Source organism: Cololabis saira, chromosome 24, assembly GCF_033807715.1.
Source record: "Cololabis saira isolate AMF1-May2022 chromosome 24, fColSai1.1, whole genome shotgun sequence".
Classification (NCBI taxonomy): Eukaryota; Metazoa; Chordata; class Actinopteri; order Beloniformes; family Belonidae; genus Cololabis; species Cololabis saira.
Window position 1 is genome coordinate 22,462,308 of NC_084610.1, and position 121,896 is coordinate 22,584,203.

The following is a 121,896-nucleotide window of genomic DNA, read 5'->3' on the forward strand; positions in this document are numbered from 1 at the left end:
TTTTTTTCAGTTTCATCTTTTTTTTCAGTTTCATATTTTTTTTTCCAGTTTCAAATCTTTTTTTTCCAGTTTCAAATCTTTTTTTTCAGTTTCAGACTTGCCACGATGCCATGCCCCCTACGCCAGATCGGGGCCAAAAGTCTGAAACTGAAAAAAAAAAGATTTTGAAACTGAAAAAAAAAGATTTTGAAACTGAAAAAAAAAGATTTTGAAACTGAAAAAAAAAAGGTTCTGAAACTGAAAAAAAAAAGGTTCTGAAACTGAAAAAAAAAAAGGTTCTGAAACTGAAAAAAAAGGTTCTGAAACTGAAAAAAAAGATCTGATATCGAAAAAAAATAAATTTAAACTTAAAAAGAATTTTCAGGTTAAAATTTTATTTTCAAAATTACCAAACTTTTGGCCTTGATTTGGCTCCATACGGAAACACCACGTACCTCCACAGTCCTCAAACATCATCTGGTCCTTCTGCATGTCGTCGCTGTACTTGGCCAGGATCTCCCTCAGGGACTTGACGTAGGGCAGGAAGGTTTCCACCTCCCTGGTGCTGAAGGAAACCTCAGACTTCTCCGACCGGGGGGTGTGGGAGAGGCCTGGGGGGGGACACCGTCACCGTTAACCAGGACTAATCACCGTTAACCAGGACTAACCACCGTTAACCAGGACTAACCACGCTGAGCTGGAACCACCTTCCTCTACTCTGCAGCTTTAACCTGAACTCACTTTAAAGCTTCGGCTGAAGGTTTATGTTTGTTTTTTTATCTGGGAAAAGCCTTGATTTCACAGATGCAGATTTCCATAGCATCAAAATCCCTTCAAGTTAGTGCTGATGCCCAATTTACCTCCTGGCTCTTCCCAGAATTTTCTTTGTAAAATATTTACATGGAACATTGAAAGTTGCTCATCTTAACCCTTGTGCTGTCTTCAGGTCAAGGAAGGGGGAAGAAAAGGAGGGAGGAAGGAAGGAAGGAAGGAAGGAAGGAAGGAGAGAGCAGGAGGAAAGAAGGAAGGAAGGGAGAAAACAAGGAAGGACGTAAGGAAGGAAGGAAGGAAGCAGAAGGAAAGAAGGGAGGAAGGGAGAAAACAAACAAGGAAGGAAGGAAGAAAAGAGGAAGGGAGAAGGAAGGAGAGAGCAGGAGGAAAGAAGGAAGGAAGGAAGGAAGAATGAGAAGAAGGAAAGAAAGAAGGGAAATATAAGGATGGAAGGAAGGAAGGAAGGAAGGAAAGAAAGAAGGAAAGGGGAGAGCAGGAGGAAATAAGGAAGAAGGAAGGAAGGAAGGGAGAAAACAAGTAAGGAAGGAAGGAAGGAAGGAAGGAAGGAAGGAGAGAGCATGAGGAAGGAAGAAACAGGAGAATTAGGTCATTTTGACCCGAAGACAGTACAAGGGTTAAATATTAAAAGGAATCAGTTTATGGAACAATCCGAACAAAGAAAACAAAGAATCTAAATCAAACATTACATTAAAAAGAACAATTAAAGCCTGTATGTTAAGGAAATATAATTAAATATGTTAGTTACGTTTGATTGACAAACCCATCGTCATTAAAGGTATAAACATTGTTATTGTTGAATGGTATTATTGAATTGTAACTTGGGAACTAAAAAGGAATGTGACTGTGTCGGCTGGCGGATATTTTATTTACTTTGTTGTTTTTTATTAATTATTAATTTACGTTCTTTGTAAATTGATTTCTTGGGAAAAAGGGGCAGATTAAATAAGATTCTTCTTCTTTCTGCTCCCTTTCAGTCACATTTTAGTTTGTGTTTATATTAAATTGTTTGCTTGTTGTTGTCGTGCTGTAGATTATATCAATATATAATATAACATTTTGATCCCACTCCTTATTTTTGTCAAGTTAGCAAAAGTCAGACCTAATAGGTTTTATGTTCTCAGTCCACTTAGACACATCTGGTAACATTTATCCTTCTCCATTTTTAGAGAGAATGACAACTTTTCCCATTACATATATTATTCCTATCCATTCATAGGTTTAAGTTGTTTTTTCCCCCCCCCCCAATAGTAAACATTTCAGAATACAAAAAAATTAAAAATCTGGTTGATTTTTCTACTGTGATATCCAAGTAACTAGATCCCAGAACCGGATCCACTCGGCACCGCTCGGCACCTGCAGTAAATGTGGAGCTGCATCACTAATCCTACTCTGTCGCATGTCTCACGCCAGAGCGGCGTCGCTGGAGTCTGGACCTCATCATCAGCTGCTTATCTGGGACGTTACCGCCGGGTATCGGCAGTACTGGAGTTATGGGGGGATGGCACCCCCCCCTGAAATAAAAATGGTCCAAATCATCCCCCCTGTAAAACTGCCATCCCTCCTTTCCATCCCTTATGTCATTTCATCAATGAATGTGGTTTTACTGCTATTTCAACATTTAGAGTCATCACCAGAAAAATAACACCAGAAAAATAACTTATTTGACAATTTTCACCTGTTTCAAGTCAATTTTCACTTGAAATAAGTAGAAAAATCTGCCAGTGGGACAAGATTTATCTTCTCATTACAAGCAAAAAATCTTTTTTTTTCTCTATTTTTCTACTTATTTCAAGTTAAAATCTACTTGAAACAGGGGAAAATATTTCTTCCAGTGATGAGTCTTGTTTTAAGTGTAATAAGATTTTTTTTTTTACTAAAATGAGACATTTTAACTAGAAATAAGACAAATATTCTTGTTAAGAGTTTGAGTTTTTGCAGTGATCCATGTTACTTATCCTGTGAAGGACAGAGTCATATTGATAAGTTCAGAAAAGTGTTTTTTATTGTTGTGTTTTGATGTATTTGATGTAAGCCCAGTGGATATTTAAAGCTTACAGAAGGCTGCATTTAACTGCTGCTATGTCATTCCTGCAGTATTTCTGCAGCTGTTTTGGTCACTGCTATTATTTGTAATATATTATATTATTTATAATCAGCACAAATTATCTGTCCCCATATGATAAAATCCACCATCCCCGCTGATTTTCATTTTACAACTCGAGTACTGGGTCTCGGCAGGTGCGCTGCAGGTGTGGCTGCAGGTTCTGCAGGTGCTGCAGGTGCTGCAGGTGCTGCATGTTCTGCTGCATGTTCTGCAGGTGTGGCTGAAGGTGCTGCTGCAGGTGGTGCTGCAGGTGGTGCTGCAGGTGGTGCTGCAGGTGTGTAGGTGCTGCAGGTGCTACTGCAGGTGCTGCTGCAGGTGTGCTGCGTACGTACCGGGAGGGGCGACCCGGTCCTGCCAGGTGGGCTTGTAGTCGCTGAGCGTCAGCAGCATGGCCTGGATGGTTCCAACGAAGATCCCGGCCAGGCAGCCATAGAAGATGACGTAGAACACCGTGATCTTCACTGGGGGGGGAGAGATGTGAGGGGGGGGGAGATGGAGACGAGTCAGACGGTTTGGTGCAGGGAGAACCACAAAAAAACACAAGTGTAACACACAGAGCAGCCCGGCTGCTCCGTGCTCCGCTGCGAGGTCCATAGAACCATCGGCACAGAAATCAGAATCATCTTCATCATCACTACCGAGCCGATCCACAGATCTGGGCCGGTTTCCCCGCTGGAACCGGAACCTCTTAGAACTTATTATCACTCTGAACTGTCGTAGTGCAACATTTAAGTCAATCATTCATTCATGTGTGGCTCGTCTGAGGCTACTGAGCTCACAAACGCACACGATTATTTTTTATAGAAGTGTTCGTTTCCCTTTATTGCCTTCAATTACTCTCCCATGATGCACCTGGGGCTGTGCAGGTGTGTATCTGTGCAGGTGTGTATCTGTGCAGGTGTGTAGCAGAGTTATTATCGTTCACGAAAACGAACAAAATAACGAAAACTAAAATTGAAAAAACAATTTAGTTAACTGAACTAAATAAAAACGAAAATTAGAAGACAAAAACGATAAAACTGAAACTATATTGCGTGTTTAGAAAACTAACTAAAACAAACTGAAATTATAGATATAATTTCCTCTGTTTTCGTCCCTGTCAATATAAGTCTCTTGGTTTGATCAATTTATTCCGCTCTGGCCATTTATCTCCAACTGGCAGCTACGGCACCTGAACGCCTCACGGTCCGTGACGTCAAAACTAAAACTAATAAAAACTAAAAAAAACTAAAACTAATAAACTAAAAAAAAAACTAAACTAAAACTAATAAAAACTAAAAAAAAAACTAAACTAAAACTTTTAGCATTTTTGAAAATTTAAAAAATAAAAACTAGCAAACCCACACTAAAAACGAATTAAAACTAACTGAATTGAAGGAGAAAAAGTCAAAATGAAATGAGAGAAAAGATAAGCAGCGGATTCAAGTACACACACACACACACACACACACACACACACGGGGAAGGGGGTAAAAAAGTAAAAGATATATAATTAAAAAATATGGACAGTATATACACAATACAAGATACACAATGCAGTGTGTCTGTTGTGGGGCTTGGATTTTTAGATTTTTAGAATTAAAGTCGTCTTTTTTTTTTTTTACTATGTGCATATGTCTACATATTGCTGCATGATTAATTGCCCCATTGGGGACAAATAAAAGTTATTGATTGATAAAAAAAAATAGTGCAAAGGAGGAAAAACAGTGCAAAAAAAGCAGGTAAAAAGAGTGTGAGGTAGACATATATTGCATGGATATTGCACATATGGTTAACTAAAACTAAACTAAAATGAAAAATTCTAAACTATTATAACCCTGGTGTGTAGTTGTGCAGCTGTGCAGGTGTGTATCTGTGCAGGTGTGTAGCTGTGCAGGTGTGTAGCAGAGTTATTATCGTTCACGAAAACGAACGAAATAACGAAAACTAAAATTGAAAAAACTAACTGAAACTATATTTCGTGTTTAGAAAACTAACTAAAACAAACTGAAATTATAGATATAATTTCCTCCGTTTTCCTCCCTGTCAATATAAGCCTCTTGGTATGATCAATTTATTCCGCTCTGGCCATTTATCTCCAACTGGCAGCTTAACCATGGTCCACGACGTCAAAACTACAACTAATAAAAACTAAACTAAAACTAATAAAAACTAAACAAAAACTAAGCAATTTTGAAAATATAAAAACTAATAAAAACTAGCAAACCCACACTAAAAACGAATTAAAACTAACTGAATTGAAGGAGAAAAAGTCAAAATGAAATAAAGAGAGAGATAAGATAATCCTTTATTATTCCCTCAATGGGGAAACTCCTGTGTTAGCAGCAGTGCAATTAACATGTACACACACGCACACACACACACAAGCATGCAGGGAAGGGGGTAAAAATTTAAAAAAGTAAAAGATATATATATATATATATATATATATATAATTAAAAAATATGGACAGTATATACACAATGCAGTGGAGATAAAAAGATAAAAAAATAGTGCAAAGGAAGAAAAACAGTGCAAAAAAAGCAGGTAAAAAGAGTGTGAGGTAGACAGATATTGCATGGATATTGCACATATGGTTAACTAAAATGAAAAATGCAAAACTATTATAACCCTGGTGTGTAGTTGTATAGGTGTGCAGGTGTGTATCTGTGCAGCTATGCAGGTGTGTGTGCAGCAGGGGCCTCGGTGCCTTGCTCAAGGACACGGCGGTCGAACCACCAGCTCAAACCTGACGCCTCCCTGCTGCAGCGGGAGGACTAGACGTCAGTCAGACCCATTTACATGTTAATTATGGGATGTAACACCATGAGAGCAGGTTCTGTCCCGTCATCACCTGCACAACTCTGCACACTCAGCATCAGCACTTTCAGGTGACCTGAGGACCAGAACCAGGACCAGGTCCAGGTCCAGAACCAGGATCTGGGACCAGGTCCTGGTTCCTGGTTCAGTTTCCTTGCAGGTGCAGGTGTCTGCGTCTAGACAGAGGGGAACCCACTGTGACATTGAGAGACACGCACATGCGCACTGCGGGCGCCGGAGAGAAACGGGAGGAGATAAAGGTCGAACGGGAGAATCAGGTATCGATCCGGACGGCTTTACCGGGACACCTGATCGGGGCTGTCCGCGGGGGCGCGCCTGCCCCCCCTGCACGTGGACGCGCAGGGCCCGTCACCTTGACTCACCTTGGACTATGATGCAGTTTTAACCCTTTCCCTGCTCATGTGAGGACCGGGACGCTGCAGAGCCCTGGAACTCAACTTAACTTCATCATGGGCTTTAATCACATCCAACACGACAAATAAGAGTTTATTGGGACAAAAAGTGATTGCGTCCATGCAGAATGTGATTTGTGGCCGCGGGAGCGCGCACAGCAGCCCGGTGATCGATAGCAATAAAACGTCAGATTTTCAGATTATGAAGCTCAAGAATGAAATCAAGTCATATTTAGGCAGAAATAACCTTTCATTAACTGTATTTGGTCTTCAATCCATTTTTGGCAGGTGAAAATGCCTATTTTGTGTTGTAATGGTCCTTTAAAAGAGTTAAAAGCAATTAATCCTGTGAGTTCTAGTATTTAAATTATGAAGCTCAAATCATATTAAGGTAGAAACGACCTTTCATTAACTGTATTTGTCCTTCAATCAATTTTTGGCAGGTAAAAAAAGACACATTTTCAGGGGAAAAATCAGATTCTGGCAGGCCATCACTTTTTTTTTCCTTTTTCCTGCAGTGTCAAATCAAACAGGTGTCTGGAAACACGATGCGCCCCCGTTCATTCCCACCTGCGCGCCCCCGACTCTTCTTCATTCCCACCTGCGCGCCCCCGACCCTTCTTCATTCCCACCTGCGCGCCCCCGACTCTCCTTCATTCCCACCTGCGCGCCCCCGACCCTTCTTCATTCCCACCTGCGCGCCCCCGACCCTTCTTCATTCCCACCTGCGCGCCCCCGACTCTTCTTCATTCCCACCTGCGCGCCCCCGACCCTTCTTCATTCCCACCTGCGCGCCCCCGACGGCGCAGCAGCAGCAGCAGCAGCAGCATGTATTCATTTATACATTTATCCATTTATCCATTTATTCTTATATTTTACTCACGCCAGCTGCCCCCGGTTCGGCCCAGCAGCTCCCCCTTGTCCGAGTCCCACACGAACTTCTTCCATCCGCCGTCGTCCTTGTTGGCAGGCATGTCTGCGTGTATGTGATAATATTATCTCCTCTCAGGTGTTGTCAGGTCTCTGGCTGCTGCTGCGGCTCATCAGCTGCTGCCGCTGCCAGCCGCCCCTATTTATAAGCGCTGGCCACGCCCCCTGCCCACAGGCCACGCCCCCTCCCCAAAACACAGGACAAGTCACCTACCGGGGGGGCGGGGCTTCAGCAGGGCCAATTAACGACATGCGTCCTTGTGACGTCACGAGGACGACCCTACAGCATATAGAGGGAATGTAGAAGAAGAAGAAGAGGAAAAAGGAGACATTAGGAGGTTTTTAGTGTGCTCTGTTTGAGGTCACACTGCACCGGAAACAGAATTACAGTCGTCATCAGAAATCAAACCTCTGGACAACACGGGGAAAGTGTTGAAATATAAGCCGGCTCTGAAACTTTAGGAGATGGAAGTGTAAAGTTAAAGCTTTCTAAAGGAAGCTCTGCCTGGATGAATAAAGCCTTGTTACACACACACACACGCACCCTTTATTGCCTTTATTGCCTTCAATTACACACCCATGATGCACCTGGGGCTGTGCAGGATGTAGTTGTGCAGGTGTGTAGCTATGTACAGTAGGTGTGTAGCTTTGCAGGTGTGTAGTTGTGCAGGTGTGTATGCAAGAGAAAAGGAGACATTAGGTTTTTAGTGTGCTCTGTTTGAGGTCAGACTGCACCGGAAACAGAATTACAGTCGTCAGAAGTCAAACCCCAAATCCGTGAATTATGTAATAATGTAAATTATTCACAAGACAACATGGGAAATGTGTGGAAATATAAGCCAGCTCTGAAAGTTTATGGATGTGTAAAGTTCAGCTTTCTACTACTACTACTGTCATTTAGCAGACGCTTTTATCCAAAGCGACTTAAGCCTGAATTATGGTTCTGCGTCAAACCAGACGCAGAGGACTTCTCTGTCACTCCATTTCTCCGCGGTGCAGTACCCCCCACGACCGCTAATTCGCGATCTTTTCCTTTTTTTTTTTTTTTTTTTCACCTTGTCTGCACACATATTAATGATTGATACCATGACGGTAGAAACCAAAAGTATATATGTGCATTATTACTATAATTAATATATATACATATATATACGCATACATATGCGTACACATACATAAATATACACATACAAACCCAGTGATTTTTTTTTTTTTGGGGGGGGTGGGCGGGGGGGGGGGGTGACGGCATCCACTGCCAATCCAGGAAGCAGGAACACACGGAAACACACGTCAAGCACTGGAAATCTGCAACAAAAAACCACAAACAGAACACGAAACCGGCACGGAGCCAACCAAAACAATAACAGCAATCGACCTAAATCTTGAGATCTGATCGCAGTCTGAGCTAAGCTATCGCTACCGCTACCTAAACCCAAAAACTAGAGAGCCAGCATGCAGGTGAACAAGCCAGTGTGTATGTCTATGTGTGTGTATGCGTGTATGTATATGATCATGGGTGTGTGTGTGTGTGTGTGTGTGTGTGTGTGTGTGTGTGTGTGTGTGTGTGTGTGTGTGTGTGTGTGTGTATGTGGGTTCGTACGTGTGTGTGTACATGTCTTTGTGGCTGTGTGTGTGTGTGTGTATATGTATATGTTTGTGTGGCTGTGTATGTTTGTGTATATGTATGTGACTAAGTGGCTATATGTGTGTGTGTGTGTGTGTGTGTGTGTGTGTGTGTGTGTGTGTGTGTGTGTGTGTGTGTGTGTGTGTGTGTGGGTGTAATAATCCTATCAAAGCTCCACCTGAAGTGTATCTATAGTGGGGGAGGGGGGGGAGCAACCCCGCCACCCGCGAGACCAGAGGCCGACACTGAAGAGCCCGGAACCCAGGCCACCGGCAACCGCACAGAGGGGAGAAGTAGGAGGGAGGCAACCCACCGCCTGCGAACCCCCACGAAGAAAAGAGCGCTGAAAGTTCACGACTGCTTCAAACCGGAAACCGGAAATGCCTTGCTACCAAGCGAACCAATCACAGCCCTCTCCGTCTGCGTGTGGTCTGCGTCGCCTCGGCGCGTAGTTACAATTTTTGGGAGGTGCACGTCAGTGACGGCATTAGTGATGGCATTAGTGACGGCGTGTGGTACGCGTCGACGCGTACCCTACGCCGTAGGCACGGCGTCGTGCCTACGGTCTTCTTAAGCCATAACTCAAGTTTAAGAAGACACCATCTTGACGTAAGTGCATGCATCTTTCTAGATGCCGAAGTGCTCCTTAAAGAGCTGAGTCTTCAGCTTGTTCTTAAAAGTGGGTACAGACCCTGCAGATCGGAAAGGAAACAGTGTTTGGATGAATAAAGCCCCCGTACCTACGACGACCCGGCGGAAACCGGGCGGCAGCTTCTGAACTTCAGTCCAGACGTGCTCCTCATCTCCCAGAAGGATGAGAGTGACATCACCGCCGGCGTTGCTATAATTGATGAAAGGACTTTGAAGAGTAACAACAAAGCAGATATTTAGAGCCTCCTCCGTTATGCAACACCACCTGACTTCGCCCACATCCAGGCTGCAGCGTTGCCACGGTTCCTGAGAGAGGGGTCTCCATCCGGACCACGGAGACCGGCCTCACCTGCAGAGGAGACACCTGCCAATCAAAGCTGCACTGTAAGAAAAGCCCGTAGAAATTACCGTAAAAAACTGTGAAATAGCAATGGTGAAGGACCGTAAATGTTACAGATGAAAATCTTTGTTGACATTGTGTCAGAGTTTGTCTGTCTAACTCAGGGGTCGGCAACCAAACATGTTGAAAGAGCCGTATTGGACCAAAAACACAAAAAACAAATATGTCTTGAGCCGCAAAAAATGAAAAGTCTAGTATCAGCTTTAGAATGAAGAAACACATGCTGCATGTTTCTATATTAGTTATAACTGGGGGAATATCATTATGCACTTCGAGAAAAAAGTCGAAATGTTGAGAAAAAGTTGAAATTTCGACAAAAAAGTCGAAATTTTGAGAAAAGTCGAAATTTTGAGAAAAAAGGAAATAGTCAAAATTTCGAGAAAAAAGTCGAAATGTTGAGATTAAAAAGGAAAGGAAAAAGGATGAAAAAAAGAGAAAAAAAGGAAAAAAATACGAAATAAAGGAAAAAAGAAAAAAAAGAGAAGAAAAAAGAAAAAAGAAAAAAAAGAAGAAAAAAGAGAAAAAAAAGAGAAAAAAAGGGAAAAAAAAAAAAAAAAGGTCAAACATTTTTGAAAAAGCTCCAGGAGCCACTAGGGCGGCGCTAGAGAGCCGCATGCAGCTCTAGAGCCGCGGGTTACCGACCTCTGGTCTAACTGGTAATAACTCATTTAATGAAGACATTACTCAAAGAATTCTATGATAGTTTGTAGATGTTTATTTCACAACAAAACACCGCTATTAATACTACAAAATATATTACACAACACACAATCTTTTAATAAAATAAGCTGAAAAATTCAGTCAAATTACTGTCTTATAATGAGGCTTTTACCAATTAATAATGCCTCTATTTTGATGTTTTCCAGTGAAATTTAATGGGATTAGATGTAAAATAAGCAATGGCTGCACGTAAATTGTACAGGCAAAAATAGCTTTAATGAAGGTAGAGTCATGCTAATTTGGCTGAAAATTGATGTTGAATTGACCAGTTTTGCACGTAAATTGTATGATGTTATTTTGTAAAGGATTACAGTTTGAAATTGTAAAATGTTCAGGTTGTTCTGTAATGTGTTTTACAATCCGCTGTATCTTTTACAGTTTTATTCTGGCAACCAGAGCTGCCAGTTTCCGTAAAAGCAACGTTTTTTTTCTTACAATGTGTAAAACGCTTATGTCACACCTCGGCCTGCTACTGATTTGTAATGCAGCGTGAGTGTTGAGGTGAAATTACAACCTGCCGGCTGTGACGAGGCAGCGCCAGATTACAGAGCTCAAACCTACAATCCCCAGTGATGCCGGCGCGACTAAAACAGTCATTACTGCACCAACAACACAATCATCGCACCGCCGTCACAAACCAGGTTCACGCAGCTCCTGATTGAGCCGCTCACTTTCCCAGCTTAACTCGGTGGGTGTCCCGCGGGGCTGCGCGTCTTCCTGTGCTCCTAACTCCGAGTTGTGGGGGGTTACGGGCGTTAGGCCGCGCCGGCAAGCACGCACATGTCTTCAGCATCTATATAAGAGGACGCTTGTCTCCTAACTGCTCCAGTATGTGTCTGAATGGAGTGACGGTGCTTGAGTGCATCTGTTTGATTGTAAACAGGTGAACAAGAGTGAATGGTCTGCACATGTTGTGTGTTTTACCTTTAAATATCACCTGAAGGACGAGATGAGTCATTTCATGGATGCGCTGAAGAGTTCCTACGAGCCAGACTCTATTCTGACTTGCTTTGACCAGGCCAGCACGCAGCTCCTGAAGCTCCGGCCTGCAAACGTGCACAAAAGTGTAAAAAGGGGGCCAGCACAAGAAACTACAGGAGCGGTTAGGTGTTAGGGGTTAGGTGTTAGGGGTTAGGGGCAGGCCAGCACGCAGCTCCTGAAGCTCCGGCCGGCAAACATGCACAAAAGAGAAAAAAGGGGGCCAGCACAAGAAACTACAGGAACGGTTGGGGGTTAGGGGTTGGGTTAGTGTTAGGGGTTTTTATTTTTTAGGTGTTAAGAGTTGGGATAGGTGTTAGCTATTAGGGGTTAGGTGTTAGGTATTAGGGGTTAGGGGTTAGGGTTAGGTGTTAGGGTTGTAATGACTTTCACTCTCTGATGGTCGTACTGGTAACGTCTGCCGTCGTGGACGTGCTGTTCCCAGCTCTGACAACCGCTGGGAACCTGCTATTGTGCATCGTCTCGATCTGATATTGGTCCTTATTTGTGCAACTAAAACCGTAATTTCCTGTGCTTGTGTGAGAGTAAACATCACCCCCAATCAAAGAAGCAGGCGTAGTGAGACGACCACGGTGCCGGCAAGCCCAGTGTCTGACAGAGACCACGCCCAGTTACTTCTGCTGCCTTTTGTGAGTTTGTGTACACAATAAACACGTGGAGAGTGTAATGATGTACGAGGAGTGGCAGGCTCAAGGTGACATCCTAACAGGCCCCATTTCCAGAAGAAATACACTGATGAAGCTGTCTATGCCGCTGTAAACGTCCCACCTCACGCACCAGCCTGTCTCGTGCCAGAACACAACCAAAGTTACCATTTTAAGGTCCAATCTTTAATCCCGTCCCTGCACATTCACCCTCTCAGCGCTAGGAGTGGGTGATATTTTACCGTTCACGATAAACCGTCAAAGAAATTCCCCACGGTAAGAATTTGTCATTTCGTGGTAAAAACAATAAATTCCTGTTGATGACGTTTTTGTGTAAAACTGATTTATGGTTCTGTGTTAAATCCACGCACAACGTACGTGAAGGAAGGAAGGAAGGAAGGAAGGAAGGAAGGAAGGAAGGAAGGAAGGAAGGAAGGAAGGAAGGAAGGAAGGAAGGAAGGAAAGAAGGAAGGAAGGGAGACAAGAAGGAAGGAAGGGAGGAAGGAAAGAAGGAAGGAAGGAAGGAAGGAAGGAAGGAAGGAAGGAAGGAAGGAAGGAAGGAAGGAAGGAAGGAAGGAAGGAAGGAAGGAAAGAAGGAAGGAAGGGAGACAAGAAGGAAGGAAGGGAGGAAGGAAAGAAGGAAGGAAGGAAGGAAGGAAGGAAGGAAGGAAGGAAGGAAGGGAGACAAGAAGGAAGGAAGGAAGGAAGGGAGAATGAAAAGAAGGAAAGAAAAAAGGAAGGAAGGAAGGAAGGAAGGAAGGAAGGAAGGAAGGAAGGAAGGAAGGAAGGAAGGAAGGAAGGAAGGAAGGAAGGAAGGGAGAAAGGAAGGAAGGAAGGAAGGAAGGAAGGGAGAATGAAAAGAAGGAAAGAAAAAAGGGAAAAAAGAAGGAGGGAAGGAAGGAAATGAGCCAGAAAGAAAGAAAGAAAGAAAGATTCCTATTGGTGTAGTTTAGTATTTAGTATCTTTTAGAGCAGTGTTTTGGCTCCAAAGACTGAATGTGGAGATAGATTTATAATTACAAAGGTGGAGTTGAATTGGTAATTTTTTTATCGTCATTTTTATCGTTATCGGGATAAATAATAGAAATTATTGTGATACATTTTTTAGTCTATACCGCCCATCCCTACCAGCACTTTTGATCTGGTCGTCTTCAGACGGTTCAACACAGTTGTAATCAGACTTGTTGTTGGTGGTTTATTGTTTTGAAACGTCACTGCCTTCGTAGCAAGATAAAAGATTTGCCGTCAGCACATCTTCTTCCTCTTCACGGTAGCCCGAACCTCTGGCGATATCCCGGAACGAGTGCCAGTTAATCTCTGTGGAGTACTGCACATCAACCCTGGTCTTCCCAACACGCTCGGCCACATTGTTCTTTACTTCTTCTTATTGTGAAACACTCAGATTTGATCTAAGTTTATCGTTAGATATACCTGTTCATCTTGTTCCATGTAAAGACACGTTTTCTCCCGGGTCCCCTGCTGCCCTCGTCGCTGCAACACCAGACTGTCTGTCTGGCAGCTCTTTAACACCTCTGTCCTCCCGCTCTGACCTACTAACCCAGGGGTGTCAAATGTGCGGCCCGAGAGAAGTTTCCAACGCAAAAAAACTAAATGTTAATTTACTAAAAAGGAAGGCATAAATAATTGCCATGAATCGCAGCATATCAGATAATATATTTCTTCTATAAATCCATCGTTATTCCACAAATAGAGCAGTTTTCTACATTTTTTTTGTTTTCTAGAATGCATTTGCCGATTTTATTTCTTTGTAGACAGTCGTTTATTTTTATTAACTGACTACTATTATATATTTTCGCAGGAAAAATATCACTGCTAAAAAAGATGATAGAAGATATTTATTTGGAGAATTTCAGTTTTGAATACAAGGATAGTGACAAAGTAAAACAGTTAAAAGAGAAGTGCTGACTTTTTCGGCACACTGGCGTAAATATCCGCGCCAATTTTTACAAATAAATACATTTAATTGTACTGGAAAAATCTGTAAATCACAAAGAAACACTCTCAGATGTAATAAGAAAGATTTTGCTTTTAATTAAATTTCCTATAAAAAAGTGAAATATAAAAAAAACACACTTGTTTCTGTTTATCTTTGTAAAATGATATTAAAAGTATCTTACACAATTTGAAAAAAACGAGAAATTTCAAGAAAAGATCCTGAAGAAATATATTTTACATAATTAGAGTGTAAACAAAGTGCATATTTCCTTTAAAATTAACTAAACTGATATTGGATTAGATAACAAAAGTTAAAAAAAAAAGAATTCGAAATTTTTTTTTTCGCACCGTCTTTTTTATTTTGAGCGTGCAAGAAAAAAATTGGTCAAATCCGGCCCGCCAAGCAAAATGAGTTTGACACCCCTGTACTAACTCATCTAAGTACGCCATACGGAAAAACTAGCAGGGGGGATGGAGAGAAAAGAAAAAGACGGCCAAGCAAAGTGAGAAATGAGAAAGAAAAGAGGATCCAAGTAAAACCCTTAGAAAGAGGATGTTTTGGTCATTGTCCTTCTCATTCTCCAACCTGCACTCTTGCACTTGCACCCCCTCGGAAAAAGGTTACCATGAACAATTTTTGGGGTGAAGTGATGTGTTTGTTTTGCAGGGTTACGTTGCAGGCGGTGGACGTAGCTCTGCATCGTAGCTCCTGTCATCATAGTTCTCCAACGGTAATCTCCCGCGCGTGTGGTTACGTCAGCGATTGGTGGATGTTTGTGTATTCGAGGTCCAGTGCATATTTGCCTTCCCATTCATTGATTGAGTAAGACCTCGACTCCTGCCTGCCCTTCCACTTTACTGGACCTTCCTGTTGAAGCCGTGACTCACAACTAGTTCTTCTTTCACTGAAGGACTGAAACGACTGCAAATGCTCCCAATCAGAAATCTTGGCAAACAAATAGTAACAATAGAATCAGAATCATGTTTATTTGGCTGAGTCAGGTCAGACAAGACAGGGAATTTGACTCGATTATTTTAATATTTTCAATACTCATCATAGTCAGTCATAGTCAAGTGTACGGAAACAGTGGGGCAGGATCAAAGGTGTCAAGTAACAAAGTACAAATACTTTGTTACCTTACTTAAGTAGAAATTTTGGTTATTTTCACGCAATTATCTGTACTTTTTACTCCTTACATTTTAAAAACAGTCTCATTACTCTATTTCATTTCGGCCTTTAAAAAAAAACTATCCAGTTAAATTGCTCCATCCGGATAGAGTGAATTTGGTTGTGGTTGTTTCAGATGTTCTTGTCCAGTTTTGTTCTTACATCCGTTCCCTCAGATTCCTGCAACTAAACTTGGATGTACATTCCAATAAAGGTTAGGATAAATGATAACATGCCTCTGAAGTTTGACTTTTTGCACCATTACAATACTTATAGGCAACTAGTCATCATATCTCCTGCTCTCTGAAACACATGTTAATGCTCAATAGTACACATATATGCTTCTTTAATATATTTACATTATACTAAGATACATTCATTTTCAATGGCTTTTTTCCCCCTTACATTACTTTTACTTTTACACTTTAAGTAGTTTTGAAACCAGTACTTTTATACTTTTACTTGAGTAAAAAACTTGAGTTGATACTTCAACTTCTACAGGAGTATTTTTAAACTTTAGTATCTATACTTCTACCTGAGTAATGAATGTGAATACTGAAGACACCTCTGGATAACCGGCTTTTGGACATTTACTACCACACAGACTCACCTGACCTTGACCGTGCCCCTGATAACCAGCATGTGTTGTACGGATGTTTACAGGTGAAACACTGCAGGGATGTTATAGTACATTCTGTTGCAGGACATCCGTATCTGGCATTTCAGCAGGAGCTCAGAGCTGAGGGATCAAACCTGCTGTGGCTTTTTACATTTTTTAATTTAACCAATGTAGGCTTGATTTGAAGATTTTATTTCAAAACATGCATGATAAAAAAAAGTGAAAAAACAATACAAATATATATATACAGTCAGTCAGTTTTTTCTCAGAATTCTACACAAAACACCCCATAATGACAACATGAAAGAAGTCTTGATGCGACTTTTGTAAATTTATTAAAAATAAAAATAACAAGAAATCATATGAGCATAAGTATTCATAATGTTTGCTTAATACTTTGTAGAAGCTCCTCTGGCAGCAATTACAGCCTCAAGTCTTTTTGAATAGGTTGCTACAAGTTTGGCACTCCTATTCTTGGGCAGTTTTTTTTCTCATGGTCTGAGAGTCCTCCAGGTGCCTTTTGGCAAACTCCAGTCGGGCTGCCATGTGCTCTTTAGTAAGGAGGGGCTTGCGCCTGGCCACTCTACCATACAAGCCTGATTGGTGGATTGCTGCAGAGATGGTTGTCCTTCTTGAAGTTTCTCCTCTCTCCACAGAGGAACGCTGGAGTTCTGACAGAGTGACCGTCGGGTCCTTGGTCACCTCTCTGACTAAGGCCCTTCTCCCCGATTGCTCAGCTTAGGCGGGCGGCCAGCTCTAGGGAGATTCCTGGTGGTTCCAAACTTCTTCCATTTTAGGATGATGCAGGCCACAGTGCTCACTGGGACCTTTAAAGCAGCAGACATTTTTCTGTACCCTTCCCCAGATTTGTGCCTCGAAACAATCCTGTTTCGGAGGTCTGAAGACAATTCTTTTGACTTCATGTTTGGTTTGTGTTGCAACATGCACTGCCAACTGTGAGAGCTTATATAGACAGGTGTGTGTCTTTCCAAATCAAGTCCAATCAACTGAATTCACCACAGGTGGACTCCCATTAAGCTGTAGAAACAACTTGAGAGAGATCAGTGGAAACAGAATGAACCAGAGCTCAATTTTGAGCTTCATGGCAAACGTTCTGAATATTAAAGAAGATTAAAGTCATATTGTTGCGTAACATTAGGCTATGACGTTATTCTTGTAATTTTACGACTTTATTCTCGTAATTTTACGACTTTATTCTCGTAATTTCCAATTTTTTTGTCTTAGTTTGGCCCTAATACTCGTAATAATGCACATATATATATGCCTTTGGTTTCTACCGTCATGGTATTAATCATTAATATGTGTGCAGACAAGGTAAAAAAATAAAAAATAAATAATAATAATAATCTTCAGGTTTACCAGTGCAGGTTTTCTGCAGCCAATGGCAGTTACTAAAGACTGGCCTTCAACAGACAATCTGTTTAATTGGCTGAGCAATTAACTGGTCTACCCCTCTACAATAACTGAACGATTGCCAGTTGGAACCCCCACTCATCTGTTGTTGTGTCCTTGGGCCAGACGCCTCCTTGCCTCCAGGGAATCACTGGTGTGTGAATGTTACACGAATGTCCCGGTGTTGGTCGGAGAGGCCGCTAGCTGCTGATTGGCTGCCACGTTTCCTCCAGCCGGCCCCGGGGCAGCTGTGGGAACTCAAGCAGTTCACCATCACCACGAATAATAGAATAATGGACTCATTGTGAGGGCTTTGAGAGTCCATAAAAGCGCAATATAAATGGGTTAGGGTTATATAAACATAATCCATTATTAGGGCCCGAGAACTGACAGTGTGAAGGCCCTATTGTATCCGTAGGAATTTTTCTAGTTTTTGTCGTTTTTCTTTTTCCGACGAAAGGAGGGTCTTTTTCCCCCTAAACGTGCCCCAAAAGTCCCCAAATTTTGCACCAAGCCAGGCCTGGCGAAGAATTAGATATTTAATGGTTTGCATTAATGGGCGTGGCCTAACGGCTCAACAGCGCCCCCTAGAAAACTTTGTTCCTCAAGCAGAGCGGTCTGGGAGATTTGCGAGGCCCTGTGCAAAATGGACGGGGGGGGCCCCTCGCGTGTGAGCGTAGCGAGCGCGCGCGAAATTTTTGGGTTTTTCGGGTCGGATCGGGTGTCTATATGCGCAATTTTAACTTTCCAATTAGCAAAATACTGGATACCTTCCCCTGCCTCATCATCATTTGACTTGCCTCGACGCGGGGCCCCGCAGCTGCTTGAGACCCTGTCGGATAGGTGATTTTTCTAACAAATTTATCAAACGAGCCTCGTTCTCTCGACATTGTGTGACAGTTTGTTCCAACTCCACCCGTCTGGATCAGAGCACCTTGTGTCTGCGCTTGGTCTGACACAGTTGTATTGAACAACAGACATACGCATCATTGCACATATATTTATTGATATGCACAGACTAGTACACATTTAGGTCTGTAATAGAACGTGACTGTTGATATTTATAAGAGAAAAAAGGAATGGAATGGGCCGTTTTTGAGGCCCCGTGCGGTCGCACGGTTCGCACACCCCTTGCGGCGGCCCTGTCCTCAAGCCCCACAATACTGTTTGACGTACATGAACGAAAATCGGTACACCCCTGTATCATGTCCCAACTTAAAGAAAAGTCTCTTGGCGCCATGCCCGAAACCCAACAGGAAGTCGGCCATTTTGACAATTTTTAATTGTGTAATTTTTCCGCAATTTATGCCATTTCTGCCATTACCGTAACATGCACCCAGGTGTGTTATACATCAAAATGTGCGTCTCGATCCTGCGACGACGGGCATTACTTTTCTCAGTCAAAAGCGTTACCGTGGTGACGATAGATGCCAAAAAGCGCACCCCCCTTCATCTGATTGGTCCATATTTGATAGTTCCTACTTTCTGCCATAACTTTTGAATGGTTTGACATAGATAGTCATGGGTGGTGTCATCGAACTTCGTTTTGAGTCCTTGACCTTTATTGGTGAAAATTGCATGCGCGAGGGCCCGTTCATCGCTGCTTGCAGCTTTTTTTTTTTTTTTCCACAATCTGTTTATTGGAATTTTCAAATAAAAACAACAACATTACAGTAACATTGGTCAATGGAGTAATGATGAAACAATGCAAGAAGCAGGCAAGATAAAAACAGAATAAGACCAAAAATAAACCAAGACAGGACAAATACTAAAAACTAAAAAGGACAAAACTCAAGACAAAGACTAAAGACAAAAGATAGCTTAATAACGTAAAAAATATATAAATACAGTATATGAATAATAACACAAAATACTAAAAAATAAAGTAATAGTTGTTGGTCAGTTCGGCAATCTGTCATGTCTCAACTATACCACTGAAATATATAATGGGTCACTCGGGAATCGCTGGGAAGTTCAGCTCTCGAACAAACACAAAAAACGGGTCCCACGTCTTATAAAATTTTCCAAGGGAGCCCCTCAAAACGCATCTAATCCTTTCTAGTCTAACAAAATTAAGGACTTCTCTTATCCATACTGTGTGCGAAGGAGGAGTTGGAGATTTCCACTTGAGTAAGATCAAGCGTCTCGCTAGTAGAGTAACAAAGGCTATAAAAGTAGCTTCCGAGGAGGTGAGTGGTATTGTGGGTGGAGATGTGCCAAACAACGCAATCATTGCATTAGGCTCTATTACTTTATGAGTAACCCTTGATAATGATCCAAAGATTTCTTTCCAATAAGAGTGTAAAGCAGGACAGGACCAGAACATATGCACGTGACTTGCTGGGGCCTGGTGACACCTGTCACAAGTTGGGTCCACCTCCTTGTAGATCTTAGAGAGCCTGACCTTTGTGAAGTGCGCACGGTGAACAATTTTACACTGAATAAGTCCATGTTTTGCGCAGATGGAAGACTTATGGACTCTGTTAAGAGCCTCCTCCCAGAGATCCTCTGAGATCTCCTCTCCCAGGTCTGTTTCCCAAAGTGCTTTAATTGAATTTAAAGAGACAAGACGAAGAGAATGAATATGAGTGTAAAAGTGTGACATCATTCCCTTCAGGGCAGGTGCCGGCTTAAGGAATGACTCCAATGGAGAATCTGTGGGTGCATTAGGAAATTGAGGGAATCTATTTTTAACAAAACTGCGAATCTGAAAAAACCTGAAGAGGTGTTGTCTGGGTAGGCTAAATTTCTCAGATAACTGTTGGAAAGATGCAAAAGTGTCATCTATGTATAGATCTTTAAATGATTTGATGCCAAGACTAGACCAGATAGCAAATGCACGGTCCACCAAAGATGGAGGAAAAATGTGATTTGCAGTTATTGGAGCCAGTATAGAATATGTCTGGAGACCAAAGCAACGTCTGAACTGATTCCAGACTCGCAGGGACGATTTAACAATGACATTTTTCGTGTAATCAGAAGAAAAACTCTGAATGGGAGAATGGGCTAAAGCCGAAAGTGACACTGGGCCACATGAAGCTGCTTCCATTTTAAGCCAGATGGGAGGGGAGGGGTATGAGTCAAATTGTAGCCAAAACTGAATTATTCTGACATTGGCTGCCCAGTAATAAAACCTGAAATTCGGTAGAGCCATTCCTCCCAACGCCTTTGGCCTCTGCAAAAATTGCTTGCGGATCCTTGGAATTTTCTTGTTCCAAATAAATTCTGAAATAACGGTATCAATTTTGCAAAAAAACTTTTGTGGGAGGAAAATGGGTACACACTGAAATAAATACAAGAACTTCGGCAGGGTGTTCATCTTGACTGAATTAATTCGGGCAGCTAAGGATAAGTTCAGCACTGACCACCGGTCAAAATCCTCTTGCATACGGGACAGAAGGGGAACAAAATTAGCCTTATAAAGATCTTTAAACTTGTCGGTAACCTGAACCCCTAAGTAGGTGAAAGAGTGCTTTGCAGTTTTAAATGGTAAGCTATGGAGTGGGTACTCATGTGCTGCCTTATTCAAAGGAAACAACTCACTTTTATTTAAATTTAATTTGTAGCCTGATATTGCACCAAATGAGTTAAATATATTGAGAGCCGCAGGGATAGAAATGGGAAAATTTGAAACGTAAAGGAGGAGATCATCCGCGTAAAGAGAAACTCTCTGTTCCATCCCATTCCTGAAAATACCTGTAATGTGGGGGTCACAACGAAGCGCAATGGAGAGGGGCTCAATGGCTAAGGCGAACAAGAGGGGGCTCAGGGGACAACCCTGGCGGGTGGAGCGATGAAGAGGAAAGTATTCTGACTGGTTGTTATTTGTCCTAACCGAGGCTACGGGGGATGAATAAAGTAGCTTCACCCATGTGACAAAGTTCTCACCAAAGCCAAACTTCTCTAAGGTGAAAAATAGATACTTCCACTCCACGCGATCAAAGGCCTTTTCAGCATCTAAAGATATCACAGCTTCTGGCACAGATGTCATGGGGTGATGATAGATTGTATCAAAAAGTCGTCTTAAGTTAAAAAAAGAGTGCCTATCTTTAATAAATCCAGTTTGGTGGGGAGAGATAATGGTTGGTAGCACAGTTTCCAAACGTAGGGCCAGCATTTTAGACAGCAATTTAAAATCTACATTTAACAAACTGATCGGCCTGTAGGAGGAGCAAGCGAGGGGATCTTTATTCTTTTTGAGGATAAGAGAGATAGACGCTTGACTAAGTGTTGGGGGTAGACTAAGAGATGTAAATGACTCATTAAACATATCTATCAAAACGGGAGCTAATTTATATCGGAATGTTCTGTAAAACTCAATTGGGTAGCCGTCCGGCCCTGGGCATTTGCCACCTTGCATAGATGTGATAGCAACAGAAAGTTCACTAATGGTTATTGGCATCTCCAATTTTTTAACCATGTCAGGGTGAACCGGAGGAATTTCAAGAGTAGCAAAGAAACTGTCAAAGTCCTGCGTATTCGAATCAGCTTCAGACGTGTATAATGAAGCATAATAGTCTTTGAATTCATCGTTAATTCTTTTGGGGTCTATTGTAATATCTACCGATGTTTGAATTTGGGGGATTTGGTGAGAAGAGGCAGATTGTCGTAATTGATGGGCCAATAACCTGCCAGCTTTGTCACCCTGTTCATAATAATTACTTCTGGACTTAAGGAGTAGTTCAACAGCATGGTCTGTGGTCAGCGTGTTGAATTCTGACTGGAGAGAGAGTCGTTCTTTATACAGGTCTGGGGTTGGCGATGTAGCATATAAACTGTCCAGCTGAGCAATACGTTTTTCTATTTCGTCCAATTTTTTCCTCTTTTGTTTTCTCTCATTACTTACATAAGAGATCACTTGCCGTCTAATGTAAGCTTTTAAGGTTTCCCACAATATGGAAGGAGAAATACCAGGGGTCCTATTTATACTCAAAAATAAATCAATTTCGTTGGACATTAATTCCACAAAATTTTCATCCGAGAGTAAGCGTATATTAAAACGCCACGGGGCCTGTGCACGAACTATCCCCCTAAATTGGACACTCATTGTGACAGGGGAGTGATCAGAAATGACTGTAGCCTCATAAGAGCAGGAGCTCACGGAAGGGAGAATTCTATTATCCATCAGAAAATAGTCTATTCGTGTGAACGTGCGGTGTACATGGGAGAAAAAGGAAAACGCTTTACCGGAGGGATTAAAAAAACGCCAGGGATCTGAAATTGCAAACTCGTCCATGAAGGTCTTAATTGTTCTGGCAGATCTCGAAGGGGTAGTGATTTTTGACGAAGAGCGGTCCAGCTCTGGACTCAGCCAACAATTGAAGTCACCCCCTAAGATAAGGAAGTGCGAAGACATATCGGGTAAATTAGAGAAGAGCTGCCTAAAGAAATCTGGGTTATCCCAATTGGGGGCATACACATTCACTAGTAAAACTGGGGTATCATACACCCTACCAGTAACAATCAGGTACCTGCCACCTGGATCAGAGACCACATTAGAGCATACAAAGGGAACTGATTTATGCAACAAAATTGCAACCCCTCTAGATTTGCTATGAAATGATGAATAATAGGCATGACCAACCCACCCACTCTTAATCCTAGAAAAAACAGATGGTTTGAAGTGCGTTTCCTGAAGATATATTACTTGAGCTCCCAAATGTTGAAGGTGATGTAGGATCCTACTGCGCTTAACAGGGGAGTTTAATCCTTTACAGTTCCAACTGACAAACTTTAGCGCTCTCCCATCAGGATGTTGTATCAACCCGGGCTGGACCATTCAAAAATAGGGGAGAATAAAGATATCAGTGACAATGACAGGCGAACCGACCTTACAGTGAGTTTGAAGATCAAACTGACCAGAAACACAACCAACAGAAAAACCAAAAAAAACAAATACACCGAACAGAAACAAAAACACAGAAAACCCACCCCCTATCCCACCCACGCACAGGCATCTCCCCAACTGAGATGCGTGCAATCACCTCCATAAACCCAAATACTTCAAAACACTCCATGGTAGCTCTAACAGGAACTCAGCAGAGCTACCTGAGATGAAATGCGACCTAAAGAGTAATCAAATGCACATTGTACTATCCACTGAACACCCCCACCTGAAAAAACAGTAACTAGCAGAAAAGGGCATCACTAAGGGAAATGAATAAGGGAATCAAAAACAAAATAGGAAAGGTAATTAAATAAACAAATAAATGAAAAGAGGAAGAAAGAAGAAAAAATAATGATTTAAAAAAAAAAAAAAAACATTATTCGAATAAAAATCAGACTAACAAAGGAGGGGAAAAAAAGAGGAAAAAAAAAAAAAAAAAAAAAAAAAAAAAAAAAAAAAAAAGGGGAGAGTGGGAAACACACACACACACACACACACACACACACACACACACACACACACACACACACACACACACACACACACACACACACACACAAAATAACGAAAATAGCAGGGATGATATTATTAAACCATTTTTAGGACAGTATATACAGTCCCGTACAAGAAACCAATAAGGAAGGGAAAAAAAGACACTCACATACAAACTAAAAAATACTATCAGGTCGATAGAGTGAGATCTTGGGGAAAGCAGTTCACATTAATGTAAACAGTCCAGCTGACGCATAAAAAAGAACAGCGCGATCATTTTCAGACTCCGCGCATTATAACTGGACGGAGCCGTCTACTTACAGTTTTTAGTAACAAAGTCAGCGGCCGCAACAGGGTCCTCAAACCTGCGTGATGTCCCGTCTGGCATGGTGACTCTGAGGACCGCCGGGAAGAGAAGACCGAACTTCACCTCTGGAAAGGAGCGGAGGCTGCGCTTCACCGCGCTGAACGCGGCTCGTTTCTTGGCGACGGAGGATGTATAGTCAGGAAACACAGAAATCCTCTTGCCTTTGAGAAGAAGTGGAGCTTCCCCAGCCCGCTGTAGAATCTGGTTCCGGACATGGAAGAAGTGGACCCTCACGATGAAAGGCCGAGGTGGGTTCCCCTCTCCGGGTTTCTCTCGCTGGGTCCGATGGGCACGGTCCAGCAGGGGCTTCTCGTCCAGTCCGAGCAGGTCCCGCAGTAACTGGGCGACGAAATCCGTGGCCCGGGGTCCCTCCACTCCCTCCGGTACGCCGATCACGCGTATGTTATTTCTTCTGGATCTGCCCTCCAGATCCTCGCACTTGTCCTCCAGACGAGCAGCTTGTTTGGTCAGCCTGCCAACGGTAGCTTCCAGCTCGTTAATCCGAGCGCTGTGGTCGGTGGCGGCGCGCTCGAGATCACGCACCGTCACTTCATGAGCATCCACTGCGCGCTGAAGTGGTTCAACAGAGTTCTTTAACTCCTGCCTAACCGACGAAATTTCAGACCGCAGACTTGTGGAAAGGTCGTCAATCTTCCCGAATATGTCGCTCCTCAGAGAGTCCATCATGGACTGGAGCAGCGTAGCATCGAGGGTGTTCGCAGCGCTAGAGCCCGCTGACGGCGGGGAAGCAGGCTCTGCAAGGTGCGCGGTTTTGCGGCCTCCTCTCACGGCGTCTTTTGTGCGGAGATTTGACATCGTGGTTGGTCAGGAATCAGAATATTTCAGCCAGAAAGTATTCTAAGTTCGTTATAAGTATCCAGAACTACAAAATATGCAAAATTGTACAATTAAAAGTGTATTTAGGTCACATTCTCTCGGAGCTGTAAGGGGACACGTCTACTCTCCTCGGTGCTCCATAGCGCCCCCGCTGCTTGCAGCTTTAATTATTATTATTATTATTATTATTATTATTATTATTATTATGTATATTGACTATTTTATCTTTGTGTTTTTTTAACTAACTGAACAAAAGAGGTCAAATATTCCCCATTGGACCCTAATTCAGTCCTAATTCAGTGGTTAAGGAATCCGAAGAGGAAGATGGTTTGGGAGGACGGGAAACAGAGACTGTGGATATCTCTGAGACTTAAATGAAACTAGTATGAAAATGCATTGATAAGGACTTACAAGAAGAGTAAGTATTACACTTCAAGCTTGTTTAGTGTTTGATTCAAACAATAAATCCTGGTGGAAATGAAGCCCCACGTTCACCAGAGTAATGCTAGAAAGTATGTCACAGGGTGAACTAAAATAAAACCTTTTAAGCCTCCAGACGGGGACTGCATGTTTTCTGTGTGTGGTACTCCTACTGAACCGACTCCTATCGAGTCACGGCTGCTACTCAAAGACCTTTATTTATTTAAAGAATTTCTTCACCTGGAGCAGGAAAGATCCTGGAGCAACGACAGCGAAGCTGCAGAGGGAGAGCTGCCACGAGGAGCGGTATCAAATGTGCCAACAGTCCCGCCCCGTCTGCAGGTTGACCTTTGCTCTGGCTCTGTCGCTGCAGCGTCTCCAGGATTGTTTGACCTTGAGCGTTTAAAGAAATCCCTGCTCTGACTTTATAACAGATTCTAACTGTTTTTACTTGACTGTGGAAGTTTTATCTACCTGTCGTTAGACCAGACCTGTTCAGGTTGTTCCCATCCCCCCTGATCGTGTTCACCTGTGTCTCGTTCCCTGTTTCCTCCTCCATGTGTCTGCTCGGGTTTTGTCATGTTTAAGCTCGTGTGTTGGTTTTTTTTGTTTTGTTTTTGCAGTGCTGCTCAGCAGCGCTCTGTTTTTTAGTTTAAAGGGGACCTATTATGAAAAACAAATTTTTTCATAAAAGGATCAGTGCCCACAGTACGGACCCGGCAACTGCACACGAGTCAGCGGTTTGCATGGGCTAAGTATTTAGCTTAGCTCCGGAGCAGCTCACGTTGGCCCCGGTGGCTCCAGTGTTACCTAACGGAGCCACTCACTCGTTAGGGAACCCCGGAGCTCTATTAGTAATACATTTTTCTTCTGTTTATGTTTTCAGATCTTCCAAGCACCTGAAGCTGTTCAACCAGGGGCGAAAATCCCGGGGGGGAGAGGGGGGACAAGTCCCCCCCATTAGTAAAGCTGTCCCCCCCTAGAATAATTTGAGACAGAATTAATAATTTTGGAACAATGCAGTAGTATTTAGTAGTGATGCACCAAAATTAAAATTTGTGGCCGAAACCGAAATCGAAAATAATAATAAACAGTAAAATCTCATTACACTTAAAACAAGAGTCATCACCAGAAAAATAACTTATTTGACAATTTTCAAGTAAATTTTCACTTGAAATAAGTAGAAAAATCTGCCAGTGGAACAAGATTTATCTTATAAGCAAAACAATCTTGTTCTACTGGCGGATTTTTCTACTTATTTTAAGTGAAAATCTACTTGAAACAGGTGAAAATTGTTGTTTTTTCCCAGTGATGAGTCTTGTTTTAAGTGTAATGAGATTTTTTTTAACTAAAAATGAGACATTTTAACTAGAAATAAGACAGATATTCTTGTTAAGATTGTGGGTTTTTGCAGTGTTTTATGTCAGATGTGCTGTATTATTGCACCTTCCACCTAATACCATTGTTTTGTATTACTCTAAGAAAGGTCTTCTGCCTGTTTGCGAGATAGAGATGAAAATGTCAAAATGCTGTATTAAAGGAAGGCTAAAACTTTTATTCCTTGTCCCCTCCTGGATTTATTCTCTAAAATTTTACTGTTTATTGTCCCCCCCAACTATGAAACGGGATTTTCGCCCCTGTGTTCAACGGCACCTTCAGAAGACGCACGGTCCTTCCTTGAGCCAGCAATAGTGCATAAATGTTATTTATATACAACTTATGTTCTTTTATTTAAAAAAAAATAAAGTTGCCATTTGTGAAAATTCAGTGTTGTGATTTATTTACAGTTAACATGATTCATTTGTCTTGTCAATGATGAGAAATCTTCCTGTGTGAAGACGAGGTGACTAAAGGCTGATTTATGGTTCCGCGTTACACCAACGCAGAGCCTACGGCGTAGGCTACGCGGCGATTTAACGCAGAACCGTAAATCAGGCTTTAAGATCCGTTTACAGCGTGTAACTGAATGAGAGCGTCCGACTATCACGTCGGTATGACATCGGACGCTCTCTGTCCACACTGAAACTGTTAAACTCACGGCCAGTTAGGACAGTCCAATACAAAAAAAATTAAAAATAAAGCAATGGAATTGATTTTGTCGCAGAAGCTTCTCGCATGGGACACGCTTTGTGTACGACGCAGCCGCTGCTCTTCAGCCCGGAGAGGTTTATTCTCCTCCCCTGCTACACGTCATTCAAGCAGCCAATCAGCGCAGAGCCTCATTATCATAACCCCGCCCTGAAAATGAAGCACAGAAAAAGGCTTTAGAAGCGGTAAAACTAGAGACATGGCCCACAGGCTGGATTTATGATTTATGTAGAAAAAACAAGCTTTAGATTGTTTTTAAGACATTCAAGGCCTGTTTAAAATATACATTAAATGCCATAATAGGTCTCCTTTAATAAATCACTCTTCTGGAGCTGCAGGCGCCTCGTTCTCCTGCATCTGGGTCCAGCTCAGCCATAACTTGACCAGTTTACTCCCCGACGCTGGTCTATGAAGCAGCAGGTTACGGGTCTAGAGTCGTGGAAAACTGCGACCCGACTGACTTGTGGTTGTGAAACACAAGACGGTTATTTAAACCCTTGGGCCGGGTCAAGAAGGTTGTGCTAAAGTGTTTTATGAAGTGCACTAGCAACAAATCCATCCCTCAATCTGGGACCAACTTCATCACTTCATCAAACTCCAAAGGGAACTCTTATTGTTATAGATCAGGGGTCGGCAACCCAAAATGTTTTAGATCCATATTGGACCAAAAACACAAAAAACTAACATGTCTGGAGCCGCAAAAAATGAAAAGTCTTGTATGTAAGACTTAGAATAATGCAAAACATGCTGTATCTATATTAGTTATAACTGGGGGAAGATTTATTTGTTCATTATGCACTTCGAGAAAAAATTCGAAATGTCAAGATTAATGTTGAAGTACAATCTTGAGAAAAAATTTGAAATGTTGAGGAAAAAGTCAAAATGTCGAGGAAATAGTCAACATTTTGTGAAAAAAGTCGAAATTTTGGCTACATTAGGCTACGTTGAGCTGTTACTTTCTCAGCTCAACGTCAATCTCATGACATCACTGGGTGATTCTTTGGGAAAAATGTTTGTTTTTGCATGTTTTGTCACATTTACACAGACTCAAACACACACAGAGTTTCTATGAGTTCATGTTTGTTCTAGTTCTGATGGTTAAAAAAGAAAAGTACAAAGGCTTGATATTTTGTGCTACTTGTGCTTAATTTATGTTTTTATTCTGTTATTATTTATTAAAGTACTTGAATTTACTTTAAGATTATTTTAATTTAAGCTATTTTTTAAATGTATTTTATTATTTTATTGATTTGATTTGCCTGAAGATGATTATTTTGTACTTTTGTCTGTTTGAATGGTTGTGTTAAAACATAAATCAGACGTTACTCAACAGTTACTCAGTACTTGAGTAGTTTTTTCACCAAGTACTTTTTTACTTTTACTCAACTAATTATTTAGATGACTACTTTTTACTTCTACTTGAGTCATATTATTCTGAAGTAACAGTACTTTTACTTGAGTACAATTTTTGGCTCCTCTACCCACCTCTGACAGGGACTACAGGTGGAAAATAGCAAGCTGCTACAACCTGGACCAATGCATATTCTCTTGTACAAGATTAATGTTTTATTGTGCACTGTCCCTGTTTTGAAATAAATAAATTACAATTGTTGGACGTTTCCTGCAGGCGTTTAAATGAGCACATTTTCATTGCTGTTTGCATGTTCTCCCTGGGTTCTCTCCAAATATCATAAAACACTTTGGCAAACATATATTTCTCTCCCGTGCCAGTATCAATAACTACCATGACACAGATACAGTTTCCACGTAGAACCACTGTTTTGAACCAGCGGTCAATGATTGACGGAGCATCACGCTGGAAAGTTTAAATGTCCTCTCTCAAAAGGTACGAGTTAATATGTCCCGAAAAGAAACTGTATGCAGAATCCAGAATCCTGGGTCTGCGAGGGAATAAAGCTGCTGCTCTTCAACACGTTGCTGCTGGAACGCTGACTCCAGTTCACACTCGTGGGTTTTAAAGCAGCTTTCAGCTGCAAAACGGCCTCATAAATATTGATTTGGAGCTGGACTGCATCCCTGAAAAGTGCACGTGCATAGTTAAGTGTGTGGCGGTTGTAATGTTGTAAAACCTCAGGGGTCAGTTTAATGTTAAAGTTCTCAACAGACGCACAAACACTGAAGAGTTTCTGTACGTCGAGCAAGGAGCTAAAACAAAGTCAAAACATGTCACAATTTAAAAAAAGATACAAAGAAACATTTTATTAAAATACAGATGCAAATAAACATGTAGATATGAACATTTATTAATATATGTAGATATATAGATGTATATTATGGATATAGATATGTTATATGTAGGTATGTATATGGATATATTGAGTTATATTAGAGTATTTATATATCTATATCTCTATTAATATATAATGATTTATAGTTATATGTAGATATGTCGATATATACATTTATAGTAATTTTTATGTATATAACTGGAGGTAAATATATGAACCAGTATATATAGCATATCTACTCTTATATAGTTATTCAAGTATATTGTTATATCATTGCTGTCTATTGTTCTCTATGATATTGTAGTATTATAGTAAAATAATGATAATGTAATACTATACATTATAATTACTTTTGTTTTGTTTTCTTTTGTTTGCCTTGATTTGCTTTGATTTCGACTATATTTATATATACATATAATTGAGTATTATATCACTGTATAGAACAGTTATTGAAACTCATCTTGTTATATATATATATATATATATATATATATATATATATATATATATATATATATAATATTGTGATTTTCTGTAATTTAATTAAAAAAACAAAAATGTCATACATTCTGGATTCATTACAAATCAACTGAAATATTGCAAGCCTATTATTATTTTAATATTGCTGATCATGGCTTACAGTTTAAGAAAACTCAAATATCTTAAATATCTTAAACTGTAAACCATGATCAGCAATATTAAAATAATAAAAGGCTTGCAATATTTCAGTGTATTTGTAATGAATCCAGAATGTATGTGAATATGTATGTATGTAAATAAAGAACTTTATCACAATATTCTAATTTTCTGAGACAGTCTTATATGTAAAAATGTATGTAAGATTCAGGGGTAGGACTGGATAAGTGGTTACTTCATTCCTACTCCGTTTCGAGCATGTTGGTGGATCCGTGAACTATTATTATATATATTTGTATTCTGTTTTTTCACTTTTTTGTACGCTTTTTTATCATGCATTTTTGAAATAAAATCAAACATTGGGGATGTGTTTCCTCTGCCAGTGGGTGAAAGGGAGTGGGGGGTCAGATGGTGCACGGGGGTTGTTTACATTCGGCCTCAGCTGACGCGAGGTGGGGGCGGGGGGGGGGTGATGATGTCATCACATGATGTCATCACATGATGTCATCACATGATGTCATCACATGTCACATGTGAGCAGGCTCTCATCCCGGTCCCGTCAGCGCCGGACTGAACTCTCCTCAGTGAGCGACTGCTGCCCCACCAGAGACCATAAAACCCTGGATGTCCTGTATGAAATGTCAAGGATGCCTGCAGGGTCACAGCCCCCCCCCCGGTGGATCAGATCACAACTTAGGATCACTGTGTCCAGAGTACGATAGACGTCTACACGTGTAACCATGAGCTCATTGGTGCTTGGATGGTGTTGGTAGTTCTGTGGGAGTCACTTCTTTTATTTCTCAACTGCTTCTAACTTCATTCAGCTGAGGAACACACTGGGGGAGGTGGGTGTCCGTGGTCTGTGGTCTCCTGGATGCCGACTAGATGACATGTAGGCCGCCGTTTGTCCATCTGGTTCTAGTTCTGGGCCAGTGCTGAGTTTGGAACTAGGGTCTCTGTTTCCACTGACAAACAACTGGCTCCGGGCCAGAAGAACCGGTTCCAAGGTAGCACCAATAGTCCAGCTGTTTAGTTATAAAATGTATAGGAATCGTTAAGTTTGTGATACAAGCATGAAATTTGGTACAAATAGCTAAAGGTTTCCCCAAAAGATATGGACGTGGTGGAGCCATCGTGAATTTTCAACATGGACACGACTGTTTTCTAATGAGTCTACACTCCTCTTTTTTTCCTCTTTTTTTCCATCATCTCTTTTTTTCATCTTTTTCTCTTTTTTTCTCTTTTTTTCCTCTTTTTGCCATATTTTTTTCCTCTTTTTTCATCTTTTTTTCATCTTCTCTTTTATAATCTTTTTTTCCTCTTTTTTTTTCTCTATCCCCAAAAGATATGGACGTGGAGGCAAGGAAAAAGAGGAAAAAAAGAGGGAAAAACAGATGAAAGATGAAAAGATGAAAAAGAAGAGGAAAAAATATGGAAAAAAGAGGAAAAAAAGAGAAAAAAAGAGCCAGGACAAACTGGCAACTCATTTCAACTAATCACTCATTAGAAAACACTTGTTTCTGGCGGCCATTTTGAAAAATGGCTGCCATGGGCGCCATGTTGAAAATTCACGATGGCTCCACTTCCAATTATTTTTGGAATGCCTTTGGGTAATGTGTGTACCAAATGTCATGCTGGTATCACAAACTGAACGATTGTTTTCGTTATCTCCTGCACTACAACTCTTTGCTGGTCTAGAGGAAAGAACCGCTTACGTAAGCGGAGGGGGCGGGGTTATTAAGACCAACAGCAACAGCAAGACTGGGAGACATTTTCTATTAAGAATGAATCTGGATGCAGCAAAGCAGCACTGGTCTGAGGAGGAGACAACCTGTCTTTAATGCCGCTTTTATACTAGTACCTACTCAGCGCGACTCCACTCGCCTTGCCCTCGTTAGTTTTCAATACCCAGATCAGAAGTAGGAGGTTGTTGTGAAGCTGCTGTGACGTATTTGATTGTGTATCTAAACGAAGGAGACAACAACACTAAAGATGTAGAACCTGGAGGAGATGATAAATGTGCTGCTGGGTCTGTGGCTTGTGTTCAATATCAAGTTAAAAAAACAGAGAGTGAGAGAAGCTTCAAGCGGCGACGCTTTTTAAAATTTTTAGTTCGTCTCGGTGCTGCTGAAAAGTCTGTTGGAGCCGTGAGCAGCTATGAAGAGACAGAGCTCCTGGTAGATCTGGTCGTTCCTTATCGCCCGTCTAGATCCCTTTTTAATTCTCTCCTCAGACACCAGGTTTATGAACATCTGCACCTCAGAGCAGAGCCGTCTGGGAGATTTGCGAGGCCCTGTGCGAAATGGCCGGGGGGGGCCCTTGCGCGTGAGCATAGCGCGCGGGCAAAATTTTTGGATCAGAGCAAAAATTTTCTGGATCAGAGCAGCTTGTGTCTGCGCTTGGTCTGATCAGTTGTATTGAACAACAGACACGCGCATCATTGCACATATATTCATTGATATGCACAGACTAGTACATATTTAGGTCTGTAATGGAACGTGACTGTTGATATTTATAAGGGAAAAAAGGAAAAAAAAATACTTTTGCGCTGCCGTTGCTGGTCGAATCAAATGAAGAAGCCGCCAGTCGCTCTTTTGCTGATTTCCGCCTCCTGATTCAAACGTCTGACTCCAACCGCCCGACCAATCGGTGGCCTGTAGTGTGATGATGTCAGATACAGCTGACTCAGCCGCTTAGAACCTCGGCAGAGTAGTTACAGAAAAAGTATCTACTCGGCACTGCTCCACCCGCCTCCACCCGTAGTGGAGAAGCACAAAACCGGGGCATGGCGAGTCGAGTCACGCTGAGTAGGTACTAGTGGAAAAGCACCATTAGAGATGTGGACCAAGTCCTATTAGAACAAATACTTACATTTTCGCACCAATTCAGCGACGTAATTGACATTTGCAGCAACGTAATGACGTAGCTCCCCTTAGCACCCGAGCTGTGGAAAAACAAACCGGTTCTCAGCTGGTTCCAAGTTGAACGAGTTGTGAACTAGAACCAGCCCTGGAACCGGTTTAGTGGAAAAGGGGCATCAGTTTGAGTCTAATAGTGTCAGTGTGTGTGTGTCTGTATGTGGTGGTGGTTTGTTTGAGGACCATAACATTGGAACCATATAGGACCTGTGCCATTTGCCCATTCCCAGCCCACAAGAACCTGCTGGCTGTCACTTTTCGGTTTCCTGGCCTGATACTTTCCAGTGTTTTCCTTTGTTGGACTGTGATATTTAATCTTGGAGGTGGAGATGTCATAAAACAGTAAAGGATATGGATTCCTACCGGTCCTTACCAGTTTCTGGAGCTCCTTAAGTCCATTACTGCAGTAACTAATCAGAAAATGGGACAGGAGAGTTTAGTGTTTTAAACGTGGACTTTCGTCTGACGGTGACCGCTGTGAAACAAACACCGTCCTCATTAAACTTTCATGCTTCTTCCCGCAGGACTCCGGACTGAGATCACACAGCTCGACTCCTGACGGCGGGGAACGCTCTTGCAAAACGTCGCTGGTTACAAATTAATCCACGTCTCACTCATATTTAGCCGGAGCCAACCCCAGTACAAAGTTTAGCGCTCGCTCCTTCCAATAATTCATGCGCGGGTTAATATTTGAACCAGATAGATAACTTACTCTCCAGAATTAGACCCAGGCTCTTTGAACTGGGAGCAATTTATTACTACTTGGTCACACTCACAAGTTATGAAATTTACAGCCGCGGCTCGGTTTACGACAGGAAACTGGATCCCAGTCAGTTCTCTGGCATTCATGAAAATGGATTTGTAATCACGAGAAGTCGGAAAGCAGGAGCCGTTTTAATCCAAATCTAACGGGGTTAGCGGTTAGCAGCGGTTAGCAGCTGCAAGTTTCTGCCACATTTTTGCAGTTTTTGCTGATATGTTTCAATGCAAAAAAGCTTTGGTTGTATATTATTATGATCAATAAAGAGCTGGATTCTGGTGACTCGTGACCCTGTTTTTCTCTATTCAGTGGACCCACTACAGAGCCATGGGGGACTCCCTTTATCATGCTTTAATAGATTTCTGCACAGTCCAAGCCTGAGATCCTCCGTAGCCGAGCACAGGTCTGGGACCAGGTCTCCTGGATCTGACACCAGCACGTCTCGGCTTCCAGAAGGAAAAGAACCGGTCCTAGGGGCCTCATTTATAAAGGAGTGTGTAGAATTCATACTAAAAGTGCACGTAAAGCCAAAAGCTGAAAATGGCGGGCGCAAAAAAAAATCTGGCTTCATAAAACCGCGTGCACGCACACCTGCACGCAATTTTCGCTTTACAAATCACAGTCCAGCTGGAAGGTTGTGCAGGTGAATTCGCCTCATATCCCGCCCTCTACACGCCCACTTCATACCAAAAATGGGCAATGCAAAGTAGTATTTGCATATGAATGAGCCTGCTGAGCATGCGCAGCGGCTTCCTGCAGCCTGTTTGGCTTCAGGATGAATGAGACGTGTCGAGCAACCGTGCCACTGAATTTCACTGAGATCTGAGATCGAGATGTTGAGGATGAGCTGGAGGACAGGTAAACGACATTATTTGGTGGTCACAGTAAAAGTAGAAAAAGTATATAGATAGTATAAAATAAAGCGAGTGAGTGGCAGCACGTCGTTGCTGCGCTAAACGCTGTGAGTGCCCCGGCGCAACAGGGGGGGACATGTCCCCCCGTCTTTTCAAAATCATGTTTCCCCCCCCCCACCTTTTACAGTTTAAAGACTAGCGGTAGGCTCAGCCTGTAATTGCAAATCATCAAGACACCCCGTGCGAAGACGATGCGAAGACGGCCCGGCACCCCCGCTCCCCCTCCCGTCTCCCGTCTCCCCTCAGAGCTGCTCAAGGTTGATTTATGGTTCCGCGTCACCAACGCAGAGCTACGGCGTAGGTGCGCGTCACCGCGTACCCTATGCAGTAGGCTCTGCGTCGTTTTAACACGGAACCCTAATTTAGGTTTACACCCGCATGTAAAGGTTTCACGCGCGCGTAAAACTCATTATATATATAAATAAAAATCAGTGTCCCTTTAGGGGCTCCGTAGAGCCGCTAAACGCTCTACGGAGCCCCTAAAGGGACTCATTTGTTCTGTCCTCAGTCACTCTCCAGTTGTCGTGGTGGGTGAAGAGGAGGTTCCCGGCGTGTCCTGCACCGCGGCTGCAGCACCAGAGTCCTGACTGACGCTGAGCTTCAAACACAGAGAGACACGATCAGCGCTATTTTATCATAAGTCTGATATGTGATGACATTAAGAGTATGACATGAATCTGGCTTCATTTCACCACCTCACCGCCTGCGTCGCCAGTCCCCATGTCTTAAGTAAGTTCCTACGGGAGGGTCAGGGTTGCCGTAGGGATACGCAGATTTTTCGGTTCGTTTTTTCTTTTTAAATCCCAACCTTTGCGTAGAAGGTGGCTTGCGCATCTTTCAGCCCTGTTTTGTGCACAAGCAAGCTTTATAAATGAGGCCCCTGGCCCTGAACCAGCAACCCGGCCGGCCCGGTGCAGGTCGTGCAGAACGATCAGGGAACTTCTCGTATGAATCTTTGCTGAAAGGTGAGACGGCCCTGGGCCGGCCCAGACAAAGGAAACACTGTGAGCTTTAGCCAACGTGTCCTTGAAGGGCAAGGTGACTCAGCAAAGGCAGCGACGCCTCGTCACAGTTCAACCCTCTCCCTTAAACATGCAACCATTAACTAAGCTCAGAACCAGGGCAGACGGTCCAGATTAAACCTGAGATTTCTCTCTGAAACAGCAGTTTAAAGAAGAAGTTGGTGCGAGTGTGAGTGTGAGGTGAGTGGGAGCTCCACTGTTTAACCAACAGACGAGTAACCCGGGACTGGGAGAGGGGGGACGTCAGCGGCCGCTGTTGTGACGGCAGAGGACTCGCACGGATCACCAATCAGCTGCCAGTGTCAACACAAGTTTGTTTTCAGATGTGGACGGGCTGCGTGCGGCTCAACCTTCAGCCGGAGACTCCCACCGGAGACACGTAGGGGGTTGGGAGTTCGGCAGGTCATCCACAGCAGAGGATTTGATTTGATTTGATTTGGATCCCCATTAGCTGATGTAGTTTACATCAACTACTTTTCCTAGGGTCCGATCAATAAAACAATAAAATAATATGATTAAAAAATAAGAATACATGCATACTTTCACTTTGGAAAGATGATTCCCCTCCAACTTTCAAGTTTTTTTTGGATCAAATTTCAGTTTTTTTACCATTGGAAAAATTAACTTTAGAAAAATACAACCGTGGTCATATTTTTCAAGAATTTTGGGTCCCATTATTCTCAAAACTGGATAATTTTTCCAAAGGGGACCAATGAGTATCTTTATTTTCGAACTTGTGCCTTATATGTATGTATGTTTGTATGTATATATGGGTATATATATATAGTTTGATATCGCTGTTGCTGCCATTATATATTTTTTTATTTATTTATTTATTTTTTAATATTTATTTAATTTTGTTCTCCCTTAATGTATGTTTTTTTTTTTTTTTTTTTTTTTTCCCTAGGGTAATTATGGGGAGGGTAGGAATGTGGGTAAAATAGAAATCATGCATGTGAAAATGTGAATTGTGAAAATTATTGTGAAATAAAAAGATATTAAAAAAAAAAAAAAAATAAGAATACAGTTCATAAATACACTAAGAAAATCACAAAAAAAATTACATAGACAACATACAAGTCAAAGTCACTGCCTTTAATAGGCACAATGTGGGGGAGTTCTTCGATAACCTCACTTCAGTGATGGACAGGTAACTTTATGATTGATAGACAAGGCCTACCACATAAACTGACTAAATCTGCAACCTCAAACTGTTTTATTCTTCTTGTATTAACAGCACTAATTTTGAATGTTATTTCAGGTACAGTTTCCCTCCACACATGATCTATAACATGGAAGAAACTGGTGTTACTGTCACGTGTGGGGGTAGAGGTGTGGACCCAAACGCAGGAGAGAGAGGGAGGCCGGAGGCAGGAGTTCTCAAAAACAAAAGGATTTATTCCACAACTGGTAAAAACAAAAGCACTGCTTTGGCAGGATCTAAACTCAACAAAAACAGGAATCCAAAAAACCAGGGGAAACATGGAGGGAAGAACAGTACGGACCGACAGGGAACAAGGGAATGACAAGACCAGATATAACAGGGGATAACGAGACACGACGAGACACAGGTGCAGACAATCAGGGCAGATGGGACACAGGAGGGACAGAACTGAAACTCAAACTGGGGGAAGTGTCAAACCCTGACAGTTACAACAGTGCAGACACGGAAGAAAATTTAACAGAAATGGGGAAGAAGCAAGTGGGTTCTGTAACATCGGCTGAAAGAGGGGAGCTCGTCACTGTGGCCTGTGCAGTAAATGCCACCGGAAATGCAGCCCCACCCATGTTCATCTTTCCCCGTGTCCGTTTCCAGGACCACTTCATCAGGGGATCACCAGCAGGATCCATAGGTCAGGCAACACAATCTGGATGGATGAATGAAGAAGCAAAGTAGCTTTATTGTCCATTCTTGACATGTCAAGACATGCAAGAAATCGAGAGGACGTTTCCCACTTCCCTCGGTGAAACATATAAACATATAAAGGGCCTGATTTACTAAGATCCTAAATAAAGAGTACTAAATTGCGTGTGCACTGAAAAAGTTTGCACGTGCTGTTGTTGTGTGTTTTGCGGGTGATCAACTAAGATTGCGTGCGCAATTGATAACAGGTGCAAACCGCAGTATTTAAATGAGGTGTTGCGTGTCTTACGGTTTGCGCCATGGAGAGTCTGGAATGGGAAGCAGGATATAGTCGCAAGCGCAAAATGAAATTTGACGAGTTGGAGTTAGAGATATTAGTGGAAGAGGCAAATAAACACATTCATGAACTACAGCAAAGAAATTTAAACATTACCAAAAGAAACGCAATATCGGAGAAAATCTGCGATAGAATAAATGCAGTTGGTAAGACAAAAAGAACGGCAGATGAGGTTAAAAGAAGGTGGCAAGATATAAGGCGAAGAACTAAAGAAAAAGTGGCCTTTAATAAAACTTGTGCAACCATTTTTAAAATAGCATGCAGCAGAATAAAGACTCTCTCTCTGCGTATTCTTTGATTTTGGATGTCGCCTCCTTGCCACAATAACAGCAGCAGCAGATTAGCACCTTCCTTTCGAACGTATTAAATACAGACGCAATCACAATACGCGCAATTACTTTCAGGCTTGGTAAATCTCATTGCGTGTGGTAAATTAACCTATTTGCATCTTCCCCTCCCAGTATTTAGCGCTTTCTGGCGGGTACGCCCCATATTGATTATTCATCAGGGCAAAAGTACTAAATGAACAGCGTGTGCCATTTTGCTCATTTCAGAGACGCAGTCGTCTTTGCACGCTGTTAGTAGATCAGCTGGCACTTTGGTTTGCGGGTGATGTCAAGTTTGCACACGTTTTTACGCACGCAAACCTTTAGTAAATCAGGCCCAAAGTGCGCAGGCACGACAGATAGACAGACATTCTTAAAAAGTTTCACATAAAATAAATACAACACAACATTTACTAGTACTAGAGATGAGTGCAAAAGGCAATTTTTGTAAAAAAAAAAGAAGAAAAAGAACCATATTTGGGTATTGTGTGCAGTATTTAAACATAAACATTTGCATAAACAGTAAACGGTAAGTAAAGTGACACATTGGTGATATTAAAAGAGATACAGTCTATAAAAGTACCAGCCATTAGCAAATCAGCAAATTTAGCAATTCATTTAGCAAGTAAATAGCAGCAAAGCATGGTCTTAACATCCAATCAGATACAGTGACATGTGATTTTGTGGGGGATCATCACATCTACAGTGTCAAAACACACTCAGATACAGCAAGACACACCGTAAATAAATAATTTATGGTTACACTACCTTTTGTGAGCTATGTGTTTCTTCACCTGTTTTTTGAAACTGACCTTGCTCTGGGTTTTAGAAATGTAACCCGGAAGAGAATTCCATTCAGCAATAGCTCTGTAGGGCAGTGTCTCCCAACCTGGGGTCCTCCCCCCCCTGGGGTCCGGGCAGAGATCTCTGGGGGGACAAAACTGTGTCTGCTTTGAAATTATGCAGTTGTAAAAATTATATTTGTGAATGAATCATTCATAAGCAGTGTTGGGTAACGAGATTACATTCGCCAGTAACGCAGTAATGTACCGCGTTACAGTTGTAATTTGGGTAATCCCGTTATAGTTACTCTAAGACAAAAAAAAAAATACGTTACTTTAGTTATTTTAAGCTTTTCAGCTACATGTAGAACGGGAGAACAGAAAAGAAAATCAAACTTGCCTTTCATGCGTCTTCACGCGTTGCGCAACACTTCCGCGTTAAATCGGCGCAGAATTTACGGCGTAGGGTATGCGGCGACACACACCGTACGGCGCGCGTCGCCGCGTACCCTACGCCGTAGGCTCTGCGTTGGTGTAACGCAGAACCATAAATCAGCCTTTAACGGGATCTTACGGGATTTTACGGGATTTTACGGGACTTCTGGTGCTGATCTGGGCACTGCAGTAATAAAGTTCCAACTACAGGACTGTCTCAGAAAATTAGAATATTGTGATAAAGTTCTTTTTTTTCTGTGATGCAATTAAAAAAAAACAAAAAAGTCATACATTCTGGATTCATTACAAATCAACTGAAATATTGCAAGCCTTTTATTATTTTAATATTGCTGATCATGGTTTACAGCTTAAGAAAACTCAAATATCCTATCTCAAAAAATTAGAATATTCTGGGAATCTTAATCTTAAACTGTAAACCATAATCAGCAATATTGAAATAATAAAAGGCTTGCAATATTTCAGTTGATTTGTAATGAATCCAGAATGTATGACATTTTAGTTTTTTTAATTGCATTACAGAAAATAAAGAACTTTATCACAATATTCAAATTTTCTGAGACAGTCCTGTATATGTTGTTCATTGGCAATTGAGTTATGGCGCAGCTCAGGTGATATTGCGGAGTAATCCAAAAGTAATGTAACTAGTAATGTAACTAGTTACTTTCAGCAACCAGTAACTAAGTAGTGTAAGGGATTACATTTCTTAAAAGTAACTAGTAATATGTAATGGATTACTTTTTTTGAGTAACTACCCTAACACTGTTCATAAGACATTGTTAGGAATAATTTATGAATGTCTTGAATATTTTTTGTGTTGTTTATACACTGGTGACAAACACAGGAAATGATTTCATTCCTTATTATTATATCATTACTCAACATTTAATCTACTCCAAAAGGTTGTTTAAGTAAAAATGTTAAAAAATGTTGGTCTCATATTAAAAGAGACATTTTTCAGAAATATTTTTATGTCCTTTTATGCGTATTTTATACATTGGTGACATTGGAGAAAGACAAAGTCATATGTATAGAGTAAACCAAAGAGAAATGTATCAAAAAAACATAATGAATGTTAATTTTTTCAATTAAAGACTATTTTGCTGCTAGTACGTACGGGTCGGGGGCCTGGCTGGTTTTAGACACAAGTAGGGGGGACAAGGAAAAAAGGTTGAGAACCAGTGCTGTAGAGACTGTTTGTTGTTTGAAATTAGTTTTTCCTTTTGGAACACAGTATTTACCACTAACTGCATGTCTGGTGGGATATGAGTGTGTGTGATGATGGGGGGTTTCCTGCCTCATCAGGGGGGGATTCTGCAGTGAGACCTCTCATCTTCATGACCCCCGGGTGCTGAAGCCAGAAAGAAAAGGTCAAAAGAATAAAGATGTGTGAGGTTTCCTGAGGGAAGCATAAATACTGTAACTGTTAACAGGATTGCAGGGAAGATTCCTCCTCATCAAGCCTTTATTGTGACTCCTGGATTAAAGTATGTGCAGGTTTAATGACGTGAGCGTGTCCTCTGGGCGTCGGGCTGCAGGAGTCACCTTGTCCCTGCAGAACGTTGCAGCTCTTCCTGGTTTCCTCCTTCTCCGCCGGCCCCCTTCCCTCCACTACTTTCCCTTCACATCTGTGTTTCTGTGTTGCATCCTCGTGGCCCGAGCCTGAATCAGCTGTTTTCCAGGGGGGGGGGGGGGTGGTGCAGCTGAAGCTGCACTGACCTCTGGGCGTGTGGTAGTTTTTATTCCCTCTGTTACCGGAGCCTCCACAAGCCCCGCCCCCCCGACGATCACCTGAGCAGCAAACCCGGAAACGACAGGACTGCGACAGGAAGCGTGTCCTTCAAGGGCTCACCTTCAACTTTAGACCGCTCTGCCGAGCCGAGCGGCTCTGCAACGCCGCTCTGCAAACGCCGCTCTGCAACGCTGATCTCTTATCTGTGTCTGTGAGGGTTGACAGGTTTATAACTCAGACTCTAGAGCAGGACGGAGAGACGAGGAGAGGACGGAGAGGAGAGGTGCAGCAGGAAAACAGGGGCTTGTGGGTAAATGTAGCAGAGAGGAGATGCTGCAGCCTCGGACGCATCAAGGTCCCATCGCCAGCACGAGTGCTGTTTCTACTAATAACACACACAGGGACGGACACACACACACACACACCCGGCTGCATTGCTGTTACACTGCAAAAACTCAAAATCTTAAGAATATTTGTCTTATTTCTAGTTAAAATGTCTCATTTTTAGTCAAAAAATCTCATTACACTTAAAACAAGACTCATCACTGGAAAAAACAACAATTTTCACCTGTTTCAAGTAGATTTTCACTTGAAATAGGTAGAAAAATCTGCCAGTGGGACCAGATTTATCTTCTCATTACAAGCATAAAAAATCTTGTAAACCAGAGTTGTTTTGTTGATTTAACCCCAAACTATTAGTATTAATGTTCTCTCTGCAGCCAAACTCTGCAAAAACTCCAAATCTTAACAAGAATATTTGTCTTATTTCTTGTTAAAATGTCTCATTTTTAGTCAAACAAAAATCTTATTACACTTAAAACAAGACTCATCACTGGAAAAAACAAACATTTTCACCTGTTTCAAGTAGATTTTCACTTGAAATAAGTAGAAAAATCTGCCAGTGGAACAAGATTTTTTTTGCTTGTAATAAGAAGATAAATCTTGTTCCACTGGCAGATTTTTCTACTTATTTCAAGTGAAAATTTACTTGAAACAGTTGAAAATTGTCAAATAACAAGTTATTTTTCTGGTAATGACTCTTGTTTTAAGTGTAATGAGATTTTTTTTAACTAAAAATGAGACATTTTAACCAGAAATAAGACAAATATTCCTGCTAAATAATTTGCTATTTGACAATTTTCACCTGTTTCAGGTAAATTTCCACTTGAAATAAGTAGAACAATCTGCCTGTGGGATTTATCTTTTTATTACAAGCAAAAAAATCTTGTTCCACTGGCAGATTTTTCTACTTATTTTAAGTGAAAATCTACTTGAAACAGGTGAAAATTGTTGTTTTTTCCAGTGATGACTCTTGTTTTAAGTGTAATGAGATTTTTTTAACTAAAAATGAGACATTTTAACTAGAAATAAGACAAATATTCTTGTTAAGATTGTGAGTTTTTGCAGTGTACCTGAAAGCGTCTCCCTCCTATCGCCAGCACGAGTGCTGTTTCTAGTAATAACACACACACACACACACACACACACACACACACACACACACACACACACACACACACACACACACACACACACACACACACACACACACACACACACACACACACACACACACACACACACACACACACACACAGGGCACGTCCTCTGCATGTCACTCAGGAAAAGTACCAACCCCCTCCTCCTCCTCCTCTCCTGGAAATGCAACTCACGCTTTCTCACATGGGTTTCACTTCTTCTTCTTCTTCTCTGGTGTCTGTTCTGGGAGAAATAAAGTGCTGACCGGGCCGTTCTCTCGGCAGAGAACGAGTTCAGAGCGCTATGTTTAGACGCTTCATCAGACCCTCATTACGCCGGTTCCTGCAGTTCAGACACACAAAACACCTCGTGTAGGAAAGTGCAGCCACGTCACCCTGCAGACAGAACTGGAGTTGTAGAAATAAATCAGAGGGGATGGTGGATTTTATCATATGGGGACAGATAATTTGTGCTGATTACAAATAATATAATATATTACAAATAATAGCAGTGACCAAAACAGCTGCAGAAATACTGCAGGAATGACATAGCAGCAGTTAAATGCAGCCTTCTGTAAGCTTTAAATATCCACTGGGCTTACACCAAATACATCAAAACACAACAATAAAAAACACTTTTCTGAACTTATCAATATGACTCTGTCCTTCACAGGATAAGTAACATGGATCACTGCAAAAACTCACAATCTTAACAAGAATATTTGTCTTATTTCTAGTTAAAATGTCTCATTTTAGTAAAAAAATCTCATTACACTTAAAACAAGACTCATCACTGGAAAAAACAACAATTTTCACCTGTTTCAAGTAGATTTTCACTTGAAATAAGTAGAAAAATCGTCCAATTCAATTCAATTTTATTTATATAGTGTCTAATACAGCAGATGTTGTCTCTAGACGCTTTCCGAGCAATTATTATATAAACAATGGCAGGTGAAAACTCCCCTAGTGGGAGAAAAACCTTAAGCCAAACAGCGGCAAGAAAAACTCCCCTTTAGGAGGAAAGAAACCTGGACCAGGACCTGGATCATAAGACTGGGGGAGTCGGGGACGTCAGCAGCACAGCAGGCAGGTGGAAGCAGCAACGGGATGACCAGGGATGGGGGGGGGGCGGGACCGCAGGCCAGCACACAGCTCCTGAAGCTCCGGCCTGCAAACATGCACAAAAAAGAGAAAAAGGGGGGCCGGCACAAGAAACTACAGGAACGATGGACAAAAACGATAGCTATGAGATATTTATGAAAATGGAAATGGAGAAGAGAGGAAGGGAAAAGGAGAGGAGAAGAAGGGTGAGAGACACCGTCCAGTGGATCATGTCGGTGCCCCCTGCAGCATAAGCCTATAGCAGCATATCTACCACCAAGCTATATTTGAGACTAACTATTATAGTCTTGTTCTATAGCTGTAACTATGACTACTGACTCTAACACACTAGAGTTTACACTACCTAGAGATTTACCAACACCAGCTAGAGGTTTACTAAACACTAACTATAGGCTTTACTAAACAGAAAGGTTTTAAGTTTAGTTTTAAAGGTGGAGGTGGTGTCAGCCTCCTTAACCCAGATTGGAAGTTGGTTCCATAGTAGTGGTGCCTGATAGCAGAACGCCCGCCCTCCAAATCTGCATTTAGATACTCTAGGAACTACGAGTAAACCTGCACTCTGAGAGCGGAGAGCTCTGCCAGGAACATAAGGCACTATCAGGTCTTGTAAATACTGCGGAGCTAAGCCGTTTTGGGCAGATTTTTCTACTTATTTCAAGTGAAAATTTACTTAAAACAGGTGAAAATTGTCAAATAAGTTATTTTTCTGGTGTTATTCTTCTGGTGATTACTAAATGTTGAAATAGCAGTAAAAACACATTCATTGATGAAATGACATAAGGGATGGAAAGGGGGGATGGCAGTTTTACAGGGGGGATGATTTGGACCGTTTTTATTTCAGGGGGGGATGATTTTGACCGTTTTTATTTCAGGGGGGAATCCATCCCCCTCATCCCCCCCTCAACTCCAGTACTGCCTGCAGCCACGTCTGAAGGGAAACTTCTTTAATATTTAGTGTTTCTAAAAAGAAGAAGAAGAAGAGGTGGTGATGCAACGGTGGCGAGGCTGTACGTCATCCTTCAGTCCCAAAATAACCTGATCTGAGAAACTGCTGAGTGTGCGTTTCCCTCAGGTGCAGCAGCTCCAGCAGCAGCTACACATGAGCTTTACTGCAAACCTGACCTCTTCTTTTACGTGAGGGTTTTGGAGCAGAACGGGGGGAGGGTTGAGCTTCCTCCAGCTCTGCTCAGCCTGAAAGTTTCCACTAAACTCTGAGACGTGCATTAAATATGTAATTAACCTCTGCTGCCCCGGCTCTACTTAATTATCGGGTTTGAAGCTGCAGGATTTTACATTCAGGACGACCTGTGCTGCCGTAGTCAGAGCTTTCTCTCTCTCTCTCACACACACACACACACACACACACACACACACACACACACACACACACACACACACACACACACACACACACACACACACACACACACACACACACACACACACACACCTCAGGTCTGCAGTGAGAACGCCACCTAGTGATCATCCGGCTGTGTTGCTGTTACACTGCAAAAACTCAAACTCTTACCAGGAATATTTGTATTATTTCTAGTTAAAATGTCTCATTTTTAGTCAAAAAATCTCATTACACTTAAAACAAGACTCATTACTAGAAAAATAACTTGTTATTTGACAATTTTCACCTGTTTCAAGTAAATTTTCACTTGAAATAAGTAGAAAAATCTGCCAGTGGGACAAGATTTATCTTCTTATTACAAGCAAAAAAATCTTGTTCCACTGGCAGATTTTTCTACTTATTTTAAGTGGAAATCTACTTGAAACAGGTGAAAATTGTTGTTTTTTCCAGTGATGAGTCTTGTTTTAAGTGTAATGAGATTTTTTTTTACTAAAAATGAGACATTTTAACTAGAAATTAAAGCTGCAAGCAGCGATGAACGGGCCCTCGCACTCACGGCCACCGTCCCCCATAAGCATATCAGAAATGACACCACCCACGACTTCCTATGTCAAACCATTCAAAAGTTATAGCAGAAAATCGGGACAACCAATCAGAAGAACAGGCGGGGCTAATTCAGGCCAATGAAGGTCAAGTACTCATGAGTCCGACGACACCACCCACATGTCTTTATCACAACCCGTTCAAAAGTTATGGCAGAGAAAAGTATTCTAGGGGGCGCTGTTGAGCCGTTAGGCCACGCCCATTAATGCAAACCATGAAATATCAAATTTATCGCCAGGCCTGGCTTGGTGCAAAATTTTGTGATTTTTGGGGAACTATCAAATATGGACCAACCAGATGAAGGGTGGGCGCGATTTTTGGCGTCTAGCGTCGCCACGGTAACACTTTTGAAAGAGAAAAGTAATGCGCGTAGTCGCAGGATGGAGACGCACATTTTGATGTATAACACACCTGGGTGCACGTTACGGTTCGGGCCGTATTAACTGTCGAAGGAATGGCATAAATTGCGCCAAAATTACACGATTAATTCAAAATGGCCGACTTCCTGTTCGGTTTCGGCCATGGCGCCAAGAGACTTTTCTTTAAGTTGCGACATGATACAAGTGTGTATCGATTTTCGTTCATGTACGTCAAACCGTATCGTGGGGCTTGAGCCACAAAGTTTTCTAGGGGGCGCTGTTGAGCCATTAGGCCACGCCCATTAATGCAAACCATTAAATATCAAATTTAAATATCAAATAGCAAAATGTGGTGACTTTTGGGGCACGTTTAGGGGAAAAAAGGCCCTCCTTTTGTCAAAAGAATAAAGAATGAAGAAAGAGAAAAATTCCTACAGATACAATAGGGCCTTCGCACTGTAAGTGCTCGGGCCCTAATAAGACAAATATTCATGTTATGATTTTGAGTTTTTGCAGTGTACCTGAGAGCGCCTTCCTCCCTCCGTCACACAGAGGTGTCAGGGGCTGCCGTCGGCAGCCGGAGGGCCTGGAGCCCCCCAGAGGGCACGGCCGGGTTCAAATCCTTCAATTAGCGACTTTGGTCTGAACAGAGAGAAGATTCTTGTGGCCGGAATTTCCTCTGCGTGTCGGACCGCTGGCTCGGCGCCGCAGGGGAATAACGCCGGCCCTTTAAGACGGCAGCCGGCGGGCCTGGAGCCCCCCGGAGGGCACGGCCCCCCCGGGGGAGCCCCTGGCAGAAATGCCAGCCGTGTTTGGATGTTTTGTCTGAGAAAACTGTCCACTTTTAACATTTCCAGGAACATGCTGATCTTGTTTTATCGTGCTTTTATAGAATCAGTTTTATCTTTCTGTCTTGCTTCATGGTTTGGAAATGTGTCCTTTAAAAACAAAAACTGTTTAAACCAAATCGTGAAATGGTCGAGTAAGATCATTGGTGAGTCTCAGCTTCAGCCAGAATCCCTGTTTTCTAAACAAACGCTACAAAAACATCTTTGTACCAGCAGCCATCAGTATTAACAAGTGAGAGAAACTGCAACATAACCTTGTATTTATGTTTTGTATTGTTTCCTTTATCTTGTTTTTATATAAGGGGAAATTTTTTATCCTTTGGCTTGAATATTTTAGTGTTTTTTTTTTATCTACTGATGTTTTAACTTATCTTAATTCTTATCTTGGGACCGTCCTTTTTGTTCTTTTAGCCAAAGCTGTCGTCACTTTATCTGGTCCTGTGTTGTTGAGTGTCTGGTTTTGGATTGTATGTATAATACGAGATGAATCACTCACTGTAAACCACATTTACTCAAGGGTACAATAAATAAATCTAATCTAATCTAAAAATCGAATCTAGAAGAGTGAGGGAGGTGAAGATTGTGAGGCTCTTGCCAGAACTTCTCCATCACACACAGCTGAAGCCGGAGGAGCTTCATCGTAGTCAGGACCCCCCTCCCTCCACCCTCCGCCCCTCCGCCAAATGTCCTTGATGTTATCAGGCGGCTCGTACAGTTTTGAAACAGGGATCCACAGGTGTTCGTGGGAGAGGGGGAGGGGTTAGTGGGGGCAGAGTCACCTTGTTTACATTCCACCAGGAAGATTGTGACCAGGAGCGATCTGCCTGAGACCGCTCTGAAAAAAACAGGCAGCCCAGTAATTTTCCGTCTGCGTTCAGTCCCTGGTTCATCAACTCCAATCAGACGAATTTGTGATCACTTCCCGCCAAGCTGAGCTTCCAACTTCTCCAGGGTGTTATCAATCTTGCCAATGAGCTCAAAGACCGCCGCTAACCTGCGATTCTGTTCAAGAATCGCATCTAGCTTACGGCTCTGCTCCCCCAATGTAAGAGTCTGAGCGTTGGTCGCCTTGCTTGACCCCTAAGCCATGTCCGGCAGCTCTGAAAGAGCCAAAACAGCTGTCGATGACTTACGCGTTTGTCGATACACCAGGAACCCCCCCCCCCCCCCCTCCGATCAAGAGGATGATCAGGAGAAATCCTGCTATCATAATTCCAATTATGAAGCATCTTCAACATCCTCGACAGACAGAATTTTGAGACGCAAAGGCTTCCAGCAGAGTTATTATCGTTCACGAAAACGAACGAAATAACGAAAACTAAAATTGAAAAAACAATTTCGTTACACTTAACTAAATAAAAATGAAAATTAAAAGACAAAAACAAGAACTATATTGCGTGTTTAGAAAACTAACTAAAACGAACTGAAATTATAGATAGAATTTCCTCCGTTTTCGCCTCTTGGTATGATCAATTTATTCTGCTCTGGCCGTTTATCTCCAACTGGCAGCTACGGCACCTGAACGCCTCACGGTCCGTGACGTCAAAACTAAAACTAAAACTAAAACTAATAAAAACTAAACTAAAATTAAGCATTTTTGAAAATATAAAACTAGCAACCCCACACTAAAAACGAATTAAAACTAACTGAATTGAAGGAGAAAAAGTCAAAACGAAATAAAACTAAACTAAAATGAAAAATTCTAAACTATTATAACCCTGGCTTCCAGTATTTGTAGGAATCCATTGTATATCCAGAAAAAAATGTCCCATCGGGGCAAGATTGGGCAATTGTGCCGAGAGACCAGTTAATCAATTCCATGATTGTAGAGTTTCGGAGGAGTGAAATATAATAATATGAAAAATATAATCCTGTAAAAACAACAAGAACACTGTTTTCCTTTAGCGTGTTTATTGTTCGTTACACTGATTACAGTAATTCACCATCGTACATACAAGACTAAGATCCAAGGTTCTGAATAATAAAAGTAAAAGTATAAGATCACTCAGCATCAATGAATCAGCATCAGGACCTCCCGTCACCATGACAACGGTTACAGTACAGAGATCACCGGGGCTGGAACTGATCCCAGAACCCGGACCAGAACTAGATACGGACGAATCGCACTTCACTCGGATCAGAGATCGACTTTATTGGCAGAAAAAGAAGAAAAAAGAAGTTTATCCAGATTGTAAGTTAAAATAAAAATACACTTTTCTACGGAACGTGAAGTAAAAACATCGTAAACTGAAGCAAATGAAAGTGAACGAGGGGGAAACGCCCGCGGCCTCGTAGTTGGAGCAGAACTTAGTGTTGAATCTGACAGAGATCGAGGTCCTGGGCCGGTCCGGGACTCGAACCCCCAACCCGACCAAGGCTCGCTAGTATTTAAAGCTAATCTACGGACACACTGGCACTTGGACATGATCACTCGGGGCTACAGATAAGGCACAGCATGCACACACACACACACACACACTCTCACACACACATATTGCTGTTGTCTTCGATACAGAAACAAACTGTTTTATTCTTTTACTTGATTTTTTTAAGTCTGATAAAACTGTCCAACTCTTCACATCAGAGTCGGATCAAATAATATTCATTAAAAACAACAACAACCACCACGTGGAACAACGTTTACACCCCATAATAATCACCCACCAATTAGAAAATAACTTCATGTCTATAGTTAACGCCGCAGACACACACGTGTGTGTGCCGGGCGGATGATTGGCATTTACACACATTTACACACATTTACACACACCTACACACCAGGTACACAACGACAGCATGTCCATCACCATGGAAACGGGACGGGGGGGTCACGACGAGGTCACGCCGACTACGGGAGAAGAGAAGAAGAAGAGATGACAGGAAAGTCTCTGGGGAACTTTAATCCTCAAAAAATAAAAACTTTCAGGGGCTTTAGCTGCTCTGACGTCGTCAGGTCGGGGTTCAAATCCTTCAATTAGCGACTTTGGTCAGAACAGAGAGAAGATTCTTGTGGCCGGACTTCCTGTGCGTGTCGACCCCCGGGGTCGGCGCCGCGGGGGAATAACGCCGGCCCTTTAGGATCTGAACCATGACAGGAACTCCTTTATGCCAGCGGGCACAAGCGGGTCACATGACTGCAGGTTCTCCGGAGGCCTCCATCTCCCACTCTGATAAGTGCGTTGCTTGTTGGGACTCGACCCTGCAGACGCCCGGTGACCGAACACCAGCTCCAGCGGCAGCTGAAGAGGAGTGTCATTACCCGATTTGAGTCACACATGTGCAGTCGCGTCCAACATCGTCGGCCATCTTGGAAAGCAACACCACTTGGACAAACTACAGTTACGTCGCCAGACAAGATCTAAACACACACTTGTTTTGATATACACCACTCACAATAAGTTAGGGATATTATTATTTACATGATTGCTTTTCCTATTTGGTCTGAATTTTAATTAAATAAGTAAAAGTTTTCATTAGTTTAATATTACCCCAAAAATGTATACAATAAAAATAGTCTCTCACAACATCCCTAACTTATTGTGAGTAGTGTGTGTGTGCGTGCGTGTATATATATATATATATATATATATATATATATATATATATATATATTTTCCTATATATATATATATATATATATATATATATATTTCTCCTATATATATATATATATATATATATTTCTCCTATATATATATATATATATATATATATATATATATATATATATATAGATTTCTCCTATATATATATATATATATATATATATATATATATTTCTCCTATATATATATATATATATATATATATATATATATATATATATATATATATATATATATAGATTTCTCCTATATATATATATATATATTTCTCCTATATATATATATATATATATATATATATATATATACACACACACACACACACACACGCACACACACACACTACTCACAATAAGTTAGGGATATTGTGAGAGACTATTTTTATTGTATACATTTTTGGGGTAATATTAAACTAATGAAAAGGTGTTTCTTCTCATTCATCATTAGTAATATCAAAGGGAACTTTTACTTATTTAATTAAAATTCAGACCAAATAGGAAAAGCATCATGTAAATAATAATAATATCCCTAACTTATTGTGAGTAGTGTGTATCAAAACAAGTGTGTGTTTAGATCTTGTCTATCAAGTCTGGTGACGTAACTGTAGTTTGTCCAAGTGGTGTTGCTGTATGTTGCTTTCCAAGATGGCCGACGATGTTGGACGCGACTGCACATGTGTGACTCAAATCGGGTAATGACAAGGAGCAACGTGACCCGTGCTGCTCCCTGAACCCCCAGAATGCTCGGCGTGTACCCCATGGAGGGGGGGGGGGGGGGGGACTAACACATCCTAAGTACCCAAAAAGCGAAGATGAGAACCTTTACTGACATCATCCGGGAAGACGGGGAGGAGGAGGGGGGGAGCTTCAAAATTCAGCAACATCTGGAGTAAGTGCTACACATGTGACGCGGCTGCCGACTGGACCTTCCTCAGGAAACGAGCCGTCACCATGGCAACAGGATGGGAGGTGTGGCGAGCCCCCAGCAGCGAGGTGATCCCTCCAGAACTAAAGGTTAAGACTTGTTTACGTGACGGTCCCGGGGTCAGAGGTCAGGGGTCAGGGGGGGGAATAATCTCAGAGAAACGTCACGCCGGCATCAGTCCGGGTCCGGCTCTCCCTTCACCCTCCTCCAGTTACAGCACGTCAGCGATTGTCCACACGGTTTAGTACCGAGGTCCCGTACAAATCTGTACAGGAGAGAGGCTGGGGTAACCACGGCAACAGCTGTCCATGTCCCAAAGCTCAGCATCAGAGAGAGAGAGGATGTTTAGAATCTTCCTCCCAGCAACGTTTTGATTCGGGGACAAGTTGAGGAAAATGAGAAGTTCACTGCAAAAACTCAAAATCTTACCAGGAATATTTGACTTATTTCTAGTTAAAATGTCACATTTTTAGTCAAAAAAATCTCATTATACTTAAAACAAAAAAAAAAAAACTTGTTATTTGACAATTTTCACCTGTTTCAAGTAGATTTTCACTTAAAATAAGTAGAAAAATCTGCCAGTGGAACAAGATTATTTTGCTTGTAATGAGAAGATAAATCTTGTCCCACTGGCAGATTTTCTACTTATTTCAAGTGAAAATTTACTTGAAACAGGTGAAAATTGTCAAATAACAAATAATACGTTATTTTTCTGGTAATTACTCTTGTTTTAAGTGTAATGAGATTTTTGGACTAAAAATTAGACATTTTAACTAGAAATAAGACAAGACAATAAAACAAGAGTAATTACCAGAAAAATAACGTATTATTTGTCATTTGACAATTTTCACCTGTTTCAAGTAAATTTTCACTTGAAATAAGTAGAAAAATCGTATTTTTTTCTTATTTTAAGTGAAAATCTACTTGAATCAGGTGAAAATTGTTGTTTTTTCCAGTGATAAGTCTTGTTTTAAGTGTAATGAGATTTTCTTTTACTAAAAATGAGATATTTTAACTAGAAATCAGACAAATATTCTTGTTAAGATTTGGAGTTTTTGCAGAGTTTGGCTGCAGAGAGAACATTAATACTAATAGTTTGGGGTTAAATCAGCAAAACACCTCTGGGGTACCGACCCAGTGGTTCTGCTGAAGGGTCTAAGGAATGTTTCCACATGCTGGGGGTCACATGACCATGGGGGAGGAAGGGCCGCCCCCCCACTGAAGGGACAGGATGTGACTGGTCCAGGTTCGTCCTGATTGGTCAGCAGCTGCTGGGGTTTGAGCGGTGATGGGGGGGTAGGGAGAGACGGTCGGGGCTCAGACGAAGACCAGGTGCTGCTGGTCCAGCAGGGTTCTGGTGAAGTTGTTGATGGGTCCGATGGCGCTGAGCGACATGGCGTTGTCCCGCCCCCACAGCAGGTTGGGCCCGAACACCACGGCCAGGTTGCTGTTGGTCATCTTGTTCACCTCGCTGTTGGCCGACACCTGGAACCACCGAGGAATCAGGTTACAGGGGGAGTTTCATTCAGAATTAAGTCAGAACTAAAAATTAAATCTGATTTAAAATGAGTAAAAATTACCATGTAAAACACCTAATTCTTAATGAAAATGGCCATTCCGAATTAAACTTAATTCCGAAGTAAGTGGCTGGTTTATTAAGATTTACCGTAAATCCAAATAGAATAATTCCGCGATCATGTATTCACTAAGGCCCTGTTTCCACGGAGCAAAAACTGTGGTGTTTTCATGCGTTTTGTTCGTTCGTTTACACGAAAACGAAGCTCAAAGTCTCCAAAAATGATCATTTCTGAAAACTCCGGCCAAAGTGGAGATTTGCTACAACTCCGTCTTCACGTTTGCTTGTAAACGGAGGGAAACGGAGATTTAGGCTTCAGAACGTCACATTATGCTACAGAAACGTCACCAGCGTCATGTGTGCGACCTGTGTTTACAATTAGTTTGTAACCGTCAATATTTTCTTGTATTTTACCTGTTTTATATTCTAAAGTCACAATTAAAAGTAACTCCACTTCTCTGTCACTCCAAACCAAAGACTCTCATTCCGTCTTGGAAGTAACTGGCAGTCCAGGCTGATTTATGGTTCCGCGTTACACCAACGCAGAGCTACGGCGTAGGCTACGCGGCGACGCACACCGTACGTACGTAGGCTACGCCGTCGATTTAACGCTGAACCATATTATTCAGGCTTCACACGTGTCATTTGTTGATGTTTTTTTCCAGGATTCTGATTGGCTAGCATGACTTTATCTTCTCGTTACACTGCCCCCTGCAGGTTTGGATGCTCATAGCACCTTAACAGCGTATTTATGCAGGTTCGTCTAAATGAGGGAATTTTTCAAAACGTAGAGGGGGAAATATCCGTTTTTGTAAATACCCGGCTATGTGGAAACGTGGCCTCATTCTGCTTTAAATTAATTCCGGTCTTTCTTTCTGCTCGTTCCGTCGCCCGTCTGTCTCCATGACGCTTATATTCCGCGCTGGGCTGGTTTTCCAAACAAATGGTGCGTCCGAAATCCCGTACTAAAAAGTATATACTAAAAAGTATACTTAAGTTTGACACACTTTTGAGTAAATATCAGTAGTGTGCACTGTGCATTAATTGGGATGTACTATTAAGAGCGCACACGTCACTTCCTGCCGTAGGGAGGAAGTGACGTGTCACAGCAGCAGTAGCAGCTGTTACCATGGTAACAGCAGCAGCAGCAGAAACCGCTCCGCTGTTTCCCGTTTATTCTGGCCCAAACAAGATGACATTATATAATATTATTATATACTAATATTATATTAATATTATATAATAATATTATTATACTTATGACATATATGTATCACTTAGCAACCAAACACTGCTGCATTGCATTGTGGGAAGTTTCTGCTCAGCTAGTGTCCATCAATCCACACTAATACATTTCTCCAGAATGAGTATGGATAGAGCTACTATTGAGTACATTCTAATGTTTCAGACGCACTAAAAAATCTTGCATACTCATTTTGCTACTCATTAGGGTGGAAGTATGGAATTTCGGACGCAGCCAAAGTTTCAAGATGGCAGCACGCAGTAAGAGCAGAGACCACCCTCACCTGTGCCAGGAAGGTGACCAGGTACCGCAGAGACTGGTAGTTTTCCTCCGGCAGCGACTCCACCAGAACCTTCAGCGCCTCCACCTGGCTGTCACTGGACACGGCTGGGGAGGAAACAAGCACCGGTCAGAGGTCACAGGTCACAGAGGTCAGGCAGAGCCACACACACACTCACACACACACACACACACTCACAGGCGAAGTTGACCACGTCGTTGTACAGCTGGTAGGTGAGCAGCGGCTCCGGCAGCTCCCGCAGGAAGGTCTTCAGGATGACGGCGGCCAGGTGGACGTCCTCCATGTCGCTGAAGTTCACCAGCCCGCCTGAGACGCACAAGGAAACTTTATCTGTATAGAACGGGGGTCGGCAACCCGCAGCTCTTTAGCGCCGCCCTAGTGGCTCCTGGAGTTTTAAAAAAAATGTTTGACCTTTTTTTCATAGCTTCATAGGAACTAACAGATCAAACATGTATTCTGGTCCAAGACCATTCAGGTCTTTGTAGACCAGCAGGAAGATTTTAAACTCTATCCTTTGACTGAGTGGGAGCATCAGCTCCCTCCTCTTCCCCCACCTGGCTCGTACCTGAGTTGTAGCGCTGCTGCACCTCCTTCACCAGGGTCACGTTGGCCGACCGCCTGAAGATCCCCTCCATCTCCAGACCTGCCGACACACACAATATACTTTGTACTTGTAGAAATATTTTGTGCGTGTGCAAAACATTTTTGTAGCTGTGGAATTAATTTGTCTGTGTGCAACATTGGATATACAAAGCTAAAAACATTTTTTACAAAAGCTACAAACTTTTTTTACAACTACGAATTATATTATAATTCGTAGTTGTAAAAAAAGTTTGTCTACAAGTACAAATATTTTTTACAAGTACAAATATTTTTTGCACATGCACAAAATATTTTGTACAAGTACAAATATTTTTTGCAAGTATAAATATTTTTTGCATGTACAAATATTTTTTGCATGTACAAATATTTTTTGCAAGTACAAATATTTTTTGCACACGCACAAAATATTTCTACAAGTACAAATATTTCTACAAGTACAAATATTTTTTGCAAGTACAAATATTTTTTGCACACGCACAAAATATTTCTACAAGTACAAATATTTCTACAAGTACAAATATTTTTTGCAAGTACAAATATTTTTTGCACACGCACAAAATATTTCTACAAGTACAAATATTTCTACAAGTACAAATATTTTTTGCAAGTACAAATATTTTTTGCACACGCACAAAATATTTCTACAAGTACAAAGTTTATTTACAGATACAAAATATTTATGGCTTTAATTTGAGCCCATAGTGTGATGTCACACAAGTAGGACTGAAACGATTCCTCGAATAATTCGAGTATTTCGATTACAAAAAATTGTCGAGGCCTTTTTTTCTGCGTTGATGAATCGTTTAATTTTGCAGCTCAAAGCATCGTATTTCACCCGGACTACGTTTAATGCGTCACAACGCGCTGACGCCACGCACGTAGAGGAAGAAGAAAGAGACGGTGGATATGTTTGGTTTTAACTAAAAGAAAGGGCAGAAAATGTCAAAAGTGTGGGTCATTTCCAGCTGGAACCAAGGCGACACTGTTGCATGTTTCACTGTAAGACAGAGCTGATACACAACAGTCCGTCCTCAACGCTGCAGCTTCTCCACCAACACCCTGTTTACTCCCAGAGCGGAGGACCGTCACCCAGACACGGGAAAATTAAGTTAATGTAGCGCTAATTAATGAGATTAACCTTACGGTACCTTGATAACAGAACGTTAGCCCTGTGGAAGGCTAGGTTTCTGTTAATTATTACGACTGTCGATGCGGCTAACGCATTTAAGTTGTAAAAACACAGAGCTGTAGAGAGATGAGGGTGAAAAATAAAAAAACGTAATAAAGCTAACTGGGTAGTTTTCAGTTTTAGCTCTGTAGTCATTGATGGATAAAACAAGCAGCACTGGAGCCTAATGAGCTCCAATACAGCAGGGCTCAGAATTGTATTTGGACACTGTCAAAACTCAAAATCTCATCAAGACTTTAACTTAAAACTTAACTAGAACTTAAACTTTGCTTGACACAAATGAAAGTTCAATTGAAACACGTGGGAAAAACACCTAACCTTTTAAGTGATGTGTGTTATCAGGTGTAATGGCATTTTTAGGTTAGAAATAAGAACATTTCTTGGTAAGATCCTTAGTTTTTTGAGTGAAGGCAGTGAATTTGGTCGACTGGTGTAAGTTCAGGGTTTTTAAATGCACAGCCATGAACATACTGGATTATATAATTTAGTCTTAGTGATGTCCAAACATCTAACATCTTATGTACATTGTACTATTGTATCTGTAGGAAAAACATTTTTTCCTTGTTTTTTTTTTTATTTTTCCGACGAAAGGAGGGCCTTTTTTCCCCCTAAACGTGCCCCAAAAGTCACCAAATTTTGCACCAAGCCAGGCCTGGTGAAAAATGTGATATTTAATGGTTTACATTATTGGGCGTGGCCTAATGGCTCAACAGCGCCCCCTAGAAAACTTTGTGCCTCAAGCCCCACAATACGGTTTGACGTACATGCACGAAAATCAGTACACACCTTCCTTCCTTCCTACCTTCCTTCCTTCCTTCCTTCCTCTTTTCTCCCTCCCTTCCTTCTTTTCTCCCTCCCTCCCTCCCTTCCTTCCTCCTTTCCTTGTTTTCTCCCTTCCTTCCTTCCTCCCTCCTTTCCTTGTTTTCTCCCTTCCTTCTCCCCTTTCCTTCCTTCCTTTTTCCCTTCCTTCCTTCCTCCCTTCCTCTTTTCTCCCTTCCTTCCTTCCTTCCTTCCTTCCTTCCTTCCTTCCTTCCTTCCTTCCTTCCTTCCTTCCTTCCTTCCTTCCTTCCTTCTCTCTCCCTCCCTCCCTTCCTTCCTTCTTTCCTTCCTTCCTTCCTTCCTTCCTCCTTTCCTTGTTTTCTCCCTTCCTTCTCCCCTTTCCTTCCTTCTTTCCTCCTGCTCTCTCCTTCCTTCTTCCCTTCCTTTTTTTCTCCCTCCCTTCCTTCCTTCTCTTCTCCCTTCCTTCCTTCCTTCCTTTTTCCCTTCCTTCCTTCTTTTTTCCCTTCCTTCCTTCCTCTTTTCTCCCTTCCTTCTCCCCTTTCCTTCTTCCCTTCCTTCTTTTCTCCCTTCCTTCCTTCCTTACAATTTCTTACCGTGGGGAATTTTTTTGACGGTTTATCGTGAATGGTAAAATATCTCCCATTCCTACCGATTACTCAATGGAATTTTCAGTACAATACTCGATTACTACAATATTTAGACGGGCTCCGGAGCGTTACCTTGCTCCGACAGGAAGCCGATCGTGTCCCTCATCACCACGGGAACTGGATCCCCGTCTGGGCTCCTCTCTCTCAGTCTGGAACAGACAAACACAGGTGAGCGTTGGCGTTTTGGTCCTAGTCAAACCTCTGGTGACGGCGTGACGGTCACTCTTCACTCACAGCGGCAGCGGCAGCCCGAACACCTGGCTGGGGAGGGGGGGGCTCCGGGGCGGGGACATGGGCGGCTGGGCCGCCGGTTTCAGGGACGCCCTCAGCTTGTTGTCGTACCTGAGGGAGGACATGGAACCGTCAGCTCCGGGAGAACCAGTGCATTCATGCGTCACAGAAAGGTGAGCGGCTCTTACTCTCGGACGCGGGCGGGAATCACCAGCTGGTCACACTTCACCACGTCCTCCAGCTCGCTCAGGTAGCTCACGTAGTTGATCTTCCTGCCAAACTTGAAGCTGGAGAACAGACACAAGTCAGTGACTGTGTTTCCATGCATCAATAACCCTTTTAAAACCCGAATATTGGCAATAACCCGAATTTGCACGGCCATGTAAACACCAATAACCCCTTTGAATAACCGGAATTTGTTCATGTTCGGGTTTTTAAAACCTGAATATGATCCCTGGGTTACTCCTTTTCTAACTGAATATTGGGTCATGTAAACGCCAAACGGAATATCCCCATCAAACGGAACAGGAATTTGTTTTCTGCACATGTTCTGTTCACAAGGAATCCTGGTCTTTTGAGTCCAGGAAGTTCTTATAAACACGGAGAAACAAGACCAGGAGGAGACTAATCACTTCATAAATGTAATGAAGGATATGAACATTTCTGCATTTGTAGACGGTAGAAAGTACCGGGATAGAAGATTTACTAAAAGTTGCTGAAGCAGCATTTGTTTTGAATTTGGATACAGGAAGAAGAAGCTGAAATGACGGGAATTGCGTCATGATGTTCTCCGTGCGTCGCTGGTTTGATCCAGATATCCCAAATGATTAATCACCATGTAAACGGAATATTCCCAATGTTTCAGTAACCAGAATATTAGCAATAACCCAAATTTTGACTGCATGTAAACGTAGTAAGTTTCAGTCATTCACCACGCATCGTTTACTCGTGTTTCTTCTTCATGTTAAACATCATCTACATCGCAACTGTAACATGTTCCAGAAACTTCATGACGAAATGAGACGTGAGAGAAGGTGGCAGGTGAATGGAGGTGGGAGCAGCGCGTCCTCCAGTAAAGTTGCTTTCGTCAATGAAAATTATGACTAAATATTGGCGTCAAGAACCCTCATCACCTGAGGAAAACGAAACGAGACGCAATGAAAATAATGGTCAGGTGATGATAACGATAATTAAATATATAATGTAATATCGTAGACGAATAAAAATGAGACTAAAATGTAGATTACAAAATAAAAACTTTGCTAAAATGTGTAGAGAAACTGTCGAGAAAACGAGACGAAATGTTCCAACAAAGATCCTTAATGTCCATTTTTTAAGTAGTTTCTTCATTTACTAAGTAGTAGTAAGTAGTTTTAGGTAGCATTTATTTTTTTAAAGTTTCCTCTGGTTTAGTTCTGGGTGACGTTAGTCCTCAATCCCAGTTGCTGCAGCAGGAATCAGATCCAGAAGATGCAGCTGCAGAGTTAGAGGCTGATGCCGTTAACGCAGAGCTCTAGTTAACGTTAATTAAAAACAAAGTTACATAGAGAAACGCAGGGATCTGCTCTGGGGGGGGAGAAGAAGAAGAAGAACCATCTTTGGATACACTTTCCTACATAGACATGGAAAAGAAAACCAATTGTGTCGTGGAAAAAGAAAAAGACGGGGAGAAATGTGGAAAAATAAATATGTTGTAAACTCAAATGAGAGTCTTCTGTATCTGGAATGAATGTATTCTTGAGTCTATACGGTAACAGTAATATAATAATAAGATAACCTTGTTTGAATTGTAAAATGGGTTTGGCGAAATACAATCTTTGACTAAAACTAGACTAAAATGGACAATTCTGACTAAAATAAGAATAAAATGCTCAGACTTTTAGTCGACTGAAACTCGACTAAGACTAAAACTAAAACTGAAACAGTCTGACAGAAACACCCCCACCCTCCAGCAGGGGGCTCTGCAGCCCCTGCTGCTGGATTATTGATTATTGCCACGTCTTATCTGGTATTTCTTATCAGTGAAGCTGATAACGCCGCCCGTGAGGACGGAGCAGTTATTGTTCCAGGACGGGACGTTCCCACGCTGCACTGATGTGAATGTTTGCGACTACCGTTGAACCGAAACCTACGAACGCCTGATATCCTTCAGAACAGTAATAAATTAAGATATTTTATCGCCTGTCAATATTCCCCCATTTTTCTTGCAACAGACTCCGGGAAAGTTGGGAAATGGAACATTTAGGTTTCCTAACGAGGTGAAAAAGAAACAAAGATGCTATTTCAAACGTAATGATGATAAAAGTAATGTTGAGCTGAGGATCTGTACCCAAACGTGTTAAATACTCCTGATCAGCTGGTCTCTTCAACGCCCGGATTTTACTCTAAATAGTACTCTAAATACAGCAGACAAGGTATAAAATTAAACACCTTGGGCCGTGTGTTCTGCACGGTCATGAAAGTCACAGCATACTGCATTATATATATAGTATATTTATATAAAAGCACCTGATAATGGGTTTGAAGAGAATCAGCAGCGTCTTGATGAACATGGTTGGGTGGACGATGTACAGCGCCTTGATGTTCTTCTTGTACCTGCAAACACACACGGTGAGTTAAAACAAGGAGGAAGACTTCCTGTTGTGCTACATTTAATTATAAATTACTGGCCATAGTAAAGGACAGTAACTACTAGCTAATAACTACTACTTAAATATCAACCTACTGTATTTCCTCAAATTAAAACTGGGCCTCTATTAATAACAGGTGTTGTGCCGAAAAGAGACTGACTGCAACTGAGTTTTCCCCTACTACTATTATTATTATTGTTGGTTTTCTTGCTGCTGCTATTAAAACATGATTTATAATGTGAATTTGCAACACTTTAAACTACAAATAATTAAATAAAAATAATTATTAGAGTTTGCGCATGCTCTCTGCTAAAGGATGAGGCCAGTGGAGTTGCAGCTGATTCTACTGAGCGATTCCTTCACGAGGAGCAACCAGGATTTCAAACACGTCGGATTTTCTTGCCAGCACACGATTCGTGATCGTGAGCTCGTCGTGAGGTGTTAATCTCTCGTCGTTACCCCACGTTTACTGCACAAGGCCAACGATTGGGTCGAAATCTGACCCGATCCAAAAAAATAGTCGCACGACTGGAAAATCGGTTCAAAACGAGCCGACAATGAGTGCGTTTACACGGGAAGTTTAATTCCTCTTTAATTCAGAATTAAAATTAAATCCGATTTAAATGAGTAATAATTACCATGTAAACACCTAATTCCGAATGAAAAATGGCCATTCCGAATTAAACTTAATTTTGAAGTAAGTGACTGGTTTATTCTGATTTTAAATCTGAATAGAATAATTCCAGATCATGTAAACACTCATTCCACTTTAAATGAATCCCGGTCTTTCTTTCTGCTCGTTCCCTCGCCCGTCTGTCTCCATGATCTTATATTCCTGCTGGGCTGGTTTTCCAAACAAAGTTTCAAGATGCAGCAGCAGTAAACGCTGGTCAAGAGCAGAGACCATTTATTTAATAAATAGCTTGGAGGACCTGGAAATAATTAAAAGAACAGATGGAAACAGGAAACATCAAAATTGTGAGCTTTTCAAAGTTGTAGCGGCTAAGTTTGTTTTTCTTCCAGTAGTTTAACTTCCGGTCCGTCCCCTATCCAATCAGAACCTTCCCAACCCCCAGACCTGGAGAGGAATTGGAGAAAGACCATCAAACGTGTTTTCCATGTAAACCTCAATTCGGAATTACTATTTCCATGTAAACTCGAAGGAAAATAGTTTAATTCTGAATTATTAATTCAGAATAATTAATTCCGAATAGAAAAAACATCATGTAACCGTGGCCAGTGTATGTTCGGCTTAAATGGACCAGGCCCAAGCTGAAACCCCCTCTTATCAGTCTGAGCTGGGAGCTGTCATACACAACACCGCCACACGGTGGCAGCAGAGATCCATGAAGCTGTTCGGGGGGAGAAGTCTCTGCAGGACTGAGTCTCCTCTCCGGCCTGGACTGGTGCCACCAGTGTCGGGTTTTACAACATATATATCAGTATTTGGGTCGGCATCGTCTCATCCTCCGTCTGATATTGATTTGATGAAGCAGCGTCTCAGAGGGGAACCTGGGGCCGGATTCACAAAACATTCTTAAGAAAAAAAATCTTCTTAAGTGTTATTTTTTTCTTAGGTTCAGTCTTAAGAAGAAAAAAGAGAAGTCGGCATATTCTCAAAAAAGTTCTAAGTGTTTTCTCAACTTTCTTCTTAAGTTTCTTCTTAAGAAAAAACTTAAGAATAAATGGTATTCTTGAAATAAAAGTTCTCAAATTTGTTCAACTTTTTTCTAAACTTTAAAACAACCATGACCTGTCTTAAAATGTCTTCTGTGAAAAGGTAATAATAATAATAATAATAATAATAATAATAATAAGCCTCTAATATCACCTTTTTCAACACATTTTAGACAAGTTTAGACTAGTAGGTCATAGTTTGATGATATACTTTGTAATTAATTACACAAAGAGCCTGTTAACTGTTTGTTAGCATGTTAGTTAGCGTGGTAGTTATTTTTTTTTTCACACATTAATCTCATCCACCATAACCTTGAAAAGTTCCTGCATCTCTTTCTCTCCTTCTCCATGTTTAGTGAGTGACTGACGGTTCAGACCAAACTACCTATAAATGTTGTTTGTTGGCGCGTGCATGACATATTTTAAGAAGTTCTTAAGTAGGAAAAATAAGAATACAAATAAGAAATTTGTAGTAAATGACAGTTCTTAAGAAAATATTGAGGAATTGCACTTAAGAACTTCTTAATTTTAGATCTTAAGACATTTCTTAAGATTGTTCTTAAGAACATATTGGTGAATCCGGCCCCTGGTCCGGGGTGTTGGGGCGGGCTGAGTCAACACTCCAGGGGCTTTAAGGGCGGGTGATGGATCTGAGGGACTGGGTCCACTAGTGGGTCATTATCGTCTGGTACCACCAACAACCCTGGACTCACTTCCTGTCGAACTCCCTGTAGGCGTCCCGCAGCCAGCTGAGGGAGGGTTTGTTCTCGCTGGTCAGCCCGTGATGGAAGTAGATGAGAGTGTAGTCGCTCTCCACGTACTGGTCCAGAGTCCCTTTCAGATACCTGGGGGGGAGACAAACCCGTCAGAGCAGCAGCAGAACTCAAGCAGAACAACATAGAAATGCAGAAGTACTCGGAACCACACCGTGACTCAGCAGTCAGGAAAACCACACTTTGCAGTAATAAGGTTTAGTAACATTCTCAGTAAAAGTCATCAGTTTCTGGTTTTGTTGGAGGAACTTCAGGAGGGGGGGGGTGATTAACTTCTGCTTGTTTCTTTACAGTCGTAGTTCAGTTCTGGACTCATGCACAGCCCTCTTACCACCGTGTTCTGGTCCGGTTGGGATCTGGACCCAGACAGATCTGGAGCGTTCAGCTATTAGTCAGATGGCTTCACACTTGACTTTATAATGTTCTGATATTCTGAGGATTTTATGGTTCCCAGGTAGGGATGGGCGGTATGGACTAAAAAATGTATCACGATAATTTCTGGCATTTATCCCGATAACGATAAAAATGACGATAAAAAAAATACCAATTCATCTCCACCTTTGTAACTATAAATCTATCACCACATTCAGTCTTTGGAGCCAAAACACTGCTCTAAAAGATACTAAATGCTACTAAACTACACCAATTACATTGAATTAATAAAAACCAATTAAATGAGTTACACCTGTACTGCAAAACTGGAATGACTCAGATCCTCCATGTTTGTTACACAAACACGTATCAACGGGAATTTATCCTTCTTTCTTTCAGGCTCATTTATTTCTTTCTTTCTTTCTTTCTTTCTTTCTTTCTTTCTTTCTTTCTTTCTCTCTCTCTCTTTCTTTCTCTCTCTTTCTTTCAGGCTCATTTCTTTCTTTCTTTCTTTCTTTCTTTCTTTCTTGCTCATTTCTTTCTTTCTTTCTTTCTCTCTTTCTTTCAGGCTCATTTCTTTCTTTCTTTCTTTCTCTCTCTTTCTTTCAGGCTCATTTCTTTCTTTCTTTCTTTCTCTCTCTTTCTTTTAGGCTCATTTCTTTCTTTCTTTCTTTCTTTCTTTCTTTCTTTCTTTCTTTCTTTCTTTCTTTCTTTCTTTCTTTCTTTCTTTCTTTCTTTCTTTCTTTCTTTCTTTCTTTCTTTCTTTCTTTCTTTCTTTCTTTCTGGCTAATTTCATGCAAAGGCAACACCATGAAAACCATGATCCCTCCACCGCCGTGCTGCACAGGTTCCCTCAGCTGTTTCACTATGTTTGGCGTCAACTGTCCAAAGATCGCTGGTGCATATGTCTGGGACGTGTTTGGATGCAGGTCTTTTTGGAGAGAAGGAGCTTTCGTAAAGTTGAAAAGTTGCTTTCGTCAATGAAAATCATGACTAAATATCGTCGTCAACGAACCTTTATCACCTGAGGAAAACGAGACGAGACCCAACGTAAATTATGGTCATGTGACGATAACGATAATTAAATATATAATGCAATATCGTCGATGAATAAAAACGAGACTAAAATATAGATTACAAAATAAAAACTCAAATGTGTCTTCATTTTCGAAATGTTCTACCAAAGATCCTTAATATCCATGTTTTCAGTAGTTTCTCTGGTTTATTGTCCATGTTTTCAGTAGTTTCTCTGGTTTATTGTCCATGTTTTCAGTAGTTTCTCTGGTTTAATGTCCATGTTTTCAGTAGTTTCTCTGGTTTAATGTCCATGTTTTCAGTAGTTTCTCTGGTTTAATGTCCATGTTTTCAGTAGTTTCTCTGGTTTAATGTCCATGTTTTCAGTAGTTTCTCTGGTTTAATGTCCATGTTTTCAGTAGTTTCTCTGGTTTAATGTCCATGTTTTCAGTAGTTTCTCTGGTTTAATGTCCATGTTTTCAGTAGTTTCTCTGGTTTAATGTCCATGTTTTCAGTAGTTTCCTCTAGTTTAGTTCTACTCCTGATTGACGTCACGTTAACGCAGAGCTCTAGTTAACGTCCATTAAAAACAAAGTTACATAGAGAAACGTGGGGATCTGCTCTGGGGCTGGAGAAGAAGAAGATCCATCTTTGGATCCACTTTCCTACATAGACGTGGAAAAGAAAACCCAATGTGTCGTGGAAAAAGAAAAAGATGGGGAGAAAATGTAATCTGTTCTAAACTCAAATCAGAGTCTTCTGTATCTGGAATGATTGTATTCTTGAGGTAACAATAATATAATAATAAGATAACTTTGTTTGAATTGTAAAATGGGTTTGGCTAAATACAATCTTTGACTAAAATGGTCCTGGACAATTCTGACTAAAATTTGACTAAAATGCTCAGACTTTTAGTCGACTGAAACTTGACACGACTAAAAGGAGAATGAACGTGACTAAAACTAATAAAAACTAAAATGATAGCTTGACTCAAAGACTAGACTAAAACTAAAATTGAAACAGGCTGACAGAAACACCACCCCCCTCCAGCAGGGGGCTCTGCAGCTCCTGCTGCTGGATTATTGATTATTGTCACATCTTATCTGTCTGCCAAAAACAACACTATTTGCAAATCATAATCTGATGTTCTGGACTCTAACAGAGACGTGGAGGAGTGCAGGACTGCTGACCCCGGGGTGAACTCATGACACATATTTCTCAGAAGACCATTCATTCATTGATTGATAGTTTGGAGCGTTTTGTTGTCAAAGCTACTCAAACATCCCACACTGGGGACATTTAGATTGTCATGAAGGGAAGCGATGCATAAAGACATACTCCTGCATGGAATTTCCATCGATTAATCGGATAAAACTTACTTTTGCTTTATTAAAGCCCAATTATAAATATACAATAGAAAACAAGACGGATTACTTTATCAAAAACAACCAATTTGTTTCTTTTATGAGAATAATTGACATTTATTTACATATTATGCAAACTAGTAAACTGTAAAAATTTTCCAATAAAAATAAATGAAATTATTTCAAAATTAACATTTCCTGAAAGATTTAAAAAAAAAATATATATATATTTTTTTTTCTAAGTATCAAAAAAAAAACTGGGACTCGGAAGAAGAGTCTTACACCATGTGGTACGGGGGCCTTTTTAATTATCTTTATATATAAATAACATTTTTATTTATTAAAATATAAATATTTATAAAATTATATATTTATTTTTAATTTGAAATAATCCCACACCTTCTTTCTCTTCCGCTTATTTCTTTCGCTTTGCCTCATTTTCTCATTGTTGCTGTCAGACTGTTGTTAGTCCCGGTCTCCTTCTGCTTTATAAGGGACACATGCATGTAGCACGTTGTGTCACACTAAAAAGAATCCGTGCAAAACGTGAAATTTAAATGTATTTTTTATTTAAACGAGGCTTTGAGGCAGAGGAAATTCCTCCATCATTTTTTGTAATCGAGGTACTTGAGGAATCATTGCAGCCCTAGTTTAAAGCGGCGTTAATGTGGACTTGGCCTTACGGCTAAATATCCCCAGATCAACAGCACATGGTGAAAGGAAACCCCGATGTTTGAGGCGACTTACATCAGCAGCTTGTGATGGTCGAGCTGGTGGTGCGGCGGCATCCTGCACGCGTTGAAAACTATCACCTTCCTGCCAAAGTTATCATCGCCTACGGACAACGATATCATATTAGCACACTTCACTTTCACAAGAAACGTTACTCAGAACACGGAGCAGCCCGACAGGACCGTGGCAGCAGAACCGACCCGCCACTTCGATGATCTGATGCCTGGCGATGTCGTAGAACGGGTGATCCCAGGGGAGGTGCGGGGAGTCGGCGTCGAAGCCCTGGGACACGTCCGTCGCTGAAACGTGCACACAGATGATAAACACGTTGATATTGAAAGGGTTTTTGAGACTTATTTCATTGGGGTTAACATGGAAAAGTTAACATGGAAACAACACATTGAATACATTAAAGGGAAAATTTCAAAATCACTCGCAATCCTGTATAAACCCAGAAATGTACTGAATTCCAAGGCCTTGCATTTGATCTACTACTCATTGATTGTTCCCTATTTATCTTACTGTGTGGAATTGTGGGGATCCACCTTTAAAACCACCTAAAATTCAATAATACAACTTCAAAAACGAGCCATACGTATCATCAATAAGGCTGATTACTTCGCTCACACAGAGACACTTTTTCTTTTTTTGAGATTCATAGTTTTATTATCATTTTTCATCAAGACAAACAGCAAGGATCAACATCACATTAACAGAAAGAGCAACCCTTTAGGAAATTACATCAGCTCAATTCTAAATCCAATGAAAGATAGAAGGAAGAAAGATTATAATTTAGTTAGGAATATGTGAAAACAAACAGAAAAAATTAAAATAAAACAGATAAATACAAAAAACAAAAAAAAATTATCAGAGCCACTTTTTCTAAATTCTCATGTTATTAAATTTTATGATTTGTTTTATTATAAAATCATGCAAATTATGTTCAGAGCAAAATCAAAAATGCTCCCTGACTCAATACAGAGGTTCTTTTGAATTCAGGAAACTCATTATAATCTTAGAGGTGTCTGACATTTCACTGTACAAAAAGCTAAAAAAGGTATGAAAAGGAGACGTGTCTCCATTACTGGAGTTAAATTCTGGAATGAATACATTTAAAAACATGTGATTCTCTTTTGGTTTTTAAGAAAATAGTTTGTAAAGCTATTTTTGAAGTTATAAGTGTGATTGACTATCTGTTAGTTTCTTTGCTTTTCTGTTGTTTCTTTGCTTTTCTGTTGTTTCTTTGGTTTTCTGTTGTTTCTTTGCTTTTCTATTCTCTTTTTGGTTTTCTGGAGGTCGGTAGCCACAAAAAGAAAGTTGGTAATATAGGATAAGCTTTTATAAGCAGTTTGCTTTAGAGCTGGGTATCGATTCAAATGTCAAGAATCGATTCGATTCCGATTCTTAAGATTCAGAATCGATTATCACCATTTGATCCGATCCGATCCGATATTGATTTGGGTTAGTGTTGCCTGGATTATATGTCTGTAAAATAACTATTGAAATAATAATTTCACAATAATTATTGTGAAATAACTAATAAATAAATAACTCAAATAGGCATTTCAATATCCTTTTAAAGTGCAAAAAAAGAAAGAAATTGCAACAGCTCAAGCAGTAAACAAGTTATTTTAGCTTGTCTGATTTATTCTGTCACCAGACAAACAGCTGGACATGAAGCACCGGCATTTTTCAGGTATTTCATGACAAACCGTGTCCGATAACAGAGAAACCAAACAAGCTATAGTAAATATAGATAATATGAACTTCATTGAACTAATATAACATTTAGAAATTTAAGCTGAAATGTCCAGCATTTTCTCTAAAGAAAAGTTAATTTAGTTCAGGAGTTTTCAAAACTACTGGGATTAAAGTTCACCAGGCAAAAATGTAATGATGGAAAAAAAAAAATTAATAAAAAAAAATAAATAAATAAAAATTAAAAAAAAAAAATCGATCTTTAGACATACAAATCGATTTTTAGGAATTAATATGAGAATCGATTTAGAATCAGAAAATCGATTTTTTCAACACAGGCCTAGTTTGCTTCAGCCTATGCCTTTTCAGTCATTGTTCAACACAATTTTGGTTTTGTATGAAATGTTAATGCTGTGCACAATGTTTTTTTTGGTGTTGTGTTTTGTGTTATCATGACTGAATAAACTTCATTCATTCATCATTCAACACGACTATCACACAACGCTGAGAGCAGTATCTGTGTGCACGTTAACCCCTCTCACCCGACTTGCTGAGCGTGGACTCGTCGGCGGGCCACTGCTGGTCCTCGATGGTGGCCAGTTTCAGCTGTCCGATCTGTGCGGCCGTAGGGTCTTCGCCCAGATCCACCAGCAGGTCGGAGGACATGACGCACGGCTGCTGGGATGTGTTCAACACACCCTCTCACACGTCTCAGATAAACCAGAGCTGGAGCCTGAAAGACACGGTGGGTGAAAATGTTAGGGGTGTAACAATATATTGTTGCCACTAAATTCCGCGATACAAAAACGTCACGATACGTGTCGTGGAGGTGACAAACTGTAGCTGATATTGGGTTATTAATATTAATCTATTGTGTTTAATAGTAACATCCTATTGGTGCAGCGGGATCACGTGACGAGTGCGCCTCGACCCACAGACCAAAACCTTACTGAAAGGACTTTTTATAGTTTATTTATTTACTTTTATTTATTTATTTATTTAATTTTAGTTGTTCAATTTCTGGAAAAGAAAAAAGTCGAAATGTTGAGAAAAAGTCGAAATGTCTGGAAAAAAGTCGAAATGTCTGGAAAAAAGTCGAAATGTCTGGAAAAAAGTCGAAATTTCGAGAAAAAAATCAATTCGACATCAAAATGTCGAGATTAATGTTAAAGTACAATTTTGAGAAAAAAGTCGAAATGTTGAGAAAAAAGTCGAAATATCGAGAAAAAAGTCGAAAGGTCGAGAGAAAGTCGAAATGTTGAGAGAAAGTCGAAATGTTGAGAGAAAGTCGAAATGTTGAGAGAAAGTCGAAATGTCGAGATTAATGTTGAAGGACCATTTCGAGAAAAAACTCGAAATATCGAGAAAAAACTTGAAATATCGAGAAAAAAGTCGAAATGTCGAGATTAATGTTGAAATGTTGAGACCACAAAATTTGGCGATACAAAAACATCCCGATACGTGTCGTGGAGGTGACAAACTGTATCTGATATTGGGTTATTAATATTAATATATTGTGTTTACTAGTAACATCCTATTGGTGCAGCGGGATCACGTGACGACCTCGACCCGCGGACCAAAATCTGACTCCGCTCAGAAGAAACTAGGACCGTTTTACGGCCCCGATCACGGGACTCTTGCAGGGTTTTGAGCTCCAAACTTTTACTTCTAAGGTGAGCATGAATCAATCTTTTTTATGATGTAAAGATTGTGTCGTCCCCAAAGGTGTGAGGATGAAACGATACCGGGGTTCACCTTACGGCCTCAGGCTGGAGCAGGTGAAGCTCTGAGCTCTGGCAGAAGATAAATAACAGTCATGTTGCATTTGGAGTCTGGGACTTTTCATAGTTTATTTATTTACTTTTATTTATTTATTTATTTATTTAATTTTAGTTGTTAAATTTCTGGAAAAGAAAAAAGTCAAATCATACATGAGAGAAACTATTCAGTTTGTGGCTAAATATTTGTACTTGTATGAAACTGAAGATGCATAATGCAAACCTGACATTTACTTTTAGTTCAGTTTGTGGAAAATGGTTGGCCTGGCTTTCTCTTTAAAACTTAAATAGTTATAAAGCTTTACAAACTGTAACAATAGGGCAAACGCACAGCATTGTTTTGTATTTTGTGTCTTTCAAATAAAAGACAATTTTTTCCAGTCATGTTCCTCATTCAAGGTTGTTAAAAAAAATACTGCTATAATATCGTATTGTTATCGTGACCTCAATATCGTGTATCGCAGTGATTCCCAACCTTTTTTCCTTGTTCCCCCTACTTGTGTCTAAGACCAGCTGGGCCCCCCGACCCGTACGTACTAGCAGCAAAAGAGTAAAGTTATTCGTTACAAATCTTTAATTGAAAAAATTAACATTAATTGTGTTTTTTTGATACATTTCTCTTTGGTTTACCCTATACTTTGTTTTTCTCACCTTCCTTTTGTGTCACCAATGTATAAAATATGCACAAAAAATAATTGCAAGGACATAAATATATTTCTGAAAATTTATTTTCTTTTATATATTAATATTTCTTTTAATATGAGAGCAACATTTTTGAACATTTTTCCTTTAACAACCTGTCGGAGTAGTAGTATGATTAATTGTTGAATAATGATATAATAATGTGTTTTTATCCTGATAAATAACTTACGTATTTTAAAATGACCGAAATATATTTCTAAGTGGGTTTATACAGACTTGGATTACTGTATTCCATTAGGTGTTTTATTATGATTTTTTATTTATTTAACATGTGTAAATACAATTTTTACAACTGCATATCCTCAAAGCAAATAAAGTTTTGCGGCCCACCAGAGATCTCTGGCCCGGACCCCAGGTTGGCAGACACTGGTGTATCGTACCGTATTGTGAGATTAGTGTATCGTTACACCCCTAGAAAGTATAATTTTTTCATGTTTGATCCAAATTAAAGACTTTTTACAATGGTTTTTTGTGGCTTTGGTGACCTTTATTTTGAAAGGTCACAGCTCTAACAGCTGGAGGGTGTGGCAGCATGAATGGTGGTGATAACACAACGTGGCTCGTGCACACAACCACACACGGATCAGTGCTGTATAACCTACTACCAGCCTACATATATTAACCAATAAAAGGAGAGTTAAATCCAGGAGGGTGTTCAGACCAGACGTCATGACCAAGAAATACTTCAAAGTGTCAGAAATCAGTTGTTTGAGTATTGACTCGTTCAGGAATGCTGAACGCCACATATCCCACCCCAAAGCACGGCCGTCTCCTGATAAGGATTAATCTAGGAGGTAAACACCCCCCTGGAGAACACCCACCCTGGGTGAGGCGTTTCACTTCCTGTGGCTGAAACATGGACAGAGAAACAACCCACATGACCGGGTCGACCCTCCGTGCTCACAGTTTATTAGTCATTATGTCTCCGAGCGTCTGAAGCTCGTGGAACGAGCAGCGAGCCGGAAACGGCAGCGTACTGGAAGGGCCTGTGTTGAAGAAAATCGATTTCCCAATTCTAAATCGATTCTCATATTAATTCCTAAAAATCGATTCATATGTCTAAAGATTTTTTTTCTTCCTTTTTTGGGTTTTTTTTTCTTCTTTTTTTTTCCTTTTATTTATTTATGTATTTTTTTTTTTCATCATTACATTACAATTTTTTTTTTTTTTTTTGTTTATCCCCAAAAAAGTAATGTTTTGTTGGACACAAGAATAACTGGTGCCATGTTTTTGCCTTTAAATATGTTTAAAGGTATGAAAACATTAAAGTGTTAGGTTATAATTGCATAAATTGTCTATATTTAATTACTTTATATACCGTCTTGGGGTTACATTTGCAAAAAATGCTAAAAACCAAATGCTCAAAAATTAAAAACCAAAATAGACCGAAAATGGAACAAATAAAAACGGAATGTGTGAAAAAATAAAACCGATTTAATCCGTCTCTGTTTCCTCCCTGGATCTGTTTGGTAATTCTGACCCAAATGATGTTTCTGAAAGCACTAGTACTACATACTAGTAGTAATATTTTGCATAACTACAGTCATAAAATTCATGCAACAGCTAAAAAAAAACAGTTTTAATAACACTAACCCAAATCAATATCGGAATCGATTCGGATCAAATCTTGATAATCGATTCTGAATCTTAAGAATCGGAATAGATTCTTGAATTTGAATGGATCCCCAGCCCTAACCCTGGGTGAGGCGTTTCACTTCCTGTGGCTGAAACATGGTGAGAGAAACGACCCACATGACCGGGTCGACCCTCCGTGCTCCCACTTTATTAGTCATTATGTCTCCGAGCGCCTGAAGCTCGTGGAACGAGCAGCGAGCCGGAAACGGCAGCGTACTGGAGTCACGTTAATAACTGGACGTCCCGCACTCGTCTCACATCGTAGCCCCGTCCCCATCCTCTCAAGATGCCCTTTATACCCCGCCCCCACATGCCCCCGTTCCCCGGCACACACGCTTGTATTCTCTCTCTCCAATTTGATGTTATGCTAGCTGACAGCATGTTGCTTTAAATAAATATTGCTACTAACCAACAGACACAGTCAGCCCATTCCTGCTGGCCAGACACACACATGCACACGCACACACTTTCTACACAAAACACAACCGTTAGTACAGAAACCGTCAGTACAGAAACCGTCGGGGGGGGGGGGGGGCTGAATGAGGTTACCAGGAGGGGGGGGGGGGGTGTGGTTAATCTGCCGTCTCTCTCAGAATAAAATCCCCCCCTAAACTATTACTATCCAGTCGTTAGGGATGGGTGATATTTTACCGTTCACATTTGTCATCTCGCGGTAAAAAATAATAAATTCCCGTTGATGACGTTTTTGTGTGAAGCTGATTTATAGTTCTGTGTTAAATCCACGCACGTGAAGGAAGAGATGAAGGAAGGAAGGAAGGGAGAAAAGAGGAAGGGAAGAAGGAAGGAAATGAACCAGAAAGAAAGGAAGAATGAAAGAAATGAGCAAGAAAGAAATGAGCAAGAAAGAAAGAAAGAAAGAAAGAAATGAGCAAGAAAGAAAGAAAAAAATGAGCAAGAAAGAAAGAAAGAAAGAAATGAGCAAGAAAGAAAGAAAGAAAGAAATGAGCAAGAAAGAAAGAAATGAGCAAGAAAGAAAGAAATGAGCAAGAAAGAAAGAAATGAGCAAGAAAGAAAGAAATGAGCAAGAAAGAAAGAAAGAAAAAAATGAGCAAGAAAGAAAGAAAGAAAAAAATGAGCAAGAAAGAAAGAAAAAAATGAGCAAGAAAGAAAGAAAAAAATGAGCAAGAAAGAAAGAAAGAAAGAAATGAGCAAGAGAGAAAGAAATGAGCAAGAAAGAAAGAAAGAAAAAAATGAGCAAGAAAGAAAGAAAGAAAGAAAGAAAGAAAGAAATGAGCAAGAAAGAAAAAAATGAGCAAGAAAGAAAGAAAGAAAAAAATGAGCAAGAAAGAAAGAAAGAAAAAAATGAGCAAGAAAGAAAGAAAGAAAAAAATGAGCAAGAAAGAAAGAAAGAAAAAAATGAGCAAGAAAGAAAGAAAGAAAAAAATGAGCAAGAAAGAAAGAAAGAAAAAAATGGGCAAGAAAGAAAGAAAGAAAAAAATGAGCAAGAAAGAAAGAAAGAAATGAGCAAGAAAGAAAGAAAGAAAGAAATGAGCAAGAAAGAAAGAAAGAAAGAAATGAGCAAGAAAGAAAGAAAGAAAGAAATGAGCAAGAAAGAAAGAAAGAAATGAGCAAGAAAGAAAGAAATGAGCAAGAAAGAAAGAAATGAGCAAGAAAGAAAGAAAGAAAGAAAGAAAGAAAGAAAGAAAGAAAGAAAGAATTCCCATTGATGACGTTTAGTAGCATTTAGTATTATTTTAGAGCAGTGATTTGGCTCCAAAGACTGAATGTGATAGATTTATCGTTATCGGGATAAATGTCAGAAATTATCATGATACATTTTTTAGTCCATACCGCCCATCCCTACCAGTCGTACAGAGATTACTCTGTAAATATCTGTGTGAGGGTGTGTGGGGGGAGTATCCCGGTTGAACAGCCCAACACCACCCGGGGCTGTCAGGAGGACTCTCAAACCCCCACCCCCCGTGGCCCTGGTACCACGTCAAGCTCCTCATCCCCAGATGAGACAGATGAGCTGACTGTCCTCCTCCTCCTCCAGTCCCTCACACGTCTTTCAGAGTCTTCAAGGAAAATCCAGATTGATTTGGTTCAGATACACCGCTTAGCCGATGACAGCCATCATTGGCTCTAGCCCTTCCCTGACCCCGAAAAGGCTGAAGCGAGCATAGAAAATGGATGGATAGTCTTTCACAGAACAGAATTTACTACACTACATCTAAACTCTGAAGACAGGTGTGAGCGCTGCGGTTCTGCGCCAGCAAATGTGACCCATATGTTCTGGAGTTGCCCTAAGTTAAATTAGTCTTCTATCTCTAAAACACTAAATGATGCATTTAACACCAAAGTCAAACCATCTGCAGATATGGCCATATGGAGTGTTGGTTAATGAGCACATACTACCCACTGACAAGATGAACGCTTTGGCCTTTGCATCCTTGATAGCCCGTAGAAATATAGTTTTACATTGGAAATCTCCTGAACCACCCAAAGCGTCTGTTTGGCTCACTGAATTAATGTTTTTCTTGAAATTAGAGAAAATTAAATACTTTACTAGAGGCTCAACAAGAAAATTTCACAAGATGTGGGATCCTTTGATTGTGTAGTTTAAAAATCTCATGACCCTTCCATCATAAGCCTATGGAGCCCTGGGATATATTTTTGGTCTTACCTAAATATTGACATGTACTTGAATGTGTATGCCCCCAATGTCTGTCATTAGAATTTTTTATTATTACTATTATTTTGTTTAGTTAATTTTATTTTTTCTCTCCCCTTTACAGCAGTATATTGGTATTGTGGGTGGGTGGGTTTTGTTCGTTAAAAAGAAAACTAATCCAATTCAAGATATTGTATTTAAATGCATCTTATTTTGTGCTTTCATGAATAAAAAATATATTGGAAAAAAGAAAGAAAATGGATGGATAGATGGAATCTACACACGAGAATATAAAATCCAAATAGATGAAAACGTGAGACGACACACTAATAAAGATGACACACAATTCTCTCACATTCAACACAACTTCATAATCTATGAGGGGAAAAATAAAGCAAAATTAACATCTACTTAATCATAATGACGATGAGACGTTGACGAGCTGTTGGAGCCAACCCCTATAGAGGGAATGTGCATGACGTCACAGATGCAACTCATAGCGGGTTTCGCCCACTGAGTGTCAGAAAGACTGATTGGCAGCGTAAACTTTCAGTTTGAGCAACTGGAAAACATCTAAAATGGGAAAGAGCTGTTGTGCGATCGACTGTACTCATAGATTTAGCAAGAAATCAGAGTTATCGTTTTACAGACTGCCGAAAAATAAGCTTAAGGGAGACAAATGGATTGGTTCAATTCGCAGAAACAACTGGATTCCAGGCACCGAAACGTGGATTTGCGGTTCCCATTTTGTATCAGGTGATGTTGGATTTTTGGGTAGCTAACGTTAAAGGGTCAAATCATAAAGTTCGGTGTCCTCATCACTTTAATTTCACCAACAAATCCTGCCTTGAAGTCGGACCAAGCGTCAAGACTTTTGTAAGCCTTCAAGCTTTGCTTCGTGTATTTTGCCGGCGTAGAAATTAAGTACATATAAATATCAGGAAACTGGATTCGTGGCCAAATATTAATGTCCATGGACCACTGGTTCTTGGTAACTGTACCAAATATTAATGTCCATGGACCACTGGTTCTTGGGGTAACTGTACCAAATATTAATGTCCATGGACCACTGGTTCTTGGTAACTGTACCAAATATTAATGTCCATGGACCACTGGTTCTTGGTAACTGTACCAAATATTATTGTCCATGGACCACTGGTTCTTGGTAACTGTACCAAATATTAATGTCCATGGACCACTGGTTCTTGGTAACTGTACCAAATATTAATGTCCATGGACCACTGGTTCTTGGTAACTGTACCAAATATTAATGTCCATGGACCACTGGTTCTTGGTAACTGTACCAAATATTAATGTCCATGGACCACTGGTTCTTGGTAACTGTACCAAATATTAATGTCCATGGACCACTGGTTCTTGGTAACTGTACGGGTCACTGTCAAGTCCAACTGCCTTTAATTTAAGCCGATAATCGGCTGTTATCCCGTCTTCTCCACTAGTTGCAGACATTTTTGCCACTCAGTGTGAGTAAGGGGGCTGGTCCAGTGGGGAAGTGACGTCAATGCATACCCCCTATAGGCCAGCCGAGCAACTGCAACACATCGTAGTTCTGCATGATCGGTTTTCCAGCACCACCCAACTTCCAGGTTGGCCTCCATAGCTGGGTGTTGTTGTTTTCTACCACATCATGTGAATTTATAGAACAATTAATTCATCCTAATATGGGGCTTAGACCTGGTTGGCGGTTGGTTTAGTCAGTATTAGGCAGTTATTGTCTAAGGCCGCGTTTACACGGAGCAAAAACGGTGGTGTTTTCATGCGTTTTGGCCGTTCGTTTACACGAAAACGAAGCTCAAAGTCACCAAAAATTACCATTTCTGAAAACTCCGGCCAAAGTGGACATTTGCCAAAACTCTGTCTTCACGTTTGCTTGTAAACGGAGGGAAACGGACATTTAGGCTTCAGAACGTCACATTATGCAACAGAAACGTCACCAGCGTCATGTGTGCGACCTGTGTTTACAATTTGTTTGGCCACCGTCAATATTTTCTTGTGTTTTACCTGTTTTATATTTTAAAGCCACACTTAAAAGTGACTCAACTTCTCCTTCACTCCAAACGAAAGACTCTCGTTCCGTCTTGGAAGTAACTGGAAGTTACTCGTGTCATTTGTTGATGTTTTTTTCCAGGATTCTGATTGGCTAGCATGACTTTATCTTCTCGTTACACTGCCCCCTGCAGGTTTGGCTGCTCATAGCACCTTAACAGCGTATTTATGCGGGTTCTTGTAAATGATGGTATTTTTCAAAATGTAGAGGGGGAAATATCCGTTTTTGTAAATACCCTGCTATGTGGAAACGTGGCCTAAACATAGCAGTTATGTCGTGACATCTGAAACAGGCTCTGCAGCTCCCCCTGTGTGGACTGGACGAAGGAACTGGTCGCCACAACAAATTAACCCTGATTGACATGTTCCAGGTAGTTTCCATGGCAACGTGGCGTGGTATCAGAAAAAGCAGATTGCGTAGGGAGAAATTTTGTCAAGTAGTAGTTATGTCACTATACTTTGCAGTGCTTAGCTTCAGGCTGGTTGTCGTGGAAACGTGATGCTCCACCATGGCCGATGTTGACCAACAACAGCACCGACTGTTGTCACGTGGTTTGTGGTGGCGCCGTCGGGCGTCCGTGGAAAATCAAAACATGAGAACCAACTAAACTAACTGAAAAATGATACAGAGACGGCACCGTCATGTGAAAGTGACACTTTCTGCCCTGGTGGGAGGACCGGATGACACGCAAAACATAACGAATGTGCTGCTTTAAGCATCTATCATGTAGAATAGATTTAATAAATATGCATTTGTACAGAGAGGAACAGAAACTCAGCCAAACATCTGAGATAAATAAACATTTCAGCATCACAGCAGCGATTTGTCTCATTTAAATTCAGCTGAAATAACCAGCTGAACTGATGTGGAAATTTCAGCCCACTCAACCACGTAATTCATCATCATCACCAGAACATGAAGACGCAAAGATTGTAATCAGCTGTCCGGCCAGATTGTCAGTATACCGTCGCCAACGACGACAAATGCACAGAGAATTTCACACTCAGCAGAAGAACATCACGACTGCCTGGTTAGTGTTGCCACATTAGCAAAATTATAGCTTTGATGCAACAACAACATCCTTAAATACTAAAAGATATGACCAGATTTATGCAGCTGGCTGCTTGGTGAGATTCATCCGACGGTGGTAAAACTGTGGCGTATTCATTCAGCATCGTCTGAAGATCATATCTCTGACAAAACATGCGTGCAACCCCTCTGTTCACATGTGCCGTTTACAAAGAGACCCTGCGGCCGTCGTCTCTTCTTCCTGACAGCTACAGAGGAAAGTAGCTCGACTTAACTACATGCCAGGGGGGAAAGAAACGGTTGCCATGAAAACTATACTGCAGATAAAAAACGATTTCAGCTCGCCGGCTCACAGGATGGAGGTCCAAACCGTGGACCTGACGGCTTCTCTTCAAGTACAAATACACCAGTAATATACACAGTACTGGAGTTATGGGGGGATGGCATCCCCCTTGAAATAAAAAAGGTCCAAATCATCCCCCTGTAAAACTGCTATCCCTCCTTTCCATCCCTTATGTCATTTCATCAATGAATGTGGTTTTACTGATATTTCAACATTTAGAGTCATCACCAGAAAAATAACACCAGAAAAATAACTTATTTGACAATTTTCACCTGTTTTAAGTAAATTTTCACTTGAATTAAGTATGAAAATCTGCCAGTGGGACAAGATTTATCTTCTCATTACAAGCAAAAAAATCTCGTTCCACTGGCAGATTTTTCTACTTATTTTAAGTGAAAATCTACTTGAAACTGGTGAGAATGGTTGTTTTTTTCTTTGTAATATATTATTTGTAATTAGCACAACTTATCTGTCCCCATATGATAAAATCCACCATCCCCCCTAATTTTTTTTTACAACTCGAGTACTGAATAGAGCCCTGAGACCCGGATGTGGAGGCTTCTGGGTGTCGAGGGTGAAGTGAAACTGATTTCTCTGGACAATAAATAATAATAATAATGTTCATTGCAGGGCGATATATCGAGATTTTAATATATATATAGATATATTTCCAAACGAGATACGGAACGAGACGATATTGTTTATATCGATATAGCTTATTTTGCAACAAATTGACTGTACATCAACGCTGACCCCTCGCTCAGTGGGAACATTGTAACTTGCCACAGGGCATCGCTGAAACCTGACAGTGTTGACAGGTTAGTTTTCCTGGCACAAAATCTGTAAAATGTACGGTAGTTGACTTGTTTTAGTTATTTGAGATTTCCTCAAAAAGATGCAATATCTTTTTACATGTTTTATTTGAGATTTGCACAAATGTTTTGTTATTTGCACAACTGTCAACCTCAGTGGAAAAGTCTGCCTGTTACTGTCTACATTGTATTAATTGCACAGTGTATTTTAATTTAATTGTTATGCAGGAAAGGGATATTTGTTTTATTTTATTCAATAAGCATTTTTATTCTATATATGCAGGCAGTTTATTTTTGTTTCATTTGTTTTATACATTTTGATATTGTGCAGACCTCTGTTAATAAAGGAACCTGTGTGACATTTGGCACGAGGCTTTGTATTAAAACTGACTGTTTTTTTAAGGGTTTTCCTCTGAAAAAAATGAAGCTAACAGAGATGCTATGCTATAATGCTTTGAGGGAAACCCCAATTATGGCACAGAAAAAATATCGATATATATCGAGTATCGCCATTCAGCTAGAAAATATCGAGATATGACTTTTTGTCCATATCGCCCAGTCCTATTGTAAGATGTTACAACATGTGGGTTATAATCAGTACTCGAGTTGTAAAAAAAAAAATCAGGGGGGATGGTGGATTTTATTATATGGGGACAGATAATTTGTGCTGATTACAAATAATATAATATATTACAAATAATAGCAGTGACCAAAACACCTGCAGAAATACTGCAGGAATGACATAGCAGCAGTTAAATGCAGCCTTCTGTAAGCTTTAAATATCCACTGGGCTTACATCAAATACATCAAAACACAACAATAAAAAACACTTTTCTGAACTTATCAATATGACTCTGTCCTTCACAGGATAAGTAAAATGGATCACTGCAAAAACTCACAATCTTAACAAGAATATTTGTCTTATTTCTAGTTAAAATGTCTCATTTTAGTAAAAAAAATCTCATTACACTTAAAACAAGACTCATCACTAGAAAAAACAACAATTTTCACCTGTTTCAAGTAGATTTTCACTTGAAATAAGTAGAAAAATCTGCCAGTGGAGCAAGATTTTTTTGCTTTTAATCAGAAGATAAATCTTGTCCCACTGGCAGATTTTTCTACTTATTTCAAGTGAAAATTTACTAGAAACAGGTGAAAATTGTCAAATAAGTAATTTTTCTGGTGTTATTTTTCTGGTGGTGACTCTAAATGTTGAAATAGCAGTAAAACCACATTCATTGATGAAATGACATAAGGGATGGAAACGGGGGATGGCAGTTTTACAGGGGGGATGATTTGGACTGTTTTTATTTCATCCCCCCTCAACTCCAGTACTGGATATAATGTTTAAAGCCTCGTGATTAAGAAGAGGCTGCAAATTATGGCTTTAAAAAAAAAAAAAAAAAAAGCACCAAGGACAAATTAGAAATGGTACATTAGACTGACATGAAACACACACACACACACACACACACACACACACACACACACACACACACACACACACACACACACACACAGTATCTTAAAAGTGTTTTTCTTCATACAGCAGGAAGTCATTAAGCTCATAGTCATCAGAAAAACAGCAACAAGTGAAGAATCTGATAACGAACTTCCTTCATTTAATCCCAGTCAGCAGTTTGATTTGAGCTAATGGGCTAATTTAAATAGCTGCTCTACGAGCCAGAACCGGTCCTATTATCGATTACCTCTGCATCCATACACATAAATGCTTAATAAAAGACTCCAACAGGGATGTTTAGTCCAGTGTTATGGTCGAGACGACGCCTGTAATGTCGTTTATCTCGGATTCACCGCAGTAACATTTCAACATTTACCTCAAATTAACGATTAACAGACGACTAAACGCCTCCGGAGGTTTCTGTATTTCACAGCAGATGAATGAGCTAAAAGCTGCCCCAGTTACGTGACAGAAAGGTGTTTATTTACCGTAGGTTTCCAGCTGCTTCCTAATCATTTGATGCGTTTTCTCCTTTTTCAACAGCAACAAACCGTCAACACAGTCAACACCTTTTCCGGTTTGATTTCAAACTAAAAGCCGGTACTTCCGGTTTATGTTGTACTCCCCCGCCCTGTCAAAATAAAAGCTTTTACACACCACGATACAAATGACAGGTGAAGACCTTGATGACGAGCTGATAACGATCATTAATTAATTAGATTCAGGTGGGATGATGCAGGGAAACGTCTAAAACAAGCAGGGTTATAAATCACTGGATTAAAAAAATAAAAAAAAATAAATCACTAGTTTAAAAAAAATTATTAATAAATCACTGGTTTAAAAATAAAAACATACAAAAATAGACAAATCACTGGTTTAAAAAATAAATAAATAAAATAAAATAAAATAAAATGGAAAAATTCACAGGTTTAAAAAATAAAAAATAAATAAAATAAATCACTGGTTTAATTTTTTTTTAAAATCACTGGTTTAGAAAAATAAAAAATAAATAAATCACGGGTTTAAAAAAATTATTAATAAATCACTGGTTTAAAAATATAAAAAATAAAAAAATAGACAAATCACTGGTTTAAAAAAAAAAAGAAAAAAAGAATAGAAATATTTACAGGTTTAAAAAATAAAAAATAAATAAAAAAATCACTGGTTTAATTTTTTTTAAATAAAAAAATCACTAGTTTAAAAAAATAAAAATAAAAAATAAATAAATAATTGATTTAAATTTTTTTTTTTTTAAATCAATAAAAAAAAGAATCACTGGTTTAGGGTCATAAGACATGCATCTTGGTGCTTTGTTATTATTTTCAGTTATTTCAATGACCTGCTGACTGTAATATGTGTTGTTACGACTGTTTAATCGCTTTGGGAGACGTAAACATCCATGTTAGGGGCTAAAGCACTGTGTGATGTACTAAAGGGCTTTGGTTTGACTCAACATGTGAAACAGAGAAATGGGGGCACAATTTGGACTTGATCATCAGTAAGGATGATGGATGTCGCCCTGTCTGCGACTTTTCTGTTTTCTTTGAGAGAAGTCAACTCAACTGAAAGTGGCAGTCTCCATCCTCTCCACTCCCAGATTCTGGAGGTGGTCGCTGATACCCAGTACTGGAGTTGAGGGGGGATGAGGGGGGGATGGCACCCCCCCTGAAATAAAAACAGTCAAAATCACCCCCCCCCTGAAATAAAAACGGTCCAAATCATCCCCCCCTGAAATAAAAACAGTCAAAATCATCCCCCTGTAAAACTGCCATCCCCCCTTTCCATCCGAGGCCGGTTCTAGGGGGGGGCAGGGGTGGGCTGTGCCCACCCAAACGTGCGTCCTGCCCACCCAATCAAAGTTATGGGGATCATTTATTTTTTTATAATTTTATTTTTTTTATATATATATATAAAAAATATCACAAAATATCTGTACCGTTTCTGATTGGGTGGGCACTGCGCATCATTTTTAGACACAACAATGAACGCATACCGCAAAAGTTGTGTGTCGGAGACGTGAGACGTGTTCAGAACAGCAGACACACTGAAGGCTGATTTATGGTTCCGCGTTACACCAACGCAGAGCCTACGGCGTAGGGTACGCGGCGACGAGCACCGTTCGTTGCGCGTCGCCGCGTACCCTACGCCGTAAGGCTGATTTACGGTTCCGCGTTACACCAACGCAGAGCGGTGCGCGTCGCCGCGTACCCCGAGACGCCTCTCTCCATCCCGCTGAGGGCGGAGAGCGCCGGTGCGGGTGGCGGTGCTGCGGTGCCGTGCAGGTTGTGGAACCGCCAGCCTGCCGCGGGACCTTTTAAATCGACGCAGAGCCTAACATACATAAAATAAATGCAGCCTCAACAGGGCACAAGCCAGTGTCCTGTTTGTGCCTGGCACAACAGGTGTTGTGCCAAAAAGTGATTTCCTGCCAGAATCTGATTTCTCCCCTGAAAATGGGTCTTTTTTACCTGCCAAAAATGGATTGAAGGCAAAATACAGTTAATGAAAAGTTGTTTCTGCCTAAATATGACTTGGTCTCATTCTTGAGCTTCATAATCTGAAAATCTGAAGTTTTAGCGCTATCGCTCAACGGGCTGCTGTGCTGTACTTTTTGGGACAACACCTTGGCACAACACCGGTGTTCTGCCATTTTTTGCTGCTTTGCCAAAAAAATGCTACCTAATGGTTTTCTACCTTTGTAGAGCTACAATTTTACTTTGTTTTACTCCCTAAACCACGTCCTTTTCCCCCAAGTGGTCCTTGTCTTTTGCCAGGCCGTCATTGTAAATAAGAATGTACTTAATGACCTGCCTGGTTAAATAAAGGCCAATGACTGAATGAATAGCAAATAAAGCAATAGAATTGGGTTTTTTTTCTCTTTATCGTATTAACAAAGTGTAATGCAATTCATGTCATTTTGAAGGATCAAATACTCAACATCCCATATTATCCATGTTACATTGTGCAAGAAATGATTGGCGGGGCAATCCAACTTTGAAAATCGACTGTGTGCATGCACAGATCCACAAAGTAGCATTTCTCAGCAGGTAGCAAGGATTGGCAGAACACCAGTCCCAAGCCCGAGTAAATGCAGAGGGCAGTGTCAGGAAGAGCAATTGGGTTAGCATACTGTGGAGAAGATAGATGAACTGATATGATGATAGCATAGTTTTCAATGCATTTCAGGGGTTTGACCCCCCAAAATTTTGCCGATCGCCCACCCTATATTTCAGTCTGCCCACCCTAGTGGGCCTCTCTAAATCCGGCCCTGTTTCCATCCCTTATGTCATTTCATAAATGAATGTGGTTTTACTGCTATTTCAACATTTAGAGTCATCACCAGAAAAATAACTTATTTGACAATTTTCACCTGTTTCAAGTCAATTTTCACTTGAAATAAGTAGAAAAATCTGCCAGTGGGACAAGATTTATCTTCTCATTACAAGAAAAAAAATCTTGTTCCACTGGCAGATTTTTCTACTTATTTCAAGTGAAAATTTACTTGAAACAGGTGAAAATTGTTGTTTTTTCCAGTGATGACTCTTGTTTTAAGTGTAATGAGATTTTTTTACTAAAATGAGACATTTTAACTAGAAATAAGACAAATATTCTTGTTAAGATTTTGAGTTTTTGCAGTGATCCATGTTACTTATCCTGTGAAGGACAGAGTCATATTGATAAGTTCAGAAAAGTGTTTTTTATTGTTGTGTTTTGATGTATTTGATGTAAGCCCAGTGGATATTTAAAGCTTACAGAAGGCTGCATTTAACTGCTGCTATGTCATTCCTGCAGTATTTCTGCAGCTGTTTTGGTCACTGCTATTATTGATTGAATTTATTTATTTAAAACAGGGACAATGCACAAAAAAAACATTAATCTTGTAAAACAAGAAGAGATGCTTTGAGCCAGGTTATAGCAACAATTACTAATTTCCGCCTGTAGTCCCTGATTATTATTTATATATATTATATATATATTATTTGTAATATATTATATTATTTGTAATCAGCACAAATTATCTGTCCCCATATGATCAAATCCACCATCCCCCCTGATTTTATTTTACAAATCGAGTACTGGATATACCTCCTTGTTTGGGGGGAGAAGTTGTCCTCTTGGAGGACAGAGTTCTGTCCCAGATTCTGGAGGTGTGGGATCACCACCGGTTACAGAATCTCATCTAAATATCTCTCTGCATTGAGACTCTAATGATGACGAGCCGATTATCACGTGTTTCCAGTGAGGGAGGTGCTGCCTCTGCAGGATTGTGGCAGCCGGGCCTTTTCCCAGGATAAACTGGGATTCTGTTTATTAGAAGGTTTGAACATTTCTGTACTTTAATGTGACAGAAGGAGAAATGTGAAGCACCCTAAAAGATTTGTAAATAAAGCAACATACCCTGTGGCCACTGGACCACGTGGTGCTGCAAACTGAGCTCGCCGTCTCTCCCTGAGAAACTGGACCGTTTCTGGACAAACTCTTTTATCATTTGATTAAATAAAGTATGGACAGAAAAAAGATTCACCGTAGACTTTTAACATCCGTTGAGTTCATTGGAATACACTTATGATGAGGTACATATTACATAAAAAAAACAAGGCGACGGAACGGAATAGTTCAGCTACGGTATTTATACTCGAACTCTTGACATCTCACTGCAACTGACCAACTCTGTTTTTAAAACACACAATTGTGACAAGATGAGTGATTTACAAGAAAATCTGAACTTGACAAAGGGAAATGTTTCCTACTGGGAAGAACTATCGGAAATGAAGTTAACTTCCGATAAACTTCCACGTATAATCCAGCTGTTTAAAGAGGCTGAAGAGGATGGAAGCGTGGGCCTGGACATTGATGAGTTTAGTGGGGTAATGCAGAAGTTTCTGCAAACCTGCATGAAGAGGAGCTGCGTGCCCTCCACATGAAGATTGACACCAACTGTGATGAAACCGTGAACCTCGGTGAACTTCTAAGATATTTCGTATCACTAGACAAGATTGACTTTTCTAAAAAATGTGTGAAGACAATTCCCTTCAGCAAAGAAAGAATTGAAGTCTTTGACATTTGTTTTCAGTTAGAAAACAAAAGAGAACAGAGTTGACTGGTGGTGTAACTCTTCATGTTGGCAACGGCTCGAAGCCAAAAACGAACTCTGCTGACATACAATGAAACGTTATAGTGCAGGAGATAACCAAAACAATCCTTCAGTTTGTGATACAAGCATGAACTTTGGTACACACATTAGCCAAAGACATTCCAAAAATAATTGGAAGTGGAGCCATCGTGAATTTTCAACATGGCGCCCATGGCAGCCATTTTTCAAAATGGACGCCAGAAACAAGTGTTTTCTAATGAGTGATTAGTTGAAATGAGTTGCCAGTTTGCCCTGGCTCTTTTTTTTCCTCTTTTTTCCTCTTCTTTTTCCTCTTTTCATCTTTTTTTCCTCTTTTTCCTTGGCTCCACGTCCATATCTTTTGGGGATAGAGAAAAAAAAGATGAAAAAAGATGAAAAAAGATGAAAAAAGAGAAGATGAAAAAAAGATGAAAAAATAGGAAAACAATATGGCAAAAAGAGGAAAAAAGAGAAAAAACGAGAACAAGATGAAGAAAAGAGAAGATGAAAAAAAGACAAAAAAGAGGAAAAAAAGAGGAGTGTAGGCTCATTAGAAAACAGTTTGATGAAAAAAAGATGAAAAAATATGGAAAAAATAGGAAAAAAGACAAAGAAAGAGGAGAAAAAGAGAAGATGAAAAAATTGGAAAAAATAGGAAAAAAATATGGCAAAAAGAGAAAAAAGGAGAAAAAGATGAAAAAAATAGAAGATGAAAAAGTGTAGTGTAGACTCATTAGAAAACAGTTGTGTCCATGTTGAAAATTCACGATGGCTCCACGTCCATATCTTTTGGGGAACCCTTTGGCTATTTGTACCAAACTTCATGCTTGTATCACAAACTGAACGATTCCTATACATTTTACAGCTAAACAGCTGGACTATTAACACTGTTGGGTAGAATACTTTGAAATTGTATTTAGTTACTGAATACTGGCCTTAAAATGTATTTTGTAATGTATTCGGTTACCTTGTCTAATCAGAGTACTAGCTAGTATTCTGAATACTGTGAATACTTTTAGAACACTTGACATTACATTTATGTATAAATATGGCGTAAATTATAAAAATGAAGACTACAACTGTGGGAGAACTCACTTGCCAGTAATTAGGAACTCAATCTCTCCTGACAGATGCACAGGAGCAGAAACAGAGTTTAATACCAACGTTTATTTATGTACTGGATAAAAAATAAAAGCAATAACCAATATATTCAAAATGATTTTAGTTTCTTTATTTAAACGTTTTTCTGTTTCTGTAATAAAGTGACAAAGTGCTTGAACATAGCACCGACTTTAACATTTAAATATTTTTGCACATACCTAACAAAGCTCTTCCATAAAATATAATATAAATCTAAACTCTTCAGAATAGTAAATATCCACTTTTGATGATGTTACTGGCTAATTGTTGTCTATAAGAAAAACAAAATTAAGAATGCATGCAAGTGCACCCAAAATATCTATAATATGAACAGTATATTTTATTATTGTACGTCATTAAAACAATTCTGTATATAGAAACAAAACAAAAACATTATTAGCAATTAATGACATTTTTTTTAACTTAGATTCGCCATTTCTACATTGTTTTCTGTGTATTTTTTCTATATTAACCTTAAATGGTATTTTTAAAATACTCTTACTGAATAATTTGCATAAGTGACCATTCCCAGTGATGCAACTGTTTAATGTCGGTGCTTGACTATACTCCCTTTCAAGCCCACAGCCAAGTGTAAGTTATTTCCACATTTACACTTGTTATTGATTTATTTGGTTGACTCTGATGAAGTAATCACTGAAATTTTTTTTTTTTTAATTTTTATTACTTTATTTAACAAGAATAATGACAAACTCAGATGTAAACATAAGTACATCAGATTGAGAGAACAATCACACCTCTTCTTAAATTAATTTTGCATAAAAGGAAGAAAAAAAAATGAATATAAAAATAAATAAATACATTAGAAAAAAAATAGAACTTACATAATAAATAAGGAAGGAAAATCCTATTGACAAGTACAAGGGGTTCAGGATAAATTGACAGTTGTAATTAGAGTATACAATTCTACTGCAAGGGGAGTATTTATGTGTTTTAGACACTGTTGATATAAGGAGATTTCATTTTAAGAGCAGTCCATGAAGGGGGATTTAGTGTAGCGAATATAGTCTTTTGTAAGAATTATCAAATTATGCCAGAAATCTATGATGATGGAGCTAGCTAATATTAAATCTAATGTAATGTGTGTGTGTGTGTGTGTGTGTGTGTGTGTGTGTGTGTGTGTGTGTGTGTGTGTGTGTGTGTGTGTGTTAATTGATTTGTTTGGTTCTTAAAATAAAAAATAGGTCAAATGGAAAGAGGGGGATTGGTTCTCAGGCAAAACAGAAATTGAAATTCTAAATAAATAAATAAATAAATAAATAAGAAATGAAGACAGATGACAAATCAGGTGTGTAGAAAGTTGATGAGGTCTGCTCTGTTAACAGCTGCCTTTGAATTATTTAAACTATTCTGCATTTAACTTTAAATATTGTTAATACTGCTAAACTAAACTTTAAATTAGAACAAAAAATAGTTTAAAATAAAGACAAATTATAAATAGAATCAAGGCTCAGCGCGTCAGGTAACCGCCAGGGGGACTACTTTGTGTGCGGAAGTGCCAAAGACGAGCAGGAATAAATAGGTGAGACGGTCGGCTGCTCCCGGATGTTTTCACGTCCATGAGTGACACAGTTATTAGTTGTTATAAGTGAATGAGAAGCAGCGACGTTCAGATGATCATGCTCTCCACCCCCCCGGGGAATCTCGTGTCAGGGGAGGAGGGGCGCACTGGGAGACCCGGGCCCGGGACCGGGTCCGGGTCCGGGTCCGGGTCCCGGCCGGGGATCGCGGTCCTCGCGTCCGTGCTCGGCTCCGCCGTGGCCGTGGCCGCCCTGGGCTGCGTGTGCGCGCTCGCGTACCCGATCTTGAAAGGTAAGAGCGCCGCGGGGGCGCGCACAAGTGCGGGCACCTTTCTTTTTTTTTTTTTTTTTAATGGACAAATATCAATTTAAATGGACGGAAGAGTATTAGAGCCAGGCAGGAGAAAAATAAAAATAATATTTTAGAGGAGGAAGGTTTTTTTTTCATTTTGCACTTCGAGAAAAAAGTCGAAATGTCGAGGAAAAAAGTTGAAATGTCGAGGAAAAAAGTTGAAATGTTGAGAAAAAAGTCGAAATGTCGAGGAAAAAAGTCGAAATGTCGAGGAAAAAAGTTGAAATGTCGAGAAAAAAGTTGAAATGTGGAGGAAAAAAGTTGAAATGTGGAGGAAAAAAGTTGAAATGTTGAGAAAAAAGTTAAAATGTCGAGAATAATGTTGAAGTACAATTTCGTGAATAAAGTTGAAATGTACAACTTTATTCACGAAATATCGATTTTATTCTTGAAATTGTATTTCAACATTAATCTAGACATTTCAACTTTTTTTCTCGACATTTCAACTTTTTTCTCGAAGTGCACAATGAAAAAAAAAATATATTTGATTCCCATTTTAATTAATGAATGATGTATTTATTTATTTAATTTTGGCACAAAAAATCCTCCATAGATTAGAGCCAGGCAGGAGAAAAATAAAAATAATATTTTAGAGGAGGAAGATTTTTTTTTCATTTTGCACTTCGAGAAAAAAGTCAAAATCTTGAGAAAAAAGTCGAAATGTCGAGAAAAAAGTTGAAATGTTGAGGAAAAAAGTTGAAATGTTGAGGAAAAAAGTTGAAATGTTGAGAAAAAAGTTGAAATGTTGAGAAAAAAGTCGAAATGTCGAGAATAATGTTGAAGTATAATTTATAGAAAAAAGTCGAAATGTATTTCAACCTTATTCACGAAATTTCGACTTTATTCTTGAAATTGTATTTCATCATTAATCTCGAGATTTCAACTTTTTTCTCGACATTTCGACTTTTTTCTCGAAGTGCATAATGAAAAATAAAATCTTCCTCTAAAATATAATTTTTATTTTTTTCCTGCCTGGCCCTAATAATCTTCCGTAAATATCAATTGAAATGCAATATGAAAATAAAAATAAAAAATGCTGATTCTTGTAAGGAATACAAAAAAAACAAGTTGCTCTAAGAATTAAAAGGTGCATATGAATAACAAAATAAATTAAAGCTGCAAGCAGCGATGAACGGGCCCTCGCACTCATGGCCACCACCACGTTCCCCCCACATTCCTAGGTCAATAATACTATAAAAAGTGCCTTCGCTGTTCACATAAAACTCAACTTATCATCATAAGCATATCAGAAATGACACCATCCACGACTCTCTAGGTCAAACCATTCAAAAGTTATAGCAGAAAGTAGGAACTATCAAATATGGATCAATCAGATGAAGGGTGGGCGCGCTTTTTAGCGTCTATCGTCGCCACGGTAACGCTTTTGACTGAAAAAAGTAATGCGCATCATCGCAGGATGGAGACGCACATTTTGATGTATAACACACCTGGGTGCACGTTACGGTTCGGGCCGCATTAACGGCCGAAGAAATGGCATAAATTGCGCCAAAATTACACGATTAATTCAAAATGGCCGACTTCCTGTTGGGTTTCGGCCATGGCGCCAAGAGACTTTTCTTTAAGTTGTGACATGATACAGGTGTGCACCGATTTTCGTGCATGTACGTCACACCGTATTGTGGGGCTTGAGGCACAAAGTTTTCTAGGTGGCGCTGTTGAGCCATTAGGCCACGCCCATTAATGCAAACCATTAAATATCACATTTTTCGCCAGGCCTGGCTTGGTGCAAAATTTGGTGACTTTTGGGGCACGTTTAGGGGGAAAAAAGGCCCTCATTTCGTCGGAAAAACAAAAACAAAAATAAAAACGAGAACGAGAACAATTCCTACAGTGCAAGTGCTCGGGCCCTAATTAAGCATTTAAATTCACATAATGGAGCATAAAAAAGGAGAGGAATTATTAATTTAGAATCACAAATAATGAGCAATGTCTAGACTTATTTTACTTGCATTTTTGTTTTCTACTCTTTTGAGACATGTGAAAAAAATCTTAAAATCGTTAATAAAACCCCAGAAGGAGGGTTTACAATTTCTACATTTGGCACAATGAATATGGAACTTACCCAGTAACAAAATGATATTAATAATATCAGAAACAGAAAATTCCAAATCATCCATGAAGAAAATAATATGGCTTAATTCAAAAGGTGGAAGATTCATTTAAAGAGATATCCAATTGTGTATGTCTGTCCAGAAACAAAGAGACAAAGGACATTGATAAAACAAATGGTCCAGTGTTTCTTCATCCTTTTTGCAGAAGGAACATTGATCTACCTCAAATTTAAATCTTTTTTTAAGAAATTCTGCCACAGGATAGACCTTATTCATAATTTTAAAATGTACTTCTTTAACTTTAGGCAAAATAGGCCATTTAATAAATTAGGAATGAAGTGCGGGCACCTTGCCTGTAGGGGGCGCTGTTGTCGCATAAAACCTCCACCTGTCTTATTGGATGTTATTAACGAGACAGTTGAGTCTTTAAATTCATGAAACTTTAAATACATATTCTATTCTCATTTCTGGTTTTTGTTTGTCTTAATGACTGTTCAACAGCCTGAGTCACACAAAGATCTGATTTTAGATTGAATATTTTATTATTGGATGTCGCTACTCCAAAAGTGTCCACTAGAGAGCGCTGAAGGTCAGCATCCGTCACAGAACATTCACACATCGTAACCAGTATGGAGGATTTTTAGTGCCAAAAATAAATAAATAAATACATCATTAATTCATTAAAATGGGAATTAAATATATCATAATTAATTAAATGTCATTAATTAATTAAATGTGTCATTAATTAATTAAAATGGGAGTTAAATATATCATGAATTAATTAAATGTGTCATTAATTAATTAAATACTGAAATAAATATGTTTTTACTTAAAATGAATTGTATTTGAATTAATGAATGACATATTTAATTAATTACACATTTAATTAATGAATGATATTTAATTCCCATTTTAATTAATTAATGACACAATTAATTAATGATACATTTAATTAATTAATTAATTCAATATTTCATTCCCATTTTAATTAATTAATGAAACAATTAATTAATTATGTATTTATTTATTTAATTTTGGCACTAAAAATCCTCCATAAACCAGTAGCTTCCCTAAGTTTAATATTATTAACACAAGGACATGTTTTGATGTTTCAGCTAAGGTATAAAAGAAAACAACATAAAATCTCAGGGTCAAAATTCAGTTCAGTTTCTCAGAATGCAGAAAAAAAAACCCTGAAGAAGCAAAACTAGATAAAAAAAGCACAAAACCTTCAAAACAGCTGCAGGATATCTCCTCAGACTCGTGCTCTTGAACAAAAACACTTGACAGTTTCCTGTCTCTGTTAAAACACATTTCAGACTTTAATCACACATTCATTTCTGTCTATTCCTTTCTTCTAAACCCACACATTTAAATTTAAATATTTGATTGACACTCTGGGAGGGAAGAAAAGTGACAAATGTGTGCAAATGTGTGTAAAAGTGGTTCCAGCTGATGGTGGTTGTTTCAGAGCTGCGGGCGGAGACGGTGAAGAGAGAAGATGGGACTGAAGAGAGGATGCTCGGTGAGTACCGGGACTTCAGGAGGGCTGAGGGGTTGCAGGTTCTGCAGGTTTATGATCCACTTCCAACATGCAGAAGATGCTACGACGTGAATTCAGGGGGTTCTGGATAATTCTAACCTCTGGGTCTGTGATGTCATAGAACCTGCAAGTCTGACTCAACTTTTACTTTGTAGACAGTGTGAACTTAAGAAAAAAAGAGAATTTATATTAGTGTCGGCAACCCTTGTGCTGTCTTCAGGTCAAGGGAGGGTGAAGGGAGAAAAGAAGGAATGAAGGAAAGAAGGAAGTAAGGAAGAAAGGAGAAAAGAAAGGAAGGAAGGAAGGAAGTAGGAAAGGGAGAAAAGAAGGAAGGAAGGAAGTAGGAAAGGGAGTAAGGAAGGGAGAAAAGAAGGAAGGAAGGAAGGAAGGAAGGAAGGAAGGAAGGAAGGAAGGGAGGAAGGAGGGAGGAAAGAAGGAAGGAAGTAGGAAAGGGAGTAAGGAAGGGAGAAAAGATGGAAGGAAGGAAAGAAGGAAGGAAGGAAGGAAGGAAGGAAGGAAGGAAGGAGGAAAGGGAGTAAGGAAGGGAGAAAAGATGGAAGGAAGGAAAGAAGGAAGTAAGGAAGAAAGGAGAAAAGAAGGAAGGAAGGATGGAAGGAAGGAAGGAAGGAAGGAGGGAGGAAAGAAGGAAGGAAGTAGGAAAGGGAGTAAGGAAGGGAGAAAAGATGGAAGGAAGGAAAGAAGGAAGTAAGGAAGAAAGGAAGGAAGGAAGGAAGGAAGGAAGGAGAAAAGAAGGAAGGAAGGAAGGAAGGAAAGAAGGAAGGAAGGAAGGAAGGAAGGAGAAAGGAAGGAAGGAAGGAAGGAAGGAAGGAGAAAAGAAGGAAGGAAGGAAGGAAGGAAGGAGAAAGGAAGGAAGGAAGGAAGGAAGGAAGTAATGAATAAAGGAGAAAAGAAGGAAGGAAGTAGGAAAGGGAGTAAGGAAGGGAGAAAAGATGGAAGGAAGGAAAGAAGGAAGTAAGGAAGAAAGGAAGGAAGGAAGGAAGGAAGGAAGGAAGGAAGGAGAAAAGAAGGAAGGAAGGAAGGAAGGAAGGAAAGAAGGAAGGAAGGAAGGAAGGAAGGAGAAAGGAAGGAAGGAAGGAAGGAAGGAAGGAGAAAAGAAGGAAGGAAGGAAGGAAGGGAGTAAGGAAGGGAGAAAAGATGGAAGGAAGGAAAGAAGGAAGGAAGGATGGAAGAAAGGAGAAAAGAAGGAAGGAAGTAGGAAAGGGAGTAAGGAAGGGAGAAAAGATGGAAGGAAGTAGGAAAGGGGGTAAGGAAGGGAGAAAATATGGAAGGAAGGAAGTAAGGAATAAAGGAGAAAAGAAGGAAGGAAGTAGGAAAGGGAGTAAGGAAGGGAGAAAAGATGGAAGGAAGTAGGAAAGGGGGTAAGGAAGGGAGAAAATATGGGAAGGAAGGGAAGGAAGTAAGGAATAAAGGAGAAAAGAAGGAAGGAAGTAGGAAAGGGAGTAAGGAAGGGAGAAAAGATGGAAGGAAGGAAAGAAGGAAGTAAGGAAGAAAGGAAGGAAGGAAGGAAGGAAGGAGAAAAGAAGGAAGGAAGGAAGGAAGGAAGGAAAGAAGGAAGGAAGGAAGGAGAAAGGAAGGAAGGAAGGAAGGAAGGAAGGAAGGAGAAAAGAAGGAAGGAAAGAAGGAAGGAAGGAAGGAAGGAAGGAAGGAAGGAAGGAAGGAGAAAAGAAGGAAGGAAGGAAGGAAGGGAGTAAGGAAGGGAGAAAAGATGGAAGGAAGGAAAGAAGGAAGGAAGGATGGAAGAAAGGAGAAAAGAAGGAAGGAAGTAGGAAAGGGAGTAAGGAAGGGAGAAAAGATGGAAGGAAGGAAAGAAGGAAGTAAGGAAGAAAGGAAGGAAGGAAGGAGAAAAGAAGGAAGGAAGGAAAGAAGGAAGGAAGGAAGGAAGGAAGGAAGGAAGGAAGGAAGGAAGAAAGGAGAAAAGAAGGAAGGAAGGAAGGAAGGAAGGAAGGAAGGAAGGGAGTAAGGAAGGGAGAAAAGATGGAAGGAAGGAAAGAAGGAAGTAAGGAAGAAAGGAGAAAAGAAGGAAGGAAGGAAGGAAGGGAGTAAGGAAGGGAGAAAAGATGGAAGGAAGGAAAGAAGGAAGAAAGGAGAAAAGAAGGAAGGAAGGAAGTAGGAAAGGGGGTAAGGAAGGGAGAAAAGATGGAAGGAAGGAAAGAAGGAAGTAAGGAAGGAAGGAAGTAGGAAAGGGAGTAAGGAAGGGAGAAAAGATGGAAGGAAGGAAGGAAGTAGGAAAGGGAGTAAGGAAGGGAGAAAAGAAGGAAGGAAGGAAGTAAGGAATAAAGGAGAAAAGAAGGAAGGAAGTAGGAAAGGGAGTAAGGAAGGGAGAAAAGATGGAAGGAAGGAAAGAAGGAAGTAAGGAAGAAAGGAGAAAAGAAGGAAGGAAGGAAGGAAGTAGGAAAGGGAGTAAGGAAGGGAGAAAAGATGGAAGGAAGGAAAGAAGGAAGGAAGGATGGAAGAAGGAAGGAAAGAAGGAAGGAAAGAAGGGAACAAATGACGGAAGGGAGGTAGGAAGAAAAAGGAGTAAAGGAGGGTAAAAAAGGAGGAAAGAGGAAAGGAAGAAGGAAGGAGAGAGGAATCGGGTCATTTTGACCCAAACACAGTACAAGGGTTAATACATCTGTTCTTGGATTGTCAGGCCCACGCGACTTTCCTGTTTGTTGGTATTAAGTGCTGGTAAGAAAAATCAGGTTATTTCAGTTTAAAAGCTGAGCAAGACAAAACTATACGTGTCCTTGGCCAAGGTCACTTAAGCTTCTGTAAAAGAGAGAAAACACCAAGACATGAAACTTTCCAGATAACGTCTTCTCCAGGGTCGTATCTTCATTATTCACAACACAAACCCACATGCTGCAGACATTACAGAGGAATGAAGAGGTTTAGGTGCAGCCCTGCCCCGCCTCCAGTTACTGTGAAGAGGAATGCAACAGTAGAAAGAGGAAATGCTGCTCTGACATTAGGGATGGGCGGTGTGGACTAAAAAATGTATCACCATCATTTCTGGCATTTATCCTGATAACGATACAAAAAATATCAATTCAACTCCACCTTTGTAACTATAAATCTATCTCGCTCTCAGATCCTTCCTTCCTTCCTTCCTTCCTTCCTTCCTTCCTTCCTTCCTTCCTTCCTTCCTTCCTTCCTTCCTTCCTTCCTTCCTTCCTTCTTCCTTCCTTCCTTCCTCCTGCTCTCTCCTTCCTTCTTCCCTTCCTCTTTTCTCCCTTCCTTCTTTCTTTCCTCCTGCTCTCTCCCTCCTTCCTTCCTTCTTCCTTCTTTCTTTCCTCCTGCTCTCTCCCTCCTTCCTTCCTTCCTTCCTTCCTTCCTTCCTTCCTTCCTTCTTTCTTTCCTCCTGCTCTCTCCCTCCTTCTTCCTTCCTTCCTTCCTTCCTTCCTTCCTTCTTTTTCCCTTCCTTCCTTCTTTCTTCCTTCCTTCCTTCCTTCTTTTTTCCCTCCTTCCTTCCTTCCTTCCTTCCTTCCTTCCTTCCTTCTTTTTTCCCTTCCTTCCTTCCTTCCTTCTTTTTTCCCTTCCTTCCTTCTTTTTTCCCTTCCTTCCTTCCTTCCTTCCTTCCTTTTTTCCCTTCCTTCCTTCCTTCCTTTCTTCCTTCCTTCTTCCCTTCCTCCTTTCCTTCCTTCCTTTCCTTCTTTCTTTCCTCCTGCTCTCTCCCTCCTTCCTTCCTTCCTTCCTTCTTTCTTTCTTTTTTCCCTTCCTTCCTTCCTTCCTTCCTTCCTTCCTTCCTTCCTTCTTTTTTCCCTTCCTTCCTTCCTTCCTTCCTTCCTTCCTTCCTTCCTTCCTTCCTTCTTTTTTCCCTTCCTTCCTTCCTTCCTTCCTTCCTTCCTTCCTTCCTTCCTCCTTCCTTCCTTCCTTCCTTCCTTCTTTTTTCCCTTCCTTCCTTCCTTCCTTCCTTCCTTCTTTTTTCCCTTCCTTCCTTCTTTTTTCCCTTCCTTCCTTCCTTCCTTCCTTCCTTTTTTCCCTTCCTTCCTTCCTTCCTTTCTTCCTTCCTTCTTCCCTTCCTCTTTTCTCCCTTCCTTCCTCCTTTCCTTCCTTCCTTCCTTCTTTCTTTCCTCCTGCTCTCTCCCTCCTTCCTTCCTTCCTTCCTTCCTTCCTTCTTTCTTTTTTCCCCTTCCTTCCTTCCTTCCTTCCTTCTTTTTTCCCTTCCTTCCTTCTTTTTTCCCTTCCTTCCTTCCTTCCTTCCTTCCTTCCTTCCTTTTTTTTTCCCTTCCTTCCTTCCTTTCTTCCTTCCTTCCTTCCTTCCTTCCTCTTTTCTCCTTCCTTCCTTCCTTCCTTCCTTCCTTCCTTCCTTCCTTCCTTCCTTCCTTCCTTCCTTTTTCCCTTCCTTCCTTCCTTCCTTCCTTCCTTCCTTTTTCCCTTCCTTCCTTCCTTCTTTTTTCCCTTCCTTCCTTCCTTCCTTCCTTCCTTCCTTCCTTTTTCCCTTCCTTCCTTCCTTCTTTTTTCCCTTCCTTCCTTCCTTCCTTCTTCCCTTCCTCTTTTCTCCCTTCCTTCCTCCTTTCCTTCCTCCTGCTCTCTCCTTCCTTCCTTCCTTCCTTCCTTCCTTTTTCCCTTCCTTCCTTCCTTCTTCCCTTCCTCTTTTCTCCCTTCCTTCCTCCTTTCCTTCCTTCCTCCCTCCCTCCCTTCTTCCCTTCCTCTTTTCTCCCTTCCTTCCTTCCTTCCTTCCTTCCTTCCTTCCTCCCTCCCTCCCTCCCTCCCTCCCTTCCTCCCTTCCTTCCTTCCTTCCTTCCTTCCTTCCTTCACGTACGTTGTGCGTGGATTTAACACAGAACTATAAATCATCTTTACACAAAAACATCATCAACGGGAATTTATCGTTTTTACCGTGAGATACAAATTCTTACCGTGAGGAATTTTTTTGACGGTTTATCGTGAACGGTGAAATATCACCCATTCCTACTGACATGCAGATATTAAACAGTTGAAATGTAGTTGACGAGAAGGAAAAACATTAAAGTAAAGTAAAACCAGAACTTGTGATTTTCTAATTTTTGCATTTTCCAAATAGTCCAAAATTACTTACAATATTTATCAACCCGTAACGGGATGAGCTGAGAGGAGGAGGCGGCTTTTATTGTAAAAAGTAATCTTTAAAGATAAAGTTCATGCCTGACAGAGCTGAGAACCGTGGGTAGAGGAAGTGTCCTCACATAACCTCAACGATTTTCTGGTAAACTGGGAGAACCAGTCAGCACTCAGGAATCCTGCACCAGACCCGAGAGGCTTCCTGGTGTTTACAGGACTCCAGGACTGGAAAGATTTCAGCATAATTCAGAGTCCAGATGTCATCCTGTACCGCAGGGGGAGACTGGTCAGAGGTCAGAGGTCAAGGAAGCTTAAACGCAGGCAGAGGACCTGGGGCCGGATTCACAAAACATTCTTAAGAAAAAAAATCTTCAAGTGTCATTTTTTTCTCAAGTTCAGTCTTAAGAAGAAAAAAGAAAAGAAGTCATATTCTCCAAAAAAGTTCTTAAGTATTTTCTCAACTTTCTTCTTAAGAAAAAACTTAAGAATAAATGTTGGACCGTTTCCCCCGTCAACTGGATGGCCGGTGAGGGAACGTGGGTGTCTTACCAGGGCCGGCTTTGCTGGTCCTGCTTCCTGGCTTTGGCCTCCGCTCCCCCTCCTTTCCCACCTTACACGATTCATACGCACATAGGCAGGGTCGGGGGGTCCGGGTCGTGGGGGGCATTGTCCCGCGTGGCCCGGCACTCCCCGCCTTACGGTTTTAACAGCACTGTAGACACTGCACATTCAACATTTAATAAATACATTTGACAAGGACACGTAGTTCGGGAGGGGGGGGTCGGTGTCAAATCGATACTTGGCCCTCCCCCTCCCTGTTTTTATGGCATTAATCACCTGCACTCAACACCAGGGGCGGGAGGGGGTCCCACATCACCCGCGTTCCCTCGCCGGCCTGGGATAGGTGGGTCGGGATACCCGGGCCTGGCGGGGCTCGCCGTGCAGCCTGGGGCGCCTTCTGACGGTGCGTGATTGTGCGTCTGTGTCGGTGAGAATGCGGTATGGAAGGGTCCTGCCATGGAGGATTTGAGCCTCCATTGGCAGGACATCAAAACTTAATAATTTATCAATATTATATTATACAAAGATGGTTATTAATAATAATAATAAATAATAAATAATAATAATAATAATATTATTATTATTATTATGTATAGTATAGGTATCGGATAGGTGAACGGATGAATGAATGGGATGCCTGGGTCTGGGGCCCTCCGTTGTCGGGCCTGCGCGGGTGTCGCCCTGTTGGGGGGTTCCCTCTCTCCGGGCCCGTCTCCGGTCCCCCCCGCTGCCTCCGCGGCTCAGGGTAGTAAAATATTGCATCCAAGTATAACTCTTATAATTTCCTGTATTTTTAAATCCAAAACTTGACAGGTATGAACCCGTCCTCCTATACATAAGATATTTTAACCTACCTGAACGTTCTGGAACCAGGTGGATTGTGGGTAATGGTCTGTGTTGCTGCAGGATCCTGGAGCATCTGGATGCTGGCGGCGCTGGGAGGATTTATCTGCAGCATGTCGTCGTGGACTCTGGTCCACCTGGACTCAGACCAGCCGGGGACGGAGCTCCCAGCATCCCCGGCGCTGCCCGGCTTCAGGTAACCGCCGAGTCGCACCGATCACACCACTCAGACCCCCTGACCTCAGTAACGCTCTCCGTCCTCCAGGGACGGCTCTGGCGGCGCCGTCAGCCTGAACGCTGGGGTGGCTGCTCTCAACGGGGTCGTGGCCGCGCTCACCGTCATCTGGAGCCTGTCCTGATTCCTGACCTGCAGATGCACCGCTGCGTCGCCGTGACAACGGTGATGCGTCAGGACGACGCTGGTAGCTCCAGAACGATACCGACCTTCTGTTCTGCTTTTATCTGAAGCACAACGTCATCCAATATTACAGACTTCCTAATAAAGATGACATAGACCGGGGGTCGGCAAACCGCGGCTCTAGAGCTGCATGCGGCTCTTTAGCGCCGCAATAGTGGCTCCTGGAGCTTTTTCAAAAATGTTTGACCTTTTTTTTCTTTTCTTTTTTCCTTTTTTAATCTCGACATTTCGACTTTTTTCTCGAAATTTCGACTTTTTTTGACATTTTGACTTTTTTCTCGACATTTACTTTTTTCCTCGACATTTCGACTTTTTTCTCAACATTTCGAATTTTTCACGAAATTTTGACTTTTTTCTCAACATTTCGACTTTTTTCTCGACATTTCGACTTTTTTCTCGACATTGACTTCGACTTTTTTTACGAAATTCTGACTATTTCCTCGACATTTCGACTTTTCTCTCGACATTGACTTCTCGAAATTTTGACTTTTTTCTCAACATTTCGACTTTTTTCTCAAAATTGACTTTTTTCTCAACATTTGGACTTTTTTCTCTCAGCATTTCGACTTTTTTCACGAAATTTTGACTATTTCCTTGACATTTCGAATTTTCTCAACATTTACTTTTTTCTCAAAATTTCGACTTTTTTCACGAAATTTTGACTATTTCCTTGACATTTCGACTTTTCTCAACATTTACTTTTCTCTCAACATTGACTTTTCTCGACATTTCAACTTTTTTCTCGACATTGACTTTTTTCTCGACATTGACTTTTTTCTCGACATTTCGACTTTTTTCTCAAAATTTACTTTTTTCTAAACATTTTGACTTTTTTCTCGAAATTTGGACTTTTTTCTCAAAGTGCATAATGAAAAAATAAAATCTTCCCCCAGTTCTAACTGCCCGTATTGGCCCGAATATAAGACGGGGTTTTTTGCATTGAAATAAGACTGAAAAAGTGGGGGTCGTCTTACATTCGGGGTCTAGACGTTATACCCATTCACAACACTAGATGGCGCCAGATATCTTTAAAGCGAATGTTGAACTTAACTCCCCAGGCCAAAGCGAACTCCTGTCACGAAGAAGAAAAATAAAAATAGCAGTAGCATGAAGAAGAAAAATAAAAAATAGCGGTAAGAAAGAAAAGACAAGGAAATAACAGAAGATATAACAGAAAATGGTGAAACGTAGTGACAATCTGGAGAAAAGTGGGTCGAAGAAGTTATGATGCAAACTTCAAGATCATGATTTGAATGAGGCAAAATAACATGCTTTTTCTCTCAAATATATTGTTATAATCATTTGTTTCAGATGTACTGTAATTATTTTCTGAATAAAAATTTAATTTGGTGTTAAAAAAGTATTCTTTCAAATTTGAGTCTTGAAAAAGAGGGGGTCGTCTTATAATCAGGGTCGTCTTATATTCGGGTCAATACGGTAATATAGAAACATGCAGCATGTGTTGTCTTCATTCTAAGGCTGATACAAGACTTTTCATTTTATGCGGCTCCAGACATTTGTGTTTTTGGTCCAATACGGCTCTTTAAACATGTTGGGTTGCCGACCCCTGACATAAACCATCCCATCACGTCTGGGCTGTTTCCTTTACTCTTTACGACAAAATAATAAAAACACAGTACGCATTGATATTGGAATATATTTAAAAGATTTATTTCAAGACAGAGACTGATTCTGAAGTTAAATACAAATAAAAAGCACGCTGTTACATAATTAAAAGAATTAAATAAAAAAGTTTGGCAATTCAGATTCATTCATTGACAGTTGGTTTTTTTTCACAGAGAGAAAAATAAAATCAATTTAAGTGCCACTCAAGTGTGCGTTATGGGCAGAGTTTATATTCATAAACTTCACCATCAGGATCTCAAGTTCATCCACATTTAAAAATAGTGCAAATTCTCGTTTCTGCATCTCCCACGACGCCTCAAACCTCAGTCACATGTAGGGAAATATGGGAGCAGGCCGAGGCTCCCACAGGACTAACGTGCACGTATACGGAAAATCAGGAGATATGTCAACACCAAACCAACGAGATGAAGTTCTGACGCGTTTCACAGGAAAACCTTTATTCAAACACTAAAAAAAAATCATGTTAATGAGTGTTTCAGTTTCTGAAATGGACTAATCGTCACAAAATGGTTTGTGCACTTTTTATTTTGAAGGCCAATGTTTTGAATACGCACATACGGACAGGGGCGTCAATTGGATATGGCAAGGTACGGCAGCCGCCACACCTCGGCTTCAAGAGTTAAATGTAAATGTTTGTTTTTTAAATACATTTACGGAATTACTCTGTGTCTCTTTGTATTGATTATTCTATTACTTAATACATATAGAATAACTACAAATGCAAATCAGAACATGATCGATTTCACTAGTTATTATACACTGCAAAAACTCAAAATCTTAAGAATATTTGTCTTATTTCTAGTTAAAAAGGTCAATTTTTAGTAAAAAAAAATCATTACATTTAAGACAAGACTAAAATAAAAACATTTTCACCTGTTTCAAGTAGATTTTCACTAAAATAAGTAGAAAAATCTTGTCCCACTGGCAGATTTTTCTACTTATTTCAAGTGAAAATTTACTTGAAACAGGTGAAAATGGTCAAATAACAAGTTATTTTTCTGGCAATTACTCTTGTTTTAAGTGTAATGAGATTTTTTGACTAAAAATGAGACATTTTAACTAGAAATAAGACAAATATTCCTGGTAAGATTTTGAGTTTTTGCAGTGTAGTCAGAATTAAATTGTAGATATCTTAAACTGGAATTACAGCTAGTCGTAATTCAGTTGCAGATATCCGTAATTCACATTGCGGATATCTGCAACTGAATTGTAGATATCTATAATTAGAAATTCCACACACATGAAGATTTCTTTGCTTGTAATGAGAAGATAAATCTTGTCCCACTGGCAGATTTTTCTACTTATTTCAAGTGAAAATTTACTAGAAACAGGTGAAAATTGTCAAATAACAAGTTATTTTTCTGGTAATGACTCTTTTGTGACTAAAATGAGACATTTTAACTAGAAATAAGACAAATATTCCTGGTAAGATTTTGAGTTTTTGCAGTGAGCGAGACTGCATTTGAAAAAGTTCCAATTTTCTTGACCACACAGATAAGCTACATAAACTTCTGTGATGAGTATTTGCTGGACGTGTTGATTGATACTCTAGTTAAGTTCTGTACCTCGTAACCTTGCCGTACCTTAGCTTCCACTGAATTGACGCCACTGCATACGGAGGTGGAGTTAAATCTCCCAAGAACGCACGCATGCATTCACGCTAAGGCCTCTGCTAGTGTCTACATTGATTTGGCTTTTAAGGCATTTCTACACCGACCACGATTGTCTTCTCAACAGTTCAGGTCCACTTCCACGGACAGCCCTTCAAAATATGGGATATGTGATCAGGAGACATTACCAAGCCTTTATAAAAGTGTAACATACAATCTCATCATCTTAAATGTACATTGAACTTTGTTTTGCATTAAAACTACAACAGCTAGCTGCCTACACACTAAAATGCATTTATTCTGTAGCTCAGAGTACAGAGTAGTGTCACTGCCCCCGTACATTCATCCACAGCTACAAACACTTCCCAGTAACAGTTCCCAGAAAGGGCGGCTCCTCCCCTGAGTTACATCTACAAACTAAGAGCTTGGCGGTTTAACAAGTCACATGTTTAATCAACACAGTTTAGACCAGGGGTGTCAAACTCATTTTGCTTGGCGGGGCCGGATTTGGCCAATTTTTTTCTCGCGGGCCGCACGCTCAAAATTACGACGGCCAAACTAAGACAAAAAAAAAAGGGGGAAATTACGAGAATAAAGTCATAATATTATGAGAATAAAGTCGTAATATTGCGAGAATAAAGTCATAATATTATGAGAATAAAGTCGTAATATTGCGAGAATAAAGTCATAATATTATGAGAATAAAGTCATAATATTATGAGAATAAAGTCATAATATTATGAGAATAAAGTCGTAATAGAATAAAGTCGTAACATTACGAGAATAAAGTCATAATGTTGCAAGAATAAAGTCGTAATATTATGAGAATAAAGTCGTAATAGAATAAAGTCGTAACATTACGAGAATAAAGTCATAATGTTGCAAGAATAAAGTCGTAATATTATGATAATATAATTTATGATAACTCTAACAGGAAGAGCTTCTTCTCCCTGTGTTAAAATGAGGAATATTGAGCATCTTGTGAAGTTCTATTTATATATTTAATATATTTAATATTACGACTTTATTCTCAAAATATTATGACTTTATTCTCAAAATATTACGACTTTATTCTGGTAATATTATGACTTTATTCTCATATTATTATGACTTTATTTTTTATTTTTTGTCTTAGTTTGGCCCTAATACTCCGTCGTACAAAATAACAAAAACGGTGCGGAAAATTTTTTCTCTAATTTTCTTTTTTTTACTATTAATATCTAATCCAATATCAGTTTAGTTAATTTTAAAGGAAATATGCACTTTGTTTACACTCTAATTATGTAAAATATATTTCTTCAGGATCTTTTCTTGAAATTTCTCGTTTTTTTTTCAAATTATGTAAGATACTTTTAATATCATTTTACAAAGATAAACAGAAACAAATATGTTTTTTTTTTTATATTTCGCTTTTTTATAGGACATTTAATTAAAAGCAAAATCTTTCTTATTACATCTGAGAGTGTTTCTTTGTGATTTAGAGATTTTTCCAGTACAATTTAGTGTATTTATTTTTAAAAATTGGCGCGGATATTTACGCCAGTGTGCCGAAAAAGTCAGCACTTCTTTTTTAACTGTTTTACTTTGTCACTATCCTCGTATTCAACACTGAAATTCTCCGAGTAAATATCTTTTATCATCTTTTTGAGCGATACGACGGAGTATTAGGGCCAAACTAAGACAAAAAAATGGGAAATTACGAGAATAAAGTCGTAAAATTACGAAAATAAAGTCATAGCCTAATAGTACGAGAATAAAGTCGTAATATTAAGACTTTATTCTCGCAACAATATGACTTTAATCTTGTAATTTTACGACTTTATTCTCGTAATATCACGACTTTATTCTCGTAATATTAGACTTTATTCTCATAATATTACGACTTTATTCTCGCAACATTAGGCTATGACTTTATTCTCGTAATTTTAAACTTTATTCTCATAATATTATGACTTTATTCTCGTAATTTTACGACTTTATTCTCGTAATTTTACGACTTTATTCTCGCAACAATATGACTTTAATCTTGTAATATCACAACTTTATTCTCGTAATTTTACGACTTAATTCTCGTAATTTTACCACTTTATTCTCGTAATATTACGACTTTATTCTCGTAATTTTACGACTTTATTCTCGTAATATTACGACTTTATTCTAGTAATATAACGACTTTATTCTCGTAATTTTACGACTTTATTCTCATAATTTTACGACTTTATTCTCGTAATTTTACGACTTTATTCTCGTAATTTTACGACTTTATTCTCGTAATTTTTACAACTAAAAAAATGTTGAAAACTGCTCTATTTGTGGAATAACGATGGATTTGTAGAAGAAATATATTATCGGATATGCTGCAATTCTATGGAAGATTTTTTGTGCCAAAATTAAATAAATAAATACATAATTAATTAATTAAAATGGGAATTAAATATATCATTAATTAAATGTGTCATTAATTAATTAAAATTTGAATGAAATATGTCATTAATTAATTAAAATACAATTATTTTAAGTAAAAAAAAAATAATTATTTCAGCATTTAATTAATTAATGACACATTTAATTAATTAATGATATATTTCATTCCCATTTTAATTAATTATTGATGTATTTATTTATTTAATTTTGGCACAAAAAATCCTCCATACAATTCATGGCAATTATTTATGCCTTCCTTTTTAGCAAATTAACATTTCATTTTTTTGCGTTGGAAACTTCTCGCGGGCCGCACATTTGACACCCCTGGTTTCGACCCTAACGGGAGGTTAAAAATACAGATCTGTGTCGACAGCTCGGATTCTCTTTTGATCATCTCAGGCACTTAAACACTAAAAATACAGGTAAAATACAGACATCACACTCAAAGACGACATGTTGATTCAGGAAGTGCTAATTAAGGTGCTAATTAAGGGACAGCTCCAGCCTCAGTGCTAGAGTAACCCACTTTACAGTGTTCTGGTCTAAGTAACGTTCTTTTTGGTTTATTTCATAAATACGGTTTAATTTGAGTGTCATCGTACCTAGTGCAACAGAAACCGCCTCAGGAAACCCCCGACGCACCAGCGGCCGCCGGGCCGACTCGTCCTGCAGCGTAAACTTGTTCCCACTTAAAAACTCGGACCGCTCCGATTAGAAACTAACAGAAATGGGAGTAACTGGATTCTACTGGCTGGAAGTAACACGGGAGAGTCGGAAAAAGCAGAAGAAGAAGAAGAAGAAGAAGAAGAAGAAGAGGTGATTCTTTCCTTTCTTTGCAGACACAAGAGCGTCTCGACCACACGTCCGTGTTTGCATCTGCGGCCGGCGACACACGAACACGCCTCAGGGAAAAACACCCATGATGCATCTGGTCATTCAGTGCGTTTACATGGGAAGTTTAATTCCTCTTCAATTCAGAATTACAATTAAATCTGATTTAAAATGAGTAAAAATTACCATGTAAACACCTAATTCTGAATGAAAATGGCTGTTCTGAATTTAACTTAATTCCGAAGTAAGTGCCTGTATACATACGTACGTTTTGGCACTTTTTCTGTCTTTTTTTTTTAACACCATCAAGCCAGTAACAGTTAAATCCAGAAATAGTTCACAGTATGTTTTCTGATTGTTAATTTATGCTACATTTAATTATAAATTACTGGCCATAGTTAAGGACAGTAACTACTAGCTAATAATTACTACTTAAATATCAACCTATCGTATTTCCTCAAATTAAAGCCGGGCCTTTTCCCTTGCTACTATTATTATTATTGTTAGTTTTCTTGCTCCTGCCATTAAAACATGATTTGTAATGTGAATGCAACACTTTAAACTACAAATAATTAAGTGGAAAATCTTCAAAACTAGCCGACAATGAGTGTGTTTACATGGGAAGTTTAATTCCTCTTCAATTCAGAATTAAAATTAAATCAGATTTAAAATGAGTAAAAATTACCGTGTAAACACCTAATTCCGAATGAAAATGGTCATTCCGAATTAAACTTAATTCTGAAGTAAGTGGCTGGTTTATTCAGATTTTAAATCCGAATAGAATAATTCTGCGATCATGTAAACACTCATTCCTCTTTAAATGAATTCCGGTCTTTCTTTCTGCTCGTTCCCTCGCCCGTCTGTCTCCATGATCTTATATTCCGCACTGGGCTGGTTTTCCAAACAAAGTTTCAAGTAGTGATGCACCGAAATGAAAATTTGTGGCCGAAACAGAAAATAATAAACACTTGGCCGAATAATACCGATTAGTGGTTCTTCGCAGTTTTTCATTTATTTTGCCAATTCTTTCACCATTGTATAAATCAAATAAATGTGCAGTGAAAAACCCGCCAGTCACAATTTGTCTTACTGTACTGATTGTATTTTTTCTCATAATCCTTTTTCATTTTCTCCCGTTCAAATCCAATTATTCAGGTCGTGGTGGGGCTGATCTCCGCAATTTGAAGCCTTATATAGTATAATAATTGTAAAAATCGCTGTTTGATTGTTATTAATTATTAATTGTTCGGTTTTTTCCCCCATTATTCTACCGAACACTGAAAGTGTTTTTTTTTGCTATTTTTGGCTGAACAATTTTGGTTACCGAACATTCGGTGCATCACTAGTTTCAAGATGGCAGCACGAAGTAAACGGTGAGTCGATTTATTTAATAAATAGCTTGGAGGACCTGGAAATAATTAAAAGAAAAGATGGCAGGAAACTAAATAAAAATTGTGAGCTTTTCAAAGTTGTAGCGGCTAAGTTTGTTTTTTTCCCTGTAGACGTAACTTAGTGTTTTCCACGTAAACCTTAATGCGGAATTACTATTTCCATGTAAACTCGAAGGAAAATAGTTTAATTCTGAATTATTTAATTCAGAATTAAAAACCATCATGGAACCGTGGCCCTTGTGCCTGCAAGGAAAGGAAAGTCCACCTGTGGAGGAAGTGTGTTTTTATCTGTTTCAGTGCTGCTCTGTCCTAAACGCTGGCGTGGGGCCCGGGGCGGCCCCGGGGCGGGGGTTCCCCACCTGTCACTGCCGGCAGGGGCTGGCGTCGCCGTTGGGGGCGGAGTTTAACACCACTTCCTCTTCTTCTGGGTGGTGGGTTTCCTCCTGGCCACGCCTCCTGATCCAGCTGCAGAGCGCGGCCATGAGGAAGATGACGGCGATGATGGCGAAGTACGCCCCGTAGATGATGAACTGGGGGGTGAGGAGCAGAGCTTAGACATGGCGGCGGACAGTACTAGAGTTGTAAAAAAAAAATCAGGGGGGATGGTGGATTTGATCATATGGGGACTAGGGATGGGCGGTATGGACTAAAAAATGTATCACCATAATTTCTGGCATTTATCCTGATAATGATAAAAATGAGGATAAATAAATACCAATTCAACTCCATCTTTTTAACTATAAATCTATCTCACTCATAGATCCGCCATGTTTGTTACACAAAAACTTATCAACGGGAATTTATCCTTCTTTCTTTCTTTCTGGCTCATTTCCTTCCTTCCTTCCTTCTTCCTTCCCTCTTTTCTCCCTCCCTTCCTTCCTTCTTTTTTCCCTTCCTTCCTTCCTTCCTTCCTTCCTTCCTTCCTTCCTTCCTTCCTTCCTTCCTTCCTTCCTTCCTTCCTTCCTTCCTTCCTTCCTTCCTTCCTTCCTTCCTTCCTTCCTTCCTTCCTTCCTTCCTTCCTTCCTTCCTTCCTTCCTTCCTTCCTTCCTTCCTTCCTTCCTTCCTTCCTTCCTTCCTTCCTTCCTTCCTTCCTTCCTTCCTTCCTTCGAACAAGATTTTTTTGCTTGTAATAAGAAGATAAATCTTGTCCCACTGGCAGATTTTTCTACTTATTTCAAGTGAAAATTTACTTGAAACAGGTGAAAATTGTCAAATAAGTTATTTTTCTGGTGATGACTCTAAATGTTGAAATAGCAGTAAAACCACATTCATTGATGAAATGACATAAGGGATGGAAAGGGGGGATGGCAGTTTTACAGGGGGGATGATTTGGACTGTTTTTATTTCAGGGGGGATGCCGTCCCCCCTCACCCCCCCTCAACTCCAGTACTGGCGGCGCCGTGGTGAAGGCGTCCCTCACCTGGGCGAACACGTCCAGTCCCAGCCCGGCCGAGTCCACCAGCACCACGGTGAGCAGCGTCTGCAGCGCCAGCGCCGCAAAGGTGTTGACGCCAAACACCAGCGCGTAGCGCTGCACGTTCAGGCTGGCAGCGATCTGGAACCTGCAGGGGAGAGAACACGTTTAGCCGCCGCGGCAGGCACACAGCACCGGGGTCAGACCTAGGCCTGTGTAGAATAAATCAATTCTCCGATTCTAAATCGATTCTCATTAATTCGTATGTCTAAAGATCGATATTTTTTTCATCATTACATTACAACTTTTGGTATTTTTTTGTTTATGCCCAAAAAAGGAAAGTTTTGTTGGACACGAGAATAACTAGTGCCATGTTTTTGCCTTTAAAAAAGGAGCATGAGGCAGGATTGAGGAAGGATTTATGAAAAAAAACTTGTATAGTTTTAAGTTTTCTAGTAACAATGTCAGATGAAGCGTTCCAAACCAAAAAGAATGATTCCTCTAGTGTATCTCTCTGTTGCCTTGAACAGGCTGTGTGCTGCAAAATGTGCTGCAATTCCGGACCGGAATTTCCCGCGCTGTCCTGCGGATAACAAATACTGGAAGCCTTTGTGTCTCAAAATTCTGTCTGTCGAGGATGTTGAAGACGCTTCATAATTGGAATTATGATAGCAGGATTTCTCCTGATCGGAGGGGGGGGGGGTTCCTGGTGTATCGACAAAGGCGTAGGTCGTCGACAGCTGTTTTGGCTCTTTCAGAGCTGCCGGACGTGGCTGAAGGGTCAAGCAAGGCGACCAACACTCAGACTCTTACGTTGGGGGAGCAGGGCCGTAAGCTGGATGCGATTCTCGAACAGAATCGCAGGTTAGCGGTGGTGTTTGAGCTCATTGGCAAGATTGATAACACCCTGGAGAAGTTGGAAGCTCGGCTTGGCGGGAAGTTATCACAAATTCATCTGATTGGAGTCGCCATTGATGAACCAGAGACTTGAAGGCAGACGGAAAATTACTGGGCTGCCTGTTTTGCAATATAATTATTGATTCTACAATCTGCCCTTGACAGAGCAGTCTTTCGCCGATCGCTCCGGTCACAATCTTCCTGGTGGAATGTAAACAAGGTGACTCTGCCCCCACTAACCCTCCCCCTCTCCCACGAACACCTGCGGACCCTGTTTCAGAACTGTACCGAGCCGCCTGATAACATCAAGGACATTTGGCTGAGAGCAGCTCTGGGCGGAGGTTCACGGACTTATCGCGTCACTTACTGAAAAACACACACACTTCCTTCAACACACTGCAGCACTAGTGCAAATAGAAATTAAACAGAAAAAGTTTTCTAAGCTGACCTAATAAACCTGATTCTGATATATGATCAGCTCAAAAAAACATTTTAATACACTAACCCAATCAATATCCGAATCAAATCTTGATAATCCATTCTGAATCTAAAGAATTGGAATCAAATAGGTTCTTGACATTTGAATGGATCCCCAGCCCTGGTCAGGCCGTCAGACTCACGTTGCCACGGTGATGAGCAGCATGTAGGTGATCCTGAAGAGCACGTAGGATCCGTAGCAGACCCAGATGTCTCGCAGCAGCGCCATGGTCAACACGCACGCCGCCATCAGCAGAGAGAGCACGCACAGCGCCAGCTCTCCCCAGCGGGACCAGGACACGGGCAGGTAGCCCACCAGCAGCGCCGCCAGCGCCCCTGAGGACCAGAGGGACGTCAGAACCAGACATATATACGTAGACACCGCATCGAGTGTTCTTGCTGTTCATAAAGCGTCTTTCTACAAAGAAATGTACGTTTTACGTCTCATTTATTCATTCACACATGCACTTTTTTCGTCTTTTTTTTTTTTTTTACTTTTTTCCTCCTTTTTCATCTTTTGTTCCTCTTTGTTCCTCTTTTTTCATTTCTTCCTATTTTCTTTCTTTTCTCTTTTTTTCCCTCTTTTTCATCTTTTTTTCCTCTTTTTCATTTTTTTCCTCTTTTCTTTTTCTCCCTATTTTTCCCTCTTTTTTCATATTTTTTCCTCTTTGTTCCTTTTTTCATTTTTTCCTATTCTTTCTTTTCTCTTTTTTCCCCCCTTTTTCCTCTTTTTTAATTTTTTTTCCTCTTTTCTTTCTTTTCTCTTTTTTCATCTTTTTCCTATTTTTTTCCTATTTTTTCCTTATTTTCATAAAGCATCTTTCTACAAATAAATGTACGTTTTACGTCTCATTTATTCATTCACACACGCACTAATATACTTGGGAAACAGTTAGGGACCAAATATAATATATAGAATTTACTCAGATGGCAAAAATAAGAACTTTATTGATCCCACATAGGAGTAATTCATGTTATATCAGCTATAGAGAACAAGGTAGTGCCGAAAAACCATATATATTCCTCTTCACAAAAATAAGAAAAATAGAGAAACATATTTTCTCATCAACAAAACAAATTTTACATTTTTCAAGTAACAAAATAACATAAAAAAGAAAGTCCGGAGTGCTCAGAAGGTTCATCTAAATCATGTGACGAAGGTGCTCTTTGGTGGGAAAAAGGATGTCAAAAAATAAGAAAAATCCAACGCACTCTTCTTCAAATATAAAAAGCCTTTATTTGAAATGGCTATTTTATGTAGAAAATTTTAAAAAGTCATCTTCTACATGAAATAGCCATTTCAAATAAAGGCTTTTTATATTTGAAGAAGAGTGCCTTGGATTTTTTTTATTTTTTAACAAAATAACATATTTGAACCATTTTTCAGACAATAAAATAACATTCTTATTTTTGTGAGGGGGATATATATGGTTTTTCGGCACTACCTTGTTCTCTATAGCTGATATAACATGAATTACTCCTATGTGGGATCAATAAAGTTCTTATTTTTGCCATCTGAGAAATTTAAATATATTATATTTGGTGCCTAACTGTTTCCCAAGTATATTAGTGCGTGTGTTAATGAATAAATGAGACGTAAAACGTACATTTCTTTGTAGAAAGATGCTTTATAAAAATAAGGAAAAACGAGGAACAAAGAGTAAAAAAAGGAGAAGAGGAAAAAATGAAAAAAAGAGGAACAAAGAAAAAAAGAGATACAAAAGGAGGAAAAAAAGGTAAAAAAGGAGGAAAAACAAAAAGCAGAAAAAACGAAGAACAAAGAGTAAAAAAAGAGGGAAAAAAGAGAAAAACAGGAAAAAATAGAAAAAAGATTAAAAGAAAGAGGAAAAAATTAAAAAGAGGAAAAAAAATAGGTAAAAGGAGGAAAAAATGAAAAAAAGAGGAAAAAAATAGGTAAAAAAAGGAGGAAAAACGAGGAACAAAGAGTAAAAAAAGATGAAAAAAGAGGGAAAAAATAGAAAAAAAGGAGAAAAACAGGAAAAAATAGAAAAAAAGAGGGAAAAAAGAGAAAAGAGGAAAAAATGACAAAAAGAGGAACAAAGAAAAAAAGAGGAAAAAAATAGGTAAAAAAGGAGGAAAAAAGAGGAACAAAGAAAAAAAAAAAAAAGGGATGCAGCGTCTATGTATAAATGTCTATGGTCAGAACCGCCGCGGCGGTGGGCCAGCTCACCCAGCAGCGTGGACAGCGTCTCCACGTAGCCGTTGTAGATGTCGTAGTCGAGCGACGGCCGCACCTTCTCCCACAGCGCCTGGTTGTAGTTGACGATCAGGTAGTAGCCGCAGGTGGCCAGCGCCCACCAGGCCGACCAGGCCAGCAGGGGGCGCCGCCCGTAGCAGCGCCGCAGGTCGTCCCGCAGCGCCCGCAGCACCGCCCCCGGGCCGGTCCCACCGCCGCCCGTCCCAGCAGCCCCGGGGACCTGCGGGGACACACGTGACGGGGGAGTTAGTGCTAGTGCTGTTTCTGTCAGCCGGTTTACATTTTAGTTTTCAGTTTCAGTCTAGTCTTTGGGTCGAGCTATCATTTTAGTTTTTATTACTGTATTTTCACGATCATAAGGTGCTAGGGCTGCAACTAACGACTATTTTAATAGTCGACTAGTCACCGACTATTGAAATGATTAGTGGACTAAAGGATAATTAGTAATTTAAAAAAATAAATGTGTATGAGGTTGCTTTAATTATGTGGCAAATGATAATAAACACAAGAAAGATGCACTAGAGCCCTGCTATAGCGGGACTGTTTTCTTCATCCTGCTCCCGCTGAATTTCTGACCATTACCGCCTGCAACGTGTGTGTTACACTCCCGCCCGCATCCGCAAAACTCTGAGAATTTATGCCGCACAATAATAGAAATCCATTAGTGTCTTCTCTCGTCCCGCGAGAGAAATGTCCAAACAAATCTATCTGATTTAATGTTAATAACATGATAATTGTGTAGCTTGATGGATAATTGACAGTTCATAGGCACCTGACTGAAAGTTAGATGCAAATCCATCATCGTCATCATCACACAAGCTATTTCAGCCTTTCACGCTGCATCAATTATGATTGAGGTTATAACGAGAGTAGCTGTGAGTGGTTCAAATAATACTAATAAATAACATGAAATAAACAAAGTTAACGAATTAAACAAATTCATTTAACAAATGAAAATAGGCTTAATATTTTACAAAGGCGAGTCCGTTTTGTTCAACACTCCGACGTGTTTTCTCTTCAGATGCATTACTGACGTGCTCCTGTGAAAAGCAACGTCGGCTTTGCAAACCTTGCAAGTAATCTTTTTATTCACCGTATCGAGGGTAAAATGCTCCCAAACTTTTTTTTAATTAGTTTTATTACCCGCAGCTGCTGAGACGCTATCGTGCTGCACGACTCGACAGAGATTGTATTGAAGTGAGACGCCTCACTCCGTTAGAAAAACACGTCTGACAATTGTCGACAATGGAATTCATTGTCGACAATTTTGATTATCGATTTTTGTCGACAACGTCGACAAATCGTTGCAGCCCTATTTGCGTCTCGTCTTCCTCAGGTTCGTTGACGACAATATTTAGTCATAATAATTGACTAAAGTACATTTAGTTAGTGCGGCTTAGGGCTGCAACGATTCGTCGACGTTGTCGACAAAAATCGATAATCAAAATTGTCGACAATGAATTCCATTGTCGACAATTGTCGCCAGACGTGTTTTTCCAACGGAGTGAAGCGTCTCACTTCAATACAATCTCTGCCGAGAGTCGCACATGCGCGATAGCGTCTCTGTCGAGCGGTAGCGGGTAAACAATAATGACGGCGTCCCGTCCTGTAGCAGCTGCATGTAACAAAACTTCTAAAGTTTTGGAGCCTTTTAGCCTCAATACGGTAAATAAAAAGATGACTTGCAAGGTTTGCAAAGCAGACATTGCTTATCACGGGTTGGTAATGCACAAGCATTTGAAGAGAAAGCACGTCGGGTCTGGGTGACGAGTTTCAACAAATGATACACCAGTTCAACCCAGAGAACGTCCTGCCATCCAGAACCCATTTCACCCACTTGATACAGAAAAAATATGACGTTTTATTTTATTTTTTATATAACACATTTGCCTGTTCTTAAAAAATGAAAAATAATGGATAGATGTTTATTTATTCATATATTTATGTCTGACTGATACCTGTGCCTGTCCTTGGTTTTAAATTGGACATTTTATTAACTTTTTGTATGAACAGGGGCAAAGTTGAATAAAATATCTATAGGACTGTCTCAGAAAATTAGAATATTGTGTTCCTTATTTCTTTATTTTCTGTAATGCAACAACAAGAATGTCATACATTCTGGATTCATTACAAATCAACTGAAATATTTAAAGCCTTTTATTATTTTAATATTGCTGATTATGGTTTACAGCTTAAGATTAAGATTCCCAGAATATTCTAATTTTTTGAGATAGGATATTTGAGTTTTTTCTTAAACTGTAAGCCATGATCAGCAATATTAAAATAATAAAAGGCTTGCAATATTTCAGTTGATTTGTAATGAATCCAGAATGTATGACATTTTTGCATTACAGAAAATAAAAGGACTTTATCACAATATTCTAATTTTCTGAGACAGTCCTGTATTTTTCATTGAAGTTCCCATCTTTCTCGTGTTTATTATCATTTGCCACATAATTAAAGCGACATACTAAATTTAACAAAACTACTAATTATCCGATTAGTCGACTAATCGTTCAATAGTCGGTGACTAGTTGACTATTAAAATAGTCGTTAGTTGCAGCCCTACAGGAGATGCGGCGCCGGCGTCACCCACCATCGGCGTCTTGCTCTCCGCATCGTTGGCGTCGTTGTCCGTGTGGGAGGAGCCGCGTGGCCGCTCCCCGTCCCCGTCAGCGGCGCTGTTGTGGAAGAACAGGCTCTTCCGGGGCATGGGCAGGAACCAGGGCGGGGCGAAGGCCACGGCGGCCGACGCCAGCGTGATGATGACCAGGTGCTCCAGCTTCACGCCGTCCACCGACAGCAGCAGCTGGCCGGCCAGGGAGCCGGCGGCCGAGCCGAACAGCGTGACGCTGCGGCAGTAGCCCGTGACCCGCTGGTAGTGGGCGGGGTCCACCACGCTGTAGATGTAGGAGAAGTAGCCCACGTCGCACGCCGTGGCCAGGCCGAACAGGAACTCCAGCAGCTGCATGGCGGCCAGGCCGCGCGCGCGCCACAGCATGGCGTAGGTGGCCACCAGGCTGGCCGCCTGCAGCAGCAGCACCGGCTTGTAGCGCACGTAGTCCGTGGCCAGGAAGACGGGCAGCAGCAGCGCCAGGTAGGAGTACGTCCACACCGGGTAGATCTCGTTCACCACCTGCAGGAGCAGAACTGTTACAACCGGCAGCAGAACTGTTACAACCGGCAGCAGAACTGTTACAACCGGCAGCAGAACTGTTACAACCGGCAGCAGAACTGTTACAACCGGCAGAGACTCCGGGAAACAACGATTCCTCTATCCATTTAGATAAAAAATACATTTAAACTTCCCGTTTCCCACAAAGCGAAAGTAATAAGAGGAAGAGAAAGAATAAATAATATATAATTTTATAAATAAATATATATATATAAATAATGTTAGAAATACTTATATTTTAATAAATATAAATTTTATAAATTGTATTTATATTAAAAATAAATTAAAAAATAAATTAAAATAATAAAGAGTCCCGGTCCACAGTATTGCGGCTTTCCTGTACTTTAAACCCTTGTTCTGTCTTCGGGTCAAAATGACCCAATTCTTCTCTCCTTCCTTCTTCCTTTCCTCTTTTCCTCCTTTTTTACCCTCCTTTACTCCTTTTTCTTCCTACCTCCCTCGTCATTCGTTCCTTTATTACCTTCTTTGCTTTTCCTTCCTTCTTTCCTTATTTTCTCCATTCCTTCCTTCTTCCCTCCCTTCTTTCTTTCCTTTTCTCCCTTCCTCCATCTTTCCTTCCTTCCTTCCTTCCTTCCTTCCTTCCTTCCTTCCTTCCTTCCTTCCTTCCTTCCTTCCTTCCTTTTCTCCCTTCCTCCATCTTTCCTTCCTTCCTTCCTTTTCTCCCTTCCTTCCTTCCTTCCTTCCTTCCTTCCTTCCTTCCTTCCTTCCTTCCTTCCTTTTCTCCCTTCCTCCTTCCTTCCTTCCTTCCTTCCTTCCTTCCTTCCTTCCTTCCTTTCATCTTTCCTTCCTTCCTTCCTTCCTTCCATCTTTCCTTCCTTCCTTCCTTCCTTCCTTCCTTTTCTCCCTTCCTCCTTCCTTCCTTCCTTCCTTCCTTCCTTTTCTCCCTTCCTTCCTTCCTTCCTTCCTTCCTTCCTTCCTTCCTTTTCTCCCTTCCTTCCTTCCTTCCTTCCTTCCTTCCTTCCTTCCTTCCTTCCTTCCCTTCCTCCTTCCTTCCTTCCTTCCTTCCATCTTTCCTTCCTTCCTTCCTTCCATCTTTCCTTCCTTCCTTCCTTCCTTCCTTCCTTTTCTCCCTTCCTCCTTCCTTCCTTCCTTCCTTCCTTCCTTTCATCTTTCCTTCCTTCCTTCCTTCCTTCCTTCCTTTCATCTTTCCTTCCTTCCTTCCTTCCTTCCTTTTCTCCCTTCCTTCCTTCCTTCCTTCCTTCCTTCCTTCCTTCCTTCCTTCCTTCCTTCCTTCCTTCCTTCCTTCCTTCCTTCCTTCCTTCCTTCCTTCCTTCCTTCCTTCCTTCCTTCCTTCCTTCCTTCCTTCCTTCCTTCCTTCCTTCCTTCCTTCCTTCCTTCCTTCCTTCCTTCCTTCCTTCCTTCCTTCCTTCCTTCCTTCCTTCCTTCCTTCCTTCCTTCCTTCCTTCACCCTCCCTTGAACGAAAGACGGCACAAGGGTTAAGAGCTGCTTGAGAGTTTTTTGTTACTGTATATTTGCATGGCGCGCTGCTGTAGGGTACGCGGCGATGCGCACCATTCTGTGTTGGTGTAACGCGGAACCATAAATCAGCCTTCACAGTGTGTGCTGTTCTGAACACTTCTCTTCTCTGTTTCTCATTTTGCTGGGACGTCGGGTTCCTCCGCCGAGACACAACTTTTGCGGTATGCGTTCATCGTTGTGTCTAAAAATGATGCGCACCCAATCAGAAACTAAACAGATATTCTGTGATTTTATATTTATAAAAAAATTAAATTATAAAAAAATAAAGGATCCCCATAACTTTGATTGGGTGGGCAGGACGCACGTTTGGGTGGGCACAGCCCACCCCTCCCCCCCCTAAAACCGGCCTCGCTTACAGGTGAATGAGACATGGGGTAGTTTTGTTGAAAATGTGCTGTCCAAAATGTCCTGGAAAACTGGACTCCTGCAAATGCGCGTTCCCCAAAGTTTGTGGGGGCGTGGCTTTGGACGGAGGAGGGGGAGGGGCTTAGAGGAGGCGCCACTTTCAAATCTTGCTGGCTCTCCAACATCAAGGACTATACCTTTAAAAGCAGTCTAAGGGGTGGGGGTTGGGGGTGGGGAGGATCTGGCCGGAATAACGTGATCCTTCCACGCGCTACGTCCGGCCGGAGAAACCCCACCCTGTCTGGTGAAAAGATGCGGCCCGCTCACTCCTCAGGTTAAGGAGGAGACCTGAGCTCAGTGCAGGGCCCTCCCGGGGTTGGTAGAGGATGGCAATGCCCAGGACTGTCAGTAGGTAGGAGCACGGGGTGGTAAAAATGGGAAAAACTGGGATAAAAATATTTAAAAAAAAAAAAAAAAAAAAAAAAGCAGTCTAAGAAAATTTTTTATTTTTGATACTTTGAAAAAAAACTTTTTTTTTCAAAGTATCAGGAAATGTTAAGTTTGAGATAATTTTATTTATTTTTAATGGAAAATATAACAAACATTTTACTAGTTTGCATAATGTGTAAATAAATGTCAATTATTCTCATAAAAGAAACAAATTGGTTGTTTTTAATCAAGTAATCTGTCTTGTTTCCTATTGTATATTTATAATTGGGCAATAATAAAAGCAAAAGTAAGTTTTATCCAATTACTCAATGGTATATTTCATAGAATAATCGATCACCAAAATATTCCATAGCTGCAGCTCTAACAACGTTGTTGAGCAGGAACACGAGCTGCCATCACTTCCTGCCAGAACCCACTTCCCTTTTCAGCACCACCTGCCCCGGTTGGTGTAATAACTGCAGGGGTCTGGTTCTGGTCCTGGTCTCTGGAGACCAGCTCTGTGGTATCAGACGCTGGAGGAAGCTTCACCAGAAGGATCCCAGCGGGGCCCGGGGGACCTGTGGCCCCGGCCTGTTTCAGCACGAGGCCCTGGAGGCCCCGCATGAAGCAACTTCACTCTTTGTTGGTAAAACATGTGCAATCTGGTCCACGTGGTCAAGTTCTCTAGAATTCTGGGGCCGGATTCACAAAACATTCTTAAGAAAAAAAATCTTCTTAAGTGTCATTTTTTTCTTAAGTTCAGTCTTAAGAAGAAAAAAGAGAAGAAGTCATATTCTCCAAAAAAAGTTCTTAAGTATTTTCTCAACTTTCTTCTTAAGTTTCTTCTTAAGAAAAAACTTACTAAAGAATAAATGGTATTCTTGAAATAAAAGTTCTCAAACTTGTTCTTGACTTTTTTCTTAACTTTAAGACAACCTTGACCTGTCTTAAAATTTCTTCTGTGAAAAGGTAATAATAATAATAATAATAATAATAATAATAATAATAATAATAAGACTCTAATATCACCTTTTTCAACACATTTTAGACAAGTTTAGACTAGTAGGTCATAGTTTGAGGATATACTTTGTAATTAATTACACAAAGAGCCTGTTAACTGTTTGTTAGCATGTTAGTTAATTATTATTAATTTTCCCCAATAGTATTTTTTTTCACACATTAATCTCATCCACCAGAACCTTGAAAAGTTCCTGCATCTCTTTTTCTCCTTCTCCATGTTTAGTGAGTGACTGACGGTTAAGATCAAACTACCTATAAATGTTGTTTGTTGGCGCGTGCAATGACATATTTTAAGAAGTTCTTAAGTAGGAAAAATAAGAAATTCGTAAGAAATGACAGTTCTTAAGACGGTTCTTAAGAAAATATTGAGGAATTGCACTTAAGAACTTTCTTATGAACTTCTTAATTTTAGATCTTAAGACATAACATTTCTTAAGATCGTTCTTAAGAACATATTGGTGAATCTGGCCCCAGCTTTCTGCAGAAATTCTGAACCCCATCCCGACCTGGACTGGCAGAACTGTGCTCATAAATCAGTGTGTCCTCCAGATCTAGGAAGGAGAAAGAGACGGGGCCACATGGACCAGGACTTGATCTGCTGCAGTGGAGAATAACATTCCTCCCTTTCTGGAGGGTTTTCTTCTCCGGAGGCTTAAACTTTTCTGGGTGAAATGATTGGAAGGATTAACGGGCAGCAGGATTATTCTGCTGCCAGGAGGTGAGCTGGGGTGAGCAGGGGGTTGCCCCGGTAACCAGCAGACACTAAAGGTCTGAGGGAGGAACCAACAGCAGGACTGAGGCGGTACGGTCCGGTCTGGACCACCGTCCTGGACCTGGACCTGGATCAGGCTCCGAGACCACGGTCCTAGACCTGGACCTGTAACCTGGACCAGGCTACGGTCTGGACCACTGTCCTGGACCTGGACCAGGATCTGGACCAGTGGAAACAGTTGCTCACAGTCATACTGAATCAGAACCAGGAAGTCCTTCCTGGTTCTGTCCCATGGACGGATCAGCACGTGGTTCCTGCAGGAACTCTGATCTTTCAGTCATGATGACATGTTTATATCCATATCCATCCAGCAGAGGTGTCAAAAGTATTCACATTCATTACTGAGGTAGAAGTATAGATACTATTAAAGAATTATTAAAATATTAAAGAAGCATATATGTGTACTATTGAGCATTAACATGTGTTTCAGAGAGCAGCAGATATGATGACTAGTTCCTATAAGTATTGTAATGGTGCAAAAAGTCAAACTTCAGAGGCATGTTATCATTTATCCTAACCTTTATTGGAATGTACATCCAAGTTTAGTTGCAGGAATCTGAGGGAACGGATGTAAGAACAAAACTGGACAAGAACATCTGAAACAACCACAACCAAATTCACTCTATCCGGATGGAGCAATTTAACTGGATAGTTTTTATTAAAGGCCGAAATGAAATAGAGTAACGAGGCTGTTTTTAAAATGTAAGGAGTAAAAAGTACAGATAATTGCGTGAAAATGTAAGGAGTAAAAGTAAAAAGTCGTCTGAAAAATAATTACTCCAGTGAAGTATAGATAACCAAAATTTCTACTTAAGTAAGGTAACAAAGTATTTGTACTTCGTTACTTGACACCTCTGCCATCCAGCTTCCTGAGAAATGTGTAGTTTCATAACAACTAAAACACCACGTGGTGACAGAATGAGGCTCTGCATCAGTTTAAAAGTCAAATCAAGTAACAAACCCACTAAAAGGTGTTAAAACAACTTCTGTGATCATTAAACATCCCCGAAATCACGTGTGTAAAGCCTGAATTGTAGTTCCGCGTTAAATCGACGCAGACCTTACGCCGTAGGGTTACGCCGTTGGCTCTGCGTAGGGTCTGCGTCGGTGTAACGCGGGACCATAAATCAGGCTTAGGAGTCCCGTGGTCGGTCTGTGACGTCAGCGCTCACCTGCGTCTCCGTCAGGTTCTTGTCGGGCTCCAGCAGGTAGGCGGTCAGGAACGGCTCCGACGGCCGCAGGCTGGAGAAGAAGCCGTACACGCACAGCAGCACGGTGGGCACCAGCAGGGACCTGTCGGGGCCCCTGCGGGCCGGGGAGGACCTTGATGCAACCTCCATGTGAGGATGGTCCGGCTCCGGCGGAGACGCTTCTTCTTCCTCCAGCAGGAGGTGGAGAAGCGCTTTACCGGCACCTACTGGCGGGGACCGGGGTGGGGCCGGGGAGTGAAGCGCTTTACCGGCCCCTACTGGCGGGGTGGGGCCGGGGGGAGAAGCGCTTTACCGGCCCCTACTGGCGGGGACCGGGGTGGGGCGGGGGGGCACACCCCCTTCAGAAAATACACAGTAAAGTAAAAATAAAAGATATATAGTCTACATATTACGATGGAGTATTAGGGCCAAATAAAAAAAAAAAAATGGAAATTATGAGAATAAAGTCATAATAATATGAGAATAAAGTAATAATGTAATGAGAATAAAGTCATAATAATATGAGAATAAAGTAATAATGTAATGAGAATAAAGTCGTAATATTACGAGAATAAAGTCGTAATATTACGAGAATAAAGTCGTAATATTATGAGAATAAAGTCGTAAAATTATGAGAATAAAGTCGTAATATTATGAGAATAAAGTTGTAAAATTATGAGAATAAAGTCGTAAAATTACGAGAATAAAGTCGTAATATTACGAGAATAAAGTCGTAATATTACGAGAATAAAGTCGTAATATTACGAGAATAAAATCGTAATATTATGAGAATAAAATCATAATATTATGAGAATAAAATCATAATATTATGAGAATAAAGCCGTAATATTATGAGAATAAAGTCAGAATAAAGTCGTAATATTATGAGAATAAAGTCGTAATATTACGACGAGAATAAAGTCGTAATATTATGAGAATAAAGTCGTAATATTATGAGAATAAATTTGTAAAATTATGAGAATAAAGTCATAATGTTGCGAGAATAAAGTCGTAATATTATGAGAATAAAGTCGTAATATTATG

The 121,896-nt window shown here is 40.3% G+C and overlaps 4 protein-coding genes and 1 long non-coding RNA gene across 5 annotated transcripts in view; 1 reads left to right on the plus strand and 4 right to left on the minus strand.

The window, feature by feature from the left end:
- Nucleotides 1-7,146, minus strand: part of atp1b1b (ATPase Na+/K+ transporting subunit beta 1b) — an 11,796-nt gene extending 4,650 nt beyond the window's left edge. The window contains exons 1-3 of the mRNA XM_061716018.1: nucleotides 6,971-7,146; nucleotides 3,208-3,336; nucleotides 435-590 (exon numbers count right to left, since the gene is read on the minus strand). Coding sequence (XP_061572002.1) covers nucleotides 435-590; nucleotides 3,208-3,336; nucleotides 6,971-7,061 — 376 coding nt within the window. The 5' untranslated portion in view covers nucleotides 7,062-7,146. The remainder of the gene's footprint in view (nucleotides 1-434; nucleotides 591-3,207; nucleotides 3,337-6,970) is intronic.
- A 30,109-nt stretch (nucleotides 7,147-37,255) lies between these two features.
- LOC133425293 (uncharacterized) lies at nucleotides 37,256-41,744 on the minus strand. Its single transcript, XR_009770952.1, has 3 exons — nucleotides 40,805-41,744; nucleotides 39,141-39,269; nucleotides 37,256-37,669 (listed from the first exon to the last, which is right to left on the minus strand). It is a non-coding gene; the product is annotated as an uncharacterized LOC133425293 (long non-coding RNA).
- Nucleotides 41,745-52,530: 10,786 nt separating this feature from the next.
- arhgap1 (Rho GTPase activating protein 1) lies at nucleotides 52,531-81,468 on the minus strand. The gene is made up of 13 exons (XM_061716005.1): nucleotides 81,374-81,468; nucleotides 68,964-69,154; nucleotides 66,924-67,022; nucleotides 66,739-66,826; nucleotides 63,182-63,313; nucleotides 60,670-60,756; nucleotides 58,350-58,448; nucleotides 58,165-58,272; nucleotides 58,003-58,079; nucleotides 55,277-55,354; nucleotides 54,889-55,017; nucleotides 54,694-54,797; nucleotides 52,531-53,076 (listed from the first exon to the last, which is right to left on the minus strand). The coding sequence occupies exons 2-13, from the start codon at nucleotides 69,085-69,087 to the stop codon at nucleotides 52,909-52,911; spliced, it is 1,293 nt and encodes a 430-aa protein (XP_061571989.1). The 5' UTR covers nucleotides 69,088-69,154; nucleotides 81,374-81,468; the 3' UTR covers nucleotides 52,531-52,908.
- Nucleotides 81,469-88,664: 7,196 nt separating this feature from the next.
- Nucleotides 88,665-99,938, plus strand: arl6ip6 (ADP-ribosylation factor-like 6 interacting protein 6). Its single transcript, XM_061716031.1, has 4 exons — nucleotides 88,665-88,968; nucleotides 92,572-92,625; nucleotides 99,157-99,289; nucleotides 99,359-99,938. Exons 1-4 carry the CDS (start codon nucleotides 88,749-88,751, stop codon nucleotides 99,450-99,452), a joined length of 501 nt encoding a protein of 166 aa, XP_061572015.1. The 5' UTR covers nucleotides 88,665-88,748; the 3' UTR covers nucleotides 99,453-99,938.
- A 5,425-nt stretch (nucleotides 99,939-105,363) lies between these two features.
- Nucleotides 105,364-121,028, minus strand: slc19a2 (solute carrier family 19 member 2). Its single transcript, XM_061716004.1, has 6 exons — nucleotides 120,835-121,028; nucleotides 115,017-115,556; nucleotides 112,394-112,640; nucleotides 110,346-110,538; nucleotides 108,835-108,976; nucleotides 105,364-107,944 (listed from the first exon to the last, which is right to left on the minus strand). The coding sequence occupies exons 1-6, from the start codon at nucleotides 121,000-121,002 to the stop codon at nucleotides 107,777-107,779; spliced, it is 1,458 nt and encodes a 485-aa protein (XP_061571988.1). The 5' UTR covers nucleotides 121,003-121,028; the 3' UTR covers nucleotides 105,364-107,776.
- Nucleotides 121,029-121,896: the final 868 nt, after the last annotated feature.

Coding starts and splice junctions, on each gene's coding strand:
- arl6ip6 (XM_061716031.1), top strand. CDS start 88,749: ATGAGAAGCAGCGACGTTCAGATGATCATGCTCTCCACCCCCCCGGGG. Junction 88,969..92,571: donor CGCGTACCCGATCTTGAAAG/GTAAGAGCGCCG, acceptor TGGTTGTTTCAG/AGCTGCGGGCGGAGACGGTG. Junction 92,626..99,156: donor GACTGAAGAGAGGATGCTCG/GTGAGTACCGGG, acceptor GTGTTGCTGCAG/GATCCTGGAGCATCTGGATG.
- slc19a2 (XM_061716004.1), bottom strand. CDS start 121,002: ATGGAGGTTGCATCAAGGTCCTCCCCGGCCCGCAGGGGCCCCGACAGG. Junction 112,641..115,016: donor CGGAGAGCAAGACGCCGATG/GTGGGTGACGCC, acceptor GTGTCCCCGCAG/GTCCCCGGGGCTGCTGGGAC. Junction 107,945..108,834: donor GACTGGACGTGTTCGCCCAG/GTGAGGGACGCC, acceptor CTCACCCCCCAG/TTCATCATCTACGGGGCGTA.
- arhgap1 (XM_061716005.1), bottom strand. CDS start 69,087: ATGTCCTCCGACCTGCTGGTGGATCTGGGCGAAGACCCTACGGCCGCA. Junction 55,018..55,276: donor GCAGCAGCGCTACAACTCAG/GTACGAGCCAGG, acceptor TGTGCGTCTCAG/GCGGGCTGGTGAACTTCAGC. Junction 54,798..54,888: donor CGACGTGGTCAACTTCGCCT/GTGAGTGTGTGT, acceptor TTTCCTCCCCAG/CCGTGTCCAGTGACAGCCAG.